Here is a 144,179-nt window from a genome sequence, read left to right as displayed (position 1 = left end):
GGAAACTGCGACCGTGTGTATGCTCCATCGGAATTTAGCTGGTCGAATTCCCGCCAGCAAAAATTTGAGAGCATGTTCTCAATTTTTCCAACGGAAAAAAAGTTTCTATCGGAAATTCCGATTGTGTGTATGCAATTCCGACGAGCAAAAACTCACGTATGCTCAGATTCAACTACGAGATGGAAGCTATTGGCTACTGGGTATTGAACTTCCTTTTTCTAGTGCCATCGTACGTATTGTACGGCACCGGGTTCTTGACGGTCGGAGTTTGGTGTGACCGTGTGTATGCAAGACAGCTTGAGAAAAATCCCATCGGAATTCCGTCTGGAAAACCATCAGAGCTTTTTCCGGCCAAAATTCCAATCGTGTATATGCAGCACTAGCGATTAAGATCAGAGCATGGAAAGGCATTCCCCATATTAGAGAACTCTAGTAATGCACTTGTCCAATGCTGACGGGCAAATGGACTGGTATTAATTATTTAGCACAGGACTACACTCATGCCATCTTTCTGTGGTATATGCCTGGTTTACCAGACTTGTATTTTTCAGGTTTAGGTGAGCTGCATTTGCATTTCTATTTGTGTTAACAAAAGGAAAGAGGAAAGGAAAGGTCTTTTGACAATGATTACCAGTGGTTTGGAAAATGAAAACTTGGCAGACTACTGGCTTATGGGTGTGGATTGGGCAATCTGCCGAGTAAGCGGATTTTTCATGACCTGCTTATCCCTGGTTTCTAGTGTAATACAAAATAAAACTTCTTGCAGTTAAATAAGTAATTGCCTTGTCCAATCAAAAACAACTTCAATAACTATGATTTTTTTTCTGCAGCTCCTGTGTAATTTTTTGATTACTATAGCTACAGAACTTTTTTTTTTTTTTTTTTTTGAGTGAAGCTTGGTGTGTTTTTTTACTGCAATTTTTGGTGCAGCACATTTCTGAAATGCAGGGAAACGCACAGATGTAAATGGGATCTCATTGTTCTTGTGTAAACGCACCAATTTCACTTTCAGGCCCCATTCACATCTAGCATAGTGGTAGCGCACATTTTGTGTCTCAATTTTCCTGTGACGCATAGGGTAGCCTGTTGATTTCAATCGGCTGCACTACATGTGGTTAATGGAACATTTTGGCGTTTTGTGGGTTGTGTATTTTTTGCAGCATTTGCCCCCTTTTGTTTCACATGGCAAAATGTGTGTTTGCTTCTATGTTTGGTGTGCTGTTAACAATTAATGGCACTGAAAGCGCAACTAGTAATTTTAGGTGCGTCAACATGGCCATACACTATGCAATCTGATTGTATACTATGTATTTAGTGAGAATGGTTATCACTGATCGATTGCATTTCATTTAAAAAACATGCACCTGGGAATGGATGGGGGGATGATGCAGGGTGTGTGCTAATGAGATCAGCTGGTCAGCTCCTTCCTGTGTCATGACCTAATGTCTGATCGGGGGGAAAGACATTACTATATTTTTTTTTTTGCAAAAAAAGTACATGAATGCTATATTAGTGCATAGGAGAGCTGCAGTTTGGGAAAAAAAAAGTGTACAAAGGCGAACTTACCCTTTAACCGCTTCTGGACCAGCCGCCGCAGTTTTACTGCGGCAGATTGGCTTCCCTGCGCAAAATCACATTGCTGTACGTGATCTTTGCGGGGTCCGGATAGCAGGTGTGAGCGCTCCCGCTGCACAGCGGGGTGCCGATGCTCGTGGACAACGGTCGTGATGACCGCCAGCCAGGAGTGATCATGACCAGAAGACACAAAACAGGGATGTTTGTAAACACACACTTCCCTGTTCTGGCAGGAGTGACAGATTGTGTGTTCTTATTAGCTAGGAACCACAATCTGTCACTTCCTGTAGGTAGTCCCTCCCCTTTCAGTTAGAATCACCTCCCAGGGAACACAGTTAACCCCTTCACCGCCCCCTAGTGTTAATCAATGCATTTTTAATCTCAGTGATAACTGAATTAATGCCAATGGTTCCAAAAATGTGTCAACATTGTCCAATGTGTCCGCTATAATGTCGCAGTCATGATAAAAATCGCAGATCGCCGCCATTACTAGCAAAAAAGACTAATAATAAAAACGCTATAAATCTATCCCCTATTTTGTAAAAAAGTAAAAACCGCAGAGGCAATCAAATACCACCAAAAGAAAGCTCTATTTTTGGGGAAAAAAAGGACGTCAATTTTGTTTGGGTACAACATTGCATGATTGTCAGTTAAAGCAATGCAGTGCCGAATCGCAAAAAGTGCTCTGATCAGGAAGGGGGCATATTCTTCCGGGGCTGAAGTGATTAAAGACAGATCATCGTCTTGAGTTTACACAGTGTATATTTTGTTCCCAAGACTAAATGTGAGGGGTGACTAGTTGGTGGATTTTTACTGAGATGTACCATAACACGCTGATAATACCACCTCTACAATATAATTTGGTGCTTGGTGGGAATGTACATTTTCTTAAGAATACACATTAAAGTCCGATGTGCAAAAAAGTTTTGAAAAGTATATGCCAAGATCATAAACCTAATAGAAAAAAGTCTGCTATGAGTAAGCCTGTTCCAACTTGCTGCCATTGTGGTTTTACTGATGAACTATGGAAATGGCATGCAGGTAAAAGAGGAAGCATTCCTATGGCACTGGCTGCTATGTATATATAATTTTGTGAACTGCCTGGATGCTTACACAAAAGAAGGCAAATGGAAAAGTTATAAAGTCTTTTATTGCAGTCCAGTATTTTAGTGGGGCACAGAAAGTGATGTGATTGCTTTTAACTTTACGCAGGCTGTTTAGTTGGTAATAATTGAATAACTTAAATTCTTAAAACACTTTTATACTACTAAATTGTGTTGAGTTAACAGAAAAGGGGTACCGGTACTTTGTATTGAAAAATGTGTTGCACTTTGGTAATGTTAATATGTTGTGAACTGATTCATATGAAGTATGATTTATATTTGCAGCACCCTCCATGTACAGAGAAAGTAAATTGTAGTTTGGTTCCTGTGTAGGCAGAGGAGCTGGGTTAATTTGTTGTGGCTAGCTGTGCAGAGCTCTAAAGGCTGGGCCTCTGATACCTTCCCCGACTTCTAGAACTGGTGGGATAGTTTTGGAACTTAGAGGGTGGAGGAACAGAGGCTAAAGCCAGAATATTTCGTTTCCACCAATCCCTTGGGAGGTAAGGCCCAGAAGGTGGGGAAATAGGGCATAAATGTTGAGGAGCCTAGCAGTTAGAGAGTAGAGCCCAGGGTCCAGTCACCTGGAGGGGATTCCTGTGCTGGGGGGGGGGGGGGGGGCAGGGGCAGGGCTCTGCCCCTAGGCAGAAGGAAGGACAGGAGAAGAAGAAAGAAGGTGCAACTGGGAGTCTCACCCCTTCCTACCAGCCTCAGCTAGGCTTAACTGAAGTCATCCTGACAGACAAGGTCCAGCCTGTGTAGCAGAAAGCCTGTACAGCAGCCTCTTGAACTTCAGGACTCACCAGTGAGTAACTTCTCTTTTTGCCACACCCCAAGCCTAAATAGAGGGGACAGCAGGACGCAATATTTTGCTAAGCCATAACTAAGAGACAGCTTAGAGCTAATACAAAGCTGTCAGAAGCCTTTCTACACCTCTAGGTCTGTAGTAACTAGGCACATTTCTCCAAAGAGAAGCACCTACATTCTACAGTTGGAACTTGTTTCCACTGTTCTTGTTGTGCCAATAATCCTACGGCATGGCAGCATTGTTGATGTTACTAACTAGCAGCCAGAGATATTAGCAAGTCCTCAAGATTTCATTCAAGTCCTACAGTTCTGAGCATCTTATGCTTTCCCATTCCCCATCCAAATGTATCCTCTAAATAAACAAAAACAAAACAAAAATCCCCTGGACTGATTATTGAGCCAATGAAAACGTTGCAAAATTTCTGTTGCCGGCATTGTGCCATATAGTGTCCGGGCATCCTATAGTGTCTGCGCCGTACTGCGCATGCGCAGTTCGGAGCAGACGAAGCTTTGGAAAATCTCCGAAGCTGAACGGCGCCTGCGCAGTGAGTGGAGGTGGTAGCCCCACCATCCAAGCGGACATAGGGTTGTGAATATTAGAGGGCCCCTCGCGGGCGAGCTTTGCTCGCCACGCTTCGGGCTCGGCCTCGCTGCGCTCGGCTCTTTTATATTCCTACTCAATGTCCACTTGGATAGTGGGGATAGAATCTGGACTCACGGCGCAGGCGCCGTTCATCCTCGGCAATTTTCGGAATCTGTGTTGGTGTGTACTACGCATGCGCAGTACGCAGCGGACACTATCGGATGGAGGACCTTATATGATAAGACACCGGGCTGTATGTAAAGGGAAGGCTTGAGAATCCAGTAGCTCCTACGGGAGTGAGCAGTACATAATCGGGTAGGTACATTTTGAAGAATATTTAGTTCACAGTTGCAGTCAGAAATTAACAAAATATGTATAGTGAGTAGCAATTTGTGAATTATTTTTTGCCAAACATTGTTATGCTTTTCACTGTGCTGTATCAGCATGTTGTTCTTTCGGCAAGCTCCTAGCTGATTATACTTTCCCGAGACTAGTTTGTGACATGCAGTGTGATGTCAGAGGTGAATCAGTGTGAGACATTCCTGCATGGTGACTCATCTGTAGAAACTACAGCCTCAGTCTCTAGTCCTCCAAAATTGAAATAATCAGACAGTGACAGATCTTGGCAACCCGACAGGTAAATACAAATGTTCCCACTGCACCCACTTATGTTATTTCATGACAGTGAAATAGATTTCCTGAGAACCTATCAGTGAAGATATGAACCCCACAGCTTCCAATCAGAAATCAACCTTTTTGCTCTGTAGTTTTGTTTGCCTTAGATTACTGCACATTTTTGCTCTTTGCATATGAATATTAGTACATATATTTAGTATCTGGAAAATGTCTAGACAGCAAAGTGTGTTTTAATGAGTTTAATGAATCACCTGAATACAGTTACAATACAAAGCCAATTCTCATCTTCTGCTATGTAAAACTGACCCACTGAAGATTATTTCACCTGGATTTCTGCCTTGGTAAATGCATTTAAATTATTAAAAAATATATACATTTTGTACAGAGATGTGCACATCAGACAACAAAGAGGGACATCAGAAGCTGAAGGAGAGACTGAGGAATTTAGTCTAAAAAAAGGTACATTCCCTCCAAATAAGGGACAGTTGGGAGCTTGTAGGCAGGTGCAGTCAGCTGTCTCCACTGCAGGTGGTGCTCAACCGCAGTTACAATGCAAAGGGAGAGGAAGTCATGAGGAAGATGGTTAATCTATAGTTTCCTGGGTCATTGGGGCAGTGATCTGATTGGATGCTGGATGCCCATGTGACTCTAGTTGCCATCTTGTGTGTGGCAGAGTCTATTTAAGACCCTGGCCCCTGAGTTTTCACATTTGGGTGTGGGCAGGGTAGGGACAGGTTACCCGTCTGTTAGGGACAGTATTAGTGGCAGGAAAAGGTTCAAGAAGGGAAAGCTTAGGATTCGCAATTTCTTAGACATCTTTCCGTTTGGGTCTGAGACAACCAGGCCACACTCTGCCCCTGCAGACAGACGCTGTCGGTTCAGGTGATACTTGCTCCACTACATGCTGTTCGAATTTGTGAGTGGTCTTGATTGGGTGCCCTTACACCATGTTTGTTATGAAGTCTTTTGCTTTTACTACAAGTTCCACAGATTGCACCTGGACTCAGAGGCGTACTAAGTAGAGGGCGGGGGGTGCGGGCCTCCCCGGCTACTACATACTGGGGGGGGGATGTCAGGCCAGTGTTGTAAAATTTTCTGCGACTCATGCAGAAAGCAAACCCCGTCACTTCCGGTGCGACTCCGTCACTGAAACAGCTGACGGCGGGGCTTTACCCACCACTTCACTGCTATTAACAGCGCATGCGCAGCAGCTAATTGCGCTACACAAACATGGCAGGCGGAGGCGGAGAGATTGTTAGAACGTCAGCAGCAGCCCCGCCCACCCCACTAACATGCCCCCGAACCGCGCATGGGCAAAATATTTGTTTATTGGTCGAGAGAAAAATTGTGGACTCAAGCGGGCGGCCGGAGGCGGAGACTTGGTGGAAGGGAGAGATAGAGCAGAGCTTGGAGAGGGGGGTGTGCCCCACATGCATACCACTGTGTCCAAGCACATTCTTATTGGTGCTGAAAATTGATAGACTCGGGCGGGCGGTGGAGTTCTTATATCATCGGCAGCACCACGTCCAGCCCCCCCCCCCCCCATAAGTAGAATATGCAGTGTATTTATTAAATCACCAGAATTTGGGCATAGTAGCTGCATTTGGGCACAGTGTCTGCGTTTGGGAACAGTGTCTGCGTTTGGGCACAATGTCTGCGTTTGGGCACAGTAGCTGCATATGGGCACAGTAGCTGCATATGGGCACAGCGTCTGCGTTTGGGCACAGTAGCTGCATTTGGGCACAGTGTCTGCATTTGGGCACAGTAGCTGCATTTGGGCACAGTGAACGGGGGCTATACTGAAGAGGGGGGCTGCACTGAATGGGGGGGCTACACTAAAGGGGCCCAGAGATGCAGTTGTGGAGAGGGGGTACCCAGTAGTGACAAAGAGAAATTGAAGGATGCAGGGGGCACAGTGGGGTATTTTTACATTTTAATGGGGGGTGCCAGATATAGGATCCGCCCCGGGTGCCAAATGCTCTAGGTACGCCAGGCTGGACTGCGTATGAGTTATTATCGCTTCACCATGCTGCACCCACCCACAAGCTATGCCTTACGAACTTTCGCGTTTTTAATTTTAAATTTGAATGATTTTATTACACTTTTAACAGGGTTTTGTCTTATTTTCTGTATGTTTTATTCATTACACAAAAAGATATTTGCAGCTCTCAAGGCGATTGGCTGACCACAGACTCCACTGACAAAGCCACAGTTGCTAGTATGACTCGTTGCACTCCAGGGAAAGGAAAATGAATCATCACACTCCAGGTTTCAGCAACATTTCTTATATAATATACAGAAGCAGGGATCACATATGATGTGTTTTGCGTTAAAATTTTTTTTTTTTTTAAATATTTCTATGCTGAACTGCACTTATAAATACAGTGGAGATCACCAACTATTAGAATCAGGTAGTTCCTTAATAAATATAGCCAAGCTCTGTCCACCCCTCGGCACATGAGATAACATAAATGCAGCAGAGAAATAATCATTTATGGTTCCTGGTAGTGATCATGTTGTATCAAGCGGCCATGTGGAACATATACCTTACTTTTTCTTATTTTACCTGGCTCGGGTGGATGTTCAGTTTGGCCAGACATGACTGGACCTATGCTTACTGTGTGTCTTCACAAATTCTGACTCTTTCACAGGGGAACCCTGACTGACAGCAGATGGTTCCTATTTGTGGACGAAGTCCACACGTCTGTATCTGGACTCCTCCACTGGGATACCTGCCTCGAGCTATCAGACTCCCTTTCTATGCCAGAACTGGCTCTTCAAGTGTGAACTGTAACATGATTGACAGCCCAATTGCAAGAATTAGAAGGGAATTCCCCTCCCTCCTGTATTGCAAGAGATAAATCTAGGGATGCTGAAATTAGGAGATATTCTTACCCTACACCAGGGATATGCAATTAGTGGACCTCCAGCTGTTTCAGAACTACAAGTCCCATGAGGCATAGCAAGACTCTGACAGCCACAAGCATAACACCTAGAGACAGAGGCATGATGGGACTTGTAGTTTTGCAATAGCTGGAGGTCCCCTAATTGCATATCCCTGCCCTATGCCATACTCTTTGCACTGCAAGGGTATAGATTTTTTTTTTCTAATTCCAGAATTTGTGCTTTAACTGCAAATGACAACATTAAAGCGGAACTTTACCCATAACAATTTTATAAAAAATTATGTTCTTTAGCAAGAAACATACATTCTACATTAATAATTTTGCTGCCAAAATTAGTGTGTGCTGTAAACTGCCTCCAGCATTGCTCTTCTTGCTGGTGGCTGCCATTTTGCTAAAGCCCAGAGCCCCTGAACAGCAGTAAATCATAAAGCGGAACTAAATCCATTGATTTAAGGTTTTGAAAAAAAGTTACATTCCTGGAATGCTAGGATTGCTGTCACATTTAATTGTGTCCTCAACCAAACTGTCAAACTATCAAATGGCTGGTGACATAACTGATTACATGTGCAGCACCATGGCAGTTGCAGATCAAATGGAAGCAGCATAATTTACTGTAAGTGCCCATTCACACCACAAAAACAATCTCCAGATCTGTTCCCGATGCGTTTCTGCTTGTGCATTTTTAATGAGTTTTTATGTGTTATGCCGCATTTGTGTTGCATTGTTGATGCATTTCTGGGTGCATTCCAGCACTGCACTGCATGTGGTTCGAATGACTCCTAAAGGATAGGAAGATTTAGTTGCGCTTTAAGGCTGTCATCAGATCGGCCTCTACAAATTCGTTAGTGCCCAAAAAAAAATACCTAAAAGTATAAAGCAACTGAGCATGTGCAGAGCAGGATGAGACAGTGCATCACCGGATTTTAATCAGAATAGGCACTTCTTTTTAAAGTTTTACATAGCTATACCTGCAGAAGGGGCCAACCTGACATGATCTAGCAGGACTACATTTTCTGGATTAAATTTTCTACTGAACAGTAGTGATGGCCGAACGGTTCGCCCGGCGGTCGTTTCGCGGCGAATTTCCGACTTTCGCCGTCCGCGGGTTCGAACGCCTTTTTCCGTCGTTCGCCCCGGCGGACTTACGTGTTTAATGTATACAAGAACTTTAACCTTTCGTGACACGTTTATCATGTGTTACAGGACAACCAATTGAGACATGACAGCTCATGGACACTTGGACATTCCCCCTAACCTATAAATACACCCGATCCGGTGGCCATTTTACATTCTTTCTTCTGTCACTGTAGGGAAAGGATCCTGTGTGGAGTAGGGACAGAGAAAACGCTAGCTATTTGGTACACAAAAGTTCTTTTCAGGACTGGTATAGGTGTTAGGTCAGCAGCCTGAGTTTCTTTTGTCAGTTTAGATAAAGGGACAGAGCGCTGTATGCTGCTATTTTAGGGACAGCTCAGCCAGATTAGTCTTTCTTCATCATCATCATCATCATCATCATTAGCTGTTACTATCAGGTCCACAAAAGAGCTGTTCCAGCTAATCGTTCCAGCCTACTCTTTTTTGCCAATTTGTATAGGGACAGGCAGGAAGCAGTGTGTCAGGCAGTGAGGATAATTTTAAAGACTTGCTGTTACTATTAGTTCCACAAAGGTTCTTTTCAGGACTGGTATCAGTGGTACGGTAATAGGCTTGTACACGTATAATATTCTTTCTTCCAAATATAGAAAGAATATTATACTTGACTGCTGCCCTTCTGCTGCAGTCTGCTAATCATTCACAACTCACTTGTTCCACAAAGCTCTTTATCAGGACTGGTAACTTGGTCTGTCTAGGGTGCTACGGTACATAGGCTTGGGTGCGGTACAGTCTGCTGTTCTGTAAGGACCGCTATCGGTCCACAATACATAGGGTTGCCGTGCACTACTGCTGACCGCTGCCCTATACTGCAGCAGTCCTTCATTGGTATAGGGACTGACGTACAGTCTGCTAATCACTAACACACAACCTGCTTGGTCCACAAAAGTTCTTATAAGGACTGGTAACTTGGTATAGGGTGCTACGGTACATAGGCCTGAGTGCGTTACAGTCTGCTGTTCTGTAAGGACCGCTATCGGTCCACAATACATAGGGTTGCCGTGCACTACTGCTGACCGCTGCCCTATACTGCAGCAGTCCTTCAGCGGTATAGGGACTGACGCACAGTCTGCTAAACACTAACACACAACCTGCTTGGTCCACAAAAGTTTTTATAAGGACTGGTAACTTGGTATAGGGTGCTACGGTACATAGGCCTGAGTGCAGTACAGTCTGCTGTTCTGTAAGGACCGCTATCGGTCCACAATACATAGGGTTGCCGTGCACTACTGCTGACCGCTGCCCTATACTGCAGCAGTCCTTCATTGGTATAGGGACTGACGTACAGTCTGCTAATCACTAACACACAACCTGCTTGGTCCACAAAAGTTCTTATAAGGACTGGTAACTTGGTATAGGGTGCTACGGTACATAGGCCTGAGTGCGTTACAGTCTGCTGTTCTGTAAGGACCGCTATCGGTCCACAATACATAGGGTTGCCGTGCACTACTGCTGACCGCTGCCCTATACTGCAGCAGTCCTTCATTGGTATAGGGACTGACGTACAGTCTGCTAATCACTAACACACAACCTGCTTGTTCCACAAAAGTTCTTATAAGGACTGGTAACTTGGTATAGGGTGCTACGGTACATAGGCTTGAGTGCGGTACAGTCTGCTGTTCTGTAAGGACCGCTATCGGTCCACAATAGATAGGGTTGACGTGCACCACTGCTGACCGCTGCCCTATACTGCAGCAGTCCTTCAGCGGTATAGGGACTGACGTACAGTCTGCTAAACACTAATACACAACCTGCTTGGTCCACAAAAGTTCTTATAAGGACTGGTAACTTGGTATAGGGTGCTACGGTACATAGGCTTGAGTGCGGTACAGTCTGCTGTTCTGTAAGGACCGCTATCGGTCCACAATAGATAGGGTTGACGTGCACCACTGCTGACCGCTGCCCTATACTGCAGCAGTCCTTCAGCGGTATAGGGACTGACGCACAGTCTGCTAAACACTAACACACAACCTGCTTGGTCCACAAAAGTTTTTATAAGGACTGGTAACTTGGTATAGGGTGCTACGGTACATAGGCCTGAGTGCGTTACAGTCTGCTGTTCTGTAAGGACCGCTATCGGTCCACAATACATAGGGTTGCCGTGCACTACTGCTGACCGCTGCCCTATACTGCAGCAGTCCTTCATTGGTATAGGGACTGACGTACAGTCTGCTAATCACTAACACACAACCTGCTTGGTCCACAAAAGTTCTTATAAGGACTGGTAACTTGGTATAGGGTGCTACGGTACATAGGCCTGAGTGCGTTACAGTCTGCTGTTCTGTAAGGACCGCTATCGGTCCACAATACATAGGGTTGCCGTGCACTACTGCTGACCGCTGCCCTATACTGCAGCAGTCCTTCAGCGGTATAGGGACTGACGCACAGTCTGCTAAACACTAACACACAACCTGCTTGGTCCACAAAAGTTCTTATAAGGACTGGTAACTTGGTATAGGGTGCTACGGTACATAGGCCTGAGTGCAGTACAGTCTGCTGTTCTGTAAGGACCGCTATCGGTCCACAATACATAGGGTTGCCGTGCACTACTGCTGACCGCTGCCCTATACTGCAGCAGTCCTTCATTGGTATAGGGACTGACGTACAGTCTGCTAATCACTAACACACAACCTGCTTGTTCCACAAAAGTTCTTATAAGGACTGGTAACTTGGTATAGGGTGCTACGGTACATAGGCTTGAGTGCGGTACAGTCTGCTGTTCTGTAAGGACCGCTATCGGTCCACAATAGATAGGGTTGACGTGCACCACTGCTGACCGCTGCCCTATACTGCAGCAGTCCTTCAGCGGTATAGGGACTGACGTACAGTCTGCTAAACACTAATACACAACCTGCTTGGTCCACAAAAGTTCTTATAAGGACTGGTAACTTGGTATAGGGTGCTACGGTACATAGGCTTGAGTGCGGTACAGTCTGCTGTTCTGTAAGGACCGCTATAGGTCCACAATAGATAGGGTTGACGTGCACCACTGCTGACCGCTCACCTATACTGCAGCAGTCCTTCAGCGGTATAGGGACTGACGCACAGTCTGCTAAACACTAACACACAACCTGCTTGGTCCACAAAAGTTTTTATAAGGACTGGTAACTTGGTATAGGGTGCTACGGTACATAGGCCTGAGTGCGTTACAGTCTGCTGTTCTGTAAGGACCGCTATCGGTCCACAATACATAGGGTTGCCGTGCACTACTGCTGACCGCTGCCCTATACTGCAGCAGTCCTTCATTGGTATAGGGACTGACGTACAGTCTGCTAATCACTAACACACAACCTGCTTGGTCCACAAAAGTTCTTATAAGGACTGGTAACTTGGTATAGGGTGCTACGGTACATAGGCCTGAGTGCGTTACAGTCTGCTGTTCTGTAAGGACCGCTATCGGTCCACAATACATAGGGTTGCCGTGCACTACTGCTGACCGCTGCCCTATACTGCAGCAGTCCTTCAGCGGTATAGGGACTGACGCACAGTCTGCTAAACACTAACACACAACCTGCTTGGTCCACAAAAGTTCTTATAAGGACTGGTAACTTGGTATAGGGTGCTACGGTACATAGGCTTGAGTGCGGTACAGTCTGCTGTTCTGTAAGGACCGCTATCGGTCCACAATAGATAGGGTTGACGTGCACCACTGCTGACCGCTGCCCTATACTGCAGCAGTCCTTCAGCGGTATAGGGACTGACGTACAGTCTGCTAAACACTAATACACAACCTGCTTGGTCCACAAAAGTTCTTATAAGGACTGGTAACTTGGTATAGGGTGCTACGGTACATAGGCTTGAGTGCGGTACAGTCTGCTGTTCTGTAAGGACCGCTATAGGTCCACAATAGATAGGGTTGACGTGCACCACTGCTGACCGCTCACCTATACTGCAGCAGTCCTTCAGCGGTATAGGGACTAAGAGTTTTGTCACAGGGTCATTTAAAAAATGACATGCAGAGGAAGAGGCAGGCCCTTCCGCAGGGGTGGTAGGGGTAGGGCAGGAGCAACAGGCTTGAGCCAAAGTGGGAAGTTGCAGAAGGTGCGTTCAATTACTTTAAAGGATGCACCAGACTTGGTTGAGTGGCTCGCTCAGCCTTACTCTTCTGCACCCTCCTCATCCTCTCGATCTGCACCCTCTTCTTCACTCTCTGCTATGTGCACCCCCAAAGACACTACCACCAACAACACGACCACCACCACCACCACCACATACCTTCCGCTTGAGTCACTGGAATTATTTTCCGATCCATATCAAGAGGACATTTCTGATGCGCAGCCACTCTTGGTATTGGATCAGGAAGAGGAGGTAGCAACAAGCGCTACTCAGCAGTCTGACGCCAGTACCCAGATCAGCCCAAGGAGGAGGTTGGTCCCCGGTGTTGCTGCCTACTCTACTTATAGCGGTGGGGAAGGTGACGTTGATGATGACGTGTCTAGTGATGTCACGTGGGTGCCCACAAGAGAGGAAGAGGAGGGGAGTTCAGAGGGAGATATGGACCAGCAGATAGGGAGGAGAAGCAGCAATGACTTACATTGCACAGCAGGGACAAAGCAGACTGCAAATGTATCAGGAGCGAGTCATCGACCATGTACGGTCACATCTGGCGCTCCCAGGACACCGGCACATGGCTCCGCAGTGTGGGCTTTTTTTAACGTGTCCGCTGCTGACAATAGCGTTGCCATCTGCAATCTTTGCAGTCAACGCGTTAGTCGCGGTAAGCCCAATACTCACCTAGGGACGACCGCCTTAAGAAGGCACATGAGCAGCCATCACCGAGCCCAGTGGGAGCAACGGAACACACAAAGCCACACTGCAGGCTCTCACCGTCCAGCCTCGTCTTCTACTTCTCCTTCTCCTCTCTCCTCACAATTGTCCTCCACTCCACCTTCCATCACGCCAAGCTCACATTTTTCTGCAAAAAGGCAGGCTTCCGTGGGCCTAATGTTTGAGCGTAAAAAAATGATGACGCCGGATAACCCTCTTGCCCAACGGTTGGCGGCTGGCTTGTCAGAACTCATAGCCCGCCAACTACTGCCATATAAACTGGTGGACTCGGAGGCCTTTCGCAAATTTGTGGCCATTGGAACACCACAATGGAAGGTCCCAGGAAGGAAGTATTTCTCAGAGAAGGGCATCCCAGAGCTATATGGCCATGTTCAGCGGCAAGTGAATGTATCTCTGGCACACAGTGTCGGTGCCAAGATACATCTGACCACAGACACGTGGTCTAGCAAACACGGGCAGGGAAGGTATATCAGTTTTACTGCCCACTGGGTGAACCTTCTGACGGCCGTCAAGCATGTAACCCGTGGCACCCGTGTAGATTTGGTTTTACCGCCACGGATTGCATGCAGGCCTGACTCTTCTTCTCCTCCTCCTACTCCATCCTCCTCCCTCTCCTCCTCAGCTGCCTCCTCCTTTTCCGCTGCTAGCGTCTCTTCCACTGCACCGCCCAAGCTCCCCAGAACCTATTCCACATGCCAGGTGAGACGTTGCCATGCCGTGCTGCGTCTGTTGTGCCTGGAAGCAAAGAGCCACACTGGCCCGGCACTCCTTTCAGCTTTGCGTTCACAGGCAGATGAGTGGCTAACACCGCTCAATTTGACAGTTGGTAAAGTGGTGTGTGACAACGGTGCCAATCTGCTTAGCGCATTGAAACAGGGCAAAATCACGCACGTGCCGTGCATGGCACACGTCTTAAACTTGGTCGTGCAGCGATTCCTTGTCAAATACCCTGGGGTCCAGGACATCTTGCGGCAGGCAAGGAAAATCTCGGCCCATTTCAGAAGATCTTACACGGCCATGGCTCGCCTTGCTGACATTCAGCGGCGACACCATCTGCCGGTCAGACGTCTTATTTGCGATTGCCCGACGCGATGGAACTCAACCTTCTATATGCTTGATAGGCTGCTCCAGCAGAAACGTGCAGTTAACGTCTACCTGTATGAACTCTGCGAAAGAAACGGTTCTGGGGAGCTGGGTTTTTTTTCACCGCGCCAGTGGCTGCTCATGCGCGACACATGCAGACTTCTGCGGCCATTTGAGGAGATCACCAAACTGGTCAGTCGCAGCCATGGCGCCATCAGTGACATGGTACCTTATGCCTTCTTTCTGGAGCGTGCATTGCGTCGTGTCATTGATCAGGCTGTGGAGGAGCAGGAGCGGGAAGATGAGGAAGTCGCAATGCTGGATGAATTCCCAGGGGGGGCTACTCTATCTGAGACAAGTCAACAACAGGAGTCTGATGAGGAGTCAGAGGAGGATGGTGCCGGGGCGGATGAGCAGGAGCAAGAAGAGCATGCTTTAAACCTTTCTGGGATCCCTGTTGTGCGAGGATGGGGAGAGGAGAATGAAGAGGACGACATTATCCTGGATGATGAGCAGGAGCCAGGCCACCACACCGCTTCCACTTTAGTGCAAATGGGGGCCTTCATGCTCCAGTGTTTTAATAGGGACCCCCGTATAAAAAGCATGAGGGTCAAGGACCAGTACTGGGTGGCAACGTACTTAGACCCCCGGTACAAACACAAAATGGCGGAAATGTTACCGCCGTCGCAGAGGGCTGTCAGAATGCAGCACTTCCAGGCCTTGCTTCGAGAAATGCTGCATTCTGCTTTTGCGTGCGCTGGCAGAGGAGCAATTCCCACTCCCAGAGAAGGATTTGCGGGTACCAATCCAACAGCGCCTGCAAGAAGAGGCCGGTTTGAAGATGTGTTGGTGACTTCGGATATGAGGTCATTCTTTCAGCCGACCCATCGACAGGTGTCATCCGGATCCAGCATCAGGGAACGCCTAGACCGTCAGGTGTCCGACTACATTGGGTTAACGGCCGATGTGGACGCTCTGAGGAGTGATGAACCCCTAGACTACTGGGTGGGCAGGCTTGACCTCTGGCCAGAGCTTGCCCAATTTGCAATCGAACTGTTGGCTTGCCCCTCATCCAGTGTCCTGTCCGAAAGGACGTTCAGCGCAGCAGGGGGGATTGTGACCGATAAGCGTACTCGCCTAGCTCACCACAGTGTTAACTACCTCACATTTCTAAAAATGAATGAGGCATGGATCTCGGAGGAATTCAACACATGTGATCAGTAGACCATGTATATGTCTATAAACAATTTTTGGAATCAAGCACACAGACCTTCTTAATTCATTTGGCTCACTTCCCTGACCCAAAAAAGCACACCGTACTATATGCCCCTACCCTCCTCTTTGAAGAGGTTGAGCGGTGTCATATTTCTACTGGGGCTGCTTATTATGAGGGGTTCCCACCATCCCTGTGCTGTGCTGACTTCCTCCTGGGTGTTCTTATTATGAGGGGCTCCCACCATCCCTGTGCTGTGCTGACTTCCTCCTGGGGGTTCTTATTATGAGGGGATCACACCATCCCTGTGCTGTGCTGACTTCCTCCTGGGGCTGCTTACGGTGCTGCTGTCAGCGCTGTATGTCACGGAGCTGCTGTCAGCGCTGTATGTCACGGAGCTGCTGTCAGCGCTGTATGTCACGGAGCTGCTGTCAGCGCTGTATGTCACGGAGCTGCTGTCAGCGCTGTATGTCACGGAGCTGCTGTCAGCGCTGTATGTCACGGAGCTGCTGTCAGCGCTGTATGTCACGGAGCTGCTGTCAGCGCTGTATGTCACGGAGCTGCTGTCAGCGCTGTATGTCACGGAGCTGCTGTCAGCGCTGTATGTCACGGAGCTGCTGTCAGCGCTGTATGTCACGGTGCTGCTGTCAGCGCTGTATGTCACGGAGCTGCTGTCAGCGCTGTATGTCACGGAGCTGCTGTCAGTGCTGTATGTCACGGAGCTGCTGTCAGCGCTGTATGTCACGGAGCTGCTGTCAGCGCTGTATGTCACGGAGCTGCTGTCAGCGCTGTATGTCACGGTGCTGCTGTCAGCGCTGTATGTCACGGAGCTGCTGTCAGCGCTGTATGTCACGGAGCTGCTGTCAGCGCTGTATGTCACGGAGCTGCTGTCAGCGCTGTATGTCACGGAGCTGCTGTCAGCGCTGTATGTCACGGAGCTGCTGTCAGCGCTGTATGTCACGGAGCTGCTGTCAGCGCTGTATGTCACGGAGCTGCTGTCAGCGCTGTATGTCACGGAGCTGCTGTCAGCGCTGTATGTCACGGAGCTGCTGTCAGCGCTGTATGTCACGGAGCTGCTGTCAGCGCTGTATGTCACGGAGCTGCTGTCAGCGCTGTATGTCACGGAGCTGCTGTCAGCGCTGTATGTCACGGTGCTGCTGTCAGCGCTGTATGTCACGGAGCTGCTGTCAGCGCTGTATGTCACGGAGCTGCTGTCAGTGCTGTATGTCACGGAGCTGCTGTCAGCGCTGTATGTCACGGAGCTGCTGTCAGCGCTGTATGTCACGGAGCTGCTGTCAGCGCTGTATGTCACGGTGCTGCTGTCAGCGCTGTATGTCACGGAGCTGCTGTCAGCGCTGTATGTCACGGAGCTGCTGTCAGCGCTGTATGTCACGGAGCTGCTGTCAGCGCTGTATGTCACGGAGCTGCTGTCAGCGCTGTATGTCACGGAGCTGCTGTCAGCGCTGTATGTCACGGTGCTGATGTCAGTGCTCTGTATTACGGTGCTGCTGTCAGTGCTCTGTATCTCCTGCACCCTCTTGTTTGCCTACCCTGGTCCCTGACCTTCCCTCTCCTCCATTGCCTTCATTAGCTCCATAGTCCTGAATTGTCAGAACAATTTCCCAAATAAAAAAAAAATGCTTGTAGTTATCGATCCCAAATTCACCTCATACATGTATTATGCTATTGTCCAGGTGGTGGGACTACGTGCTACCCCCTAATAATTACCCCGTGGCCGCAAATTCGACCTAAAGGTTTGCGAAATTCGCCTCCCATTGAAGTCAATGGAGCCCGCGGCGAACGGTCGTTTTCGCGAACGTTTGTGTCCGTTCGCGTTTCGCGTTCGCGAAACGTCCCGTCGGAAGTTCGTCCATCACTACTGAACAGCACTGTCAAAGGTTTTAGTTCTTCAGCCTGTCATAGATAGATCCAAATTCAACCAGTTCAGCAGGAACTGGACGGATTTTGATTCATCTATTTGCAGGCTGGTTGTACTGAAGGCGATCGATCAACTTCAGTACAACCAGTCTGTCTTTTTTTTTTTTTTTTTTGGTATGATCAATGCTACTGGTTATAACTGGCAGCAGTGATCATTGTATTTTGGTGGCAGGGAAACCTAGGATTCTCCCATCAACACTGAGTGGAGTGGATTTACTAAAACTGGAGAGTGCAAAATCGGGTGCAGCTCCTGCATAGAAACCAATCAGCTTCCAGTTTTTTTTATCAAAGCTTAATTGAACACGCTTAAAGTGGGGTTCCACCCTAAAGTGGAACTTCCGCTCATCAGAAATCCTCCCCCTTCCGGTGTCACAGTTGACACCTTTCAGGGGGGAGGGGGGTGCAGATACCTGTCTAAGACATAGGGGAGGGAGTCTATGCCTCTTCCTGTCCCGTCACACTGTCTGCTGGGACACCCACGGGTCCCAGAGACAGCGCGGACCATTCCCATTGCACCGCGTGACTCGAGCATGCGCAGTAGGGAACCGGGAAGTGAAGACACAATGCTTCACTTCCTGATTCCCTCACTGAGAATGGCGGCGGCAGCAGCCGAGAGATCGATCGGTCTCGGCTGCCAACATCGCTGGACCTTGGGACAGGTGAGTGTCCATTTATTAAAAGTCAGCAGCTGTAGTATTTATAGCTGATGGCTTTTAATATTTATTTTGTAGGTGGAATCCCTCTTTAAGTTAGAAGCTGATTGGCTGCCATGCACAGCTACACCAGATTTAGCACTGTCTAGTTTTAGTAAATCAACCCCACCTGTGCCCATGGGGAAATCGAGCGATTTTTCTTTCCTTCAGCCTGTGGTTGAAGGAAAGAAAAATACATAAGGTATGACTAGCCTTACTCTAGATCACATGCACTTGCCAGTGTGTTCATAAAATGCCTTCTAATACATGCCTTTCTTATTTTCTTTCCAGATATATCAATAGCTATCTTTATTGTTTTCAGCTGCAACAAAGCATACAGATAACAAAAAGTAATTAAAAGAACCTTTGTACTGCCGTATAAAGACATGCTCAGGACATTAAACATGCATTGCACTAACCTGCAGATACTGTAATCACAGGTGTGGCTGTGAGTCATGGTGTTCCCATGGAAACCGTCTGTTTTCTGTATACTCTTTACTTTGTAGCTAGGGGGAAAGTGAAAAAAAGAGCCGACTTATGGAATTGGCAAGAACACAATATAAAGTTCTTACTTTACAACTTTTGCAATACTTCAGTGAGAAAATATAATCATTAAAGTGGTTGTAAACCCTTACAACATACTTTTTGCTACATGTAAGTCTATAATAAGGCTTACCTGTAGCTACCCTTGATTGAGGTTTAGTAAATATGTCATTGGCACATGCGCACTGAAGCAACGGCACGTACGTACTGTTGCTTCAGTTAGACTGTGCCGTAACCAGCGGCTCCCGCGCGCAGGAGTGACGTCATCACAGCTCTGGCCATTCACAGGGCCAGAGCCCGTGATACCCGGAAGTAACTCCCGGGAGCGATGTCACTGACTGGAGTGTTGAACGAGGTCTGCTGTGGGGGCTTCGATCTAAGGTTAGTAATACGTAATGAGCTAGTATGCTATGCATACTAGCTCATTTTGCCTTTGTCTTGCAGGGTTTCGTTTTTTTTGCTAGGGTTCACAGCCACTTTAATGTTAAGGTGACTGAAGCAACCAACCAGTCCACAGCACAGCGAAGTCCTTAGAACTAAAATATTCAAATGTCTCATTCTGGGGTCAACTCACTATCAGATAAACGCCACATGAAGTTTTGTCTTAAAATAACTCATGCGGTATTCATCTCAGGAGTAGTCAATTCATTTAAAAAACATATGTTAATTAATAAAAGCATTGATATTTTTTATTTTGCATTATTGAACACGTCATTTTACTATTTTATTGCAGACTGGATCTCCAGCTGCAGTGGGAAGTAGAAAACCCACCGATGTCTTAACAACACCCCCAATCGCCCCATCCCTGGCTCATAGATTCCCACCTGACTTTTAAATTCAAACAAAGGGGCAGGGACAGAGTTAAAAAATGGGGTGGCGGTTCCCCCACAGTTCCTATCAGCGGAATCTCCGGCTGACAGTTGAATGACCCAAGTTGGTAACTGGTTGTTAGGATGTCGACAGGTGCTGGCTCCTTGACAACCATTAGTAGCCCTGGGCTGGAGCAGTTCTAATTTGCATATTCATTAAATACCGAGTGACTAGACCATGAGATAACTAACAAATGTCTTTTTTTATTTGTGAATTGACATTTAGGCCCCTTTCACACTGGGGCACTTTGCAGGCAAAAAATAGTGCATGCAAACCTCCCTGAAACAGCCTCTGCTGTGGAGCGGTGCGCTGGCAGGATGCTAAAAAAAAGTCCTGCCAGCAGTATCTTTGAAATGGTGAAGGAGCGGTGTATACACCGCTACTTCACCGCTCCTGCCCATTGAAATCAATGGGACAGTGCAGCTATACCACCAGTATAGCGCTACTGTAGCAGCGCTTTGTGGCGGTTTTAACCCTTTCGTGGCAAGGGTTTTTAACCCTTTCTCAGCCGCTGGTGGGGGTTAAAACTGCCCCGCTAGTGGCCGAATAGCACTGCTTTACCACTGACGCCGGCAGTGTGACAGGGGCCTAAGGTAATAATGCATTTTTTTGCAAATGCAGTATTTAACTGTAGTTATTCACATTTCAAATAGTACATGCAAACATTTCACACAAAACACAACTTTTGCATGTGATAAACATTAGTGAATTGACCCCTCACATATGCCAACAATACCAGAATTATTCCTCATTTCAGGACATTGAACAGAGCCTTGCAAATCATTGCTTTACGTCCAAAGTAGCCATCTACACACCCATAACCGCTTGTGCATAGTGCAGATACAGCCTAAAAATCCATGTTTTCCAAATGTGATACAGCTACAGTATCTCACAAAAGTGAGTACACACTTCACATTTTTGTAAATATTTTGTTAGATCTTTTCATGTGACAACACTGAAGAAATTACAGTTTGCTACAATGAAAAGTAGTGAGTGTTCAGCTAATATAACAGTGTCAATTTCCTGTCCCTTGAAAATAACTCAACACACAGCCATTAATGTCTAAACCTGCTGGCAACAAAAGTGAGTACACCCCTAAATGAACATGTCCAAATTGAGCCCAAAGTGTCAATATTTTGTGTGGCCACCATTATTTTCCTGCACTACCTTAACCCTCTTGGGCATGGAGCTTCACAGGTTGCCACCGGAGTCCTCTTCCACTCACATCACGGGGCTGGTGAATGTTAGAGACCTTGTACTCCTCCACCTTTCATTTGAGGATGTCCCACAGATGCTCAATAGGGTTTAGGTCTGAAGACCTGCTTGGCCAGTCCATCACCTTTGCCTTGCTAAAGAAGCTGAGGGTAGTGGTTGTCTTGGAGGTGTGTTTGGGGTTGTTATATTGGAACACTGCCCTGCGGCCCAGTCTCCAAAGAGAGTGGGATCATGCTCTGCTTCAGTATGTCACAGTACATGTTGGCATTCATGGTGCCATGATTCAATGAACTGTAGCTCCCCAGTGCTGGCAGCACTCATGCAGCCCCAGACCATGACATTTGCACCACCATGCTTGAATGTAGGCAAGGCACACTTGTCTTTGTACTCCTCACTTGATTGCCGCCACACACACTTGACATCATCCGAACCAAATACGTTTATTTCTGTAACAGTCTGAGTAATATGTTCTTCCAAAAAAGCCAATCCTACATTTGTTTCTGACAGATACCAAAGGTGTCTCTTAGCAATTGTGAGAGCACATTTTTTTGACGTCCTGCATCTGGGTAAGTGCTCAAAAGCTGTAGCATATCCAAATCATTCTTTGGAGCCCATCGACTTACAATTGCCTCATGCCAAAAGCGAACATATATGAGGCTGACAAAAAGTGCAACCCGTTTCATTCCTTCCAATTGTCTTTGAGGAATATTCAACCGTTTAGTGAAGAGGACAATTTTAAGTGCATATATTGCCTTTGCTATCCATCTGAAGTTGTTTTTAGACCAACCTCTTAGGTACAGGAGTGAGATTTGTAATAACTCTTTTTAGTCTTCTCTTGGATGACTTCCGTCTTTTAGGACATTTTGGATGTAGTTAACCATTTTCACTTGTTCTTCTAGAAAAACTTGAATGAGACTTTCTTCATCCAGCATTGTTGTATATGACTTCTTATCAAGTGAAGCCCACAGACTTTGCTTTGATAAAAGTGATCAATGTGTGCAACCCCTAAATATTTTCCAATCTTCTTGAAATTTGGCATATATATCTTTTACATCACTGAGACTCGGGGCGTAAGCAAAGTCATATGAAAATCACATCTTTGGAAAAATGAAAAACCCTAGTGCACACGTTAGCAGATCAGTAAGTGGATCTTGATCACTGGTTTTGTGCACATCTAGGCAGGCATTAATGCAAACTCACTTTGCCAATGTACTAATTTTTCTTCATAGTGATTTATCCCTGTTGAACATGTTCTTTTTATGTTTGCAAGAAAGGTAGATATTATATGAATTAGCAGATTTTACTGCACAATTACTTTATATTCCACAAAATAGGGGCTGTAAAACAACAACATACTGTAAAGTATGTTGCAATGTTTGGGTATCCTTCCAATTGATCATTGTTATATATAATTCCCTGCAGAATATTCATAAATGGGTTCATATGAGGGTAGTAGGAGTGTACTGCCGGAGCCGTGTAATTTCTTCTTTTTCTTTGCTTCACAGATTACCAATCACGTTCAAATTCCAAAGGCAGGAAACTCATTGGTGGCTGTGAAGGCTGTAGCTTTGCTAACGTTTTTTTTTTAAATAAGCTTGTTGTGGATTAGGCAACAGGGAGGGTGTTCCAGCATCATCTGCAGGTGTGTTCCAGGATCACCAGATTACAGACAAAAGGACTGAATTGGACTGGTGCACTACAGGAGTATCTAAATAAAGAACTGAACAAATTAGCAGGGAGTCTGACTGGAAAGCGCATTTTAGAAATTGGTATGTCCCTAAGGAGTGGTGCTTACATGAGATATGTAATATACGCATTTTTAAAAGCTGCATATCATAATGTAAATGTAAATTGGACTGCAGCGGGGGGAACAGTAGTTGCAAGATGCTAGCAGTTATAACAAGATTTGACCTGTTCAGTAGATTTAGAGAGCTTGTTCTAAAATCTAACACTCACCCATAAGGCCCCTTTCACACTGAGGGCGTATTGCAGGCGCTATAGCGTAAAAAATAGAGCCTGCAATCTGTCCTCAAACTGCTGCTCCATTGTCATTGTCACAGGCTTTCACACTGGAGCGGTGCACTGTCAGGGCATCAGGAAACGTCCTGCCAGCAGCTTCTTTGGAGCGGTGAAGGAGTGGTGTGTTTACTGCTCCTTCAGCGCTCCTGCCCATTAAAATCAATGGGGCAGAGTGGCTATACCGCTGGCAAAACATCGCTATTGCGGGTAGTTTTAGCGCTTTCTCGGCCGAAATGCACTGCAAATCTGCCAACACCCCTAACAGCTCGGTGTGAAAGCCGTATAAGAATATTTATATAAAACTAATTTCTTTTGCATGTATATTGAAAAAAAATGCAGTAGCTCTTAAAAAAATATCGTTCATTGCATTTCAGGGAGTAGGATTTATTCATAGTCTTCTGGCAAATGTTGAATAATATGTATAAAATAGTTTTGCATCAATGTGTTTTTTCTTGTCATACTTACAACCAAATGTTAAATATGGGTGTGACAGTCTTTAACCAGACAGGTATTTCGCAAGAGTGTAGGAAATGCTTGGTTTTTGTAATACAAGCCTCAGTAGTTGTCATAACCTTAAATCTGATAATAATATTACATATTGTTTCTGTTGTGGGATGTTTGGGCTTATTTAAATAGTTAGGAAAATGTGTATAATTACTTTATTTCATAGGCAATTGCTCTCTCCTTACAAACAGAAAAGTGGTCACATTTGGTCACCAAAAATTGAACATGTGGACAATGGTAATACTGGGAAAAGGTTCATTGACCACAAAACTGAATTCGTAGATTTGGAGGGACAATGGTCCAGTCACCCTTGTGCTATGACACATATTATGTGTTGCACAGTCTGCATTTATGTACATATATGTGTCTTAGGTGATTTTTCTTTCTGATTTTTTTTTTTTTTTTTTTTTTTTTGTGTGTGCCTGTCCAAATGGGTGGAGGTCGTTTAGTATTTTTTTTTTTCCACCTTTGTTTTATACCTGACTGTATTCCTATTACAAGAGGGTTTACAGCTATAGCATTGTGCAAGTAACTACTCTTTATGGAGACACTGGAGGTCTATTAGACTTCTGGTGTCTCCCCTGTACTGTGCTAGGCAGATCAAGTACAAAGAGCCCTCTATCCGCTGTTTTTTCTGGACATAGCCAGGGAGGATCTGAGAGCTGTGAATCTGGAAGTGCAAAGAGCGGAGTGCATATCAATTTATGATGGAGAAGTCAGGGATCAGATCACGCCACTGCCATCTCTGCTCACCATCCTGTTTTTTTTTGTGTTCCTAGGCTTTCAGGAGTTGCTGTAAAGCCTGGGAAGCATGGGGGCATGGGGAGGTCATGTGTAGTGGAGGTCATGTGTATCTTATTTAAAATATGCAAGTTAAAACCTTTTAAAATCAGTTTGCCCAATTCATTTTTGAATGAACTAGTGGGGTTATTGGGGTTATTGGGCAATTCTCGATAAGTATCCTGATCACGCTTTCAAACTCATGTGAAGAGGTAGAAGCAATATACCATTGGATATTGATTTTCCTCACAAACTTGTGAATATCTATAAAGGTATTTCATAAAATCAATATCCAACAGTATATTGCTTCTACCTCTTCACATGAGTTTGAAAGAGCTGCAACCTCAGTTACGGTACACTCTGGGCTATCTAACCCCTCTTTTTTTAGCCCACCTGTACCAGCTGCTCCAGCTGTCATTATGTTTAGGGATTTGGTTTTGATGGATCTAGCTAAACTACCTCCTAAGAAAACTTACAATCAATTCTTCCCTATGTTTTAAGTCACCCTGTGATAGGAAGGACTTAGTAGTCCGCATGGCAGAGAAGGGCGGAGGTATCATCGTACAAGATATATCCGACTATGTTAAAGAGATGTAATGGTTACTCAGTGATCAGGATACTTATCGAGAATTGCCCAATAACCCTACTAGTTCATTCAAAAAGGATTTGGCCAAATTGATTTTAAAAGGTTTCAACTCGCATATTTTAAATAAGAGATGGCTTATTTGGTACCAATTGCACCTAGGATCCCTATTATGTACCATTTACTTAAACTCCATAAGGATTCTTTACATCCCCCTGGACGTCCAATTATAAGCGGGATCGATTCAGTTACATCTCGAAATTGGTCATTAGATAGACTTCTATCTCCAACCTCTTGTGAAACGCACTCCTTCGTATTTGAAGGATACCACTGATACCCTCAGACTTCTAGAGAGAGTAAAGATACGTGGAGATTTGATAATGGCCACCGCAGATGTAGCCTCCTTATATACTTCTATACCTCACGCTAGAAGTATAGAGGCAGTCACACATTTTCTCCGTGACGATTCTTTGACGTGCCAACAAAGGGAATATTTTTGGTTTGACCAGAAGTTATTTTTGCAACAAAAGGGTGTTGCTATGGGGGGACTTTTTCATTTGTCTAAGGCCGCGTACACACGGGCAGACTGTTCGTCCAACTTTGTCCGCTGAACAGTGTTTCAGCGGACAGTCCGCTCGTGTGTGGGCTTCAGCGGACAGTTTCAGCGGACAGTCTGACGAACAAAGTTTTTCGGAATTTCCGTAAGACTGTCCGCTGAAACTTGGTTTGAGCGGACAGTCCGCTCGTGTGTAGGCTTGTTCGGCAAACTAAGTCTCGCGCATGCTCAGAAAGAATTTACACGGCGAAGGTTGCATTGCAGTGTATCGGACGCCGAATTTCTCGTCCCGTCGTACGTGCCGTTCACGTCATCGCGCAAGTTTTCAGCGGACTGTTCGTTCGTCGTGTGTGGTCAAGTCCGTTCATGCTAATTTTGAACGGACTGTTTGTCAAACTGTTTGACGAACCTAGTTGGGCGGACAGTCCGCCCGTGTGTACGCGGCCTTAATGACAACGATCGTGGCATCTCATTGTCATATGAATTTAGTTCTTCAAAAATACATTTTTAGATCTTGAAATAGAAATAGCTTCAGGAAAATTCAAATTTCAGATTCCCTTTAAGAATACTGAATGCAATAGTTTTATTTCTATAGATAGTTGCCATCATTGATCATGGCTTGAATCCCTTCCGCGCAGCCAATTCCTTAGACTGCGTAGAAATTGTACAGATGTTGACATTTATTTTTGTTCAGGCTTCTATTCTTAAACAAAGGTTTATTGAAAAGGGCGATAATGAAATATCATTAAACTATGAATTACACAAGGTGGCATTGGTGGATAGGAACTCTCTCCTTATACCAAAACCTCCACATGAATCCAATGATGCCTACAAGTGTTCTAGGCTCACGACTTTTTCTGTTCAACACAAAGATATAAAGAATATTTTTAATCGTCATTGGGGTATTCTTAAAAATGACCATATTCTGGATACTATTCTTCCAAAACGTCCTAAGATCATCTTGAAAGGTGCACCTTCACTTCGGGGAAAAACTGCCCCCAATATTATTGATCCCCCCACACGCCCATAATTTTTTCACAATATGGGCTGGGTGTTTGAGTTGAACGCATGTTCGACTCGAACACCAGCTGTTTGCCCGTTCAGCGAATTCCAAACATTATGGGCCGTTCGTTCCATATTTGAGTGCCGCTCATGACCCATAATGCACTGTGGAATCGCAGTGCATTGCTGGCTGATGATTGGCCAAGCATGCACTATGACCCGCATGCTTGGCAAATCACAGCGCAGGAAGTGAGGAGAGCCATAATTGGCCACAGGCAGGATGCCTGTGGCCAATTATGGCTCAGGGGGTTTAGTACACTCCCCACTCCCCACACTATATAAGGCTGCATAGTGTGTTGTGGGCAGCTCAGAGACAGTGTCTAAATTTATTTTGAACCTAGTGCAATTACAGTCGGTGTATTGTGCCCCCTGCACAGTGTACACCTGAAGCTACCCCAATTGCTGGTGTTGTTCTAGTCTTATACCACAGGCAGCTGCAGCAGTTGCAGTTGTTATATTGTGCCACCTGCACAGTGTACACCTGAAGCTATCCCAATTGCTGGTGTTGTTCTAGTCCTATACCACAGGCAGCTGTAGCAGTTACAGTCATTGTATTGTGCCACTTGCACAGTGTACACCTGAAGCTATCCCAATTGCTTGTGTTGTTCTAGTCCTATACCACAGGCAGCTGCAGCAGTTACAGTCGGTGTACTGTGTCATCTGCTCAGTGTGCACCTAAAGCTAGGTATTCTCATCTCCCTGCAGGCCATTAGTATGTCTGGAAGGCCAACAAGGAGAGGCAGACAGTCACGAGCCAATAAAAGAGGCCAAGCAGGCTCTGTGTCTAGAGGCAACAGTGCTGGTCGTGGATGCAGTGCATCGTCATCAGCACGTGGCCATGGCACATGCTTGTCCTTATTTTCGGCAGCTGGACGTGTTGAGCCACAACATGCCGAAGACTTAGTAGAGTGGATGACCAAGCCCTCCTCATCCTCTCTCACCCAGGCTCAGGGTACTGGCAAAGCAGCTGCCATAGCGTCCTCTTCCCTTGTCTCAATGGCATCAGTCACTCCTTCCCTAGACCCACTATGTCCTCCTGAGGAGTCCCCCGAACTGTTTGAGCACAGTGTTTGGTACATGCTCCAGGAGGATGCCCAGCGTTTTGAAGGCTCTGATGATACTCAGCTAGAGGAAGGCATTAGCGTGAGCCCAGAGAGAGGGGATGCCCAAGAAGGACAGAAATCTGGCAGTCATGTTCCAGCTGCAGCATACTGCCAAGTTTGCTCCAGTGATGAGGAGGGAGGGGATGATGAGGTCACTTACTCCACATGGGTGCCTGATAGGAGAGAGGAGGAGGCACATCTCCAATGAGGCAGGATGCCCTCCAGGGGCCAGCTTAAGGGCAGCACACTGACTGAATCACACCGCAGAGCTCCGCCTGTGCAGGCCGCTGCTTCTGTGCGTTATTCCAAAAGTTCTTTGATGTGGGCCTTTTTTGAGATGAGTGCATCAGATCGCACTGCTGCTATTTGCATCATATGTCTCAAGCGTATCTCGCATGGCCAAAACATCAGCTGCTTGGGCACCACATGCTTGACCAGACATATGTTGACCTGCCATGCAGTTCGTTGGCAAGCATGCCTTTAAGGACCCACACCAAAGAACAAAGCGGACCTCTCCTTGCTCCTCATCAGCTGGGATCTCCAACCCCACTATATCTTCAGTCCTCTCTGAAACCTGCACTGAGAGGAATAAAGGTGTAGAATTAGGTGTGTCACAGCCAAGTACTTGTGGACAATCTGCTAGCAGTACACCAACGTCCGATTGTACCAGGCAAATTTCCCTGCCCCAGTTGCTGGACCGTTGAAAGAAGTTCACTCCCAGCCATTCACATGCCCAGCGGTTGAATGCTAGCTTGGCTAAATTGCTAGCACTTCAACTGCTGCCTTTTCAGTTGGTAGACTCGGCCCCCTTCTGTGAGTTTGTGCAATGTGCGGATCCTCAGTGGTAGGTTCCCGAACGCCACTTTTTCTCATGGAAGGTCATTCTGGCTCTCTACCGGCATGTGGAAGGCAATGTCCGTGCCTCGCTGGACAGGGCGGTCAACGGTAAGGTGCATATTACCGCTGACTCATGGTCCAGCAAACATGGACAGCGATGTTACCTATCTTTCACGGCGCACTGGGTGACTCTTCTGACAGCTGGGAAGCATGCAGGACAAGGTGCAGTAGTGTTGGAGGTTGTTCTTCTACAACGCCTCCAAAATGCTACTACTGGTTGTGACACACCTCTCTCCTCCACCCCCTCCTCTTCTTCTTCTTCCTCCATGGCTTCTTCCTGTGCTTTTTTCTCAGAACCAGTGGTGCTCCGATGCCATGCCCTGCTTGTGCTGGTGTGCTTGGGGACAGGAGCCACACTGGGGCAGTTATTCTGTCAGCTCTGTAGGGGCAGGCTGAGGAGGCCACGAGGATGGTGAGCAGTGACAGTGTATGCATCAGTGACACTGTACCTCTTTTCCACCTGTTGGAGCACACGCTGTGTGGAATAATGGACAGGGCACTTGAGGCAGAACAGAGGCAGGAAGAGGAGGACTTCCTTGCCTCTCAAGGCTCCCTTTATCCAGACAGTGTTCCTGCTGTCCTGCTGATCACACAGGTAGAGGAGGAGGAGGAGGATTGTGTCAGCATGGAGGTGAAGCCTGGCACTCGGCATCAGCAGCAGTCTTTTAGGAATGATTTACAGTCCCAAGAAACCCAGAGGACTTGTACGTGGCTAGGAGGAGGTGGCTATGGATCATGTCGTCCTTAGTGACCCAGAGGACACTGGACCGAATGTCTCAGCTAACCTACGCTGCATGGCCTCCCTGATCGTGCAAAGCCTGCGGAAGATTCCTTGTATTAAGCGAATCAGGGAGAGAGATCATTACTGGCTGGCAACTCTCCTTGATCCACGGTACAAGGGTAAGGTTACGGACCTTATCTTGCCATCGCAGAGGGAGCAGAGGATGAGACATCTCTGGGAGGCCTTGCAGAAAGGTCTGTGTAACGCATTCCCAGAGACTGGGAGGTTACAAATTCCTGGTCCTGGACAACGTGTTGCTGAGGCTTCGGTCAGTCACAGAAGGAGTGTTGGAGAAGGTGGCCCCAAGGTATGATCGGTTCCAGCAACCATAGCCAGCGTCTGATTTACATGGTGCAGGAATACCTAGGGGCAAGGTCAGACTTGGACACCTTTCCCACCGAAAATCCTCTGGGTTACTGGGTCTTGAGGATGGATCACTGGCTAGAGCTTGCACAGTATGCAATTGAGCTACTGGCCTGTCCTGCATCCAGCGTTCTTTCGGAACGCGCATTCAGTGCTGCTGGAGGCTTTGCAACCGATCACAGGGTGCGCCTGTTCACCGTCTCAGATGATCGACTGACCTTCATAAAGATGAATCAGTATTGGATCACCACCAGCTACGAAGCACCTGAAGCTGATGTAACCAAATAATTATTTTTGAAATGTCACATCCCGTGAAGACTGACTATGCTGATGCTGAATGACTATCCTGTTATGCTGACTGACTATCCTCTTCCTCCTCAATGATCCTGCTGATAGCTTGGAAGAAGATTTTTGGTTCTGGTCACCGCCACCAGTGGCTAAGGCCCGATTTTTTTCAGCGCCTGTTTAACAGGGGCATGTAATTACAATTTTTGATGCAGTACTTTGCAGCAGGGCTCATTCCTGCACTACAACTAGAGTATCTGTGAGAGGTTGCAGTGTCGTGGCACCAACACCAGTGTCTAAGGCCCAATTATTCAGCCCCTGTTTAACAGGGGCGTGTAATTACATTTTTTGATGCAATACTTTACAGCAGGGCTCATTCCTGCTCTCCAACTAGAGTTGATGCAGTGTTGTGGCACCAGTGCCTAAAGCCCAATTTTTCAGCCCCTGTTTAACAGCTGCATGTAATTACAATTCTTGATATAATAGTTCACAGCAGGGCGTTCCAGCGCCCACCAAGAGTCAATTGAGGGCTTACAGTGTTGTGGCAGCACCAACACCTTAGGCCCAAATTTCTGCAGAGCATATAGGGCAGGCCCCTACTTTCAAATATCCAACTTACAAACATATCCTACTTGCAAATGGAAGTAAACAACAGGAAGTGAGATGAAAAAACATGGACAGCAAAAAAAAATATACAGGGGCGATAACCCTTTACTATGTTTTCCAAAAAGCTTAAAAATAGATTTTTTGACTGGAGCTACACATTAAAAATGTAGCAGTTCAAAATTACAAACAGATTCTACTTAACACAACAAACCAACACAGTCCCTGTCTTGTTTGCACCGCCTGTATACTGCTGTTCTGCGTATATAGGGCCTGGGGGCCACAAGCCTTTCCTTTTTGGAATTTGGGTACAGGGTTCCCCTTAATATCCGTGCAAGACCCAAAGGGGCTTGTAATGGGGGGAGGGAGGGGGGGGGGGCTACCCATGCCATTTTTCTCAATGATTTTCATTCGTATTGCCAGAACCAGACATTACATTAAAACCTCAAGCAGTTTTAAATGACTTTTTTTTCCGTTAGGAATGTCATTTTGTGCAGGGACTGTTTTAAACACGGGAAACACTTGCCACTTCACAGGCATACTAAAGACACTCCCCAGGTACGATATGTAAAGGAATATTTCACTTATTTTTTTTCACTTTAAGCGCCATTAAAATCAGCGCTCCCGAAAAAACTACAGTTTTTAAAACTTTTTTTTGCATTTATACATGTCCCCTGGGACAGGAGCCCGGTCTCCAAACCCTTTTTAGGACAATAACTTGCATATTAGCCTTTAAAATGAGCACTTTTGATTTTGAACGTTTGAGTCCCATAGACTTTAATGGGGTTCTAAAGTTCGCACGAATTTTCAGTCCGTTCGCAGGTTCTGGTGTGAACTGAACCGGGGGGTGCTCAACTCATCTCTAATGATCACCTGCCCTTGCGGAAAACAGTATGTGGGACATACTATTCGTTCCTTTTCCATAAAGGTAGGTGAACATATTGCCAGGATTAAGGCTGGCGATATCAAACACAATTAGCCTAGGCAAAAACATCATAAACGAGACCCCAGTTGTTCCCAATTTGTCATTATTGACAAATACACCCCCCATAGAGAGGGGGTGCTATGACCAGGGGTGTCTCGCTTATAGAAACTTACTGGATATACCAGCTACAGACTCATTCCCCTCTTGGTTTAACTATGGAGTGGGATATTAATGCTTTTATTAATCAAGGCTATCACACTTTTTGTTGGGTTTGGCATATCTAGGTACAATCGATATTTTTCCATTTCTCATTTTTTATTCAGTTAATTTTATCATCCCTATTTTTATTACGTTTTTATAAAATAATTATTAACAATGTTTTAGGTTTTGCTCATATTTACAGTATTTCTTATACGACTTAATAAATATGATTGTCCTGTTTAGAAATTAACACGGGCCACCATTCTGCACATCAACTCTGAGATATATTATTTCCATTTAATTTTTTACATTTTTTAACAGAAGCCATTTCTATAGAATATTGTTTATTAATATTCCTTATTTTCATTTAAATCAATTTCACATATTGAACTATTTGCGTCCCTGTTAAAATGGATGCCATTGTTTTGGTTTTTACTATACTGCTATTTTAAAAAAAAAAAATTATTTCACAATATGTCCACTAATTAAGATTGTTTTTTTATTTCACTATCACTCCACCTGGCTGCTTCTGCGGTTATGTGTTAGTGTCAGCGCTTATATTACTATTTATGTTGTATATTCAGATCAGTTTTTTTTGTGATACTGGGCCACTTCCTGTTCCATCATTTCAGAATGAGGCTTGCAACACACATGTCAGAGCCATTTTCTCACTGGAAGTGACCTGTTAACTATCTGGATACATTTTCTGTGTTTCAGAATGAGTCTTGAAACACACTCGGTGGCGCCATCTTGCCCAAAACAGGAAGTGACCTCAGAAATGTCAGCAATTGGTGTTAGAGCTGCTGTTCATTAGGGGGGGGGCTCATATATCTATATAAAGGTGGTAATTACCATGGAAGAGCACCCCAGATGATGCCTATTTAGGCGAAACGTGACGGTTTGTTACGCTGATCCCCTGGTTACTGTCTAATTTGAATTTACTCTGGAATATGTAAGTGCAATTCTTATGTTTACAATGATAAATATTCCTTACAGAATTACGCTATGTGCCCTGTTCTTCCTCTCTTTTCCCTTTATGGTTGGGCTTATTTGTCCATTTGTTTTACCTGCCTTATCCATCATTGTGGAATGTTTGCCTGAAGACCATATTCACATAGTGTGCCTGAATCTGAATTCCCTGTTCATCCTGTAAAGCCTGTTTGACCCATCAGGTGTACATCTGTATGAGTCTATCCTTTCTGGTAAGCGACTGGTGCTTTTGGTGGTGGATCTTCTATGTTACCTCTGTCACTCAGGATTTTTGTGATTGTTACCCATTTATGTTTTGAACTTCACTGATTTGGAATACATTTGGGACTTGTCTGCATCCCTTTTTTGGTTTGTTTATACCTTGGACATTAATTTCTCATGGAACACATGTCAGTATTTATATTGCATTTTTTCATATGTCAATTTTATTTTTGATATTGATCATTATTTGCTTAGACCCCTTTCACACCACACCGCCCATTGCGTCGGCGGTAAAACAACACTATTTTTAGCGGCGTTTTACTGCCGGATTTGCGGCGCATTTGGGCCGCTAGCGGGGCGCTTTTACCCCCCGCTAGCGGCCGAGAAAGGGTTAAAACCGCCGGCAATAGCGGCGTTTTGCCGGCGGTATTACAGCACTGCCCCATTGATTTCAATGGGGAGCAGCAGTGGAGGAGCGGTAAACACACCGCTCCAAAGAAGCTGCTGGCAGGACTTTTTTCTGACGTCCTGCCAGCACACCGCTGTAGTGTGAAAGCCCTCGGGCTTTCACACTACACACAATGGTGCAGCTTCTTTAGGGCCGATTTTAGGCGCTATTTCTAACGCTATAGCGACTGCAAAACGCCCTGGTGTGAAAGGGGTCTTAGCGCTGCACATTTTCCATATATATCTCTGTTTATTTTACACTTTTGTGCTGGCTGCTATTGTGTAGACAGCGCAGTATATTTTGATATTTGGTACAGCTAAGGATGCAGAGAAAGGAATTGTACTCAGTTCCTTTCTCTGTCTCAAAAGTGAGATGCCAGGGGTCTGTTTAGACCCCTGATATTTTACCCAAGCCCCCTGCCCCCCCCCCCCCCCCAACAGCATTGTAAAAAAAAAAACTGTACGAAAAAAAAGAAAACAATTATATTTTTTTAACCACTTGCCGACCGTCTCACCTACATATACAATGGCAGTTTGCCAGCCCTGGGCAAAATGACATACAGGTACGTTGGCTTCTCTAAGAGCCTTAGCAGGCGCGCGCATGCCCGCTGCACAGTGGAGGACCCAAAGCACGTGGGCGGCAGACACGATGACGGTCAGCCACCCGCGATCATGGACACGAGAGACAGAATGGGGATCTGTGTGTGTAAACACATAAATCCTGGTTCTGTCCTCAGAGGAGAGACAGATAATGTGTTTATATTAGTTAGGAACAGCAATATGCCTCCTCCTCTAGTCTCTCCCTTCCCCCCACAGTTAGAACACACACTGGGGGAACACATTTAACCTCTTGATCGCCCCCTAGTGTTAACCCCTTCTCTGCCAGTGACATTTATACAGTAATCAGTGGCTATTTTTAGCTCTGATCGCTGTATTAATGTCAATGGTCCCAAAAAAGTGTCAAAAGTGTCCGATCTGTCCACCGCAATGTCTAGTAAAAAAAAATGATAATAATAAAAATGCCGTAAATATATCCCCTAGTTTGTAGACACTGTATCTTTTGCGCAAACCAATCAATATAGGCTTATTACAATTTTTATTTACCAAAAATATCTAGAAGAATATATATTGGTCTAAACTGATGAAGAAATTAGTTTAAAAAAAAATTGGGGATATTTATTATAGCAAAAACTATAAAATATAGTTTTTTATTTTTTTTCTAAATTGTCACTCTTTTTTTGTTTATAGCGCAAAAAATGTAAAAACACAGAGGTGATCAAATACCACCAAAAGAAAGCTCTATTTGTGGGAAAAAAAGGACACACATTTAGTTTAGGTACAGCATTGCATGACCGCGCAATTACCAGTTAAAACAGCGCAGTGCCAAATTGTAAAAAGTGCTCTGGTCAGGAAGGGGGTAAAATCTTCCAGGGCTGAAGTGGTTAAAATAAAAAAATAATGATAATAATGAATAGATCTGTTGTGCTCGCTCTTTAAAACCCTGCAATGCTTTTTTATTTATTTATGAAATATTTATACATTTAATATTTAGTTAAAGTAGTATAACTAAAACGTATGTCACACTTTTGTATAAGATAAGAGCAAGATTGATTTGAAAAGCTTGCTCTCCACAGGCCCTTCTTATGAGTTTAGGAGTAAAACTATTCACACCTCAGATGCAGACGTTGAGCTCGCTGTCCAAGCTGCACAACTCCTGGGTTTCTGTATTAATAGGAATGCAGTCCACACCCTCTTCATATTGGTGCATACATTATGTGTTCAAATTAGCTATAGCCACTTCCAATCTTTAATCAGGAAGTGCGAAACCAATTATAGCCTATGCGGGTGGGGAAAAAAAAGAACATCGGACACACACCTTTTACTATGGAATCTTATTATAGCCCCTTCTGCATTTGGGTTCTGCTTATTTTCACTCTAAAACTGAAATTTTGTGCGAATCACATTTTATTTATACACGTATAAATACATTTTTATCCTTTAAAAACGTAAAAATTTTAAAATTATAATAAAATTGACAAAATTGCCTACTTTTCCTTTAAAATTTAAATTCAAAGCCTGAAAAGTGTTCTTGCTTTGTGAGTGAGCATTTTTCTAAATACTTGTGCAAAAAGGTTTACTGTTGTTTAAATTTTGGAAACCGGCAAACAGCCAACATACAAGAAAGCTGATACTGACACACCTTCAATGTCTGACAATTAAAAGACACTCCCTTAAAAGTGACCTAGCCGGTTTAGTTGGTTTCTGAGGCCGTAGTGTGCAAACCATCTGTCATATGTGCTAGGCGAATGGTGCTGATTTTCTCAGGGCCATTATACATTCCTCTTGTTATACATAGGCTGACAAATATAACCACAGTAGCAAACTTAAGAAAGGGATAACTGTTGCGTGTGGAAGAGTGGTAATACTTTGTCATCAAGTAGTAAAAAATAAATAAATATATATACATATATAAAATTACGGCGGGTAAAATAAGTATTCAACAGGTCACCATTTTTCTAGGTAAATGTATTTCTTAAGGTGCTATTGACTTGAAATTTTCACCACATGTCAGTAATAACCCATTCATACAAACAAACCAAAACAAATAAGTTTAGAAATTAAATTATGTGTAATAAAATGGAATGACACAGGGAAAAAGTATTGAACAAATAAGGAAAGAGAGGTGCAAAAAGGTATGGGATGCCAAGACACAAGCTGAAATCTATCAGTAATAGGAAAGCAAACCTTACCCTTGTCAGTGCAAATTAATATCAGCTGGTTCAGTCTCAACTGATGGCCTATAACAAAGTGTCTCATTACCAAGGTTTCACAGAAGAAACATCTCATTATGGGTAAAAGCAAAGAGCTCTCTCAAGCCCTTCACAACCTTATTGTTGCAAAACCTACTGATGGCATTGGTTGCAAAAGGATTTCTACGTTCCAGTGAGTACTGTTGGGGCCATAATCTGTAAATTGAAAGAACATAATTTCACCATAAACCGGCTACAGCCAGGTGCTCCTCGCAAGATTTCTGACAGAGGAGTAGAAAGAATTATCAGAAGAGCTGTCCACAAGCCAAGGACCACTTGTGGAGTGCTTCGTAAAGACTGGGAATTAGTAGGTATGAATAAAATAAGTAGCAACAATAAGTAATTGCTCACCACGCAAGATACTTCAGGAAGAAAAAGCATGTTGAAGCTTGTTTAAAATTTGCTGCACAACATTTAGACAAGCCTGTAAAATACTGGGAGAATACAGTCTGGTTAGATGAGACCAAAATTAAACTTTTTGGATGCCATAATACACACCATGTTTTTAGGTCAAATGACACTGCACATCAGCTCAAAAACACCATACAAACGGTGAAGTTTTGAGGTGAGAGTTTTTTTTAGCATACAGTACTGGCAAATTTCATATCATTGAAGGAAGGATGAATGTACCAAGACATTCTTGAAAAAACTCTGCTGCCATCTATCAGGATGATAAAGAAGAAACGGGTGGACATTTCAACAAGACAGTAATCCCAAACACAAAGCCAAGGAAACTCTCAATTGGTTTCAAAGAAAATAAACCTGCTAAAATGGTCAGCCACGGCTCGAGTCCTATGGGAATGGTGTTCCTGCACTTTTTGCATAGCAGGAACGCCATTCCTGTTATCAGCCACGTCCCGCAATTCACACATGTGTCCTGTCACTGTGCCCCGGGAACCGTCATTCTGGGACACTGTATTGTCCCGGAATGAAATGAGGACACACAGCCACCCTACTTGCTGTTGCCAGAACTGGTTGCTAGGGCTACCCCGTCTGGCGTCTGACAACCATTGACGTCACAATCAGGGTCTCAGAGTGAGACCTCGCCTTCTCAGGCCACGCTACCCAGACAGAGTGACTTGCAGCCAGGGACTCACTGATGTTTTTTACTGTGTCTCCAGTCTCCCCCTCCCCCCCGTCCACCCCCACTTGTCAGCTTCATGTATTACTGTGACATTAATAAATTAAGCTGACAAGTGGGGGACAGTAATACATGAGGCTGACAAGTGGGGGGTCGGCGGGGGGGCAGTAATTCATGAAGCGGACAAGTGGGGGTCAGGGGACAGTACTACGTGAAACATGTCTGCAGCCTCTACCCATCTCTTGTATTATGTCTGTAGCCTCTAACCACCTCCTGTATCACGTCCACAGCCTCTGACCATCTCTTGTATGATGTCCGCAGCTTCTAACCATCTCTTTTATCATGTCTGCAGCCTCTGACCATCTCTTGTATCATTTGACTAACAAATTAAAACCAAATGCCAGTTAACACTTTAAGAAATTTTGCAACAGTTTTTTTTAAAATTCTTTTTGGGATAAAGGTTTTGTATTAATTAATAAAAAAAAGCTGCACATTGTGAGAACCCCTGGCAATGTTAATAGTTTACCTTAGCCCTCTAACTGCCTTTTTACTGGTCCGCTTGGTCTGGTGAAATATGTTGAAGCACAACAGACTTCCTGGTTACATCAATGGGTAAAAATAAATGAAAAAAAAACATAAAATAAGAAAACAAATGCAGCCATCACATCTAAGGCTTTGTAAGCTTCAATATATTACATTTTAGTTTTTGGGTTTAATACCACTTTAAGCTAGCCAGCGGCCTTTTAGAATTAAAGCGGAGCCCCACCCAAAAGTGGAAGTTCCACTTTAAGGCCTCCTCCCCTCTCCTCTTCACTAAATGGCACTCTTTTTTTTTTGTGGGGCGGGCACCTGGTTATGGTTTTGACCACCTGGGCAACCTGAAAGGAAGTTTTCCTCTCCCTCTCCCTTCTGGCAGTCTTCTGGGACTCGTTGCAGGTCCCAGTAGACTGTGGGACCATTCACAATGTGCAGAGTGGCTCGCACGTACCCACATTTAAATGCCATCACCGGGAACATAACAGCAAGGGAAGGAATGGCTTGGGTGAGCACATCTCTGGATCCTGGGACAGGTGGGTGGCTGTTTATTGAAAGTCGGCAGTTATATTTTTTTTGTAGCTGCTGCCTTTTACTAAACACAAAATTGTCTGGAGCTCCTCTTTAAGTAGGTTTACCATAACTATGCTAAGTTGGAAATGGATTTAATTACTTTTGAACAAAAATATAAGTGAGCTAAGAGTGCTTTCCCTTTAAATACAAATAGTGAACATTTTGATCACTGAACATTTTTGCTTCAGAAACATAGTTTTGCTGACAGTGTTCTATAGGATGTTCAGAAACAGGTAATTATCTATACATTTTTTTAAACTTGGCTGGAGCCCAACATTTTGAATAGAAAATATGTGAACTGACATAGAAGAGCTTCAGGTATAGGGTGGGGTCTTAATCTGTGATGCTATGTTGCACGCATTATAGAATCTAAAATTGCTCTAAAATTTAATCCACACCTCTAAAAGTAAAACATATCTGTGTCTTAACATGTTATCCCAGAATGTAATTTCAGGATCTCTATTCATCTTTTCTTCTTTGCAAAGAAGTGACTACCACAAACTTTAAATCAAGGACACACCCAATTCAGGTTGAATCTCTGCTGCCTGATCTTAGTATTTCTGATCTACAGTATATTGGAGCTATATGGAAGTGCATCTATTGTTACTGCAACCTTTAGTTTATATCATGTGACTAAATGTGCACATAGACATGGCAGTTTACTAAAACATGCAATATACTGTAGGTAATACTGTAAGAAAACTGACTTACCAAGGTCAGAAGTTCTTCATCTGCTTGAGAAAAACAAAAATTTTATTAGACTGATGCTATAGCAGTCAAAACACTATGTTGCATTTAAAGTATATCTAAATCCAAAAACGTACTAGATGTGGTGGCCTTTAGTTTTCTGATTTAAATTTTTCTTGTTCTTTAATTTCACTTGGTGATCTTGCCAGTAACACACTTTCTGTCTCAGGGTGGCTCCTCTATTTATGGAGGTGCAACAGGAACATCCTTATACAGCAGAAATTTCTGCAGAGGTTAGCATTAGAATAACAAGTAGATTTAGATGACCTTTACATAAGTGACTATATGGATAAATTAAAGTGGAATTCCACTCAAGTACTAATCTTAGCCTAAATCTCCCCCCCCCCCCCCCCCAATTCTAAGCCTATTTTATCTACCCTGTACATGGAAAGATTCCTATACTCACTTATTCTGAATTCACATTAGCCTGGTCACATGATTGGGTCACAGCGACGACTTTGGTGTAGAAGAGGGACAGCCAACCATTGATGACTCATAGTAAGTCTATGGGTGATGTCATCGCCCAGGCTCTGCAGCCATTTTCAGATCTCTCATTTTCAATGAAGGCAGCCACTGGAGAGATCATGTGTCTGGACCAGAACACCCTCAGCATAAGTATAGACTGCTTTCCTTTACAGGGTAGTTAGAATAGGCTTAAAATGGAGGTAGGAGTAGTCTTAGGCTACATTGATTTAGTATTTGACTCTACTTCCACTTGAATGCCTAAATCCATGTAACACTATTTAGGCAGTTAGAGAAACAGTTTTTATTTCCTTTTGGGATAAAGGTTAAATGGTTTGTCTCTACACTCTACACAGACTTTCCAGCAGACTGGGTCCGACGGTCATCCCGACGGACTTTCAGTGGAGTTCTGACGGACTTTCTGAACGAGCGGACTTGCTCCCCTTCCCCCCTTCCCCAAAGCACCCACCACCCCCATGTTGAGGGCATGCAGCCTGGTACGGTTCGGGGGGGGGGGGGGGGGGGAGCGGCGCTCGCTCGACCCCATCCCCTTTTCTGACCGGCCGGGCTGCGTGCTCGGATAAAGGTCTGTTATGAACTTTGGGGGGACCCCCACGCCATTAAATGGCATAGGGGACTCCCCTTCAAATCCATACCAGACCTAAGGGACATTGTCGCCTATCTCTCCTGTTGCAGCAAGCGTGAGATGTACAGTACCCTGTAGCCAAGAACCAGCGCGATCTTGCGCTGAAAACATTCTCGCGGGCAGGTGCTGTAGCTGTCCTTGCGTCGTATTTGGTCCGTCGGACCAGCATACAGACGAATGGGCTTCCTGATAGGAACTGGGTACGGCGAAGTTACGGCGGGAAGATTTAAAACGTTCTATTTCTAAGTCCATCAGATTTTTTTTTTTTTAAGTCAGATGAAGCCCACACACGATCGGAATGTCTGACGACATTGCTCCGTCGGACCTATTCCGCTGGAAAGTCCGGTCGTGTGTCGGCATAACTTCCACAGCTTGGTCAATTAAAGGAGGACGTTGAAAAACAAAAGACTTCATGACAGGGTGAACAGGTAATGCAACTATGTTACAGGGGACACAGAAAAACAAAGACTACTTTGTTAGTGACACTGACAGTCTGCATCATATATGTCACATTTTTGCCTTTAATACCACTTAAGGATAATGGTACTATTTACATACCTTTATGCGGTGCTTGCTTGTAGTGGAAGAAGCAAGGTACAAGCAGGTTTCTTTGGTAAAAGTAGTATCACTGTTTCATATATGGAGTGGTGGAACACTGAAACACATGACCTAGATAAAATCAAGTACATTTCATACATTGTAAATTATGCTATGGGCTGTTTGGCTGGGCTCAAACTTTGTTCTGATCTTAAAGGCTGATGCTACTGTATTTCGATGCAATTTAAAAAAAAGACTAATTTGAACATGATACATGAGAGAGATAGAACAGAACCTATGTTTTGTTAAACATGAAGCTATGTATAAGGTAATTAGAGGTATTTCAGGGCAGCATTGTAATAACTTCTTCAATGAAAATAACCATTCAGACTGTTTCGTACTACATCATATCTCCTGCTTAAAGTAGATCAAAACCCAATCACTAAAATCTCATATTATCTTTAACATGCTTAAATCCTATTATATCTAAAGCCTTGATTTAAAAATTACCCTTTCATCCTGCCATGAAGGTCCTTGTTCAGGCTTTTATTGGTACTGCGTGACAACTGTATCTCATTTGTGGTTCTGTGTTGTCACCCTGTCGCACATGCTTCTGATGGACACTAGAAGTGTCACCATTGTCACTATCAGAAAGCTGTTTCTGGAGCAATAATGTGTTGCTGAAACTGGAATAAGTGTGTGTAGTCAGGAAGTGTCTGAAAGAGATTGCAGGAAATCAGATGTACAGAGATGCAAGAATAGCTCGAACAATATATTAAGACAATAAATACCAGATAGGATTTAGATCTATTTTAAGAGTTGCTATTACAGAAAACATTTCTTCTAAAACACAAATAAACTGGGCAGTGTATATCTGTATCTGTAAATCTGTGTGCATCCATGTATGTATGTGAATAGAAAATCATGTTATATGTTGAATACTAAAGCTGGCCTTGCATTCTTACATTATTTTCATTCAATCTGTGGGTTGAAAAAAAATAATCTAAGGCTGGCCATGCTCTATACAGTTTGATTGTACAATATTTATACAATCCTCTTTAGATTTACTAAAACTACGTAATATGGGGACAAACCTAAAACAATCCATTCAACAGTATCATGTGAGCCAAGCCCCTATATTACACAGTTGATGGGTGATCTAAAAGAGATTGTACAATTAAATTGTATAGTGTCTGTTCAGTCTTAAAGTGATTGTAAATTCTTGTTTTTTTTTTCTATAAAAATAACACACGTTTTACTTACCTGCTATGTGCAGTGGTTTTGCCCAGAGCATCCCAGATCCTCCTTTTCTCAGGTCCCTCTTCGGCGCTCCTGGCCACTCCCTCATGTCGAGTACACCCACATCAAGCAGATTGCTATGGGGGCACCCGAGCTGCAGCTCCGTGTGTCCATTCAGACATGGAGCCTTGGTTCAGCCCCACCCCCCTCCTCTCCTGATTGGCTAACTGACTTTGACAGCAGTGGTAACCAATGGTACTGCCGCTGTGTCTTAGCCAATCAGGAGTGAGAGTCCCAGACGGCCGAGGCACTCTGGATAGAGATGGGGCTTAGGTAAGTATTGGGGGATGCTGGGGCAGCTCCTGCACACAGAAGGATAGGTGCATAGATGCATTAACCACTTTCAGACCGGACCATTTTGCTGGTAAATGACCAGAGGTCTTTTTACACTTTGGCACTGCGCTGCTTTAACTGGTAATTGCGCGGTCATGCAATGTTGTACCCAAACAAAATTTGCGTCCTTTTCTTCCCACAAATAGAGCTTTCTTTTGATGGTATTTGATTGCCTCTGCGATTTTTATTTTTTGCGATATAAACGTAAAAAGACCGCAAATTTTGAAAAAAAATGATATTTTCTACTTTTTGTTATTAGAAAAATCCAATAAACTCAATTTTAGTCATACATTTAGGACAAAATGTATTCAGCCACATGTCTTTGGTAAAAAAAAAGTCAATAATTGTATATTTATTGGTTTGCGCAAAAGTTGTCACATCTACAAACTAAGGTACGTTTTCTGGAATTTACGCAGCTTTTAGTTTACGACTGCCTATCTCATTTCTTGAGGTGCTAAAATGACAGGGCAGTACAAAACCCCCCCAAATGACCCCATTTTGGAAAGTAGACCCCCTAAGGAAATTGATAAGAGGCATGTTGAGCCCATTGAATATTTTATTTTTTTGCCTCAAGCGATTGAATAATGACAAAAAAAAAATTTTTTTTTTTTTTTTACACAAAGTTGTCACTAAATGATATATTGCTCACACATGCTATGGGCGTATGTGAAATGACACCCCAAAATAAATTCTGCTGCTTCTCCTGAGTACGGGGATACCACATATGTGGGACTTTTTGGGAGCCTAGCCGCGTACAGGGCCCCGAAAACCAAGCACCGCCTTCAGGCTTTCTAAGGGCGTCAATTTTTGATTTCACGCCTCACTACCTATTACAGTTTTGAAGGCCATAAAATGCCAAGATGGCACAAAACCCCCACAAATGACCCCATTTTAGAAAGTAGACACCCCAAGCTATTTGCTGAGAGGCATGTTGAGTCCATGGAATATTTTATATTTTGCCACAAGTTGCGGGAAAATTACAAACTTTTTTTTTTTTTCACAAAGTTGTCACTAAATGATATATTGCTCACGCATGCCATGGGCATATGTGAAATGACACCCCAAAATAAATTCTGCTGCTTCTCCTGAGTACGGGGATACCACATATGTGGGACTTTTTGGGAGCCTAGCCGCGTACGGGGCCCCAAAAACCAAGCACCGCCTTCAGGCTTTCTAAGGGCGTTACAGTTTTGAAGGCCATAAAATGCCAAGATGGCACAAACCCCCCCCCCCCAAATGACCCCATTTTAGAAAGTAGACACCCCTAAATTTAGGGGTACACTAGTGAGACTAGGTAATAAATGGCGGGTGCCCTGAAACTATAAAAAAATAACTAACCAACCAGCGTCACCTGTAACAGTTATATGGTGATCACTGGTGAAAGGGTTAACTAGGGGGCAATCAGGGGGCTTTATGCGGTAGTATATGGGGGTCCCTGGCGCTATAAAAAGCTGCGGCGAACCTAAATACCTACCTGCCTAACTAGCGTCACCTGTGACACTAATACAGCGATCAGAAAAACGATCGCTTATTAGGCTGGGTTCACACTGGAGCGATGCGGGAACGCCACGAATGCGCGGCGGGTTCCCGCATCGCATGCCTCCCGGCGGCAGTTCACACTGCCCTATGCGAACTGCTGGGAGTGTCAGTGAAATGTTAATGACACCCCCAGATCAGTTCGCATATCGCAGTGCGATCTGCAAACTTGGATCGCATGGTGTGAACACCCATGCGATCCGATTCTGCTGCGGACCAAAAAAAGGGTCCCGTGCGAGTTTGCGGCGGGTGCGACACGAATTCAGCCATACTATCTGTATAGCTGAACTCGAATCGCACAGAGATCGGATGTGATTTGCACTGCAGTGCGGTGCGAATCACATCCGTTCTCATAAACCGCTGCAATGTGAACCCAGCCTTAGTGACACTGGCGACGGGGGGTGATCACGGGGTTAAACCTTTATTGGGGGGGTTAGGGGGGTACCTTAGAACTAAAGGGGGCTAACCCTAACTGCCCTAACAGTTATTAGTCACAAATGACACCTGCCGGGTGATCAGGGGGTTAAACCTTTATTAGGTAATAAATGGCGGGTGCCCTGAAACTATAAAAAAATAACTAACCAACCAGCGTCACCTGTAACAGTTATATGGTGATCACTGGTGAAAGGGTTAACTAGGGGGCAATCAGGGGGCTTTATGCGGTAGTATATGGGGGTCCCTAGCGCTATAAAAAGCTGCGGCGAACCTAAATACCTACCTGCCTAACTAGCGTCACCTGTGACACTAATACGGCGATCAGAAAAATGATCGCTTATTAGGCTGGGTTCACACTGGAGCGATGCGGAAACGCCGCGAATCCGCGGCGGGTTCCCGCATCGCATGCCTCCCGGCGGCAGTTCACACTGCCCTATGCGAACTGCTGGGAGTGTCAGTGAAATGTTACTGACACCCCCAGATCAGTTCGCATATCGCAGTGCGATCTGCAAACTCGGATCGCATGGTGTGAACACCCATGCGATCCGATTCTGCTGCGGGCCAAAAAAAGGGTCCCGTGCGAATTTGCGGCGGGTGCGGCGGGTGTGGCGGGTGCGGCGGGTGCGGCGAATGGCTGAACTCGAATCGCACAGAGATCGGATGTGATTTGCACTGCAGTGCGGTGCGAATCACATTCGTTCTCATAAACCGCTGCAATGTGAACCCAGCCTTAGTGACACTGGCGACGGGGGGTGATCACGGGGTTAAACCTTTATTGGGGGGGTTAGGGGGGTACATTAGAACTAAAGGGGGCTAACCCTAACTGCCCTAACAGTTATTACAGTCACAAATGACACCAATGCAAAAAAAAAAAAAAAAAAAATGACATTGGTGTCACTGTGACTGGGGGGCAGGGGTAATTGGGGGGGTGATCGGGGGGTAAAGGGGGGGTGTGAGTGTGCCTGGCATGTTCTACTGTGTGTGGGATGTGTTGGTGCAACTCACTGATCCGCTCTCCTCCGTGTCGGAACGAAAAATACCGACACGGAGGAGAGAATACATCACTTCCTCTCCTGTGTTTACATTACAGGAGAGGAAGTGATGTCACCGGGGATTTCCATTCGTCGGGAGCGATCGCGAGGGGGTGGCCATGAATGAATGGCCGTCCCCTCGTCCGGGATCGCTCCCGAACGAAAACCGACCGCCGCAGGCACCGGGCGGGGGCCCGATCGGGCCCCCGACCCGCGGGAGGCAAAGGACGTACATATATGTGCTTATGCCTGCCCGTGCCATTCTGATGACGTAGATCGGCGTGAGGCGGTCGGCAAGTGGTTAAGATAAAAAATCTTCTGCCCTTACAACCACTTTAAGCCTAGTACACACTGAGTTTTTTTTTTGTTCAACCAAGCAGGCTGAAAAAAAATGAAGAGCCATGAAGAGACCCTGTATTAACAATCCGATGTTACTACAGTGATCTCCAAGTTGAGCTATTGTTTTCTGACAGGGTGACAGCCATTGGCTGACAGTTCTGATCGGATACCGATTGGCAGACCTTTTTTGGCCATGCCCCTCCGACAGAAGCTGGACATTTGACTGGCTTCTGTCAGACTGACTGCCATACACACAAGTTCTATCGAACCGGCCGATATCGCTCGATATTCAGTCTATGTGTACAGGGATTTACAGTCTCCTTAATCTATTCTATTTAGCGCAGATGGCTGAATATCCTGCTATGTCAATTGTATTCTGGCAGTTGCAACTGGCAGTTGTCAGAATACCTGAAGAACAGCTGCATTTGATTGGATGCTAGCGCTGCTTGACCAAAAATTGTCTATCCAGCTCCTTTGATTTTTCAACTAAAGGAAATTGGGTGAGAGGGTGTCGAGAGGGCAACTCGCAGAGCAAATTTTGTCCAGTTTAAATTTGCATAGCGTAAGGCCAGCTTAAGCGTTACAGCAAGAAAAAAAAGACAGGCAATTGTAATAGTGAGGCTGTTGTCAAATGTAATTTATTTACCTGCAATGTCTGCTTTTGGGCAGGTTCACACCAGAACTTAGTGCTGGAAAGGAATGATCCATGCATGTTTCCTGCACCGCATTCAAAACACACTGCCTTTACAATCTGCTGTGGATGTCAGTACCTTGTTAATGGCACTCTAAATGCAAATGCAATGCAGTGCTTTTGCAGTCACCAGATCTTATATTACCGCAGTACCATGTGCTTTTGTTCTTCTCATTTTTCAAAAGTTGTGTATGCACTACTTTTTGTGGGGTCCAGTGTAATTTGCAGCCCGTTCAGATGAACGGGCTGCCAAATCGCACTGCAAGAGAACACACAGGAATTGAACAAGAAAGCAGTTTGCATTCCAGTGTGATTTTGGTGTTAACTAGCCCTTATGCAGCGATAATAACAATTTTTTTTAAGTAAACCGCATATTACAATAATATTACACAACAAAGGTTTATTTAAAAGTGCTTTATTAAAATATTCTCGAAATACAAAAATATTGCATAAAGGTTTGTTCATAAAAATTCAGGGACATATATTGTGTAATGACAATAAATTCTATGGACAGACTGAAAAAACTTGCCAGTTTTTCTTTTTTGGTAAGGAATTAATGATTTGCCATAAAGTGCAAGTGTATTTTTAAATAATAACATAAACTTTTAACTACAGAAAAAAAAACAACAGTAATAGATAGTAGCACATGCACTTTCAAGGCAAGTCACTCATAGCACAGATGAATGGTATTTTGACATGTTTAGATTACATCAGCTCTTCTGTGAATTATGGGAGGTGCAGCTCAGCAACAACTTGAATGCCCAGAATTCACAGGTCCAAATCCCACCTACATATAAAACATTATGGACTTGTTCATGGGAAACAAAGGCGGCACACACAAATTGTTTGCACTGAGTTTCTCAAAGGTTTTTTTTCATATAGTAGTTATTATGCTGGCTTTCCTTTTTAAATGTATTCTTTCAGATACAGTAGTATACTACAGTAAAATATGTTAGTATACAGTATTTGCTGGCATTTGCTAGTTTATCTTACCTCACTGTTCTGTTTAGACAATTACACATTAAAATATAACAATTGCATATTGTTAATACTTCATAAACAGGGACTCTATTACAAAAATCTAATTTTAAATACAGATTATACCTCTAAAGAAGGAAAGTAAATACTTGCTTCTCCTGCTGTCCTTGTTGTAGTACAGCATCTTCAGAGATTCCGAAGTCTCTGCAGTAAGTGACATGTAAAGATGGGTATACACATATCAAAATTTGTCTGGTTCAGCAGGAACTTGACAAATTTTGAACTATGTGTAGTCCTGTCTGTTCAACAGAAGCTGATCGTTGGACCTGCTTCTGTCGAATGGTCCTGGTGGAAAACCTGCATTTGATCAGCCACTAGAGCCATTAATTTGTTTATTCTGACATAGGAGGCATCCCCACTGTCAGAATACAGTAGCACTACTACAGTAGTAGAGGAGGAACCACAGAGCACTGCGGGGAACACAAGAGACACTCCTAAAAGTGTTGGTTTCTGCAGACTTTGGGGGTGACTTCTCTTTTTCGCATCAGTGTTTGGTGGTGAGGCAGCGGGAGAGGTAAGTATTTAGTACCTTTTGGGTACATCCGTGTTTTAGACATTCATCTTTGGGATAGAGTAGTTTTAAAATACATTGGTTGTGGGAGAAAAATAGAGGCTGCCTGCTGCCTTTTGAAAATACTGGCGACCTGGCTGAAAGTTAGAGAAAACTCTTTACCTGTCATGGGAGAGGAGGCTGCTCCCTTAACAAATAATGTGTTAATTTTGCAGAAGTAATTTTAGTAAATAAGGTGTTCACATGGCATACCCAATTATTTACTAACAAAAATCCTCATTCATGATTTGATATCCAAAATGAACATCACCTGATTTACTAATGTTCACTTTGCAAAGTGAACATACACTTAGGCCCCTTTCACATGACAAGCCCACTCGGATCCACCTGTGCATTTTTCAGGCAGATCCGAGTGGGCCATCCATTGACTCCTATGGGCCGGCGGATATCAGCGGTCATCCGATCTGCTAAAATCAGACATATGGCAATACATCTGCCATCTGCTTTGGCAGATCGGATCAGATGAGATTTGATGAAAACGGACATGCTGTCTGTTTTCCATCGATCTCCCCATAGGAATCAGCAGGGCTCTGACAGGTTCCTCCCTGCTCGGTGAGCAGAGACTGACCAGTCATCCGCCGGCTCAGCGGAGATCAAAGGAGCAATCTCCTGCTGAGCTGGTGGACTCCACTAAACAGATCCGCCCCGAGTGGAAAGCCTTAGCTAAGTGAACAGCTCCTATTCCTTTAATTAATCAATGCCACTGACTGAGCTGATTCCTTGGCTGTCGGTTTCACAGCCAGGCATCTAGCATTGCCACCTATCTATTTCTCTCCTGACAGGTTCCCTTTAAAAGCAACAGAAAAGTAAATGATTCCATCAAAATGTACAATATTTTTTTTTTTTTTAAATAACAATAACAAAGTTCTCTTTCAAGTCTGTAATAAACAAAAATATTCCTGGTCTGACAAACTCTTGAGTAATGAATCCTTTCTGTCTAAACTGTAAACACAGATAAATAAAACGTTTATTTAAATTTAAAAAACATACTTCAAAAGCTATAACATCACACATGACAAGCCAATTTGATGTGTCAAGTTCTCTTTTAACAGTAATTATCCAGAGCTTTGAGACAACCAACTAATTAAATTAATGAATTTTTGAATACAGAGGCATACATATTTTGAAGTAAAATATACTTGAATTAAAACAATTGTTAAGGTGAGATTCCATTGTAGTTCTACACACAAACATGTTCAAACAGCATTAAAACAACTTTAAAAGAAGATTTGATGTTCTATTGTGTTTTATATATCAAACATTATATTCCAACAAGCCTCTAGAAAGTTATATGTTGGTGGCATATAAAGTATGAGAAGTCAGCCTATGAAAAGATGCAATTTATGTTGGTTTTGTTTAAATGTTTTTGAAGAATTAGTCTACACTATTGTTCTTTCATGCTTTTTTCAGCCTTTCATTTTCTATATAAGCCAGTTCTAGTAATTGTGGTGTAGAGAACTCTGCCACTCTACTTTTTAGTAAAAATTGTTAAAACTTGACTTTTCTTATATTTACAAAATAATTATTTGTCAGATTGCCATCTACAATGCCTGTATACCCAAGATGATTATGTGTTAATATTACAAGTGTTTATATACCGCCAACAATTTAAGAAGCGCTTTATTTATTGTACATAAACATCAGTTCTTATCCTCAAGGAGCTTACAATCTAAAGTCCCTACCTCACATACATTCATACACATACTAGGGCCAATTTAGACAGAAGCCAATTAACCTACCAGCATGTCTTTGGAGTTCAGTGCAACTTCACTGATACATCACCAAACATTGGTAGTATTAAGTTAAGAGAGTTGCACTCGCTCTCTTTTTATCCTTGGCACCAGCCAGTCATGTTCCTATAGTGCCTGTGCACTCTCTAGCTTCCCGGCCTGACTCACTCCCCACTTTGATTGGCCAATGGCGTTGGCTCCACAGACAGTATCTTGGTTGTTGGGTAGCGGATGTCTTGAAACATCCTGCCTCCTCATACCTTGCCTTGCCCCATCTTTCGGTTTCTGACCATTTGTTGGATACCAATCTTCTCTCTGAATGCTGCCTGCTCTGACCCTTGCTTTGGATATCAATTCTGTCTCTGAATGCTACCAGGCCTGACCCTTGTTTGGATATGGCTAATCTCTCTGAATGCTGCCAGCCCTGATCCTTGTTTTGGAATTGGACTTTTTCTTTAAATGCTGTCCCGCCTATCCCTTGCTTGGATTTGGACTACACTTTTGGAATGCAGCCTGCCCTGAACCTTGCATCGCATTATGGAGTATACACTCGGTATCCTAACGACCCAGACATAGATTGCCTATCTTCTCGGGATCATCTGTCACAGGCACACTTGATGTCTCCCTATGGGATGCTTGGCAGGCACCCCAGTTGTTCAAATATAATGCCCAAGTCCTAGGAACATCTAAGTACTGGTAGGCACACTAGCCTTAAGGGAAAGCAGGCTGCTAAGGGGGAAGCCATAACATCATCACACTATTTTTACAGATCAAGACACAACACATTTCTCTTCCAGTACATTTTAAAACCAATATCTTTAGTACTTTAGATAGTAGGATAACATTTTCATTTTTACTTACATAAACCCCAGTACCTAACCAAAGAAAAAATTCAAAACACCGATCTCTTAGTAGGTTTGGAACTTTAGCTAGCTAATCAGATTTAGATGAAACCTAGTAAAGAGAATACTGCTTATAAAACACCAAGCTGCGACACTACAATATGCGGAAGGTGTCTAAACCATTGAGCACTAGTATGAACCATTGGCCCTGTGCTAGTAGGGGAAGGAGCAGGAACAAAGCAGAGCCTCTGCATAAACTAACTAGGAATCCCTCTAGAATTAGCTGAATAGCAGTTCTCAGAGCGCTTTCAGTTCAAGTATTTATAGTCAGAAGTAGCCTGATGAGCTTGAAGAAACTGTGGTTTACCTAAATAACCAGCAACAGTAAAATGTGTTTTATTTATTCCCAAAACTCTAAAAGTACAATAAGTTTACAACACTACATATAAAACCCCATAGTATTTGTCAACGAAAAAACATTTTTGCCTTCGCACTGTACATTATTTATAAGAGAGAAAATTGTATTTCTTTATACCACTGTTTGCAACCAAGTGTGCTAGTATTCATTAATGTGTATGTCCAACCAAAATGTATTTTGGTTTAGTTTAGCATAGAATTGGGAAAGGATTGGGGAAATACTGTGGATCTCCACAATGTTGGTTTTTGACGTTAATGTGCTTCTTCATGGGAACATTGATGTGCTGGTCATTTATCTACTCTTAAACCTATTGTGGTACCACTGCTGGCTGAGCACTCTGATTGTTTTTGAAATTAAAGGTATGTGTGTTGTCCAAATTAGCTATTTATTGATGTCTTTGTCCATGTTGCAAAATTTCTCTCAATTCATGTTTAGTAAATCAATTGTCACCATGACTGTAAAAGAGGGGAAATTTATTTAACAAAGCACCATATAACAGTAAAATAAACAAAATTAAGGGTTTTTATCCTTCATTACTCTATCCAAAACTAAAGAAAAAAAATTATTTGGGCTAGAATTACACTTAAGTGTTTAAATATGTATTTTCTCATTGACATATTGATAACAAAAAAATTATAGGAACATCTGAAATATTTTTACTCATGAAATTATGTAATTTTCTAGAAAAAATACATATTAAAAGACTGATAGATTAATGTGCTATAGTGATGTCAATGCATATCATATTTACATTTGTATTGACTTTTGCAAATTGATCCACTTCTCAAGACTCTAAGGGCCGGTTCACACAGCGAGGCGCGGCGAGGCGTCTCCGACTTACCTCGCCGCGACCTGCGGGGAGCTCAGCGGCGACTTGCAGAGGACTTCTGTATAGAAGTCAATGCAAGTCGCCCCCGAAGTCGCCCCGAAGTAGTACAGGAACATTTTTTCTGAGTCGGAGCGACTCGAGTCGCTCCTCTCAGAACGGTTCCATAGTACTGAATGGGGGCGACTTGCGGGAGCGAGGCGAGGCGAGCCGTGTCGCCTCGCATCGCCTCGCTGTGTGAACCGGCCCTAAAAAGAATGTAAATGATCAGAATTGTATACCAAATGTTTTGGAGTTGATTGATAAACATTTAGAGCAAAACGAAAGGAATTTTTCTCAGCTCCAATTTTCTTCATTTTAATTTCTATATATATATTAAGGCTACTTAAGAATCTTTGAACCAAAAATTGTTAATAGTTATCTGTTCCTTTGTAAACCATACCACAACTGTAACAAAGATGTTTTTTTGTCTACTAAATGGCAAACATTTATGACATTTTTATATTTACAGCACAGCACAAATGTACATATTTTACATATATAATTTCTTGCCACATACTTGCAGTACAGTATATGCAGTATCAAATATAAAGTAACCTTGCATAAAAATAAATGTCTGGGGGAAAGAAAAAAAATCTGTATCTCTATGCAATACATGCACATGATGCTTGTCCTTTCAAAGGGGTTACAAGTACAGAAAATCGCAAGCAGAAATCCCAACAGTATGGTCAGCCTTATCCTGTTCTTGTCTCCAGGACTACAGAACATTTCACCCTCTTCATCTTAATAAAATGGGGGGGGGGGGGGGGGGAATATTCTGTAGTCCAGGAGACATGCAGCCAAGTCAGGGTACATAAAAAGTTTTGTGCCCATTGATTTCTGGCAGATGAACAGCTATTTTTCTGTACTTGCAAGCTGTAATGTAGTTATCTTTTTATTGTTGTGTAGTACTCATGGAAAAGTTCCTATGACATTATGCTCCTGATGTTTGACACAGTATGCAGGAGGATACCAAGTGATTGTAAAAAATATCCTTATAGGTATGATATCAATGCTGAATCTGATGTCATGGCACTTTCTATTTCTATTTGTAACTCATTTTCCTGCAGATATAGGGACTGAATGAAAGGTGTGTGTTTAAAGAGTAACTCCACTTTCATTGAACTTTTGATATATTTTATTGCTACATGAGCCATTTTGTAATTTATGGTTTTTCTAATACTGGCAAAACAATACTATCTTCCTTGTAACCATGCCAAAAATTAGGACAGCCCAAGCAACTTAATTTCCTCCTTATGCAATTAACTGACTGCTGCCTTTAGCAGGAAAACTGTCCCAGTCAGTGCTTTGAAAGTAGGATGTGACTGGATTCTATGTATTACTTTATACTGACTAGGATAAGATTGTGTCATTTTTCAAAATAGAGAAAAAATGGAGTACACCTTAAGAATACCTTTTAGCCTACACACCATGTTCTTTTTTTTGACCAGTTGTATAATACATTTATGCTGACAAGCCAAGAATATTCCCAGCTTTTGGAAATATCCTCTATGAATACATAAAGCTAACTGACTACTCTGTCTTTTTACATGCATTATTATTATTATTAGCAAAGACCGCAAACAGCAGTAGGCTTTTTCGACCATTCCAATGTATAACAGACATTTAAAACTCAAACGAAACAGAGTACAATAATTTTGAGGGACCACATTATGGCTTTTGAGAGCTACACCTACCAAATTCCAGAAAAACAATTATAGCACTTCAGTACTTTATATTTATATTTACATTTTATATTTAAAACATTTCATGAAGCATCAAACTACAAAAATTACATAGGAAGTGGAGCCTTTCTTAACCGAAGAATGTCTGGGGCTGTGTTAAATTTAAATGAATAAACCACCAGCCTTATGTAGACTGATTAAAGTTTATTTCTAATCTGTGGTTGATGTTTAGGGAAATCGGCTACAATGTATTTGAAGTACACAAATTTTTAATTTTTAGTGTACTGGACTGTGCTGTATGTCCTAACAGAGCTGCGGGTTAAGCTAGGAGATGTGGAACCTACTGATTGCATCAGCAAAGGTTCTGTACTCAACAGATGGGTTGTTGTAGCTGGGCCAGACCGTACAGTTTTCTCTGTCACATATATATTTTGAGAGCTACCCATGTCAGGTCGATAGCTTAAACCTCCTTGTACGTTGGAGATTGGCTGCCTTAACCTCTCAGTGGAGACTGGTTGCATTACTGTCTCAGTGACTACAACATTCTGGGTATCACTTATGTCTGGAAAGTTGAATGTGTTGGAATGTCTTGAGGTACTAGGAGCTACAACACGTTCCCTTAGAACTACATTGGATGCATCAGGTAGACTTTGCAAAGTCGGTAATTCTATAATTTCATGGACACCAGATGTTGGTCGGAGGACCCTCTCTGTTACAATGACATTGGAACTATTAGGTACATTGGTAAATACCCCATGTGGGGTAGAAGTTGAGCCAACCACCCTTTCTGTCACCAGAATGCTACCAGGCATACTTGGCTCCACAGTACGTACAACTGGTCTCATGGGGTTCTCAGTGGTTGTGTAGGTTTCAGTTACAACTACATTACCTGGAATGCCTTGTGTAGGCATAGCTGGTTTGAAGCTAGTAGATGGAAATGAGCTTTCAGTGACAAAGGCAGAACTGTTAGCTGATACAGAGCGGTTACTAGGAATATTCAAGCTAGGCTCATTGACGATAACATTTGTGTCAGTTTCTACAATTGGAACACTGGGAAATGGCCGTGAATGATTAACCCCAGGTATATCAATCTCTGAACCAATACATATTTCTGCTAATGTTTTAAATTTTGGTCCCAATGTATCCAAAAAGTCCTCATCAAAGTCATCTGCAATAAAACTGCAGCACCCCACAGATCCAGCTGGGCTTCCAACTCCTTCATTGTCGTAGATCAGAAGACAATCATTTGATGGGCGGCCCTCATCCTCATTGGCAAACGCTTCTGCTTTCTAAAATAATGATATTTATACAATTTTCTAATGAATATCAGCAATCACATTATTGTTCGCTATGACTTATTCAATTAAATTAAAACATATATTAGAAATTATTTAATTTTTTCCTTCCAGGTTTGGAATGTAGATGGAAGGCCTATCCACTAGGATTCTAATGTGGCTTGATTATTTTTTTAACAATTTAAATTTTATTGATTTCCTTTTACTACTTATAAATGGAATGAACAAAAAAATAGATTTAGATTTGGATTTAGATTTAGAGCAAAATTTTAACTGCAGCCTAATTCTGCTCTGATCCTGGGTGAACAATAACAAGTTAAAATGTAAAATAGACAATTGACTTCCCCTCCCCTAGCTTGACTAGTGACTACATGTACCTACTGAAATCTAAAGTTGCCCATAGACATGGCAGTCATTAACCAACCAGCCAAAAAGGATGAAGTTCAACTAATTCTGACAGCCAGTAAAGATATTACGGGCATGAATATAGGTCAACAATATTAAAAAAAAACTAATTGTTATTGGCCTAACTCCGTTTTTTCCCACTACAAAGCAAAAAAAAAAAAAATTTGTTATATTTTAAAGCGACCTGAATGGGCTAACCAACATGTAATTTTAAAAGAACAACCCCTACTGACTGATCTTCTGCTTTTTTGTGCTCCCCTGCTGTTCTGTTTCCGTGAAGGGCCTGGGAGTCCAACATCTGTGTAAGCTCCATGTTGGATAGTATAAGAAACGTACACAAGGTAAATGTCTTTCTACCCTCATTCACATGGTAGTGTTTGGGCCTGGCAACTAGCCACTCAGAGCTAAGCTCTTCACTTTGGGAAAAATGTTTTCCATACAAGGAAGCAGTGAGGGAGCACAGAGAAGGTATCAGCAGGTGGGTGGTTTATTGTTCTAAGGGAACTATACAGGGCAAAGTGATAGATTTTCTTTAGTTGTTTAGAAAAGTAACACTATTGTCGTTTAAACGCTCCTTTCATGAAAATATATACAGTATGTACACTAGTAGCCAGATTAGGCAGACTAATGCCGCATACACATGAGCGGATTGTATGGCGTACTTAGTCCGTCATACAATCCGACGGACAATCCGTCGTAGTTTCCACTGAACGGACTTGACCACACACGGATACACAAACAGTCCGTTGAAAGCTTGCGCGATGATGTGTACAGCACGTACGACGGGACTAGAAATAGGAAGTCCAAGACACAGCAAAGCACCCTTCCGCCGTGTAAATCCTTTCTGGGCATGCGCCATTCTTAGTCCGTCGAACTAGCATACTGACCACCGTATTGTCCGCTGAAACCAAAGTACGACGGACAGATTTTTGGAAAAACCGAAATTCTTAGTACTCCGGACTGCACGCTGAAAAAGTCCGCTGAAGCCCACACACGAGCGGATGGTCCGCTGAAATGTGTTTCAACGGACTAAGTACGTCAAACAGTTCGACCGTGTGTACGCGGCATAATGCTGTTTGCCATTTTCTTAATTTATATAGTGCAATGACATGCTGAAATACTTTAAAGTGTAGTTGCCACCCAGTGGAGCTTAGAGCCTAGTTTTACTACCACAGTTATACAGACATCCACACTAGATGCAAAATGCGTGTTAGCCAATTATCATCGCAGATCAAACATACAGCAAACCCAGAATACTAACCATTAAGCCACCATACTGTTTTCTTTCTTTAATGTTACATTAAACATGTTTATAACAAAGCAGAACAATATAGATCTATTACTTACATCAGCGAAGTAGTTTTCCACATAAGCCATATTCAAGGTGCCACCCTCTCTGTATGATGGTGGCAGAGTTCCAACAAGTGAGCCATTAAATTCTCTCTCCATGGTATATCTTCCTCCCCCATCTCCTCCAAAGGTTTCAAAGCCAGTAGTGGAAGTACCTCTTCCAGCACCACTTATACCGCCTACACCGATTCCACTGACTCCACCAATTCCACTGATTCCACCCATTCCCCCACTTGCTGATCGGACTGCCATTGCTTCTTCTTTTAGTCGATCTCCATAATTGCCTTGCTGAATCTCTGCAAAACAGCCAACAGATATATATGGTAAAGCTTCCACTAGTAATGCAAATAACACCAAAGGCCAACATTCATTAATCTCTCACAAATTCTCATGTTATAAAAGCATGCCACAATCTAAGGTTGATATTTATCCAAAGATATACATGGTGTCAGTTTCAATTGCTGGAAATTTGTAGCTAAATGATTTATTAGGAATACATTTCTTGGACTCAAGTATAGAACTATCATGTTACATATGCATTATCTGTTTGCATTTAATAATTTGTACCTACTTCACTCCATAGTTAGGGGATGATCTATGTAGTTAGCCCCCATCCTTCTTGTTCATGCTTTAGCCTCCATTCACCACATATACTGTATTCTGTTGGAACTAGACAAGCTATGATTCGTTTGACCTATCTGATATTCATCTGCTATGATTTGCACACGTTTTGGATTAAAGCTTCCTACAATCTGCAAGATGTCATTTGGATCGAGTCACTGTCAGCCATGCTTCTGAGACTGTAAGTTAAGCTATTTCAGCACAGCTGGATCATTTATAGAGATCACACTTTCAGTGTTTAGATTGCGTAAATGGAACAAGAACTATCTGATATTTTTCTGCACCTTCCAAGGCCTTTCAAAGAATAATGTAGTGGACTCACCTGAACCTGCGCAGGGTGAAGTTATAAGCATACTTGTCATATCCTGTATAACAAAAAAAAATATATATTGCTTTGAAGCTGGTATTTTTTTCTTCAGTTCAAGGTCTCAGACACTCAATAATTGTTTCATTTTTTTGTTTTGCTGTGATGCTTTATTCCCCTCTTTTTCTGACCATTTAAAGGCCTCTATCAAGCCGCTTTTGTTCACATCAGAACTTGCTTCTCTCCCCATACATGTCAATATAAATTCACAAAACAAGGTCAAATGCAGGGCCAAAGGAGGTCAACTGTAGGCCCAATTCACCTGTCAATAGACTGTGCATGATCTCAGAAGTGCCTACTTGGAATTAAAAAAGCCTTAAAACGAATTTCTCAGCCACAGCATATGCTGGCAGGCTAAATTACTATATACTTTTTTTTAAATATGATGGGAACACACAAGGACCATAATGAGGAGTTTGACTCCCACCATTAGCTTTCTCTTATTTATTTTTAATGTTACCAATGCAGTAAGAGCAATGTGAAAACCAAGCAGAATGAGGCTTCTTCCTTTTTGCACCACTGGCTAGTTGATCGACCATCAGAAATCAGTTAGGCCTTAATTTATTAAAGTGGACACTAGCTAGATACTCAGTTGAAATTCATGTATGTATATGTACTTTTTTACTTGCCAATAGATTTGTAATTCTGTACAGTCAGTCTTGAGTATAACAAACCTCTGTTACACTACATGGCCAGCCAGGTGACAGTTATTTATTGGGTCAGTAATTCAGCTGTCCTCTCCACATCTACCTACCCGCTGGACAATTACCCATCATTTTGATCTCTCTCCAATGAGCAGGAAGCTGTCCTTTAAAACATTAATGCTAAACCAGAAAGCAGCAATGTTAGAATTGGAAAGTAGCAGCTTAAACTTCTGACTTGCAGAAATGTGTATTGAATGATTAGACAATATTACAAATCATTAGATAAAGTGGTAGGGGGCTTACTATAAATATTTTTTAAAATGTTAACTTTCTCCTTCTCCTACCTATGCTACCTATCTTGTAAAAAAATCAGTGTAAATACCTTCTTTTTTTTTTTTTTACCTGCTTTAGTGTGGACCAGATCTAGCAGCTTCAGTTCCCTCGTGTAAAGGAGGAATTGGCAGTGGCTGTTAATTCCCTTAACTGTTATGTCACTCATAGGCTCCTTTCTGTTGCTAACGTTTGCTCCTCCCCCCTGCTGCAGCCACTTTCTGACACAGGGGAGCCGGAGCTGCTGTGTCAAGTGACTGGACTGGATGTCATTAAAAAGGGTATTTAAACAGATATTTTTTATACAGGCTATGCAGGATAGGTAGGAAGAGGAGGAAGGCAGCATTTTAAAAATAATTCAAGTTAGCTTTATCTTCCACTTTAGATAAAACATTAACACATGTATTTGAACTGTGTATTTTGTTGTTTGACTGATGTTTCACTTTAATCATTACCAATCTGCCAAACAACAGTGTCTCTTCATTATTTTGAGGAAATCTATCAGGTATTAGGAAAAATCATGGTGCTTTAGAGTAGATTGAAAATTAGCTTTTACTGTTAAAATTAAACTACCATTGCCAAGTGATTATTTACCAATAGAAAATTTGCATATTTTATACCTTTTATGTAAATTTCTGATGCGATTTAGAAAGCACAATAGAAATGGCATAGATTTAAAGTTCAAAGTTTAAAGTAAATACTATTTAACCCAATAGAACATCTTTAGGATGAATTTGAGCGGAGACTACAAGCCAGACCTTCTTGTCCACATAAGTGCCTGACCTCACAAATGCACTTCTGGAAGAAAGTAGAAATATTCCCATAGACACACTCTTAAACCTTGTGGACAGACTTCCCAGAAGAGTTGAAGCTGTTATAGCTGCAAAGGGTGGGCCAACTCAATATTAAACTCTGCGGACTAAGACTGAGATGCCATTAAAGTTCATGTGCATGTAAAGATAGGTGTCCCAATAATTTTGGTAATATAGTGTATATAAAATCTACTCTAAGGGTAACAATGTTGAATAATTTACTGCAGAGTCCGACAACAAACCAGTATAAATAACTCTAAATCTATGTCATTTCTATTGTGCTTTCTGAGTTGCATTGGGAATTTACATAAAGGTGCAAAATATGCTAATGTCCTATTAACCTGTTTTAAACTTCAAGGAGTACATTTTTGAAGCTGAAAATTTGCCTATGCAGGAAGGAGGTGAAAGTATCCGGTACTGAAGTATTTAAGCCCCCTTTTGTTTGTGACAGACTTCACAGGGTAGCTGTACTTTTAAACTAAACCTGTTTATAGATGGGTAGAGTTTGGAATTAAATGTCTTAGGAAAATTAAATACTACGTTCAAATACTTTGGATCACCCATCTTTAAAGAAATATGGAAAGTGAAGAACTATAGATCAGGGCCTAGAGGTTTAGATAGATAGAGATTTATCCATGGACCTTGAGCTGGACTCCTGGTGCCCTCGCCTCCAAGCTTCTTTCCAGGGTATTCTGAATGTGTCTTTAATAGAAGCTAACTAGAAGGTTATAACTAGGTCTAATCGTTAGTCCCTTACATCATGCTAAAATATACTCTACTGCTTCACCATACTGTTTTAGAGGCTGCTCTATGAGGGGTACTATGCTACACATTTGGTGGGATTATCCGAGATTGCAGGGTTTCTGGAACAGGTTATTTCCCTGCTCTGCCTATTGATACAGCAGCAGCAGCCTCAAATTGCCTTATTAAATGAACTAATTTGGGGGATCACTCGACATTCTCTCATTCTCCCGACTGATCAAATTCAGTCTTCATTCTTTTCACTGCTAAAATATTAATAGAAGGATCGTGGAAGAAACCATCAGTCTCATTAAGAAGACTTAAAATGTAACTCTGCCAATCCCTATACTGTCTCTCGATCACCCAGCAAATTTAATTCAAAATTACTTAAAACAACATACAAAGCCATTCACAACTCTGTCCCGAGCTATATCACCAATCTTGTCTCCAAATATCACCCAAATCATCCTCGCGGCTCCTTTCAAGACCTCCTATTCTCAAGCTCCCTTGTCTCCTCATTCCATGCTCACCTCTAGGATTTCTCCAGAGCCTCGCCCATCCTCTGGAACTTTCTACCTCAACCTGTCCAGCTATCTCCTACTCTAGCTGCCTTTAGGCAATCCCTGAAAACTCATCTTTTCAGGGAATGCTGTTGCACCTCCAGCTAATATTTTACCACTTCCATCAGCTCATTCCCCACAGTTACGACCTTGTGTACCCCCTGCCCCTCCCTAAGCACTTCTGAGCAGGGTCCTCTTAAGCCTCTTGTATTGTAACTGTATTGTCTCCCTGTTATAAGTGCTGCGTAAACTGTTGGTGCTATATAAAGCCTGTATAATAATAATACCCCCCTAAAAGGGGAAGTTCCACTTTAAGTCATCCTCCCTCCCTCCTCTGCCTAACTTGGCATGTAATTTGAGAGGGGGAGCCTAGGTGATCCGAGCAGATCTCCTCTACCCCACCCTCCCTGGGACACATCAAAGGTCCCAGAAGACTGCAGGACCATTCACAAAGCGCAGTGAGACTCACGCATGTGCAGTGGGCAGCCGGCTGTGAAGCACAGTTGGCTGCCCACAATTAGGATGCCAGCGCCAGGAACCCAAAGGCTGGTGAAGCACTAGCCCAGGTGAGAATGGAGCTGAACCGCACCTTTAAGCATAACATTTCTTGGATCATAGTCAATGAAAAGATTGCCAGTATTAATAATGACAAAGTGTGACAATTTGAAAGGATATAGGACCCTTAGGCCAAATTTATGTACAGTATCTTGCAAAAGTGAGTTCACCATTTATATTTTTGTAAATATTTTATTATATCTTTTCATGTGACAACACTGAAGAAATTACACTTTGCTACAATGTAAAGTAGTGAGTGTACAGCTTGTATAACAGTGTAAATTTGCTGTCCCCTCAAAATAACTCAACAGCCATTATTGTCTAAACCGCTGGCAAAAAAAGTGAGTACACCCCTAAATAAAAATGTTCGAATTTGGTCAAAAGTGTTAATATTTTGTGTGGCCACCATTATGTTCTAGCACTGCCTTAACCCTCTTGGGCATGGAGTTCACCAGAGCTTCACAGATTGTCACTGGAATCCTCTTCCACTCCTCTATGACAACCTCACGGAGCTGGTGGATGTTAGAGACCTTGCGCTCCCCCATCTTACATTTGAGGATGCCCCACAGATGCTCAATAGGGTTTAAGTCTGGAGACATGCTTGGCCAGTCCATCGCCCTTACCCTCAGCTTCTTTAGCAAGGCAGAGGTTATCTTGGAGGTGTGTTTGGGGTCATTATCAAGTTGGAATACTTCCCTGCGCCCCAGTCTCTGAAGGGAGGGGATGGGAGGGGATCATGCTCTGCTTCAGTATGTCACAGTACATGTTGGCATTCATGGTTCCCTCAATGAACTGTAGATCCCCAGTGCAGGCAGCACTCATGCAGCCCCAGACCATGACACTCCCACCACCATGCTTGACTGTATGCAAGACACACTTGTTTTTGTACTCCTCACCTGGTTGCCGCCACACACGCTTGACACCATCTGAACCAAATAAGTTTATCTTGGTCTCATCAGACCACAGAACATGGTTCCAGTAATCCATGTCCTTCGTCTGCTTGTCTACAGCAAATTGCTTGTGCACTTTCTTGTGTATCATCTTTAGAAGAGGCTTCCTTCTGGGATGACAGCCATACAGACCAATTTGATGCAGTGTGCGCCATATGGTCTGAGCACTGACAGGCTGACCCCCCCACCCCTTCAACCTCTGCAGCAATGCTGGCAGCACTCATACATCCATTTCTCAAAGACAACCTCTGGATATAACGCTGAGCACATGCACTCAACTTCTTTGGTTGACCATGGCGAGGCCTGTTGTGAGTGGAACCTGTCCTGTTAAACTGCTGTATGGTCTTGGCCACCGTGCTGAAGCTCAGTTTCAGGGTCTTGGCAATCTTTTTATAGCCTAGACCATCTTTGTAAAGAACAACAATTCTTTTTTTCAGATCCTCAGTTCTTTGCCATGAAGTGCTGTGTTGAACTTCCAGTGACCCCGTATGAGAGAGTGAGAGCAATAACACCAAATTTAACATACCTGCTCCCCATTCACACCCAAGACCTTTTAACACGAACAAGTCACATGACACCAGGAAAGGAAAATGGCTAATTGGGCCCAAATGGACATTTTCACTTGGGCTGTACTCACTTTTGTTACTGCGGTTTAGACATTAAAGCGGGAGTGCGCCGGGACTCCACGTTTTTTTTTTTTTTTTTTAAAAGCCAGCAGCTACAAATACTGCAGCTGCTGACTTTTAAAATAGTGACACTTACCTGTCCAGCGCGCCCGCGATGTCGGCACCCGAAGCCGATCTCTAGATCGTCTCTCGGGTCCTGCCGCCGCCATCTTGGGTATGGGAATCAGGAAATGGAGCCTTTCAGCTTCATTTCCCGGTTCCCTACTGCGCATGCGCGAGTTGCGCTGCGCAATAAGGACGGTCCCCGCTGCCTCTGGGATCTGTATGTTTCCCAGCAGGCAGCGGGGCACTTGCGGAAAGGGGCGGGCACTTGCGGAAAGAGGCGTAATGTACGCCCCTTTCCGCAGAGAGCTATCCCGGAAGTGGGTGCAGATACCTGTACTGTACAGGTATCTGCACCCCCCTCCCCCCTGAAAGGTGCCAATTGTGGCGCCGGAGGGGGGGAGGGTTCCGATGAGCGGAAGGTCCACTTTAGGGTGGACCTCCGCTTTAATGGCTGTGTGTTGAGTTATTTTGAGGGGACAGCAAATTTACACTGTTATACAAGCTGTACATTCACTACTTTTACATTGTAGCAAAGTAGAATTTCTTCAGTGTTGTCACATGAAAAGATATAATAAAACATTTACAAAAATCTGAGTGGTGTACTCACTTTTGTGAGATATGGTATATTCGGCTAACCCCTGGCTAGACGTCTACTTTAAAAAATAACTTTACACAGTTTTTCCTGAGCACTACTGTCAGCTCCTCTAGATTAGAAAATGAAGCCTGTATTGAGAAAATATGAAGGCTACCATTGTTGACATCTTATTTTAAATAATTCTAGTTTACATGACTGTTCTGATTCAGTGGCTTTCTGAGTTACTGATCTGAAGCAAATACGAAGATCAGCAGTAATGTACCAAAGCCAGAGGCAGCTAGCTAGGCAACTAGCATTTCCATAAATTTCAGTTTTCAGAGCTGTAATCTCAAACCTGGTTTCACTACCCAAAGAGTCCTTGACAGCTAAAGAATCTGCACATTTATAAACCAAGTGAGCAATAAATGTGTCCATATTTCTGTCCTCACAGATTAACATTGAGTATAATAACAAAAATAGTTACTTACCACATCTTCGGGTTTTGCACCCTCAGTTCCCCACTGATGACAAGCACCTTCATATCCAGCAGCAACAGGAACAAATTGTGTCCCAGCTGCAGCAGCTCCAGCTCCACATAGACACAGTAGTAGTAAGAGAAGAGCCACTGGTAGAGAATAGGAAAATAGGAAATCTGCTGTAAGTATGGTATTTGTGTGGAACACATCTGTATTTGTGCAACTTAAAGCCCACAACTTTTTTTCTGCTAAATAACCCCCCCCCCCCCCAGCAGTATGTAGAATAAAATAAATCATCTCTCAGTGCAATACTCACCTCCTATCTGCCACTGTCCATTGCAGTATTTATATGGGTCTACAAAGCCCTGCACTAACAGAAAGCTGCAGGGAATCATAGACTCGCCCCTTGAGATGGCATCACCACTGTACCCTGTTACCTTTTTGATCAGCTAATGTCATTCTCTACTATCATTAATGTATTCCAGGAGATTTCTGATCATACATCTGGCCTAATTTGCAATATATGTAAAGTTCGATTTTGACCCTTTTTTCAGATGCTTATTCTAAATCATTATAAATGTAAGAGGGTAATGCAAGGTCTGGTGAGATATCTTGATAGTGCAACTGGTGGCAGTACTTCAGACGGCAAGGATAACCAACACCTGACTTAAGAGCCAAGAAAAAAATAAGGCAGAGAATGGGGTTGTTGCAGCCTGTGAGCATTCCTTTTATATCCTTGCCTGTATAAATTATGGTAGATATTTGCACACGCCAACTATTCAGGCCTGTGTTAGACTTGTGGTTTACTATTTTAACCACTTCAATACTGGGCACTTGTACCCATAAGAAGTTTTTATATATTTTTTTTCACACAAATGGGGCTTTTTGGTGGTAGTTATTCACCACTGGGTTTTTCGTTTTTTGCTACATAAGCGGAAAAATACCAAAAATTTTGAAAAAAATGCGCTTCTCTTTGTTTCTGTTATAAAATGTTGCGAATAAATAATCTTTCTACATAAATTTAGGTCAAAATATATTCTGCTACATTCCTTTGGTAAAAATAATCAGTGTTTATTACGTAGTCTGTAGAAAAGTTAGTGTAAATGTAAAGGCCCATACACACGATCTGACTTTTTTGACAACAAACATGCAAATTAGCTGTTTTAAGGCAACATCAGACCATGTGTACGCTCCATAATAAACTTTTTCCGTTTTCATCGGACAAAAGTTTGCTCTGCAAACAGACAAACTTTTCAACAACAAAAGTCCGAAGGAGCAAAGTCAGATTGTGTGTACAGAAAACCATTGTGCTTAAGTCCAAAGTACAAACATGCATGCTCAGAACCAATGCAAAAGATCAGACAACAATACAGAAGTTGACCTGAGGGTGGCGGTAAAGAGCACAAAAACCATGTGATTTGGTGAAAGTTGGCTGAAAAAGTCCTGCTGTGTGTATGCAATACAAGTTCACGGCCAACACCCTTTGGACAGAAATCCACAGAAAAGTGTGTTTGAAGTCCGATCGTGTGTACGAGGCTTTATACTGTATATACCTGAAAAATGTATTTAGTGAGAGGAATGGCAACTTTTTTGAAGTAGTAATTTGTCACAATTATTTGGAAAATAAAGGAATTAAAAAAAAGAAAATCCCTATATTTTTGTTTACATACTGTCACCAATGCGGTAAAAAATTATCATACAACTGGTGTGGCGGTGATCAGGGACACTGACTGGTGACACTATGTAAAAAAAAAAAAAAAAAAAATATATATAATTTTTTTGTTCTTTTTTTATTACTTTTTTTTCAAACACTGTGACCAGAGCAATACAGTATTACCATAGTAACACTGTACTACTCTGGGGAAGTGATCAGGATTTGTTTATTTACACATTATTATGGCTTATACCAGTGCATTTTATTGGTATAAGCAACCATTGTTTCTGAATGAAACAGGATCATTCAGTGTCTTTTGTTGTGATTAGCTGTGATTGGCCAAAGCTAATCACATGGTACAGATGGGCTACGATTGGCCTTGTCTGTACCATGTTATCACTGTGACCAATCACAGCTAGAAACACAACTGTACACAATGGATGGAATGAAAGGAAGACATCAATTGTTTACAATTGTCATTTGATCTGCTGTGATTGGTCACAGTGATTACATGGTACTGGCAGAGGGCCAGTACAGTGATCAGTCCATCGGACACAGCCGATGACAGATTGTGCCACTGTGTGGGAGGTGTATTCTGGGAGGACATCATATGATGCCTATGTTGTCCTAAAACTGCTGTAACAGGTGTTCCGTGCATCCCTGTGCCGGCAGTCCTATTGATGTCAATGTGATGTCAAACTCGCACGATGTCAAATTGAGAGCAGTGGCTGTGTCTGTGCACCTGCTGCTAACTATTTGTGTCTAAGAGGAAAAATATTTTTATTTTAATTTACCACTTGCCATCCAGGCTATTTCTGACACTTCACTCCTACATGTAAAAATCAACTTTGTTTTGCTAGAAAATTACTTAGAACCCCCAAACATTATAAATTTTTTAGCAGAGACACTATAGAATAAAATGGAGGGTGTTGCAATTTTTTTATGTCACACAGTATTTGCACAGTGATTTTTCAATCGCAATTTTTTTGGCAGGATAAAACACTTTTATGAAAAAAAAACACAAAAGTTAGCCCAGCTTTTCTGAATAATGTGAAAGATGACGTTACACCGAGCAAATAGAAGCCTAACATGTCACATTTTAAATTGCATCTGCCTGTGGAATGGTGGCGAACTATAGTGCTTAAAATTCTCCATAGGTGATGCTTTAAATGCCTTTACAGGGTACCAGTTTACAGGAGTTGCATAGGAGGTCTGGTGCTAGAATTATTGCTCTCACTCTGACGTTATTGACAATACCTTACGTGTGGTTCAATCGCTGTTTACATATGCGCCTGGGAGTAACATATACATTCATACTTGTATGTAAATACGGGGGATTTTACATTTTTTTATTATTATTTTATTATCTGTACAGGGCAGCTATTGTCGCCTGCCGCATCACTCCTGGCCTCTGCGATAGGACCAGAGAGCCCATGAGAGGCAGCGGCGGGAGGGGGGTGGTACCCCCTTTCCGCCACCTGCAGAAGTAATCCAGTGGCTAATTAGCCACTGAGATCACTTCTGCCTTGAAGAGAAACGCCGACAGAAAAGATCAATACTGGGATGATGCCTTTAGGTGCAGGCATCATCCCGGTATAGCCACTGAAACTGGAGGACATCCATGTACGTCTCGCAGCGGCAATTGGTTAATATTTTCATATAGTTTTAGAACTGAAAAACAAAATATATATCCTATGAAGTCTCCAAGAGAAATGAAAATACATTTTTTTAATCCACTGGTGTCTGCTTAAAATGGGTATATATCGTTTTCAGGTGGAACAGGCATTTAATTGACATTTAAATAAAATGAAAAGTAATGTTGTGTTACTTACACAAAAGCAATAAAAATCCCAAAACCATGAGACCAATTGCAGCTGGGCCAAGAGAAACACTTTTGCCTACAAGTTTTGAGGCATCACAGCTTCCACTAGAAGTGCACTCACAGACTGTTATAGTAATGTCGACTGGATTTGGACAGGATAAATTGTTTTTGTCCGAAACAGAGACTCTCACAGTGTAATTCCCGGGACCCACTGTTGATCCTGGAACCACGTAGATAGCTGTATCTAAAATATAAAAGCATGAATAAGTAAAGAGACAAAAAAATACTGTAGATCACTTGTGTCAAACACAAGGCCCGTGGGCCGAATATGGCCCACCAAGCCATTTCATGTGGCCCCCCAACCCAGGGCTTTTTTTCAGCTGCGATGTGGCGGAACTCTATTCCACAACCTCCGCCTCTCACCCTCTGCTCCCCACTCACCCTACTAGTAATTGTAAACACAGAAGCCTTCTGTGTTTCCAAGGAACACTTTCCACTCAACAGCTCTCACAAATCCCTGCTTGTCCTGCACTCACTGCAGGGACAAGGGCGATACAGATGCAGTGTAGGATGGGTGCATTACTGTGATCCCCACCTGTGTCTGGGTGCACAGATAGCAACCGATGATCCCCTGAAAGTGAGAGAGAGAGAGACAGACAGAGCCTCCTACACTGCCAGAAGGTATTAGACCTGGGCCAGGTAGGTGAGATGAGGTCTGTGGAGGGAAATGTGTGCAGGGATGGGGGATGGGGAGCGTGGTGCCGAAGAGGTGTGGAAGTGAGATGTGGACAGCCTGTGAAAGAGAGCTGAAACCCTACAATATGTGCACAGCACACCCCTAAATCCTGCACTCAGTATGTAGCGCACTCCTCAACCCTTAACTCTGCACAAAGTGCACTCTTGAACTCTGCAATTTGCATGCAGCACACCCCTGAACTCTGCACTCTGTGCATAGGGCACCCCTGTACTATGTACGTAGCACACTCCTGATCTCTGCACTCTTTTACAGTTTGGGAGGGTTGTGAAGTGGGGCAGTGGTTGAGTTCCTCCACCTATTCTCTGAGAAAAAAATGTATATAGTCTTACAGATACAATCAGCCCTTTAAGAGCAACCATAATGTTGATGTGGCCTGCAATGAATTTGAGTTTGACACCCCTGCTGTAGGTGGTCTACATTTTTAAATTGCTGTATAAATATGTTATTTGGTTGAATTTTAGCTCGGGCTAATGTAAGTATACATATTTATACATACCTGAGGGATCACTGGGGAAGCTGACAATCACTTTAGTAGTTGGCTATAGTAAACTATCTTTTGGATCATGTGACGGGCAGCTGCTTTTCTGCATAGTGAACACAGGGGGGGTCGCTTGCTCTGCACCACCAACATTCACAGAACACCTTGCATTTTTTTCAATGAATACAAGGCCTTCCTGATTAGATGAGGTGGAGATGTAACATCGTCACTCCACCTTGTTGAGAATCATTGAGAAAATGCAAACATTTTTTAGCCTTTGGTATTGATGAATAAATTAACAAAAAAGTGATATGCTCTTTTTTTTCTTGGATTGCTGGTCTCCATGCTATAGGATGACAACTCTTTGTCCTTGCCTCCCTTTTGTGTATCTGGGTTGTCACCCTGGATCATGAGTTTTCCATGGAGACCACAAGTGGCTATTTCAATGCACATTACGCAGGCATGGTGCACTGCTGTCACTTGTCCCCATCAAGAAACCTGCCCTGAGAAATAATGTAAAACCATCTCTGGAGTGCATGTGTGTAAACAGAAGTGGCTGCGGGAGATCTGCAGCTCTGAGGTACAGAGGATAAAAATAAATTTAAAACAATATTTTTTTAATTAAAAATGTTAGTTTATGATTCACAGTGTTTAGCAATGAAAGTATAATTTAAGTAGAATTCAAGCCTAAGCCTAGGTCATAAAAACATTCCTCCCCCTTCCAACTCCTATGCTGTCTAACCTGTGTAAATAAAGATGTACATACTTACAAGTTTTCAGTCTCCTCTGGTTCGGTCCTGTGATCCCCTCTGTCAGCCAGTGATGGATGCAGGGGAGAGGAGAGAACACTCAAAAATGGCTGGGAACGTCGGGAGCAGTGACATCACCCATAAGTTCTCATGTCCCAGCTGTTGTTAGTGCTCCCTCCTCTCCCCTGCAGTATCGCTAGCTGACACAGGGGAGCCTTATCACATGGCCAGACTGGAGCAGGCTAAAAATAGATAAGGGCCTTTTCACACTAATGTCTTTTTGCTGTGTTTTTAACCTTGCTAAAAATTCAAGAAAAATGCAATAAAATATTTCCCTTTAAATTCTATGGGACGCTTCACACCACTGCTCTGGGGGTGCAGTGTGTTCTGAAAAGTCCTGAATGCTGCATAGTTGGTGCGTTTTTCAAAACCTCAGCTTCCCACCACAGTTCAATTTTTGATGTGTTTTTTTTAGTCACATGTTCTTGTTTCACAGGTGCATGCCAACCAGGAAACACATCAAAAATGCATATGCATCTTTAATGTGTTTTTTCAATTCAACATTGTGAAGCATCCTAAATATAGTTATCTTTTTTACACAGATTAGCCAGCATAGTTGTTGGGGGTGGGAGACATTTTTAGTACTAGCTGGATTTAGGCTGGAATTCTACTTTAGGTTGGAGTTTGTACCTACTTTAAAGATATGACACCATTTTACATGTTTTTCTTTGTGCTTACATTTATGCATTGTCATTTCATACCTTAACCTTACCAGTTGTATAGCAGAGACCACACTAAACATTTGGATCATACAAATGGACAAGACAATCATTTGAATGATGTCCATGTACATTTGAAGATGAAGTCCCCATACAACCCAGATATAAAGTGAGAACATACTGCATTTAGGACTTACCATTTAAAAATTCCGTGGACCAGCCAGGGCTAGGTGACAAAGTTATTGTAAAGGGAGCATTACTTGGGTTTTGAGTTGCCTTAATGATTGCTTTCCCAGACCCACGACATACGACACGGGGCTCTGTAGTAATCGTTGGACACACTCCAGGTGCTATTAAGTTTTCATTAACTGTGCTTACTGTAACATTGGCGGTTCCTGTTCGAGCAGGTTCACCTAAAAAAATTGTGTTTAAAAATCAATTGATAAAACATACTAATAAATAATAACAATATTAGTTGTGATCGTTCTGTACTAGTTTTACTGTCTCTGATCCTAATCAAAAGTAAAACAAGTTAAGTAGGTAATCCAGAATATTCCTCTGCTCAGCCATGATGTTAAACAGCTACATGAAGGTACACAGCTACATACAGTGTTAAAGTGCATATATTTGACTCTAACACCTTGCTGGACAGCACAGTCAGGACAGGGACCTCTTTATCCTAGAATCCTGGGAAGCTCACCTAATTCAAATCAAGTCAGCCCTGCTCACCCAAAGCGGAATGCTGGCCTGTAACCACAAAATATTTTCAAAAACTTTAATAGCCATAGATGTGGTCACAAGATGGTTACATATGGGCCAATATGCAGTATATCAAAATTAATACATTAAAATGATACCAAATGTAATAATTCCCAAATTAATACATCTGTGGTGCCCAACCTTGGCCCAAGGGCCACATGCGGCCTTTGATACTTTCTGTGCGGCCTTTGCAGACCCCAGCAGCATGGCTGTCCGCAGGTAGGGGCAAGGGGGGTCAAGTGCTCCCCCTGGAATTGGGGATCAGATCTTAAATTTAGCACAGTTGCGTCGCTATCGGGGCTTCCTGCCCACTCCGTTACTTTCCTATTGGCCATAACTGAGGGTGTGGCATGGCATGGTGTGGCACTGTGATGAGAACTGTGTGCATGGCGTGGCACTGTGATGGACACTGTGTGCATGGTGTGGCACTGCGTACATGGTGTGATGGGCACTGTGTGCATGGTGTGGCACTGTGATGGGCACTTTGTGCATGGTGTGCCACTATGTGCATGGTGTGGCACTGTGTGCATGGTGTGGCACTGTGATGGACACTGTGTGCATGGTGTGGCACAAGCCAGCTGAGGGAGCTATTTGTGAGTAATGAGTTTAAGGCTCCGTTTCCACTAGTGCGACTTTGGACACATAAAGTCGCATTACAAGTCACAGCTCATTGATTTCAATAGCAAACGTTCCCATCTGTGCACTTTTGAAAATCAGAGACTTTGAAAGGTGCCTGCACTACTTTGATGCAACTTTTGATCTAAATCGCACAGCTTCGGAGTCACACTAGTGGAAATGTAGCCTAGAGTGCGACTTTGCAGTGCAACTTTGATGCAACTTTGAGTGCAGCTTTGATCCAACTTTATACTCTCTGCATCAAAGTCGCATCAAAGCATTGCAGGTACCTCTTCAAAGTCACTGATTTCCAAAGTCGCATAGATGGGAATGGGTACCATTAAAATCAATGGGCTGTGACTTGTTATGCGACTTTGGACACATAGTCGCATGACAAGTCACAATTCCACTATTGTGACCCCAAAGTTGCACAATTTAGAGTGCAGCTTTGAAACAACTTTACACTCTCTGGGTCAAAGTTGCATCAAACGTTACATCAAAGCATTGCAGGTACCTTTTCAGAGTCGCATAGATGGGAATGGGTACCATTAAAATCAATGGGCTGTGACTTGTTATGCGACTTTGGACACATAGTCGCATGACAAGCCACCTTTCCACTATTGCAACCCTAAAGTTGCACGATTTAGAATGCGACTTTGAGTGGATCTTTGATACAACTTTTCACTCTCTGGGTCAAAGTTGCATCAAACGTTACATCAAAGCATTGCAGGTACCTTTTCAAAGTTACTGATTTTCAAAGCCGCATATATGGAACTGGGGCCATTGAAATCAATAGGCTGTGACTATGGACAGCTATACTGTACATGTGCACTGCACCTCCCATCCCCCTTTTGTGTGGATAGGGCTTTTTATTTCTTAATTTTCTCATGAATTAGGATGTACAATGAGAGAACACTGGGCGGGAACCTATGATCAGCTCCACCCATCCTATATACGCCCACTGGCTACACAGGAACAGTACTCCTCCCTGGTAGTGATGTCACCAGCTTTCTGTAACCACACCCACTGGCTCATTTTCTGCTCAGAAGGAAGTAGAATTGAAGTAATGTGACGGCACTAACATTAATGATTGCAGGGGAGAATTTAAGTGTTAGGGTGGACTTCCACCCTAAGCATTAAACCTTGGTCAGGGCCCCATTCTCAAGCTGCTGATTGAACATTAAAGATTGCCACCAAACTGATAAAGTCATCATTCTGCTTTTCTATTCTCTACTATTGTTTCAGCCTCTGCTGAATTGCACCATGCTGTCAGTCTAACACTGAGAGCAGGCAGGAGTCATGATCGAAAAATGACATGACATTTAAAAATGAGCCTAGAGTTCCACTGGCTGAAAATATTCATATGATGTATTTTATATTTGCAGACTATAACAAAGTCACAAAGTGCAGAGCGAGAAATCTAACAATAAACATAATAATTATATTAAAATAAAATCTAAAATTAGAAACTACCAGATGAATTTACAACAATAAAGCATAATACAAGGAAGAGCTTATCTTATTACCGTCTTCTGTAGCAAAGACTATTGCACTATATGTTCCGTTGGGTGCGTTTGGACCATTCCCTCGTGCCATCTCAAGAGTCATTTTGATTTCACCAGTTGTAGAATCAATTATAAACCATCTACTTGAAGTACTGTCTAACGAATACCTATTAGCAGCACACAAAAACAAAAAAACAGTATAATAAGGTCCCAAAAAGATCCCTTTCTGAGTTTTAAATGCACAATTGAGCATAATACATTCAGAAGGTCTACCAAGCTCCTATGGGCCATAAAACACCACTTCTTGTTTCTGCACATTCTGTACAAGGAGAACTCTGGGAAGATGAAGTAACTTTATGGGAGGTAAGTTCTGTGTGAATTACACTTCCCTTACTGATGCCCTTCTTGATGTATGGCTCCTTAAAGAGACTATGTCCCTGGGAGGAATGGGCAAACTGATGCACTTATGAAGTATAGACACCCAGAGGTGCTTGCACATACCTGCAGTAGCCTCCAAAACATTTCCTGTCAAGGACTAATTTCCGGCTATTGTGTGAAGCAACGTTTTTTCCCGATGTTTGCAGCTTGCTTCCTTCTGCCCATTATGGTGATGGGCCAGTAAGAATGTGTGTCAGCAGTGCTTAGCTGCACTTATGGGTAGTGTTGGAATCTTTTTTTGTCAGAACAACCAGCTACTTTGCCATGACAGGAGGGTTTGGAAGGTGGCTGCACCTTTAGGTGACTGCACTTTCTTTTGTGCAGCAGTTCGCCTTTCTTTAGGATCTCTCCCCTTGCACTTCTGCTGCCTATACCACTTTGCATTATTCTGGACTGTCAATAATTCACCATAACTTTCTTATGGCTGATTAATTCAAATCGAACTTTGTTAGATGGTGCAGGGACCAGCAGCATGAAAACAATGCACTACAGAGGCATAACTAGAACCTTAAGGGCCCTGGTGCAAGACACCATGAGGGGCCCTCCTGACGGATTCCTAGGACCCTTTCCATTGGTCCTGGGGCTGTTGCCACTGGTCAGGGGGACCTTGCCACCCTTTCACATGTTCTGCAGAGGGCCCCCATTCCTACATAGGTGTCCATGAATTTTTTTGGGAACGGTTGGCAACTATTTTTGCTATGTGTTTAGCCAGCCATTGTAGGCGGAGAACATATTTTAATTAGGTGCGGGACATTTAAAATGGATGCTGTTTAACAAGAGGCACCTAATGCCATACCCCTTTGCACATCTCTAAACCCCTCGGAATGCCTCTTTATCCCTCAGCATGCCACATGTCTCCATACCCCCCCTCCACACACATATCCCTGTACCTCCCAGATAACCCTGTACCCCTAGAACATCTTCATACCCTCAGCACACTTCTGTATCCCCTTGCACATCGCTGCACCTCATCTTTGCACCTCTTAACATCCTCTGTACCCTCGGCACACCTCCATACCCCACAGCACACCTCTGCACCCCCAGCATGCCTCTGCACCCCAACACACCTCTGCACCTCCTATAATTTTCTTTATCCCCCAGTATGCCTCTATAAGCCCAGAAAGCCTTTGAAGCCCCTGGTATACCTCTGCAAGCACCAGCACACCTAAGCACCTCCCAGCATCTTCTGTATTCCCCAGCACACCTCTGTATCCCCCAAAGTGTCTTCGTAACCCCCAGCATACCTCTAACACACCTCCATACCCCCCAGCACATCTATGTACTCCGCGGCACATCTTTGCACCCCCTCACACACAACTCTGCTCCACCCAACATCCCCTGTAGCCCTCTGACACGCCTTTGTTGTACACTCCAGCAAGCCTTCATAACCACCAGCATGCTTCTGTACCCCACCCCCATCACATCTTCACCGTACATCTTTGCACCACCCACACCCCTAACACATTTTTGTACCCAGTCGCACATCTCTGCACCAACAACCCCCCCCCCCCCCGCACCCCCCCCAACATAAATAATTCTGTACTTTCAGTATTCTGTATCCCCCAAGCATATCTCTGCAACCTATTTCAAGAGGAACTTCGATCACCCCATGGACACTCACCACTGCTGCACATTTGATTGGCATCTCCTTCTGCCCCTCTGGCCAGCAGTTTATGCTACATAGTGGAGGGGCCTCTTATCCAGGCAGGTACCAGCTTCAATACGCAAGTGAGTCGCTCTGGTTATGCACTGAAGCTGGTACATGCAGGTCAGAGGCCCCTCCCTCTCCACTGTAAGCATGAACTGCTGGCTGAAAGGGTAAAAGGAGATCCCGGGCACTACAGAGCTAACGATCAGATGCTTACTCTCCACTCCACTGTATAGTGGGCACCAGAGAGATAGTTGGCTGGCATGTATACTTTCTGCTCTCTTGGGGCCCCCTCGGTGTCCAAACATCAGGGCCAGGTTGCAACCTTTGCGACCCTGGTAGTTCTGCCACTGGTGCACAGGGAGAGCAGAGATTTTGGGGGTATGGATCTCCTTTTGAACAACATTCTGGAAAAAAATTATATATATATACACACAGTACACATAGCACCCACAGAGATACTTAATTAATCTTCCCAGGATTCTTCTTTAAAAAAAAAGTATGTTGTTTTTTTTGTTGCCTAATCATACTTACTTGTGGATGCAGCATCAGACCGATGCTGCGTTTGTCCCCCCGCCGCTTCTTCACTGAGAACTGAGCCACTGAATATCGCCGATGGCTCGCTTCTCTCACCTCCCAGAGCGGAGAGCTGCTACCTGTCAGTCAGCATCTCTCTGCTCTGCTCCTCCATGCTCACTGGAGTGCTAAACTGTGGAGTGGCAGGGAGCGGCTGTCTCAGTGGCTCGCTGAGAGGCTGAAACTGGCATCAGTCCAAGCAGCTGGCGGATCCAGACTTTTTAAGTTTGGTTGATGTGCTGCCTCGACTGATCCTGGTGAGATCAGCGGAGAGAGCGGACTTCAGACCGCTCTCCACTGAAAATGGATCACTGGAGTGCAAAACGAATTGCACTCCTGTGACCCATAGGAGAAGCCCAGCCTAAAAAGCTCAGGCTGGACTTCTCCTTTAAAACTGAACTCCAGGATCAGCTAATATTGTCTAAATTCAAGTGGGACGTGCACTCTTAGGCCTCCTGCACACTGACCCCCATGCCGTTATTTTAACATTTTATTTTTTCTTTATGTATGTCAATTTTCCTGCAGCAGGTTCTATACACGGTACAGATACACCACTTTACAGGCAGACTAAGGGGACCCCCATGCACTTTATTTAAAGGAATTTTTCATTTTTATTGTTTCACTTTAAGGATCATTAAAATCAATGCTCCTGTAAAAACAAAAAACAAAAACAAAAAAAAGTTTGAATCAATACATGTCCCCCAGGGCAGTACCCAGGCCCGCATACAGTTTTTATGGCCAATAACTTGCATATAAGCCTTCAGAATGATGACTTTTGATTTTCCAAGTTTGTAGGCTTTAATAGGGTTGGATCTAGTAATGTGTATGGGCAGAAGTCACCCTGCATGGGGATTTTTATAAAAGCTCCTGGTAGACATTGTATAATGGTATAGAAGGTATAGCTTGATTACAGGCATACCCCACTTTTAAGTACACAATGGGGTTTATTTACTAAAGCTAGAAAGTGGGAAAAAAAGGTTCACTTCTGCATAGAACCCAATGAGCTTCTAACCTCAGCGTGTTCAATTAAGCTTTGGTAATAAAACCTGGAAGCTCATTGGTTTCTATGCAGAAGTAAGCCTAATTTTGCACTTTCCAGCTTTAGTAAATAAACCCCATTTTGTACTTAAAAGTGGGGTATGCCTGTAAGCTACAATAATAGACCTATAATGACATTACACTGCATTCAGGCCTCTACTTGGTATGTACCTTATGATTAGTAAATTAGAAAAATAGGACATTACAAATATGAAATGATAATACTGAACAGATATAATGCTCCAATCTTTACAGCTTACACAACATTTGTGGCAGCCTGGCCTGTTTCCGGATTCATAGCTGTAACCTTTCCAAGCACATATTGCAATAATTCTTCTTGGCTTAAACCCTGAGGGATGGTCAGATAAATATTATTTGGAACAAATACTGGTCCTTCAATCTCATTTTGTACTTGAACATTAATGCTTGTCATTTTTGCTTGATATTCAGACATCACGGAATAATGAAAAGCAGCTCTGTTGGTCACTAGAATAGCGAGGTTGGCCATTTGCATTGATTCATAATCAAGTGCCTATTAAAAAAAAAGAGATAATGTGAAGTGAGAAAGGAAGACAGAACATCAACCACAGTGTTAACTGAAGAAGGCAGCTTTAGTATTATGTAGAAATACATACCTTAACAATTCTCAAAATGCCTTCATTTGTCTGAGCATCTGTATCAATCACAAACCACCCGCCTTCGTTGCCAGACACAATTTCAAACACTGCAATCCAGTTATCAGTGTACATTTCGTCGGCATCAAACACTTTCATCCTCAAGTCAGTTAAACCAATCATGTTCTCCACAAAGCTGACTGAATACTGAAGAGAAAGTCATACACATTGTTAAAGCACAAACCAAAAACGCCATTTCTTTAATACGTATTATTCAAAGCAAATTCATCCATCTATATCTCTATGCTTTATTCTGCTGAGAAATCAATCTGAAAACACCCCCTAGCATTTCTGGCTGTGGCCATCTTAAGTAAGGACAGATGATTCATGTAGCATTTACTTTCTGGAATCCACCTGCCTTTAATTAAGGCATGCAGACAGGATGGTATGCTAAGCCATCATTAGTCCAGGCCTGGAAATTAGGAAGAAAAAAAAAGTTTAAAACAAGTAAATATGATATACTTTCATATCATACTGACACTAGCAGCATAAGGATTAAACACTTCCGGACTGTCTTCGGCACATTTACTGTGTCAAGGCGGCACGGCTGCGCGAAACAACGTACCTGTAAAAGCAGGATCTCTTGTGTTCTCCCAGTCAGAGCAATCGACACACAATAAGCACCCCCTAGGGACACACTTAACCGTTTTATTGCCCCTTGTGTTAACCCCTTCCCTGCCAGTGTCATTAGTACAGTAACGGTGCATATTTTTAGCACTGATCACTGTAATAGTGTCACTGGTCTCCTAAAAAGTGTCAAAAGTGCCAGTTAGGTGTCCGATTTGTCTGCCGCAATGTCACAGTCCCGCTAAAAATCATTGATCGCCACCATTACTATTAAAAAAACAAAAACAAAATTCCATAAAAATATCTCATCATTTGTAGACGCTATAACTTTTGCGCAAAAAAATCAATATACACTTATTGGGATATTTTTTTTACCAGAAATATGTAGCAGAATATATATTGGCATGACTTGATGAAGAAATTAGATTTTTTTCAATTTTTTTATTGGATATATATTATAGCAGAAAGTAAAAAATTATTTTTTTCAAAATTGTCACTTTTTTGTTTATAGCGTTTTATTTGGGTACAGCATCACACAACCACGCAATTGTCAGGTAAAATAACGCAGTGCCTGGTCATGAAAGGAGTAAAACCATGGTTAAAAAAAAAGTGGTTAAAAAAGTCAATGTTGATTGAGAGAGGAAATTCCACTTTAACCACTTAAGCGCCGGACCAATTTGTAGCCAAGCCCCTTTTTGCGATTCGGCACTGCATCGCTTTAACTGACAATTGCGTGGTCATGCGACATGGCTCCCAAACAAAATTTTGTTTTCCCACAAATAGAGCTTTCTTTTGGTGGTATTTGATCATCTCTGCGGTTTTTATTTTTTGCGCTATAAACAACATTTTGAAAAAAATTCTATATTTTTAACTTTTTGCTATAATAAATATCCCCAAAAAAATATAAAACATTTTTTTTCCTCCGCTTAGGCCAATACGTATTCTTCTAAATATTTTTGGTAAAAAAAAACGCAATTAGCGATCATTGATTGGTTTGCGCAAAGGTTATAGCGTTTACAAAATAGGGAATAGTTTTTATAGCATTTTTATTAATATTTTTTTTTACTAGTAATGGCGGTGATCAGCGATTTTTATTGTGACTGCGACATTATGGCGGACACATCGGACATTTTTGACACATTTTTGGGACCATTGTCATTTATACAGCAATCGGTGCTATTTAAATGCACCGATTCCTGTGTAAATGACACTGGCAGTGAAGGAGTTAACCACTAGGGTGCAGTGTAGGTGTTATGTATGGCGTTATTTTTTTTTATTGTAGGGGGCGTGGCCTGGCATGTGATGTCACTGATTGTCCTTCCCTATAAAAGGGAACAGACGATCGGTGACAGCTACAATAGGAAGCACGCAGAGAGGTTTGTTTACAGAGACCTCTCCTCGTTCTTCAGCTCTGTGACCTGATCGCGGGACACCAGCGGCGATTGGGTCCACTGGTCCCGCGCCCATGGTCACGGAGCTCAGGACCAGGTACAGAGCGCGCCGCCTCCGGCGCGCTCCCGACCCATGGCTGGGCACTTAGAAAGCAATGTACAGGTACATGCTTGTGCCCAACCGTGCCATTCTGCCAACGTACATCGGCGTGAGGCTGTCCTTAAGTGGTTAAATGTCTCAGTTCTTTTTTTTTCAGGATAGTATTAAATTAATGTGTTTTCTGGAAAAAGTGGCTTAAAAATTCATTTTGTAAAAAAGCTTAACTATGACACCAGGGCAATCTATACAAGAAAACATATCTTCACACTCTGCTGGTTCAGAAATATGGGAGCTGCCATTGCTGAAATTATTTTGACAGTGCATGCTCTGGGCTACTGTGACTGAACCGTCCAACACCCAGCTTGGGTGCTTCCAACATGATATAGCTTCCTCCAGTCTGGATCCAGGAAACAAGTATTGCTGAGCACCTAAGATCTAGATGACATTAGCTTAGGTGCAAACTGGACCTAGAACTCTTTATTTTAAATTCACACAGAATATATAGCACACAAAATCAGGTGAGCCTGATCATGCTACCCTAACAATGCAAACTGTAAACAGGTATATAATTAACAGCTACGGAACAGCCAACATAAACATTAAGCTAATTAAACAACTAGTCACTTAAACAAGCCTAGGTGCCCAGACCATTCTGCAACAAGCCCACGACCCTGGATACACATAGTACATTACACAGTATCATAAGCACAGTATCATAAACATAAACACACAAACATCCCACAATGGTTCGATAACAAGGTAAAGTGGACACAATATTAATCACATCTCCGAAAGATGAGCAGACATAGAGAAACAATAGGTGACTCAATTAACAATGGGAATGTACACTTAGGAGGCCCACAATGGGGGCAAAGACACAAATAACACCTTAAACAGATTATAGCAGGAGACCCCAGTATCAGGTTGGTTTGAGCTGATTATGTTAACATCTACTCTGAATTTCACAGTCTAAAGCGATCATTGCTGCTTTGGGCATAGAGGAACCAAATATGCATCTGGGTCCTCTACTTCCTAGAGTTTGTGTGTTTTGGGGAAACATGGTCTTAAATCTGAATAAGACCACTCAAGGGTCCCCCAGGCACACACCTCCCAAGAATAGAGCCCCCTCAAAAGCCAGGGCCCATAGTCAGTACGCAAGAGGCTACCCTGCAGTCCCCTCCAAAAGCCTCTGTACTGGGTCTGAACAGCTACCATCTGATTTTACTCTTAAAGTGCTATGGTATCTGGTATGCACATATTTTCCTAGCTCTGTGGCTCACTAGAATGTGAGCTTAGGAGCAGTGCAACAGCCCTTGACCATGCACTTCCAAAAACAATCCAGCCCTGTCAGTTCTTATAATTTTGTTGTGGAGTCACAGGCACTGCACTAAATATAAAGGGGCAGAGCAAATCAAAAGATTCCTCATTAAAGCTAATATTAGCACAATGCTGTATACTAACCTGCCTCAAATAGCTGCTTACTGAAAATTACTTCTTATGAGTTGACAATGATCACTGTATCATTGCTATTTGCACTTTGATAACAAATATGCTTTTTATTTATCACAGTCAGTTTTCTGTAGAGTCTGATATCTATTTATTTCACTGTTTGTCTGCTAAGTAATTAAATACACTGCATGAAATGTTGCAAACTGATTTCTATGATTGCATGGAAAAGACGTTTTTTATAAACCAGTAAGTACATTTATACGTTACGGTTTGCAAGTGGTTTACCGGGATTATGACTGAAGCTATCAGCCATAACCCCCCATATCTTTTTTTTCAGCCAGCAGCTGGTCCTTTCATTAAAGCTATCTGAGCGGCTCAGTAGCCCCTAGATTGCTTTCTGAAGGAGGGGACGCTGCAGTGTTTCTTCAGCTTACTGTTTTATCTGTCGCATCTGTGAAACGATTTGACACTGTGGCCGGCTGGTAACAGAGACAATGAGAGAATAGATCGCCTCTGATTGCCTTCATGGCCTTTGAGGGCCAGAGTGACGCCATGACATCACTTACGTTCTAGGGTGGAAGTAAACATGTATATTTTTTTAAAGCAAAAGATCAAAAATGTTTTTGATCTTTTGTTTTTAAAGGTAAAGGAGAGATTTGGGGTCTTTTTGACCCCAGATCTCTCCATAAAGAGGACCTGACATCCTTATATTTATTACAAGGGATGTTTACATCCTTTGTAATAGGAATGAAAGTGATATAAAAAAAATAAAAAAATTAAAGGTACAGTGTAAAAAAAAAAAATATGAAAAAAAAAATTGTGCTTGAAAAACTGTTGCCCAAATACGATGATCACCATTTTATTTGCTTGGGTCTCTGCTAAAAAATATATATATATAGCGCTTGGGGGTTATAAGTAATTTTCTCTCAAAAAATACTGATTTAAACTTAAACAAAAATTGCCAGAAAAGGCTCGGTCTTCAAATGGTTATACAATGTATAATCTCCTATATAGGCTCCTCTTATGGGAAGTGATATAAGTAGAAACTCGATCAGTTTAATTTATAAAAGTATGATCTAACATTCCTCATGCATTCCTGGGAAATTTATTTTCTAAAACTACTTACCGAATCAAATTCAAGTACAGGGAAGTTGTCATTCACATCTTGAATTGTGATGTCAGCACCACACTGCCCAGAAAGTCCACCAGCAGCCCCATTCAAGTCTGAGGCGCTAACGTAAAGACTGTATGTACTATATGTCTGAAACATAGAAAACAAGTGAAATAACATGAGGTCTTCTAAAATAAACACAATTACAGTCTTTTTTCCAAGTATAAGGAAATGGGGAAGCTTTTGCCTGTATACCAATTGACCACATATTGTCCTTTTTAAATATTAATGCAGACATCTCATAAAAGCTTATTTACATGTGCGCTGTCACAATATTTTAAGCCTGTATAGTATCAGTAAAATAAGAAAATGTTCTATGCAACAGAGATAATGTTAACACTAGGGTAGTAATTTGGGTGACAAAGCTTGTGTTCCTACAGGTTCCAGTGATGGATAAATCTATGTGATTTATATATGGTATGGCAGTGCCTAGATTATTAATATATATTTATTATTTCACATATCTTCTCTTATATTTGTGTTCATATTTACTAACAAACCAAGCTGTCCAATAAAAGTGACAGGGAATAGAATATGACAAACTGTAACCCTGCCAGGGGTAAATGAGAAATTGCAGGAATGACTTCTTTTTAAAATTAATTTGAAAGAATTTATGTCACTGAAAGATAACTATAGTAAGAGCCCCTAACAGTGCTACTGTCATGTTTGTTGGGCAGCTTGGTCTGTGTATAAATGTAGAAAAAATAATATGTATTTTAGAACATTAGAGAACATAATCCCATAATGGCGTGCATTAAAGGGTATCTATAAAAAAAAAAATAAATAAATAAATACACAGCAGTTTACAAGTTCTTAGATGTGGCATTCGTTTTCTTTTTTCAGGCTATTTTTCCCTATATTTTTACCTGGTGATTCCACCAGTAATACACTCTCTGTCCTCATTACCGCCACTGTATTTATGAAGGTGCAGTGTTATCACCCTAGGCTGCTCTCCTGATTTGGACTCTTCTCTTCATCTCCATTACTTGTAGAACAGAGGGATTTATCATTTACAGAACCTAGCTTGGATAGCAGATTACACTGTTTAGGTTTTTAGTACAATTCACTGGAAACTACAACATAAATGTAAGATTAACGGGTATTCTATATGCCTCCCAAAAATGGACTTCAATGAGAAAAGGAAACTAATACAGCCACCACATTTAAGGAGCTGCAAATTTTTGTTCTTGGGTTTAGATATTTTTTTAGCCACGTACAACTATGCAACATTATTTGTGATAGTTGTCCTTTAGGGTAGTAGTTCTAAACCTCAGGCCTCAAGTACCGCCAACCAGCCATGTTTTGGGAACTTCCCCTCCCACCCCAATGCCCCCCCATTTCCCTTTCTAGCACAAATACCCCCCAATCAATCCCCCTCCCAATACAGATCTGCTCTGAATCACCAATTCTACCCCCCCCAAATTTCCACTTCTAGAACAATTTTTACCCCCTGCCATCTCCCAAATTCCCTGTTTCAACCCAAATCTCCCCCCAATCTCTTCACAGCGCCCTCTCACCTCACATGATACTGAGCACCGCCTTTAGAATCATTTTCAATAAACATTACTGCTAAGATGGGACATTGATCAATTGTCTGAATGTGCATTCCGATATCTAAATAGCATCTGCTGCAAGCATTTCATCATATGATACATTAGAAGTTCAGACTTCTCAGCTACACCCAAGTATAAGCCCTTGTACACACGATCGGACATTCCGACAACAAAATCCATCTGATTTTTTCCGTCGGATTTTATCCGAAACCGGTGTTGCATACACACGTTCGGAACGTGATGACGTTCGTTCGTTGCGACGGGACTACGCTGTGGCTAGTAACCAATAGCTTTGGTCTCGTAATTTGATCTGAGCATGCGTGGCACTTTGTCCGATTGGAATTCTCTACAAACGATCGGACTTTGTCCGAAACGGATCATGTTGTCGGAAAATTTTATATCCAGCTCTCAAACTTTGTTGGTCGGACATTCCGTCGGAAAAAAGTCAGGTGGAGCTCACACATTTTCCATCGGAATGTCCGACCATGTGTACAAGGGCTAAGAGATGCTATAGGCAAGTATAAAACTTGCGAGAAAAATACTGTATATAAGGAATATACCTCTCTGTCGAGAAAATTCGATATTGTGAAGACTTCACCAGTGTACTGATTTATAATGAACATTGGGGGATCCGATGGACTCTGAGAGAGAATTTTATAAGCGATTTGAGAATTTACAGTATTTTGTTCATCGGCATCATAAGCACTGAGTTGCATCACCAGCGTGTCTAAATCGGACAGACAAAATAATAACAAGTCAGAAAACATATATATATATATTTTTGGCTGTAAGGTATATAAGACAGCACATTAAATAGAGTTTGCTTTTCAAATGATATTTAAAATTATAATCAGGATTATATTTTTCACACAGGTTAGCTAGAAATTTAGTTGTCTTGACAGGCCAAACACCACTAATACCTATATTTTGGGGTTGATTCACTAAGCGTTAAATAACAGCCAAAACAATGCGGTAAAATACATGAATTTACCGTTAAATACCGAATGCGCTATTTGTTAAATTTAGCGGTAATATATAATGGGGTAATTCACCGTATTGGCTGGGATTTATCAAAAAACTGTTGGCTGTTTTTTGGCAATGCTGGTTGCTAAGGAGTGCTGCCATGTCCTGAACAGTGGGTTCTTCGCTGACAGCTGAATGTAAAAAAAAATATGACAATTGAAAAAACAAACAAAAAAACAGCACCCCTCCCCCCCAGTTCATACCAGGCCCTTAGGGTCTGGTATGGATTTTAAGGGGAACCCCAAACCAAAATCCATACCTGACCCTTATCTGTGCACATAGCCTGGCAGGTCATATAAATCTATCGTCAATTACACTGCCCCTCAACAGAAAAAAAAGGTCCGCTCCTGTTCAACGCTTTCCGGAGTCTGCCTGCTCCACGGTTTGTCAGTTCTTATATAGGGAAGGAGTAGGACCACACCAGTGATGTCACCTGGTGGCCCCACCTTCGTGACATCATGAGGGGGCAGGGCCAACAGGCTACCTCACCACAGGAAATGTTCAACAGGAGCGAACCTTTTTTTTCTTCTTCGGTGGGCGGCATGATTGACAATGGATTTACATTGGGAGACACTGTTTTTTTCTTTTTACACTCAACTGTGTGTGTGTGTGTTGTTATGTTTTTTGTACACCTTTTTGGTGAATAGGTAGGGGGGTGGGATCTGGAGGCCCCCTTGCTAAGGGGTCTTCCAGATTCCGATAAGCCCCCCCAACCACAGACCCTGCCAATCACCAGCCAGGGTTGTTTGGGAAAAAGGACCCCATGCCGATTTTTTTTTTTCAATTTTGGCATGGGGTTCCCCTTAATATCCATATCAGACCAGAAGGGGCTGGTATTGGACTGGGGGGGGGGGGATCCCATGCTGTTTTTTTTTTAATTTTTCAATTGTCTGCTTTTTTTTTTACATTTAGCTGTCAGTGGGGAACCCCTTGACATCTGATGAGTCATCCATTGTTAAGGACATGGTGGCCGGCTTCCTGACCACTGCTTAGTATCCAGATATTTGTCAAAAAGTAGTGTGGGGTCCCCTGACCTCCAGGCTATTTTTTTGACAAATACAGCATGTGATACCGCCAGAAAAACCCCGGTCTTAATTATCGCATGCTGTTTTACTGGCCTGTTTGTGAATTGGACTTAAGACCTTTTTATGCAATATTTACCAGCACATTTTTTTTTTGGTAAATACCACATAATCGTTTTTTTTTTTGTGAATTTAACTTTATTTACAGCATGCAATCATTTATGCTAATGAGTAGCTTGATATCCTTATGACATGCAGTAAACCTTTGTGAATTTACGCTTTTATCTCTTGGATGCAGTGCAATGGTCTGTTGATAGTCATCAATCTCAAGGAGCAAAAAAAGTCACATGGGGCAGGGGGAATATCATAATCCCTGTGTAAGGTCTGACATGGAGCTCACAGGGATTAGACAAAAAAAAAAATGAACAGAGCAACAGGGGAGCACATGGAAGGTAAGTATCAGCTATCAAGCTTTTAAACCAAATCTAAAAATTGAACAGCAACAAGACTAAAAGTAATGTATGGTATGGTCTACCAAACACATTTTAATCAAACGTATCCTAAACCGCTAATTTATAAATAAAACATGTGACTCTTACTTGCTTGGCATCTCTCTTCAACTGAACCGGCAAATATAGTCTGACCGAATATTGGTGGATTGTCATTAATATCTTGAATTTTGACAGTCATCTTTAGGGGTTTTTCTACTTCTTGGCCACTTGCGGTCACAGCATGGACTGTTAACTAGGTAAACATTGGTATATAAATTTAGCTGTAATTCTTATCACTTAATCAGTTAAACTAAACAGAACATTATTATTTGGAAACATACACTTCAAGTATTGCTGTATTATTTGAAGTCAAACAATACCCGTTAACCACATTTGATAGCATGGACACTGATGGAACAGTACTGAGATGTTGATTTTGCATCTTTTAACTAAGTTACAAATGGTAAACAAAGCTGTAGAGAAAGGATATGGAGGTCACCATTGCAGACCTCTACTTCTGAAAATAATAGTTACCTGATTTTTACGGTGATCCTATGGCTTCAGTGCTTTGAGTGACTGAATTAGAATATGTATGCTGACATTTTTAGACAACCAAGGAACAATCTTTCATAGAAGGAGGTACATGTTTCTATTAGTGTTGCTAAAAAACACACAAGGACCATGGGACAAGTTTGGAACCACTTTCCATGTTGCCCCTAGAAGGCAGCCCCTGAGCTAATTCTCACCATTCCCTAAAATAGGAAACTTCCCTGCAGCTTTCAGATGCTTGGCAGGCAGTTCTGACTCCCTACCACCTCATGGTGGATGGTGGTGGCACATTGAAGCACAGTAGTTGGAGCTCTCTCTGCAGCAGCTGCCTATTGTTTCAGTGTAGTGATCCAGCATTGTGCTCTGTTGGATGCTCTTAGTAATTCAGTATGGTACGAATGAGGCCTAATACAGTGGTGTGAAAAAGTGTTTGCCCCCTTCCTCATTTCCTGTTCCTTTGCATGTTTGTCACACTTAAGTGTTTCGGAACATCAAACCAATTTAAACAATAGTCAAGGACAACACAAGTAAACACAAAATGCAATTTGTAAATGAAGGTGTTTATTATTAAAGGTGAAAAAAAATCCAAACCATCATGGCCCTGTGTGAAAAAGTGATTGCCCCTTAAACCTAATAACTGGTTGGGCCACCCTTAGCAGCAACAACTGCAACCAAGCGTTTGCGATAACGTGCAATGAGGCTTTTACAGCATCCTGGAGGAATTTTGGCCCACTCATCTTTGCAGAATTGTCCTAATTCAGTTACATTAGAGGGTTTTCGAGCATGAACGGCCTTTTTAAGGTCATACCACAACATCTCAATAGGATTCAGGTCAAAACTTTGGCTAGGCCACTCCAAAGTCTTCATTTTGTTTTTCTTCAGCCATTCGGTGGTGGACTTGCTGGTGTGTTTAGGATCATTGTCCTGCTGCAGAACCCAAGTTCGTTTCAGCTTGAGTACACGAACAGATGGTCGGACATTCTCCTTCAGGATCTCTTGGTAGACAGCAGAATTCATAGTTCCTTTTATCACGGCAAGTCTTACAGGTCCTGAAGCAGCAAAACAGCCCCAGACCATCACACTACCACCACCATATTTTACTGTTGGTATAATGTTCTTTTTATGAAATGCAGTGTTCCTTCTACGCCAGATATACTTGGACACACACCTTCCAAAGAGTTCCACTTTTGTCTCATCGGTCCACAGAATGTTGTCCCAAAAGTCTTGGGGATCATCAAGATGTGTTGTGGAGAAATTGAGACGAGCTTTGATGTTCTTTTTGCTCAGCAGTGGTTTTCTCCTTGGAACTCTGCCATGCAGGCCATTTTTTCCCAGTCTTTTCCTGATGGTGGAGGCATGAACGCTGACCTTAACTGAGGCAAGTGAGGCCTGCAGTTCCTTGGACGTTGTTGTGGGGTCTTTTGTGACCTCTTGGATGAGTCGTCGCTGCGCTCTTGGGGTAATTTTGGGCGGCCGGCGACTCCTGGGAAGGTTCACCACTGTTCCATGTCTTCGCCATTTGTGGATAATGGCTCTCACTGTGGTTCGCTGGATTCCCAAAGCTTTGGAAATGGCTTTATAACACTTTCCAGACTGATAGATCTCAATTACTTTCTTTCTCAATTGTTCCTGAATTTCTTTGGGTCTCGGCATGATGTGTAGCTTTTAAGGATCTTCTGGTGGACCTTACTGTGTCAAGCAGCTCCTATTTAAGTGATGCCTTGATTGTGAACAGGTGTGGCAATAATCAGGCCTGGGTGTGGCTAGAGAAATTGAACTCAGGTGTGGACAACCACAGTTATAGTATGTTTTAACAAGGGGTGCAATCACTTTTTCACACAGGGCCATGATGGTTTGGATTTTTTTTCACCTTTAATAATAAACACCTTCATTTACAAATTGCATTTTGTGTTTACTTGTGTTGTCCTTGACTATTGTTTAAATTGGTTTGATGTTCCGAAACACTTAAGTGTGACAAACATGCAAAGGAACAGGAAATGAGGAAGGGGGCAAACACTTTTTCACACCACTGTATATGAAATGTCAGTCTTGACATGTAACTTTCAGTGAGTTTTTAGTCAGGACCCAAGCAACATCCTTGTGAGAGCATTAAACCCTTCACCTATAGGGCAGCACAGGATAAGCCTGCTTGATATCTCATACCTTTCTTCTTTTGCTTTATAATCCTAAACTTGCATGGTATAATTGGTGACTTTCCTGATTGGCAATGCTTGAAAATATTTTTTCTCCCTCATCAGTGCTTTGTGTTGGGATAGATCAGTGTTTCTCAACTCCAGTCTTCAAGCATAGATAGGGCAAATATATCTGCTTACGAGATATTAAGACCTCCCAAGGTCTATATGCACATCAGTGAGTATTCACCCCTCAGTATGGGTATAACTGCATCAGCTGTTCAGCCTACTTGGTTGGATTCCACAGGTGTAACCCCCACAGCTATCAACAATCAAGGGAACGCTGGAGACCGGTCACACAGTGTGCATTTAGAAGAGGACGATAAACTCATTGCACAACATTCTTTAAAAGCACACAGGAGTTTATTAAAAGTTCTACTTACAGCAAAATTGATAAAATGGGCTCAAATGGAAACATAAATTTGTCCAGCGCCCTCAACGGGTGTCAAGACATCCCCACTGCTCCTTGCCTAGCCTCAAGACTCTAGGCTAGGCTATATTTGCCCTATATATCCTGCCGGGAGCACTGGTTGTTTTCACCGATTGAATATTGGATCACCACACTTTCAAGTTCACATTATGGATGTTTAGTTGTGATTTTTGGACTAATGCCGCGTACACACGTAGCAGACTATCCAGCGGACTTAGTCTGGCTGACTTTCCGCCGGACTTTCCGAACAAACTACTTGCCCACACACAGCCTTATCCGAGCACGCTACCTGGCCAGCCAGGAAAGGGGGTGGGGACGAGCGAGTGCCCCCCCTCCTGAGCCATACCAGGCCACGCGGCCTTTCCCCCACCCCAAAGCACCTTGTCCCCATGTTGATGAGGACAAGGGCCTCTTCCCAACAACCCTGGCCGTTGGTTGTCAGGGTCTGTGGGCGGGGGGGCTTATCAGAATCTGGGAGCCCCCTTTAATAAGGGGGCCCCCGGATCCCGGCCCCCCACCCTATGTGAATGAGTATTGGGTACAATGTACCCCTACCCATTTACCTGTGAAAAAAAGTAAAAAAAAAAACACAACACACAAGGGTTAAAATAGTTTATTGCACAGCTCCGGGGGTCTTCTTCCGTCTTCGGGGGTCTTCTCGCTGGACTCCTCCGCTATCTTCTGCTCTTTTGCTAGCTCTTTCACTAGCGGAGAAGCCCGGCTTTCTTCTTCGCCGCCTCCCTCTTCTTCTGACTTCGGGGGTCTTGTCCTCCTCTTCGGGGGTCTTGTCCCCCTCTTCGGTTCTTCTTGCCGGGCCACCACGCCTTCTTATAGCTCTTTTACAGGCGGTGGCCCGGTCTTCTGTCGCCGCTGTCTTCTGGCCTTCTGTTCTTCTCTTCTGTTCTTCTCTTCTGGAGATGTTGCCTCTCCGGTCACAATGACAGAGAAGCGGCATGCGGCGATTTATATAGGGACATCGCCGGATGATGTCCCCGCCCATTATGATGTCACAGTCCCAGAGGATGCTTTCTCCGGGCGGGAAAAGTCCGTTCATTTCAAAAGTGCGGCGGACTGGCACACACACGGCCGGATTGTCCATCGAAATGCGAGTCCGGCAGACAGATTGGAGTGCAAAAATAGTTTCTTAGTCCGCCAGACTTTTGGGTAAAAAAAGTCAGCTGGAGCCCACACACGGCGGAATTTTCCGGCGGACTTCAGTCCGCCGGACTTTTCCACCGGATTGTTTGATCGTGTGTACGAGGCATTGTATTTTCCTTCCTCCTTTCCTTCATTCTTTCTAATTTTCATGAAATAGATGGACTGTATGCACTTTCATGCAAACAATTTTGACAGTGCAACACGTCAAATTAGATTTTTTTTTGGTATGATGTGTACATTTTTGTGAGTGGTGCTGCCTCTCACGGGTCATCTGTGTTATTTTATTTAATTTACACTTAGCACATTATCATTTTGCACAAATTACTCGGTCATGCTACGCTACGCAAACAAAATGTATATCTTTTTTTTCACACAAATACAGGCAGTCCCCTAGTTACAAACATCCAACTTACAAATGACTCTTACTTACAAACGGAGGGAGACAACAGGAAGTGAAAGGAAATCTCCCCCTAGGAAGGAAAATTCACTCCTGTTAGCCCTTGTACACACGGTCGGACATTCTGACAACAAAATCCGTCTGATTTTTTCCGACGGATTTTGTCTGAAACTGGTGTTGCATACACATGGTCGGACAAAGTTGTCAGAAAATCTGATCGTTCGGGAACGTGATGACGTTCATTCGTTGCGACGGGACTACGTTGCAGCTAGTAGCCAATAGCTTTGGTCTCGTAATTTGATCTGAGCATGCGTGGCACTTTGTCCAGTCAGAATTCTCTACAAACGATCGGACAAAGTTCCGATCGGATCATGTTGACGGAAAATTTTATATCTAGCTCTCAAACTTTGTTGGTCGGACATTCCAACGGAAAAAGTCCAATGTAGCCCACACAAGGTCAACATGGTCCGATCGGACCTTTTCCGTCGGAATTTCCGACCGTGTGTAGAGGGGCTAAGATTTATTATAGGAAAAAGGTGTCTCCACTGATGCTTTATCACCAAGGCTTGTTTCCACAACAACCCAAAATTTTCAAAATCCATATGTCATTGGAACAGATAGTGAGGTGAAATCTTCTGAACAGGGGAACAGACAGCAAAACAAACATTACAGACCCTATCTTGTTTGTAACCCGGGGACTGCCTGTAGAGCTTTCTTTTGGTGGTATTTGGTCATAAATGATTTTTTTTTCTTTTCGCTATATAAACATAAAAATAGATTCTTTATTTGCAAAATTTTATATTATAAACTTTCTTCATTCATTTAGACCTAAATGTAGACTGCTACATTTCTTTGGTAAAAATAATCCAAGACAGTGTATGTAATTTAGTCTGTATTAAAGTTATAAAGTCTACAATCTATTGGCATATATCTTTGAAAATTGGTCAGTCCTGATGTACTTATCTAATTTCTTGAGGCCCTAAAATGTCAGAACAGTATGAATATCACCCAAATTACCCATTTTTGGAAAATAGAGAATCCAAGGAACTTAGTAAAAGGCATGGTGAGTTTTTTGAAGTTGCAATGTTTTGTCCCAATGTTTATTTATTTTTTTTATTCACAATTTTTTTTCACTAGTGCAGTACAGCATCATCATATGACTGACTACTGACAGTATATAAAAAATGTTTTAATAATTTTTTATTACATTTTTTTAACAGTATTCCTACCCCTTGAAATTTTCCACATTTTGTCATGTTACAACCAAAAACTTGAATGTTTTTTTTGGGGATTTAATGTGATAGACCAACACAAAGTGGCACATAATTTTGAAGTGAAAGGAAAATGATAAATGGTTTTCAAAATTTTCACAAATATCTGAAAAGTGTGGCGTGAATTTGTATTCTGCCCCCTTCATTCTGTAACCCCTAACTAAACTCTAATGGTATCAATTGCCTTCAGAAATCACCTAATTAGTAAATAGAGCCCACCTGAGTGTAATTTAATCTCAGTATAAATGCAGCTGTTCTGTGAAGCCCTCAGAGGTTTGTTAGAGAACCTGGGTGAACAAACAGCATCATGAAGGCCAAGGAACACACCAGACAGGTCAGGCATAAAGTTGTGGAGAAGTTTAAAGCAGGGTTAGGTTATAAAAAAAATATCCCAAGCTTTGAACATCTCATGGAGCACTGTTCAATCCATCATTTGAAAATGGGAAGCGTTTGGCACAATTGCAAACCTACCAAGACATGGCCGTCCACCTAAAATGACAGGCCGGGCATTTATCAGAGAAGCAGCCAAGAGGCCAATAGTAACTCTGGAGGAGCTGCAGAGATCCACAGCTCAGGTGGGAGAATCTGTTCACAGGACAACTATTAGTCATGCACTCCACAAATCTGGCCTTTGGAGTCGTCACCTCCTTCATATGGGCTGGGGCAGTTCCTAGGATAGCAAAGTCCAAGCTGCAGTTCCCTATGTCCTCCAGTGGCCTGGCATTGTCTTGTTTCCGAAAATATTACTGGCCGGCAGTACTAGTTACAGTCTGTTGGTTTGCCCAAGTTAGGTCCAACCCGGCAGTGAAGCTAGAAGCTGCCATTCTAGGGTCCTATGCTACCCTCACAAACATGGTCTATAGAGGGCTACCCCACAAGCAACAATCCCAATGCAGACTACAATACAATATGGGAGCAGGTATCTGGGGCTGCTGGGATGGAGGATGCTATGTCGCCCCCCCACACCGCTATGAGGAAATCATACACGACCAAAGCTCTGCTCAGATGAGACCAAAATGTATCTTTTTGGCCTAAAAGTAAAACGCTATGTGTGGCAGAAAACTAACTCTGAACATCACCCTGAACACACCATCCTCACTGTGAAACATGGTGGTGGCAGCATCATGTTGTGGGGATGCTTTTCTTCAGCAAGGACAGGGAAGCTGGTTAGAGTTTATGGGAAGATGGATGAGCCAAATACAGGGCATTTATAGAAGAAAACCCTGTTAGAGTCTGCAAAAGACTTGAGACTGGGGCAGAGGTTCACCTTCCAGCAGGACAACAACCCTAAACATACATCCAGAGCTAAAATGGAATGGTTTAGATCAAAGCATATTCATGTGTTAGAATGGCCCAGTCAAAATTCAGACCTAATTCCAATTGAGAATCTGTGGCAAGATTTGAAAATTGCTGTTTACAGATGCTCTCCATCCAATCTGACAGAGCTTAAGCTATTTTGCAAAGAAAAATTGGCAAAAATGTCACTCTAGATGTGCAAAGCTGGTAGAGACATCCCCAGAAAGACTTGCAGCTGTAATTGCAGCAAAAGATGGTGCTATAAAGGGGGGCTGAATACAAATGCACAGAACACTTTTCACATATTTATTTGAAAAAAATGACGAAAACCATTTATCGTTTTCTTTTTATTTCACAATTATGTGCCACTTTGTTTTGGTCTGTAACATAAAATCCCAATAAAATACATTTACATTTTTGATTATAACATGACAAAATGTGGAAAATTTCAAGGGGCATGAATACTTTTTCAAGGCAATATATATATATATATATATGTGTGTTTTACATCCTGTCATCAGAGTAGTTCAGTGTCACCATAGTGATACTGTACTATTCTAAGGGGTTATCGGGGAATATTGTTTTTTATGCTATTATTGCTTATACCTGTGATGATCACTGTTATAGGCAATAGTTTTAGCTGTTATGAATGGCTTTCATTCATGACAGCTTGCTTACTATTGTGATCTGTGATTGGCTACAGCTAATCACATGGTACATGGTGCTGTAGTGTAGTCAGCGAAACAGTCATGAACGGCAGCCATTCATAACTGTTTTGTTTACATTGTAATCATGTGATTGCTGCCCAATCATAGCAATCACACAATACCCCAGCTGCTCACAGCAGATGGCGACCACCATAATTCAAAGTGTTAACCAGACACGGTGGTCATGGGTTTGTGCCTCTGCGTACCCCAGGGGGAGCACCAGTGTGCATGCGTGAGCCTGCAGCTGCCACCCGCTAGCAGTAAATCTACTGTTGGTGGGCGGCAAATGGTTAATTGAAAAATGTACTCCATTAACATTTTGTTTACTGGAATAACATCTACCAATCCTATTTTAAAGGGGTTCTCAGCAATACCAGATTTTACCTGAAGGGGGCATTGCAATGACGTACCAGTGTAAGTTTTAATAGACTACATTTAATACATTATATAAATATATATTTATATATATTTTTTTTTTCGACAGTTTCCAGAATGGCCACCACATTTAATACTACATAAACCACCAAAAAGAAACAGAGGGTCTACATGGTAAAGGTAGATATGGTAATCACCAATTGTCATCTAGTAAACTTGATTTTACAATTTTACTTGTATTCTCTCCCTGTCAGAGCAGAAGTGGCAAGATGAATGTCAGGCTGTAAAGCCGTCCTATTCCCTCACTAGCCCTGTGCTGATAGCAGATGTTCAAATCTGTCCTATAACAAAGTATTTTTTATATTGACTATATTTCAGCTGCAGTAAGAATATGACAATTTTGCTCAACCTCATTAGCCCAGACAGAATGATGACAACCAGCCCTGAGCTCAGGCAGCAGAAATGTCAGCATCCTAAGTGGCTTTACAGCTTGACACTGTCTTACAGTATGTTTCTGCTTTGACAGGGAGATAGTACAACTATATAGCAGCATATACAGCTACTCCTGTGAAATAAGCCTGAACTACCATAACGATCTAAGAGTAGAGATGCAGAACACATTCCTGACCAATTAACATTCTCACAGAAATACAGTTGTAAGGTTATCTGTCCTTATTAACACAGTTAAAATGTAAAACATAGTAGTTTAACTTACATATAAAAAGGGTGTTTGTTCGCGATCAATACGGGCATCAGTCACATTCAAGTATCCCGTCCTAGGATCCATAATAAACACATTGTACGGTGGTTGATCCACACCTTGTCCAGTAATTCTATAAAATACAACACCCTTCTTCACCTCCAAGTCAGAATGAACCTTTTAAGACAATAGGTATGAAGACAATGTTATATTTTACAGTAGTATTTACAATGGTGCACTAGTGCTGTTGGGCAAACATAAATTAAATTACTACCTCTCGTCTCCAGTTTAGAGAAGAGGAGGATCTGTAAGCTCTTTATTTATAAAATTGCAAGACATTGTGAGGCACTGCATAATAAATAAACAAAGGGGGTGAAATTATAGGCTCCATATAATAATAATAATTACAAATATGTGACACAGGAGACTTAATTAACCACTTTAATACTGGGCACTTCCCCCCTTCCTGCCCAGGAACTTTGAATGACAATTGCACAGTCATATAACACTGTACCCAAATAAATTTATATAATTTTCTTCCCACAAATAATAAAAAAAAGTTTTTCTATTGTTTCTGTTATAAAATTTAGTTTTCTCCTTCACTGATGGGCACTGATGAGGCTACACTGATGGACACTGATGAGGAGGCACTGTAATGCAGCACTGATGGCAACTGATAGGCAGCACAGATAAGTGGCACTGATGGGTACTGATAGGTGGCACAGATGGGCACTCATAGATTGCACCGATAGACAGCACTTATGAGGAGGTACTGACAGGCATTACTGATGGGCATCTGAAGGGCACTGACAGGCATTACTGATGGGGCACTAATTGGCACTTTGATGGGCACTGACAGGCGTTACTGATGGGGCCCTGAATGGCAGCATATATATGGGCACTGTTTGGCATTGCAGCGGCACCTCTGATGGAGGCTGCGCTAAAAATCAATGTGCTGATTATCAGCGCAGACCCTCATCTGACAGGAGCGCCACCAATCGCTCTCCCTGTCAGGGTGAACTGAGGAAAGCCGTTTATCGGCACTTCCTGGTTCATGCTGTGATCAGCTGTGATTGGTCACAGCTGATCATGTGGTAAGGAGCCTCCGTCAGAGGCGGTGTGTCAGAGTGACGCACCACACCATTAAACGCCGAGCTGCACACCGGGGTGCCTACCTGTGAAAACTTTGATTGCAATATATATGTTACATGTTGTCACAAACACCGGAGTGAGAACAATATTTCTAACACAAGAGTTCCTCCATAACACTAAACTGATACCTATAGGGGGCATTTGAATCATCGCTTATAGAAAATATAGGTTACTGAAGTTTGACGCCATTTCACAGGCTCACAAAAATGTAAGGTTTGGCATGTTGGGTATCTATTTACTCGGTGCAACCATGTCTTTTATATTTTACATAAAACTTGGGTAATTTATTACATTTGTTTGCCCTAACATTCACGTTCGTATGTTTTTACTGAAATTTTAAGTTTCCTAGACCTTTGCGGTAATATCATGCGACATAGAAAATTAGAACTATTGCTATTTTATTCTCTAGGGTGTCTACTTTCAGACAAAATATAATATTTGTTTGTTTTTTTGTAATCTTCAGGCCTAAAATGATTTTTTAAACATGTGTGCAAAAAACACAAAAACTGATCTGGCAGTGAAAGGGTTAAGGGAACAGGATCTCAATTTTTTATTTTTTTTAGGTTAACAAACACTTAAAGAGGTATTAATGAATACAGAGCTGTGCTGAGTTATATCTTTTATATTTGCCTAGATATGGAGTGTATATGTAATAAAGCACTATGGATGAGGTGTGGACAGCGGGGGGGGGGGGGGGTAGCCTGAAAATATTTGAAACCATGGGTATTAACCTCACTGGCGGTATTCCCAAGTGTGGCTCGGGGTTAAATTTCAGCACCATTAGTGGTAACACCAAGCCACACTCGGGATTGCATCTCAGGATCCTGGTGCAGATTACTTACCTTGTCTCTAGGATCCAGCGATGTCCCCCTGCTGTGTCTGTGGCTGTGTCTTACACCTGACGCTCTGTGTCGGCTCCGTTCCCTGCCGGCGTCGCAACGCATGGGGGCAGCGCCCGGCGCAAATTCAAAAAGTACAAACTTCATAACACATACAGTACACTGTTATCTTACAGATTACATTACTGTATGAAATCATTTCACATTCCTGTTGTCCCTAATGCTTTGTCCAGTGTCCTGCATGCACTTTTATATTATATATACTTTCTGCCTGGAAACTTGAGCTTGTCCATGGCATCCAAAAAGTGTCCCATTACGTCAAAAGCGGTTTGGCCAGCTAGAAAACAGCGATAGTAAATTAGAACACTTGCAGAACTGAGTGATAGTGACTCGTGGGGAAATTAATTTTATTATTATTATATTATTAATTTTTATAATTATTTATAGTTATTTATTATAATTATAATATTAATATAATTATATTATAATTTATGATTTAGTGTTTCAAACTTTATAATAGCCGGGAAGTCTACTAGACTCTTGTTTGGACAGATTTAGGTGTGTTATTACTACGAATTACAGGCCTAAAATTATAAAAAGCCAAATTTCTATGCAAAACAATGTACTGCTTTTGAGACACGAAAATCATAATCATACCGCCAGGGAGGCTACATTAGTGTTGTGCTGCAACTCAATGATATATTCACAGACTTTTGCAGCAGAAAAGGTTTATGTTACACCACTTGTAGGATCAATGTGCTGATAATGAGATGACTGCTAACAGGTAGTGCGATCTCCCAACAAAAAAATATTTAATTGCTAGTGTATCCATAGCCAAGTGTAAAAAAAAAAGTTTAATTTGTAATTCATACCTTTGCTACAGGATTCCTGGGTCTGTTATCTTCTTCTTCTCTCATACCCAATGGAGGTACGACCCATGTACGCTTTGGGCGTGTGCTATATTGGACTTCCTGCCATGTGATGTTTCCATATTTATCTTTTCCTTTATTTACCTGCAAAAAAATGGGCAATGGCAGAAGGATAGACATGTTATCCTTTTCTTATCCACCCAAAATCAGCATGAACTGTGCAACACTCATTTTATGTATATAAGAACCTTGATGCTGGGTTCAGATCTATGCGAATTAGATGCTGGTTTCCCCACATCCAATTCCCATAGCAGGAGAATGTTACTGGCTCCCTATGGAGCCGGTTCACATATCTCCAAATTCAGGCATAGAATCGGCCCTGATTCGTCCCTGAAACAGGGAACAGGGACGCACAGCACTCCTGTGCGATCCGCAGCAGGTAACAGTGTGAACCCGGCCTAAGACATTTATTCCAATGATTAGCCTTACATTATAACTCTAATGCCATGTACACACGACCGGACTTTCTGGCAGACTAGGTCCGATGGTCTTCCCAACTGACTTTTCCGGCGGAGTTCTGACGGACTTTCCGAATGAACGGACTTGGCCACACACTATCACATCAAAGTCCGACGGATTCAAATGTGATGATGTACAACCAGTCTAGAATAAGGAAGTTCATAGCCAGTAGCCAATAGCTGCCCTAGCATCGGTTTTCGTCCGTCGGACTAGCATACAGATGAGTCCGTCGGAACGATTTGAAATGTTCTAAATCTAAAATCCGTCTGATTCTTCGACAGCAAAGGTCCGATGAAGCCCGCACATGATCAAATTGTTTGGCGGATTCGTTCCATCAGACCTTTGCTGTTGAAAAGTCCAGTCATATGTACACGGCATAAGTAAACATTAACTACACACTAGGCATAAAGTTATCAACTATGATTTCGATTCTGTCATTTTATTTGATATATTCCTGGTTTTTCGACAATATGTATAAGCTGTAATAGCATTCTTAAAGTGTATTTTTTATGTGCAATACAAAGGTCAAAAATGAAACATGAATAGACTTTCATTACCTGCACATTCCAGTTACAGCTACACTGCAAACATATCTAAAAAGAAAAAATAAACATTTGGTTAGTATTTAGGTGGTGTGCTCATATAAATAATTTTCAGCTGGCTTCATGTTTTTCTGCGTCTCTGACCAGAGAAAGGTCATCAGTCCTAAAACACATACTTGTTTTTAGTCTATGAATTAAAGCCGTGATTAAAAAGTATCAACACGCCTATGTACTTCTCATGATAAGTATGTAAAGTCAGAACCTTTTTGTTTAGTTTTGGATAGAGTAGGGAATGTTTATGCCCCCTGTTTGTTGCTTGTTTATCTATGTCTTGTTGAGAATTTTTTTTCTTAAGTTCCTTTCCCAGAGAAAGAACAGGAAGTAAAAGGAAATCCCCCCCAGAGCACAGTAATATCTCCTCTTAGACAGTCACAGTTGTCACCATAACAGGTATATTCATTGGAAGATTTTCCCTCACCTTCTCTTCCTATGACAGCTCAAAAATATTGGATTTAACATTATTTTCTGTACTGGGACAATGGTCACCACAAAACGAACAACAATACAAAAAACTTTCATGGGTTCTAACCTTTTCACTTTATATCTAAAAAATTGTGTTACTTCCACTTTAAGGGGCATATTTGTAAAGCAGTGAATGTGGCAGCTGAATCAATCACTGTAACATCAGACATTCATTAGGAAGATTCCTTTGCAGCGAATGTTGGGTGAATGTCACATTCACTGCTTTATATACTCTATTTATAAATGCTTATCATATCCATTACATTTAGAAATCACAAATGACTTATTATTGAAGGCAGATCTTTGTGAATGCAAGGCTTCTAGACACAGGTTTTCAAATTCTTACTTAATACAATCATTTTCTAAATTCTGTAAACAATTAAAATAGCAGTGTAAAGCTGGCCATACATGGATCAAGGTTCAGCAGAGATCAATTTCTAGCTATTTGTGGCCACTGTACCAAATTATTTCTGTTTAACTGCCCTGTCGGATACAAGCTACTCGATCTGCGTTGCAGAGGCTCTTAAGCTGATCACGGTGGCCAGGGCTCAGCAGCCCTGGCCAAAGTGATCAGCTTATGATCTTCTTTCATCCACAGCTCTCCCCTGTGCTCTCCTCTCTCCTCCTCACCCCCTTCTCTTTGCCTGTCAGCTCCCATGTTCTGTGTCTGTCTCCACCCCCCACTGCTATAGGTTGTGCATTCTGACAGCAGGAGTCACCCTGCTATTACAATACAGCTTTTTCAATCACATTTCCATCAACAAGATTACAGGAGTTATAATTACATAGTTACATTGGTGATGTCGAAAAAAGACACAAGTCCATCAAATCCAACCTATGTGTGTGATTATATGTCAGTATTACCGTGTATATACCCATATGTTATGGTCGTTCAGGTGCTTATCTAATAGTTTCTTGAAACTATCGATGCCCCCCCGCTGATACCACCACCTGTGGAAGGGAATTCCACATCCTTGCTGCTCTTACAGTAAAGAACCCTCTACGTTGTTTAAGGTTAAACCTTTTTTCTTCTAATTTTACTGAGTGGCCACAAGTCTTGTTAAACTCCAGCCTTCAGAAGAAGGTAGAAAACTGCTTGACATGGCAGTTGATTATTATTACTATTATTATTACTATTATACAGGATTTATATAGTGCCAAAAATGTATCTTGATGGCGATTGGTGTCCCTGCTTGTAAACCCTGTTGGTAATCTGAAAAAACTTCAGAAATGCATCTTCCGACTGGAACCCCATTAAAGACAATGCAATTATCTTGCTTGAAAATGTCTGGGTTTTTTTTCTGCACTGTGAACATCTGAGTGGTTGGAGACGCTTTTTAATAAGCTTTTACCGCTACTGTATCTCAAGAGATTTCTCAACTTTTTTGCACAGAAAAAAATAGGGCAGTTGCTTTTATAAGAATGTAACTTTTCAGCTGAATCCAAGTTAATCATAAAAAGCACCTTTGACAAATTGTAAAACAAACAGTAACAGACATTTGCATGTAACAAAATGTTGCCAACCTTGCTGAAGCAGTAATGTTTGTATAAACTACCATCAGCTCCATCCAACTAAGTTTGGTATGGAACACATACCAATAGCATGCTGGAATGCATGTAAACATCTTATTACCCTTATAGTTGGAACATTATAGGATTTTTGCTAAGGGTGCTATAGATTATTACCACCATTTTTAAATGATTTGATGTTTTTAAGCAAGACCTCTAATCCTTGGTAGGCATTCCCTGACCTTCCCAGTGATTCATACCTGCCAGTAAATTTTGGTCACCGAGCAAGTCTTCTTTTTGGCTTTCAACCCTCTATGACAATATATAGACCATCACTGCAAGCATAGCTGCTCATTGTCCTCCATAAATATGGAAAATTATGATCTCTGGCAAATATTAGATGATGACATTTATGTTTATCTTCATCTTTTATATTTTATGCCATCATTGTGAATATTTAGACCAAAGTAATAGGTTTTATTTAAAGGAAGGATCATGGGTAGAAATGATGTATTGTCCCTGTGCTCCCTTGCTGCTCTGATCTATTAACACTCTCCCTGTTTTCCAGTATTGCAGTGCTGAATTGCCTGAGTTGCCAATGGTTAGCCTTCTAAAATAGATTTAAGGTGCAGCTTGGTGAGCCCCGTGCACGTAGATTTCTGGATGTTGTAAAACATTGGATTGTGGAGAATGTAAGGAAAGTAAGAAGTTTATCCATATTGTTTTCCCTAAAGCAAACTTGCAACTATGTCTATTATAAGCATGTCTTTGTTTTAAGATTTCTTAAGCACTGTACATCACAATAAAAAAAAGCAAAACCCTGTTTCAAAGTTTATAGATAAAAAAAGAAAAGAAAAAAAAAGGAGAGAGCACTGGTGAAAATTTAGAGCAATTGCTAAAAGCCATCAGCCAGGCAAATATTCTGATTGGTTACTCAGGATAACTTGTCATATTTTTGTAAACCATCACTTTTATATATAGGTGATCTTGCTCAGGTGTGAGTGGAGAGAACTCGGGATGTGCACTAGCTGGGCATGAGCAGACCTGACATGAGAAAAGCAATACACACCCTGTACCATGAATCATAGATGAGATGAGCCAGATAGCCGGAGGCACGTATCGCACACCACCCATTATTACCAATGGTGTGTTTCTGAGACAAGAGCATTAAGTGGCAGCCTAGCTGTGTAGGTGAGGGTGTGATGGAGGCAGATCCACAATGAAGTAGCACACATGGTGTAGCGCTGCAATAAATGTTGTCTTGACATATGCCTTTATGTGGAACATATGTGAATTCTCAACAATTTGTCATTCATTTGCCAGTAGTAGAAATAGGCAAAAAACACGGATGACATAATGATTGAATCACACTGAACTCACTGTTTCCATAGTGCTTATTCTGCAAGGACAAAGAAATTGTACAATGGGAGTTAATCAGTCTCATTATCTTTGGGTATACAGAACATATTTCAAAAATCAGAAGCCATCCCACAGGAGATTTTACATGATACCTTCTAATTTATATACAGTACACAATTATAGGTAATTGATTTGAAGCAAATTAATTACTTATTCCTAATTCTAAAGCTAGTCATTCATAGGCAAATCAGATCATCTATTCCTTATTACATAGTTAAATAGATAGTAAGGTTGACTAAAGACACCAGTCTATCCAGTTCAACCTGAGTGAGCGTCTACAATTGTCCCTTTCCCTGTACATTGCACACTCACATTGGTCCCTACCCTCAAGGAGCCCACAATCCAAGGTCCCCATACATATACTAGGGACAATTTTTGGACAGAAGCCACACTCCAGCATGTCTTTGGAGTGTGGGAGGAAACTGGAGTACCCAGAGGAAACCCACGCAGGTTTTTGGTTGACTCTATATGACCTATAAAGGCATTTTATGCATGGACTGTACAGCCCTGGTACAAATACATCCTCTGTATTGGTTGTTACACTAAGGCCGCGTACACACGGGCGGACTGTTCGCCCAACTTTGTCCGCTGAACAGTGTTTGGGCGGACAGTCCGCTCGTGTGTGGGCTTTCAGCGGACAGTTTCAGCGGACAGTTGGACGGACAAGGTTTTTCGGAATTTCCGAAAAACTGTCCGCCGAAACCTTGTTTCAGCGAGCAGTCCGCCCGTGTGTAGGCTTGTTCGTCAAACAAAGTTGCGCGCATGCTCAGAAAGGATTTTCACGCTGAAAGCTATAATGCAGTGTATAGGATGTCGTATTTTTCGTCCCGTCGTACGTGCCGTTCACGTCATCGCGCACGGTTTCAGCAAACTGTTCGTCCGTCGTGTGTGGCCATGTCCGTCCATGCTAAGTTTGAGCGGACTGTTTGCCGAAACTGTTGGACGGACAAAGTTGGGCGAACAGTCCGCGCATGTGTACGCGGCCTGAGGTGTTCAGTGCGGCCTATGCATGTGCCAGTTATCTGCACAATAGGTAAAATGTAAAAAAAAATTGGGCAATAATCAGGCCATGTATGAGTAGCTCTTCAGATGGGATCCTCAATCGATGAAATCATACTTGTAATCGAGAAACAATGTTTTAGAACCTGTGTATACCTTATAACCTGCTGCTGGTCTCTCTCCTTGTGCAAGGTGTCTGATCTTGTTTTCGCACCTTATATCATTTTGTCGAAAAAATTTAGTTGAAGGACTTTCTGGGTCTGCACAGGCTATGTACAGCCAAAAAATGATGATGATGCCATCTCTAAATTTACAAGATAATGGAGTCAATTTACTAAAGGTTGCCGCATGCGATATGAAGGTCACGTAACCCATTTTTCGGAAATATCGCATGAAATAGTAAAAGAGTCAATTCATCAAAGTAAAATATCAAATGTGAGGTAAATACTGCACATTTGTTAGAATAGTGAGATAAATCATTAAAGTCAATTCTCTAAAAACACACATTCATTATTTATCAATGTGAATACAAACAAATTAAGAAAAATTAAAAATAATAACAAGTTCCAGTGAGTGAATCATGTGACATATATAAAGTTTTCCAGTGCACAGTGAAATCTCAGGAATTCCTCCAGGGAGAAAATTAGTGAAAAGACAAACCGCAAAAATGTATAAAAATCCTGTGGCTTTAAAGCGGAGTTCCACCCAAAAAAAAAAATCCCATTAAGACTCCTTTTTAACCTAGAAACAAACATTTGGAGGATTTTTTTTTATACTTACCAGAAAGGCCCTGTTGCTACGTAGTCCTCATAATCTGCCACTTTCTGGTCCACGGAGCTCCTCATGACTTCCCCTGCCTGTGTTCCATCATTTCCCAGGAGTCTGTGGTCAAAAATCGCACCTCTGTTGAATCACGCATGCGCCTCTACAAAGCTATTCCAGCAAGTGATCTTGATTGGGCTTCAAATGCCCAATCTCATGATGTAAACGGCCACAAAGGGAGGCATCAAATCGAACAGTAAGAAATGTATATTTTTTAACAATCGATCAAGATCAGTGTATACTCTTTTTCAAATTTCATTAGCAATAATGCTAGGATACAAAAAATAAATACATTTTTTTTTTTTCGCTGGAACTCCGCTTTAAGGACGGACAGGGTGAATCCACCACTCTGTCAGTCCTTAAAGTCACAGGATTTTCGTAAATTTTTGCTGTTTGTCTTTTCACAAATTTTCTCACTGGAGGAATTCCTAAGATTTCACTGTGCATTGGAGGACTTTATATATGTCACATGATTCACTCATTGGAACTTGTTGTTATTTTTATTTTACATTTTTCTTAATTTGTTTGTATTCACATTGGACAATATGTCAATCTGAGAGTACGGCTCCTTATTTAAACTATCTTTGTGTGTATTTCACTTTGAGTTGCAGCTATAGTTTTAGGTTTATATACAGGGCAGTCTTTTTTTATATATATATATATTTGTTATATATCACCTGGTGTTTGATGGCAATATTTTAGAAAAGTACAAAATAACAATTAAAGGAACTCTGCACTGGCCAGGAAGTGAAAAGTATACAATGTATCAGTGTGAAAATGTTCTCCTCTGAGCTCTGGAATGAAAATAAATTGTAACATTTCATCAGAGGGAGATTGTTTTTTGTGAATGAAAGCACCCTTGGACGTTTTCATAGTTTCACAATATTGCCGTGTGCCTTCCGGTGCAATGTTAGCTTGCAAAATAAAAAAAAAATGAAAAAAAAAAAAACGCACAAAAGTGCTAAATATCACAAAACACAAATATTTAAGGCATTCGGTAAATAACACATGCTTTTTTAGTGAATTGTCTACTTTTGAGATAAATAAAAACTCAAAAATTCATGCGATAATTATCTCTTAGTGAATTGACCCCAATGTCTGCCTTTGCAATTTCATTTGTTGTACACAAAGTGGATTTATATTCTTTGTGGCTATGGAGGATTATATTTATATCCTTTGTCGCCATGGAGGAATATATTGATATAAAAGTTTTTGTTTCAATATTCATCCCAATGAAAACTGAAACCTGTTTATACAATAAATCTAGATAAATGTTTTACTAAACGAAACTAAAGATGTAAAGAGGCTGAACTGCGGGTTCATTTCAGACTTACCTGCATGTTTGTTTCTGTATGTACAGGAATTTTATTTTTTACAGGTTCTATTGTTGTTATGCTGCCAGACTGAACTGGTCATGGAGGCATGGATGGGTTCTTATCTCAATGGTAGCCCTTGTTTTTTTTTGCTTTTCTTTTTCTTTATTTTGTATCTCCTTCATTTTCCTTCCTTGCAACCCTTGTCCATTTTAAGAGTTTTAATTGACTGAAGCCCATATGTGTTCTAAGGTTCTTTATCAGGAATCTGTCAGTTTAGAAAGATATAGGCTCCACTCTTGCCAGCTTACCATCTGTATCCTTGTCTCATTACTTGGTAAGTCACTGACCTGGAGCAAGCATGTGCTTATAAAATGCTGGAGCAATGATATGCACATGCTTGTTAAAAATAGTGCCTGTAAATCGTCTGAAAAATGCCTCATCTGCAGTCCCAATGTGAAAGCCCGAGTGCTTTCACACTGGGGTGGTGCGCTGGCAAGACGTCAAAAAAGTCTTACAAACAGCATCTTTGGGGCGCTTTAGGAGAGTGACAGCACTCATATGTCTAAACTGACAGATTCTCTGTAAAGCAAGGTTTTGATTTCCTTTTATTATTTTTGCCTTACACGGTTCAATAAATATTATTGTTGCAACTTCATTATTGTTAAATGGTTACAATTAACCAATGCAGTATTATTTAATTGAATTAACTAGATAGTTTTAACAGCTGCTCTCAGAGGTTCTGGTGGTGGTAGACAAGATCCCCAGTCTTGCCTGTCTATCATGGCCAATACAAAAGTAAATTATGTGATGTGCCTTAAGCCTCGTACACACGAATCAGAAGGGGATTGTCATTTGACATGCTGTTCTTACCATTATTACACTCCTTTCCAATTGTTTTCCAGTTTTTGACCAGCAAATGTTGGATGACAGGCTAGTAAATTTTTGTCAAACGACAGCTCCACGCCAGATTTTTGGATGGTTAGTACACAAATCCTTCACACAAAAGTTGAAAGTACAAACACGATGCTTGGAATCAATGCCCACCAAACACGAAATTAGCAGAAGGGGCCCAAAGGGTGGCGCCCAAGAGCTGAATTCCTCATAGTATGTCACTACATTCCTGTTTGTGGCACGATAATTTGTGTAATGTTAGTATGCAAGACAAGATCCTGGCACACGCCCTTTTGGCAAAAATCAGACGCTCGGTTGTCCAACAATTGTACCTTGTGTACGAGGCATACGTGTTTGTACTTTCCACTTTTGTACAAAGGATTTGTGTACTGACCATCCAAATATCTGATGTGGAGCAGTCGTTTGACAAAAGTTTACTAGCCTGTCAACATTTGTTGGTTAAAAATTGGAAAACAGTTGTTGAAAATTGTCGAAAGAAGCGTACTAATGGTAAGAACTTTGGACAACAGCCTGTCAAACGACAATCCCCTTCTGATTTTCATACAGTGTGTATGAGACTTTAGATCCCTTTCACACTGGGGCGGTTTTCAGGCACTTTAGCGCCGGAAATAGCCTCTGCTAAACACCTGAAAACCTCCTCCCATTAATTCCAGTGTGACTTTTAACACTGGGGCAGTGCGTTTGTGGGAAGTTCCGAAAATTCCTGCAAGCAGCATCTTCGGGGGCAGGTTGGGAGCATTTTATTCAGCGCTCCCAAAACACCCTGCCCACTGGAAAGACTGGGCAGAGCTTTCAAAGCACCTAAAAAGCGTTTTGAAAGCGCCACAAAATGGGAGTTTTTAACCCTTTTTTGGGGGGTTAAAACCACCCCGCTAGCGGACAAAAATGGCGCTGAAACGAGCGGTGCTTTAGCGCTAACAGTGAGCGCTGTCAGTGTGAAAGGAATCTTACAGACATGCATTTTAAAGCAGGAAGCTGAACCTGCATATGTAATTAGCTATATGTGATATGACTGTGCTCAGTACATATACAATTACACATCATACATGTAAACAAGGCTTTTAAAAAACATTAACAGATACTGATACCATTATTATATTTTACATGTATATCTAAAATAAATCATAAACCAATAATACACAATTGTACTTCTTTGTTGAAAAAAGTACTTTTTTTTTACCTTTTGCTACAACTCAATGCTGCTGATATCCTGCAGCCTCTTTGCAGCCCCCTCTTGTCTACATGCACACCATGGATGGCTGCATAACATTTCTTACCCTATACTGACAACAATGGACTATGCCTGCGTAATTTGTGTTGAAATGGTCACTTGTAGTCTCCATTAAAAACCAATGTGACAGGTTGACAGTACCGAAGTACTAAGAAGTACTAATTGTCACCATAAACGGGAAATACCTGCACAAGGACCATGGCAAGATCACCCAGTATTATTTTGTGATAGATACATGTTTAAAAATATACTGATACATGCTTTTAAAATGAAATTTACATGTTAAGGCTTATATGAGACCATATTTGTGTTGTCACCTTCATCTGTGCACTAAAGCCCAGCTCATCAATATATATGCATATGCAGTCTAAAAAACCTATGAGCCCTACATATAAGTGCAGTCTGGTATAACAAAACCGGAAATTCTTCTTTAATAGGAAAGGCAGAGCACATTTACTCACATTTATAGGACATGCCATATATAATTGATACCTATGTAGGTTTACTGACTCTGTATTGTGCTTATGTTTATTGGCTTTGTGCTTTCATCAGCAATCAATTATAAGGGAGTCTAATGAATAATGAGTAAGCTATGCGTTCCACCCACCACTCCTGACAATGCAATGAACAATGTTTTGTCTGCGTAGAGTGTAAAATAAAATAATGTATACTGTTTTATGAACATTGAAAAGCCATTGTCGGAATGGTATTAAAATCAAATGTGTACAGGAGTAATATCATGATCAGAATGAGTTACATTCCCTTTTGAGATTTCAGCAAATGTTTATGTTTCTTTTGTGTGATAAAATTTAGTAAAAGTTAATTTTTTTTTTTCTCAGTGTTTCACAACTTTTCTTTCTTATAAATTTTAACATTCTTTTGTCAAACGTTTCTGTCTGTGTTGAAACATGAGGCATATAGTATGGTACTCCATAGGTTAATACATGACCTTTATGTGTAGTCTAAGAACTGACACTTCCTGTGAAGAAACTAAATCTCACAATCCCTGGGTCTTTCTGCAGGTGAGAGCTACACCGTAATTAGATCTGACACATGCAGTTAGTGCTCCCACATATATAATTGAAATAGTGAGGAATGGATTGGGCGCTGTGTGACCTGGACCAAGTGTTGCCTGTCCCTTTAGCTAATATGGACAAGCTAGGTAAAAGCATACATCAACATAGGGAAATTGATCAGCTGCGGCATTACAAACTGCAGCCACAGTGTGTGAGCCTGTCATTGCAAGGTAAGGCAAACAGATGCCACAGGGAATATAACACACTAATACCTAGTTAAAGCAACATACATATTTTAAAGCATACTATGCCTTTAAAGATGCATACAAATTCTTTATTAACACTCTAACAGAAACATAGAGACCCATCAACATATGTATTCAAAGTCTCTGAGAATTCTTTAAGGGGCATAGCAGGTACCTTATGATTGGATAACAAATTTGTTTGTTAAAGTCAGTCTGTCATGAAGCTGCTATTGATGACATTTCCTTCTGAAAATATCAGTTCCCTGACCATTATGCTTATCTAGTGGCTTCAATGCTTTCTGAATCACTGACCAAGAACAGATCTGAGGATTAGAAATTCTGATTTGACTCTGCCTTTCTTGCTCCTCATAATTGTGGGTTAGTGGCTCAGAAAATATTGAAACCACTGAATCAGTGGAAAGTCAAGAAACTGTATTTTTTAGAAGATGACTAGCAATAGCAGCCTCGATATTCTGCACATTTCCTTTAAAGCATGTCTGTAGACAAAACTTTTTTTTTTTTGGTGTCTATGTCTCATGTGGGAGATTTCCCATTATGTTCCATCCTGGTGACAATAATGAAAGAACCCTTTAATACAGTTGTCATGGAACAGATGTCCCCACAGGAAGATTTCCCATCACTTTGTGACCTGGTGAAGTGAAGTTTGCCATGTTCTCAGGAACATCTATAAACATTAATTATGCCTAAGCAGTACTCTAAAAAATATCTTTTGTCTGGAATTCTTCCTGGAAAATTATTATAGTGTACTTCCTGATATCTGAGGTTGCTTAGGGATCCCTGTCTATTCAGACTTGTATGTGTTTTATTGCAGTTTGAGAGGCACCCCTGCCCAAAATGTCCAGTGTCATCCTTGAAACTGGTATTCAATAATTCCTAAAGTAATTTAGAGGACTTGCAAATGCTTTTCCTTACATAGCCTCTCTTCCAAAACAGCCACTGAAACCTCCAAATATAAGTTCCCCCTATCAATGTTACAAAGGTATATAGTAAGGCTGAAAAAAAAGACATAAAGTCCATGAAGTTAAACCAAGAAAAAAAAAATACACTTGAAACCTACAGAAACCTATACCCATGGTTGATCCAGAGGATGGAAAAATAATTTAGGAAGCATGGTCCAATTTGCTCCTGCAAGGGCAAATCCTTCCTGATCCTCAATTAGATATTCCCTGGATCAACAATCTCTGTTGTTACTACTTGTACAGTAAATGTTAATAACCAATTAGATTCCGTGCATTCAGGAATACCCCAAGCTTTATAATTCCTGATAAATTCTATTTCACATTTTCACAGCACTTATTTTAAAGAAGCCCTTTTGTATGCAGAGATTAAACTTCCTTTGCTCCAGAAGCAAAGAGCGCCCTTCTCCTTTACAATTACATTAAAATGAAAAACTTTGCACCAAGGTCACTATATGGATATATACGTGGTGATCATATCCCCCTTAAACACTGTTTCCCTTTGCTCCATATACTGTATACTGTGTGTGTGTGTGTGTATGTATATATATATATATATATATATATATATACATACATACATACATACATACATACATACATACATACACACACACACCTACATTTATTTTTATTTGATTTTGAGTGTAATACAAAGTCATACAAAGAAAGCCAAACACTGGCACCAACCATGCTAAAACAAGTAAGTTGCCTTGTTCTACTCCCTAAACCACCACATTTAAGTATGCATAACAGCTACACATATTAACAGTTCAAGATCACAGTTCACAGAGGCGAGCAGAAGTAATACATATGATCCAAAACATTCTAAACCCTTAGTATACCTAAACCTTAGACCGAGAGCAAGTAACCATATTCTATAGCATAAGGGGGGATGTGTTGAATTAGGATCAAATAAATAACCATAGGGAGAGAGAACACATAACCATTTAAAGAAATATACCTACCAATAGGAGGGAATTTCAGGGTAGGACAGCTGAGTCTGGGGTTTCCAGCCATTATGTCCACATTTTTATCAAATTTAGTAGGCTACCCTCTACTGCTACAAGCAGCTTTATATAATGGTCATACAGAATTTATCTTTGTTTTCCATCTGTCTAAGGTAGCTGGAGCTTAAGCTTTTCATTGATGGACAATGGCTTTCCTAGTGTGAAATAACAGAAGGCCAAGCAGAGTCCTGGTTGCTTTTTTTTGACCAGAGGATCCACCAAACCCAAGAGAAATACCCTAACGTCTAAGGGGACCATAATGATGATGAGATCAGTAATATATTGCAGAATCTAAATCTAGTAAAGTGTAATGGTGAAGTCGGACCAAAAAACATGTATGAAATCAGCAGGGGAAGAAAAGCACCTCCAGAAACCAGCAGAATGTTTAACCGAAAGCTTACTTAGCCATGCTGATGCGAGGTAACTGCAAGGAAATTTTTTAAATTGTATGAGTCTATTCCTGGTCAAAATCAATTGTTGAAATGGGTAATCCTAGACATCGTCCCATTCCTCATTGTCCAGAGACACAAGATCTTGGGACCATTTATATTTTTATATTTTTTAAACGCCCTATTCTTTATGGCATTTAACATTGGACACAAGCCACATAGCTTTTACTTTTAAACCTATAAGCCAATGGGAATTTATTCAACTATCTATCTATCTATCTATCTATCTATCTATCTATCTATCTATCTATCTATCTATCTATCTATCTATCTATCTATTTTTGGGTGATTGAAGTAAAAGTAAAACAAAAGAAAAGAGAACCATTGAGGTTGATTTACTAAAGGATTTGACAACCTGACATGAAAAAGGATGACTGGTTATTTTGGGTAATAGCAAGATTATTATTATTTTTTTTTAATCAGCACTATAGCTGTTAATTTTTCCTTTCCCCATTTTCCATCACTTGCTATTGCAATAAAACAGAACAAGTAGTTGCGAACACAGATCTAATATCAGCAACTAATGCTGCGTACACACGAGCGGAATGTCTGACAGAAAAAGTCAGACGAAAACTTTTCATTGTATATTCCGATCGTGTGTATGCCTCATTGGGCTTTTTTAATGAAAATTCTGACGGACCTAGAAATAGAACATGTTTTAAATATTTACGATGAAACCAATTCCTATCGGGAAAACCGCTCGTCTGTATTCTGTTCCGATGGACCTAAAACGACTCATGCTTTGAAGCAAGGACGAGACAGATGGCTATTGGCTACTGGCTATTGAACTTCCTTTTTCTAGTCCCATCGTACGTGTTGTACGTGACTGCGTTCTTAACGGTCGGACTTTGGTGTGATCGTGTGTACGCAAGACAATTTCAGCTGAACTCCGTCGGAAAAACCTTCAGAGTTTATTCCGACTGGAAAACCGGTCGCGTGTACATGGCATAAGAGGATATAGCTCACATGCCAATACCATGTTGTAATATTGCAATGATGCACAAAATTCTCATGTTTGTCACAAAAAGGAAAATGTTTCACAGAATGCTTATTCATATTACAGGAAATAATATGTGTTCTGTTCAAATCTGTCACAACACAAAATACCACAAAGAATATATACTGGTATCAGATGAAAAATGCCAGAGGTAATTCACGTGTTTATAAAACAAAAAGCATCCTTGAATAAACAGAATCCGAATCAAGAAGGCATTGCATACCTATTAGCAATGCAGTAGTAATTATCACATGGTGGTGAGCAAAAAATTGGAACACACATATATATCATGCTAGGTTGTAAAAAAAAAATGTGTTAGTTGTAACAGAGATCAACTAGCATTATGCTATTATATGTAAGTTCCAAGGTACTATTTAGCCTTGGAATTCTGTGTATTCTGTATGTTATGTTGCCTTAAAAACTCTTGTTGGGTTGTCTGCATATGTCTTTCTCCTTTACAATTTATACTACGTGCATACTTGAAAAACCTGAGGCTTACTGTGTTGGACCTAAAGACATACTGTATACATGTCTAACCCCTTACCAGCCAACACTTGTTTATCTGCAGATGATGTCTCTCAGGGTGAAGACATTTGGAAACTCTGAACTTTTCCTAAGCTGATGGCACTCTCTGTCAAGAGGCTTTTCAGTCATTTTTAGAAGCATCTGTCTCCTGTATTTTTGCTGATGCATGCAAGCTGCAGCACCCTCACAACTCTTGGATGCAGGTACTATTGACAGACCCACACAGAATTAGAAATACACATCTCTCTACACCATACAGAGTGTTGGGATGTGGACAGGTCTAGAGCGAAGGAAAACTGATCACTCACCGCGTGACATACCTCCCAACTAGCTGGTCTTTTCATGTTGGTCTACTGCACTATACAGATTGTTCTCCTTTTTTGCAAGGCTCTGATGAAGAGGAAAATTCCCCCGAAACGTGTCAGCCCACTTTGAGTATTTGCCCTTGCATGGGCATGTCTAATTTTTAAACTTGTGTATATTTTGTAACCAAGCTTTTATGAAAACGTAGGAACTTTTTTTATGGTTTTATATATGCATTTGTTTACTTTGCACTTGAATAAATTGTATTGTCTTGATCCTAGTGGTTGATCATACGCCTTCCTCCTCTTTCTTTTTTTCCACTCAGACTTCTTCAGACTGACCCAGGTCAGATTAGGCAGCGGGACATGCACGATCAACTTCCACATTAATTTCTAATTTTTCTTTACCCCCCCCCCTTTTGTTTTCTCTTCCAAAAAAGGCCTACCATGGTATATCAAAAAACGCCTTCAGGAGCGTGGGAGAAATTCTTTCTTTGTTTAACTTGTTTATCTGCAGCCTTCTCTCCTCTACATACTCCTAACACAAGATCAAAGGATATTTCTCAGCAGTAGAAGGCAGGTGGTGGGGATCAGACATCATACACACACTGCAGAGCTAGAGCACAGAGCTCAGTGAAACCTGAGTGAGATAATGGGTACATACCCTGTTAACAGGCTCACAGGGATACATACACAGCTGAGGCTGTTAATTACCTGTTGTGTGCTGAAAGGGGGGGGGGGGCATCACCTGGGAAGCTGTGAAGTCGACATAGAGTATTAACAGTGCCTCATGCAGATAGCAGAGGGAAAATAGATCACAAAACAATGCCATTCACTGGGAAGTTCAGTGTACTGCTGCTTCTCCTCCTCCCCCAGCTCTTATGCAGCTGAGAAGAGAGGGAATGTGATCACTTATATATAAAAAAAAGTATTTATAATTTTTTTTTATATTTATTGTATACAAATATGTTTTGCCTTTTATTTATATTTTAAACTGAATGTGTTATTTTACAAGGTAATCATTTACAATCACTTTAAGACCCTTTTCACACTGAGATGCTTTTCAGGTGCCTTCAAAAATGCACCCGAAAATCTCACAAAAACCTATTTCCATTAAAATTAATGAATGATTTCACACTGGGGCAATGTGCTGGCAGGGCGGTCAAAAAACGCCCCTCTCAATTGAAATGAATGGAAATCTCTTCAAAAGTGCTCAGTGTTTTACTGGCAGGTTAGAAGTGTGAAAGCTAAATAAGACTTTAGTGTGTCTTATGTTTCTATGCATATAATAAAAAGGCATATAAGACCCATATTCCCTTTTGACATGGGCTTTATATTTTGCTGAGGCAGTCCTCATAATTTCATATCACTGACTATGTTTCTATGTTTGTTTGTCAGTGGTTTTAGATTTCAAATGAACAATTTAAATAAATATGGGTATTTGATTCTGTGGGAAACCTGAACACTGGTGCAACATTGGTGAAAAGAGTGTTGAACCAAACAACCAAAACCAAAAGTTATGCCGCGTACACACGAGCGGACTTTTCAACATCCAAAGTCCGACGGACTGATTCCGTCAGACTATTCGATCGTGTGTGGGCTGCAACGGACTTTTGATTCGCCAAAGTCTGACGGACTTTAGAATATGGAACATGCTTCAAATTTTTCCGACGGAACTCCGCCGGACCCGGTCCCTTCGAAAAATTCGCTCGTGTGTATGCTATTCCGACGGACTAAAACCGACGCTAGGGCAGCTATTGGCTACTGGCTATGAACTTCCTTATTCGAGTCCAGTCGTACGTCATCACGTTCAAATCCGTCGGAGTTTAGTGTGATTGTGTGTGGCCAAGTCCGCTCATTCGAAAAGTCCGTCAGAACTCTGTCGGAACTCCGGCAGAACTCCGGCAGAACTCCTTCGGAAGTCTGTCGGACATAAGTCCTCTCGTGTGTACGGGGCTTTAGACTGCTGACATTTAAAGGGAAACATTGCCTTTTTTTCATATCTTGAATGACTTGTACTGACTCAAAACCTCTGTGTTTATGTTTGCATAAGGAGTACACAGGACTATTCAGCCTTTTCTATATATAGAAATATAATGTCCACAAGACCTGGGGTTGATTTATTAATGGGAAATAGATCATTTACTTTGAAAGTGCAGTTTCACTTTGCAAGGTAAGTGTCCTCAGAGCTTAGTGAATGTGGTGAAGCTTCACTTTGCAAAGAATACCCAACCACATACAAGGAAAAAACAACACTTGATTGGATGATGGAAGTCAGCAGAGGTTCACCTATTGTTGTAAGCCCTGGAGCAAATTTCCTTGAAGAGTGCACCTGCACTTGCAAAGTGAAGAGACTCTTCACCTTTAGTAAATCAACCCCAAAATGGGTCTAGTGCTAATTTGACACAGGTGGCAGTCCCTACAGATTCAGGTGTTCAGTAGGTGATTTCATATAAAAGAATATATAATTATGTACTGCATAAAAGAAAAATAAACAAATAATAATGACGCCCATTAAGGGCAAATGAAAAAAAATCTTCAGAACCAGAGTGCAGAACAGCTTTGGCTATTTAAAAAAAAAAGAATTACAATTAAAGGAAGGCATATTCAGGCCCATTCACATCTCAGGATCTGGGATTGCAGACAGAATAGCAGCATTCTCAGTCTCCCAAATTGTGTGACAATCACAGCAAAATATACTATTAGCATTTGGCTGCCATTATCCTTCAATGGCACCCCAAATGCAATGTAATTCTGCTGCAATTGGCACATGGCAAACCACGTCTTCACAAATCATGTGAAGCTTTTTGGCAGGAAAAGGAGCAGAAGCTTCTTTTCGACTGGCAAACGTGAATGGGCTGGCCTATGCAACCTGCAGAATTGTGTAAAAATCACAATATGAAAAATCACGAAGCAGGAATGCTCGCTGTGAACGGGGCCTTACACTAAAAAACAAAGATAAACTGTATGTATACACAGGTGATGGTCATTCAAAGATGCTGCTGGCTTCCTTAAGGGACACAAATTAAGAGATGCTAGCAAAGAACAATTACAAAGATCACAGCATAACAACCAAAGATGCTGGTGTGTGGCCAGATGCAATCTAGCTATAAGGATACAAATGTTTATACTGCTATTAGTATTAGTGCCACTTGTATGTGGACAATTATTACACAAGCGTGCCACTTTTTAGTCACTTGTTTGATCATGGAATTGGCACATGGGGCACCATGCAATCTAATCGCTGGGGCTTACACCAGTGGCTTGTAGATTACCATCTTAGGCTGGGGAAGAGAGCTTGCTTGAGATGCAATAATATGGTCGCTGTGAAGTGGAGGGATAGGAAGAATGTTTTCTTTCTGTCCTCGCTTCACGCAGGCACGACAGTCCAAATTCAAATGACGACTGGTGTTGGAGAAACCCCTCTGTGTCCACAAATACAAACTTAATATGGGAGGGGTGGATTTCAACGACCAGTTGATGGCGCCGTACTTAATTGACCATAAGGCCAGACACTGGTACAAAAAAGTGTCTTTATACTTATTCCAATTGGCTCTGCTGAATGCTTACGTGCTATACAAAGCTTCAGGACAAACTGAATCCTTCCTTAAATTCCAGGAAGAGATCATCACAGCGTTACTGTGATCCAACTTCCCAATGTAAATGCAGTGAGTCGGGTGCATGGGAGACATTTTCCGTATGTTCTCCGTGGTAGGTACCCCTACCAATCGATCACCCAAGATATCGTGTCTGTAGCAAGTGTGGATTTAGATGTGACATCTGCTATTGTTGTCCCTCCTGTCCTGACCAACCTGGTCTTTGCATCGGTGAATGTTTTGAACGCTACCACACACTAGTGGAGTATTAGCATAGGGTACAGCACTGCACAGACTAGGACACACTTACACAGGGTCTCCAAAGATGCTATCATGTTTTTAGAGACGCAAACCTGGAACCGTTACAACCTCTACAGTTACAAATAAAAGTGTAAAAAAAAAAAGTAAAAAACCCCCAAAAAAATCTAAAATAAAAAAGCCAAAAATAGTGCTCTGTTTTACTGTATTTTTTAACTTCAATGTTTTATTGTTACTATGTTTTATCATGTTTGCTTTTCAGGTATGTAATTCTTTTATACTTTACTGTTTACTGTGTTTTATTGTTAACCATTATTTTATTTTTCGGTACGTCATTCAGATGCAGCTCTGATTTATTTATCTTGCCAGCAACAGCGTTTGCTCTCACAGATTGTTGTTGTTATATTGATTTAATGTTTTATTGTTACCATTGTTATTGTTTGCTTTTCAGGTACACAATTTGGCTGCAGCACTGATTTATTTATCTTGACAGTGACAGTGTTTGCTCTCACGATACGTAAATCAGCGACTCCAGCTGTAGGAGGTGATTTCACCACCACAGTTAAAAAAAAAAGGTGTATCATTAGAAGTGGGTGGATGCAGGGCAGTATTCTAATTGTGGGCACACCCACCGATCAAGCCTATGGGCTGCATGAAAAAAAAGAACATTACAATATATGCCCAACAAGGACCAGCAACGTACTTGTATGTTGCTGGAGTTTGAGTGGTTATGCCAGAATTATGCCTGCGGGTTTAGGTATCATCCTTGTATCGTTCTTTTCAGCCAGCGGTCAGCTTTCATGTAAAAGCAATCATAGTGGCTAATTCGCCGCTAGACTTCTTTTACAAGCACCCCCCCCCCCCCCCCGCCGTCTTCCATGGTTTACTCGGGCTCTCCTGTCCCATCTGGGAACCTGAGAATGCAGGTGAGAAAACAAAACCAAAAAGTCCCACACATATGGTATATGGTACACATATGTTTGTAGACGCTATAACTTTTGCGCAAACCAATAAATATACGCTTATTGAATTTTTTTTACCTGAGACATGTGGGTGAATACATTTTGGCCTAAATGTATGACTAAAATTTAGTTTATTGAATTTTTTTAAAAACTAAAATTGGAAACTTTTTTTTCCAAGTCTTTTTTTCATTTACATCGCAAAAAATAAAAATGCAGAGGTGATCAAATACCACCAAAAGAAAGCTCTATTTGTGGGAAAAAAAATGACGCAAATTTTGTTTGGGTACAGCATTGCATGACCACGCAATTACCAGTTAAAGCAGCACAGTGCCAAACTGTAAAACATGCTCTGGTCAGGAAGGGTGTAAAACCTTCTGGGGCTGAAGTGTTTAATGACCTATTGTAATTGCACTTATTTTTCAGATTTTCCACCATATTGAAATCTGGTATTTTTACAGGGATCTTTTTAAAGTAAGCATTTGGGGCAGAACCAGGAGCTTTCAGCACCAAGCTTGGTACAGAAGGGTATACTACTCTGCAGCAGGAGAAGGTAGGTACACATTTGAAAAGGTAATGTACTTTTAGAGTAACAGTGGTTATGATATATTCTCACTAGAATTCTCACTAGTATCTATGTATTTATCTATCATGCCCTTCTTGTATTTTTTTATTTTTACTTGGATAGTGTTGTAGTCTAGCCAAAGAATACTTCTTAAAGAGGTGTTCCGCAATGTCGGCACCCCAGCTGATTTTCGGATCATCTGTTGGGTGCTGCCACTGCCATTCCTAGAGAGGTAAACTAGCAGTGAAGCCTTGCAGCTTCACAGACGGTTTCCTACTGCGCATGCGTGAAGCGCGCAGTTTTTTTTTGATTGGCCCGGTGGTGGAGGAAGGAGGATGGGGGGCAAACTTCCGAGGGACGGCGATGCGGCTTCATCTCCGGAAGTCAGGAAAGGGTACCGGTCAAAAACGAGTACCCATTCCCCCCTGAAATGTTCCAAGTGTGGCACCAGGGGTGGGGGGGGGGGGGAGAGACAAATAAGCGGAAGTTCCACTTTTAGGTGGAACTACGCTTTAAGTTTAATATGTCTCAGGGCAATATTGGAGACTTTATTTGGTATGGGATGCTTACGTGTGCCTTGCCTACTATAGTTAAAACATTACATTTGCGCTACAATCTTTGCTCAAAGTGCACTTGCCATTTGATGTAATTGAGTCAGTGTTAGCACATAAATGCAAATTCTCTATTGTGTATTTTACATTTTGACTAGGTAACCCAGTATATACCTGGCAGTAGGCACAACACATTTACAAAATAACTGGCTCCTATCTCTAGGAAGCTGCAGATACCATTGATGAAATGATGGAGGAAAACACTACTGTAAATATTCTGAGCATCTGATAAGTTTTACAAAGTGTAAATCATTCATACGATTTACATGTAAAAACAAAAACATCTAGTGCTGAATTTTGCTTTTTTATTTTAAAGATTGTTTTTATTTGAAAAGGGATGTTCAAGAGTTGTAAACCTTTTTACAATGGTCAGTCACTTTCTAAGGTTATTTGTACTCCAAATCTGATGTTGACTCAGTAAATAAATGTGAGCTGGACAATCATATTTCAAATTCCACATATAGTCCCTGTATACAGTATATGACATGGTATTGTACAGGTTTAGGAAATTAAGGTTCTCCCCTCCCATATTTACAGGCTAGTAAGATACCTGCCGCCTTAGGCACTGTTCTCAGGAACAAACAGTAGTTTCTTCAAACTATGAATAAGGTGAAGTGTAGAGTTTTTTGTCATGTACTCATTAGAATTTGTTACATTCTATACTTTTGAAAGACTGTCATTTGAGGACATGGTATTCATCATTATTCTCAGCTTGTTGATTGTATAGTTATGACAATTTAAAATGTTTTATTTGCAATTATGGCTTGCACAGTGCAACGTGGCCTCAGAATAATGATGTGAAGCAAGGAAAAAATGCAAAAATATAAGGGTTTAACAAAAGTATTTCTATAGATTTGTAGATTGAGAAATTAAAGTAATCATCTTACTGACTCTTATCAGGAACACCACCACATTCTTTTCCTCCAGATTTTAATAAATGGTAATTTCTTAAAACCAAAAGAGTTGAAGAAGATGCATGTAATATACAAAAAACATACAACTCCTTTCCTTCGATCAGAGATATGGGGATCGGGAACTTGGTCCCCAACCAAGCTACCTTAAAGAACAAGTGCAATTGGACTATCTCGATACAGATTAAACTAGAGTACATTTGAATATGTAAACAAGTATGTAGAAAAATATATAAAGATTTATTAATAGAGAATTAATAAGACATGGCAAATAACCATGTCTTATTAACCATGTATTAATAAATCTGTATATATTTTTCTACATACTTGTTTATATATTCAAATTTACTCTAGTTTAATCTGTACCAAGATAATCCAATTGCCCCTGTTCTTTAAGGTAGTTTGGTTGGGGACCAAGTTCCCGATCCCCATATCTCTAAGTTTCTGTATGATGGTACAAATTTTTACATACCCTTTACTACTATTATTGTCAAAGAGCAGGGGTCTCAAACTGACGGTCCTCCAGCTCTTGCCAAACTACAAGTCCCATCATGCCTCTGCCTTTGGGAGTCATGCTTGTAACTGTCAGCCTTGCAATGCCTCATGGGACTTGTAGTTTTGTAACAGCTGGAGGGCCACCAGATTGAGACCCCTGTCATAGAGGCTATATCTGTCTTTCCTATCTAAGATGGGATTTTCCTTTTTTTTAGTCAGTGGGATAGAGACTGTAAAAAAAGCTGATGTGAGTTTTAAACATTTTCCACACTAACCAAAACTTAAAAACAAGTTTTGAATTTAGCTATACTTTGACACCTCTTTCCTCTTGTACTGGTGAAGCAATCTCATTGAGTAACTTACTAGTTTGGAATAATACAAGCAAAGGGCAAAACACTAACAACACATACACAAGTCTGTGTACATGTAAAAATCTTTATTTTAAGTAACATTTTCTTTCTTTCACCACTTAAATAGTAAAAGCAGAGAAAGGTAATACTTTTTTTTTTCATCTGTCCTCCTCCCCATTTGGGAATTTTCCCTCAATTCCTGTCAGGACAGGAAGTGATATGAAAACTCTTGAATGGGGGCACAGACAAAAAGAACAATACATTTCTAGCAGAGTGGGGAAAGGACAGAAATTATAACAATTATTTTTTGATGCATGTGACCATCCATGTCTTTCATGATGACAACCACACCTTTCCATTTTTGTATGGTTACATCTCCTTAATGAGGTCACAGACAGGCATAAAAACCTAACAGATATTTTAATTGTTCTCAACCCTATCTGGTTTAAGACTATAAATGGTGAAAGAAAGATAACCAAGAGCATTATTTTTTTCCTTTAGGTGACATATTGTGTTTGAACCTAACAAAGAAACTGCTGCTTTAATAAGTACGGTTTTCCTATGTTAAAAAAACAAAACAAATCACTTTAACATTCATATTCTCTCTCCGTTGCACTGGCATTTGAAAATAACTAGGGCTTCCTAGAGGAAAAAATCTACCCCCTTTCCCAGAAGATATTGGGGTTGATTTGCTAATGGAAGAGTGGTTGATTATAGCAAATATATGTTCACTTTGAAAAGTGAATGTGAGTGAATAAGTAAAGCTTTGTTCACATTTAATACCTAATTTAATACCCCCCATGCCGACATTACGGAAATATACGGGCCTTCCTCTTGAAGCGATTGTAGCGGAGTGATGCCTGCAGCTGCATCATCCCGGTAACGGTTTTTAGAGCTGACGGTCAGCTGTCTTGTAATGACAACCGATGAGGCTAAGTAGCCGCTTTGCTGTTATTGCAAGCAGTGGGAGGAGACCCCCCTCCCACCGCATCCCATGGCTTGCCCGGGTTCTCCTGTCCTATCATCGTGTCCACCGGCTAGCCAGAGACCTGAACAAAGTCTGAATCGGCTTTGATCAGGTCTCGGATCTAGTAACCTGGAAGCGATGTCATGACATAACTTCCGGTATACTGAAGACTTAAAGGTGCCAAATTTAAAAAAATGACAGAATTCAAAACTAACAAACTTGACGCCCGCAGAAGAAAAAACATACTTAAGTCGCAACCGCAAATGTAAACAGTGTTCAAACCACACATGTGAGGTATCACCGCAATCATTAGAGTGAGAGCAATAATTATAGCACAAAACCTCCTCTGTACCTCTAAACTGGTAGCCTGTAAAATATCTTAAAGCATTGCCTATCGAGATTTTTAAGTACCATAGCTTGTCACCATTCCACGAGTGTAGGCAATTTTAAAGCATGACATGTTAGGTATCTATTTACTTGGCATAACATAATTTTTCACATTATACAAAAAAAAATTGGGCTAACTTTACTTTTTTGCTTTTTTTTTAATTCATGAAAGTGTATTTCTTCCCAAAAAAATTGCATTTTAAAGACCGCTGTGCAAATACAGTGTGACATAAAATATTGCAACAATGACCATTTTATTCTCTAGGGTCTCTGCTAAAAAAAATTAAAAATCTATATCTACATCTATTATATCTTTTATATATTTAAATGGATTTTAACTTGTAAGCAACAAGTGTCAGAAAAAGGCTTATGCATGAAATGGTTTTAAAGGATAAGTTCACCTTTAGTAACAAATATAATAATAAATGAATACGATTTTGAAGTTTAAAAATGTGCATTTATTTTACATTTTTTTTACACAGGTGCCTGCAAAGCACTGCTCCAGAGATCAGTGGATCGCAGGTGCAAAGTCAGGCACCTGCAGACACTGCCGAAAAATTCTCTGCCCCATACCACCATAAAGGCAGACAGTTACTAAGCTGCAGGAAGTGTCATTAAACTGCAAGGGCAATGATCAGCATGCTCGCAGTGAAAGATGGGACTTATAGTTTATTTATTCACAGATCTCTGTGAATGAATGATGTAGCTGTGTGGGTGGAGCACTGCACACCCGCTTTTATTTTAAAATGTGACAGGAACTGTGGGAGAAGAACCTCCAGCCCGCTGTCACAGTGGAATGTGTTTTGTAGATGAGGGGTGTGGGGTGGGGTGTGATTAGCAATATATTACATGTAACACCTCTAAATATGTGTGTAACATCTAACATGTTGCTAAAGATGAACTTATCCATGTAGTTTGTTAAATTCCCACCTAAATGATCCACTTTGCCATATCTAGTAACAGTGACTTTGCAATATCAACATTCACATTGCTAAGTGAACATTATCTACTACTCTAGTAAAGCAAACCCATTGGTTTCCTCTCTCTTTCTCCCACAGCCATGTAACATCCACCTCACTTTAATGTAGAGCAATCTGCACCCTGTTTCATAAATGTAAAAGTTAAATAGTTAGTAAGGTTGAATAAAGACACCAGTCCATCCAGTTCAACCTGAGTGAGTGTCTACAATTATCCCAATTTATTTATTTAAGGTACCCATGTAGTGCTGTCAATTTACGCAGCGCTCCACACATACATCACACACTCACATCGGTCCCTCCCCTCAAGGAGCCCACAATCCAAGGTCCCCAGCTCACATTCATATACCAGGGCCAATTTTGGACAGAAGACAATTAACCTACCAGCATGTCTTTGGAGTGTGGGAGGAAACTGGAGTACCCGGAGGAAACCCACACATGCACAGGGAGAACATGCAAACTCCAGGCATGGTTGGGATTCGAACCAGCAACCCTTTTTACTGCTAGGCGAGAGTACTACCCACTACACCACTGTGCCCCTCTGCTGTAATGCTTCAGAGGAGTATCAAAGTAAAAAATAAATAAATTAAGATATAATAACAAAACACAATACCACACATCGCAAGATTCTTATGATTGTAGAAGGTAAGTGAAATGTCAAGTATTCAAAATAATGTACAAGAAACCTGAAATCCAACTCTCTGTTATTACTAATCCATGATTGACATATACATTGTATACTACACTGTCATGACTTTAAAACCATATTATCTCACACTTACACAGATCTGAATCATTAGTGTGTAACTGCATTATCATCCATTGAGGGTAAGGCAAAAATTTAAATTGCACTTGGGAACCTGCAAACTGTGGGCATTGTCTCAAAAAAAAAAAATATCATCAACTGCTTGGTGAGTCTTCCCTCATAAAACTAAGCAGTAATTACAAGTTTTGGGTGTAGCTAATTCAATTCTTAACATGCCCAGTTTTTCCTGCTTTGTTTTTGGTATAAAAAAATGTCTTGCAAAGTATGTGGAATGTATTTTACAAGGACCTGTTTTCCTTTCAACGTTTGACAAAATTGTAACGATAGGAATGTGGATGCTGTTGTTACTGACCTCCTGAAAATGCTAAATGCCTGGCCACATCTTCCTTCAATACTTTTAGAGCTAGTGAAAAAGAAAAAGTATGCAGCCAGTGTGGTCAAATGTGGGAACGAAATCCAAGCCATAGAGCTTTTAAGGACAACATCACTCGCTTTTCTTCTTTTTAAGGACTTTTCTTGACCACTTTTATTAAAAGAAAGCTCAAGAAACTTTTGGAAATCAAAATAAAGAGTTTTCTTTGCAGAGTTTTTCAGCTTTTCAGAATTTCTCTCTATTGCAAAGAGATACACACTCAGCCTTCTGGCTTACACATACAATACTGCTGTTTTGGCCTTACTCTTCCGGATCCAGGTTTCTTACAGACCATTTTCTCACCAACTCTTTCTGTACAGCTAGCAGTCCCTTGCTGCTCTGGCTCCCATCTATCTCCTAGTCCTCCTATGTCTGTTGAAGTAGAGCTCAGAACCATGATAAGGCCTCTTCAAAATGCCCAACACACACCTGTCCAATTAGTGTGTTGGTGGTTCCAAAAACCAGGACCCAGGATTGGAGCTTTTATTCCACCAAAGTCTCTAAGAAATCTCAAGGCTCCAGGTCCCAAACCAAATTTTGACAACCAGTGAGGAAACTGATATATATATATATATATATATATATATATATATATATATATATATATATATATATACCATATATCAATTTGTTGACTTGTTTGTGGAAGTGCAAGCTCCAGGGCTGGTTTCCTCTCTTTCCTTCATAACATGGCAAGCCATGGTAAGCCATAGTACATGCATGCAAATATCAATGCAAATATCAACAGTGTGCCAATTCTAGGTTAGTGACTTGCCAAGATGCAAAGGGCCAAGAGACTACACCCTCAAAAACATGTCAGCAATGGTAGGCCTGTATACGGGAATTGCATTGATCGATTACCACAGGTCTTATACCAGTGTCGCTGACTGCAAGCATTGTCCAGCTTTGCGATCTGAGCCCATGGGTAGCATCTGAGCCCATGGGTAGTAGCTGGGCAGTAACTGGATCTTCTGAAAATCTCAGTTAATCCAAGCTTGCTAATGTGCATGCATTAATGTTTTTTACTAAGAAAACCAGTCCCTGCCTCTATTTTATTATATTATCTTATTCATGTCCTGCTATAGTGTATTGTGTGTGGTTTTAATTATATATGTAAACCATAGGTTGTAATATGCTCTATAGGCCAAACAAAGAATATAAAAGCTTTGAAATGCGTAGGATACTTCCCTTACTAGCAAAAGAGGGCACACAAATATGGATTTGAGCTAGCTGCACACTCTTCCCTTACTAAGATTTAAAAAGTGATCATTTCAACTCTTTAGAGCATGCTATGACTGCACACATAAATGTCAATTGCTTCAAAACGTAATGATTAATAATCAATAATTTGTATTTAAAACAGAATGGCAAGAACCTGTGAGCCAGTTGTGTACAATCGGTATGATGTACATTTACTATATAATACTGTAAGCAATGTAATAATTAAACATTCAACATACTGCCAGTTTACCCTTAAGTCCTATCAGTCACTGTGCAGTGAATGCAAATGCTCCACATCATAAAAAAAAATAAAAATCTATTTTAAACACACCATGGGGGTTATTTACTAAAGGTAAAATAACTTTGCACTGCAAGTGCACTTGGAAGTGCAGTCGCTGTAGATCCGAGGGGGACATGCAAGGAAAATAAAAAAGAGCATTTTATCTTGCACATGATTGGATGATAAAATCAGCAGAGCTTCCACTCATTTCAGATCTACCCCTTAGATTTACAGCGACTGCACTTCCAAGTGCACTTTCAGTGCAAAGTGGATTTGCCTTTCGTAAATAACCCCCCCCATGCATGAAGAGAAATATATAAAGGTTGACATTTCTAACCCATCCTTCTGAAGATGCTGATTGCCTGGCTATTGTCTTTCTGGTTTCAATATTTTATAGGTCAATTTCCCAGATTAAATATGCAGGTCAAGATTTCTAACTTCACTTTCTCCATGCTTGTTCCAGGACTGTAAATCTATTGAACTCAGAAACATCCAGGCACCTAAGGTCACACAACCTTTAAAATAGAACAGTTTCTTCTCTGGGAGCCTTAGGATAGTAATGAATTGTTTCTTTGTTTGACAGTAGTAACATGTCATGCTTCTACATCACTTTGAAAACAATGAAGGCGAACATACCATTTTTAATAAACAACAAGCACCCTGTTAGTATAGTGCCGTAAAAACACGGAGTATAGATAATCCACCATCATTTTGTGAACATTCAGCAAAAACTAGAAGTCAGGTGCTCTGGGTCTTGCTCATATAGATGGATTTGAAGAAATAGTTAGCAATGGCTCTGAGATTCAAAGTGAGCTATATGCAATGTAAAGAGGCTTTTACTTGCATAATAGGGACAATGCTCCTGCAAAGCTTAGTATATTACTTGGTTTTGTCTGCATATTCCACCATTTATGCAATGATGTGACCGGCATATTCAATGCGTGGGAAAGGTTTAAAGTACATTAACCCATAGCAGCCAACCAGAATGCACGTACAATTTGACTTTGGTACAATGAAATCTGCTTGTATGCAATGGTTTTCTGTACTGAGCACATCATCTTTATTCTAAAAATTTTTTTAAATAATCTCTTGTATTTCACTTCGCAAAAGAGCAATTGCATTTTCACAACCTTTTAATCGTTTCAAAATTAACCAGTATATACAATTATACTATAGGTTCAGTGCATACACATTGCTATGCACATATATATCATATATTTATGCAGTGAATTACCATATTTTTAATAATAGGAATACTTAAAAAAAAACTGCAGAATTTTCTTAACTACACCAGGAAATAATATGAATATATTAGAAGTTATTGCTTACCAGTAACAGTATGAAGGCATTGATATGAGTAAACAGCTTCCAGTCCATTGTGAGTTGTATGTGTGCTACCCAGCACTCTCCGCAGGGATTCTATTCCTTTCCCAGTAGTTGGAGTGTGGGGTGCTCCCTCCTGGCTTCTTTCACACTTAGATGTTAAAAGGTGCCTTTCCTTTTTGCGAGGGATGAACTAAGGATGCTGTACAGCACAGTCTATTTCTCCACCCATAATATTGGGCTGGTCTCACCTGAAACACATGACAGCATCATTATTCTAGCTGGATAATTGACTATTCAGACACACCTTGTATCTTATTGCTGTGAAACCTTCCTATGAAATGTATTATGACAAATTCACAAATGAATTAGACAAGTCTGATATTTGTGTGCCATGCAGACACACGCATACACACACACGCGCACTCACTCTCTCACTTGCCCACCCACTTAAAGTTGGTCTAAGCAATCACATTGCATTTACACCACACTGAATATACTCTGAATGAACTACATACCGATAATGAACACAGATAAAAACTAGAATTATTATGACTGGGAATTCACTGGTAAACTTTAATTTCAATTATTTTTGGATAATTTGTTTATTTTCCAGACATATGCATATTTACGGTTTATCAGTGTGGTAGGATGTCAGTTCTCTAATGATACTAAAAAAAGGAATGATGGAATTTAGGGAAACTCCGAAACAAACAAGTATATCAGTATTATAAGTGATGCAAAGAGCAAAGATGTGGTAATGGGTAGGAATAAATGAAACATCCTTATGTTCTGGCTACTAAAACATGACCTTTCTGGTTTGGGTATTACACCATTTACATTATTTCCTTACATTTCAGCCAATCCATTATTTAAAAAAAAAAAAAATTATTCTTAAGAAATAGCCAATGGACATTCTGGGCCACTGGTGCCTCAAAACAGAATAAAGTCCTTTGTGAACAGGCATTTGTTCTCTTCAAGGTTTTGTATTCCAATACAAGTCTATATGAATGAAAAACCTGCTTGAAGTAGGTCAAATGTAGGTCAGAAGGAGGTCATCTGTCAACCGAATACACCATTCTATGAACCCTCAATGAGCTCAGAAATATCTCAAACTGTTGACTAATGGACACCACCAACACAAGCCCCAGCCTACATGTCTCCACCAAACCACATACTCTGATGCATTTTGCCCTGCGAGGACACGTAGTCTGAGGTTGCTCCTTATTGTTTCTTCACCTGGGCTGGTTGGGAGTAGTGGCCATTCTTTCCTCTTTACATTTATTAGCCCTTTAGATTGGTGGCAGGACAGGCCTGCGCCTCATGCTTTGGGACACGGGCATATGCTTTCACCTCTAATTTGAGTGGCACCAAAATCAATATAACAGGTTACAAGCCCAAAGCTTGCTGACACAGGCCCCAAGGTGGTACATACATGTATATGGGTGATTTGTGCTGCTTGCTCACCCCCACTTGGTGCTGGTGAACTTCTCACAGTCTGGGCCAGTTTTCTGTCTTCTAAAACTAGGGTTTAGTAGGTCTAAATTAGTAGGAGAAGAACTCTTCAATACATTTTTTTAATATATTCAGATTAATTATTGAGCTGGAGAGTAGTATTTTAGGACATTCTCATATGTCATCCGGGGTCTGTACACAGTGCACACATCTGAGTGCAGGACTTGTATCAAGAGGACAGATGGTGTTAAGATATTTTTGTGTGTAATAAAATATATTAAAAGAGGAAAGTGAAATCAGCTTGGTGATGGCCCATGCTTTAACAAAAAAGAATTCTGGTATGATCAGTGTCCCATCGGGGACCTCTTATGTCAAACAGTTACTGTATACAAATTTCTAGAAATTTATTAATTAATTAAAATCTAAAACAAGTAAGATTATAACGCATAGGCATCAACAGCCCCAGTGAAATTAAGCTTGCCACCAAATGAATGCTGTAGTATCATAGAAACATAAAATGCATAAATGTAAGTGCTAATGTAATATGATAGAAATGTAGTATCTATTGGGATTCTTTTTTATGCCTATGCGTTACTTTGGGTTTAGTTTGCTCATTTAGTATATGCCTATAAACACTGGTGATTCGTGGTGTATGTAAACTGCCCATTATTCGTCTACTGGCCACTTACCCCTTCTTCTGTGTTGGCTGTTAATTGATTGAGTTCACTGTGCAATCCCTTAGGTATGCTTAGAGGTATCTACATGTTTCATATGTGTGTCATAGAGATGCAGCTTAGAGCTGTATACATTTCCAACATGATGGTGTGCATTGGTTAGTAAGCTGATTTCCATGTTTATGTGGAACAGAAATTATATTCATCACTACCATAATAATTTGAATGTTTAATCAGAAAATGTATGGATACGTTGTTTGTAATGATTTTGTTACGTGGATAAATGTTATAATGTGTCTAGTCTAATGAAGATGGTTCATAGCTCAAGCCAAGCTACTATAAGTATGGCTCTTTGACCAACATTACCAACATTATGCTTCTTAATTACACCTATCCTATCCTCCTTGTAAAGTATATACAATATACATCGTTTTGTTGACATTTGTAGACATTGAAAAAAGTCATATGCAGGTGCAATTTTATTTTTTATTTTTTGCTGGTTTATATAGCTTTTACAAGTGACCCTTGGCTTTTTATACAGACTTAGATTTGTTGAAGGATCACAGCCAAAAATGGCATGGTTTCATGGTGGGGAAGGCACCCCCTTGGTTTTTTAATTTAACACATATTTTTGGGAATTATAAAAATATATTTGTAGCACCCTGATGTTTAGGCAGGGTTGCTCCTAAATGTACCTGCCAGGTGTAGTTACCTTGGCTCATTGTTAGGGATCAATTGAGTTCACCCTAAGTCTGGAATTGCTGCACTTCTCTCTTCTGCCACTAAGTGGCCGGGTACTTGGAGACATTAGATAAGAGAAGAGAGGAGTATATGAGGCATCTCAACCAATGGGCAGGGGTTTTCTTAAATCCTTTGGTATGCTGGGAGAACCTATATTTTTGTGTGGAGTCAGGTGATCACTGTTCTGTACCACGGCTGTCTGGGTGGACGTTTGTTGTGTTGCCTGGGCTTCTAGGCAGGAGTGTGGGCCTATCCTGGGCACATCTGGCTGCTAGACTGTCTGAGGACTTATCCAGAAGCAAGAGAGCAGCATAGGGCTGGGATTGCGGCTTGCAGTCCAACCAGAAGTGTCGGTTCTGCCGGCCGGAGAACCTGTAGTGGTCAGAGGTAGAGGGGAAGCTGTCGCCACTAAGGGACCAACCACCTTACTACCAGGGACTACAGTGAGTAGCTGAAGCAGGTATCAGAGCAATATTCTCACCAATCAGGGATGGTGAAGAATTGGGGAACTTCAGCAGCTGTCAAGCCAGGGACCCAGCCAGCAGAGGTGATGCTTGCAGAGCAGCTTTGTGTGTCAAGCCAGGGACTGATCAGACCAGTGGGGTGAAGCTTGAGAATTGTCTGGAGCGCCAAGCTAGGGACCCAGCAAAGAATCGGGCTGACGCTTGAGGAAGTTTACAAAGTGCAGATTGGAAGAGCTCAAGGGATTCGGTGGCAGTGAATCAGCAAGTCTAGTGAGAGAGACTCAGTTGGTTGAGAACCTACAAGAAGTGACTGAACAGAAAGTAAAGGAGTTTGTTACAACTTGTGTTAGGAACTGTTCTAATACTGTTGCCATAGGAGACAGCATTTCTACACATGCACACATGGGGGGTTATTTACAAAAGGAAAATCCATTTTGCACTGAAAGTGCACTTGGAAGTAAAGTCACTGTAGATCCAAGGGGGACATGCAAGCAAAATAAAAAACAGCATTTTAGCTTGCACATGATTGGATGATAAAATCAGCAGAACTTCCACTCATTTCAGATCTACCCCTTAGATTTAAAGCGACTGCACTTGAAAGTGCACTTGCAGTGCAAAGTGGATTTGCCTTTCGTAAATAACCCCCATGGTGTCTTGCTGGATGCCTTTCCCTGCATGGCTGTCTACCTGTAGATGTCTTGGAGTCTGCCAATTAACATTGCAACTACCTTAAGCGTGTCCTGACCCTAAACCCTCTCTCCCAAAGTTCTGTTCAAGAAAAATAAAATGTCTTTGCATTCAAGAAGTGTCTGGCACCCATGGATACACCTTACACTACACCCACTATGCCTTACAACCCACTATATATGGAAGAATCTCAGCAGCTCTTGGCTCTGGAGATTCTCATAGACTAAAGGAGGCCTGGGACCTTGCTACATATTCATGTAGGGGGGGGGGGGGGAATAACTGACATCTGGTCCTGCTAGACTGCAAAAATCTTAGAAGTACTGCTTCTGTCCTACATAGATTGCATAATTAAACAGCATATATGGATGAACTTTTAGGCCTAAATAGTGGTTTAGGAGTGGATGATCACATATTGTTATAAATGCTGTAAATGTTTGAAAACCAAGGGGGTTATTTACGAAAGGCAAATCCACTTTGCACTACAAGTGCAAACTACAAGTGCAAAGTGCACTTGAAATTACACTGAAAGTGTACTTGGTAGTGCAGTCACTGTAGATCTGAAGGAAACATGCAAGGAAAATAAAAAACAGCATTTTAGATTAGATAATAAAATCAGCAGAGCTTCTCCTCATTTCAGATCTACCCCTCAGATCTACAGCGACTGCGAACCCAAGTGCACTTTCAGTGCATTTTCAAGTGCACTTAGCACTTGTAGTTTGCGCTTGTAGTGCAGAGTGGATTTGCCTTTCGTAAATACCCCCCAAGTGTCGCTAGAGACAAATGAGCCAAGTAGCAGTTAACAAAAGAGCGAATAAAACTAAATCTGAAAAACCTCTGCGGCTGTTCAGCAATCGCCACCATAATAAAGGCAACAGAAATTTTATCAGCCAATCTATACCTTCCTAAGATGAGAAAGAGAGGGATATATTTTACACAGACAAAGATTAATACAGAAATAATAATTGCTTTTATGCCTATTTTTCTGTATGTTGTCTTCACAAAATAACAAATTCTATGATTTATAGGTAGGATGAAAAATGTAGGGATATATTTATTAATGTTTTGACGCAACTTTCACCCAAGATTCATGCTTTTGGAATTGAATCTTATGTGAATATTTGGAGAAAACAATAAATAGTAATTAAATACTATTATTTTTTTTATAGATCACTATACACCAGACCGAAAAAGGTATAACTGAAGAGGTAAGAGTGATAAAGAGATTTGGTTCCAAAAAAGGAACATTCCCTCAAAATGAGAGACAGTTGGGTTGCTATGTTAATCTGTGACCTCTTGTCTTTCCTAAACAAAGGTGTTTCTCATTTCTAAGACCATTTTAAAGTGGAACCTCAGTCATTTTTTTCATCTTTCCATCTATTAAATCTTCTGCCTCTGATGTTTAATTTTTTTCTGCCAGTAAATACCTTATACAGCCCAATTCCTGTTTCTTGTCTGGTCATTAGCCCAGGCTTATGACATCATGCACAGCTCTCTCTCACTCTCATGAGAGCTTGCCAGGAAGGGGGGGGGGGGGGTGAGTCATAAGAGGGCCAATGAGAGCAGCATGGCTGCAGAGATGGAGGTGTGCCTCTGTGTGTCTGTGTAAAAATCCAGGAAGTGAATAGGCAGCAGCTTTAGTTGCCCACACTTGAAATGGATGCAGCAAGACTCAGTGGAGGGGGATTTCTGCAGCATTCTTTGCAAGTACAGAATCACAGTATATATAAAATAATATGCAAAGTGGTTGGAGGGAAGCTTCAGAACAGCAAAGATTTTTTTCATTACAAATTATGTGAGCAGACTGCAATTCCTCCTTGAGATCAAAGCAGATCTCTAGTAAAGATAGGAACCTTGATTAGAGGATGTCTTGAGAAATATGAAAATACAATACCTAGGGTGCCAACATATAACTTAAAGTGGAAGTAAACTCTCTGCCTATGAAGCTGTTTTATAAATAAGCCAGTATGACAATGCATTCCAAAACATTCCACATTAAGACCCCTTTCACACTGGGATGTTTTGCAGGCGTTATATATAGTTATATAGTTATATAGTTATAGTTATAGTGCCTGCAAACCACCCTAAAACAGCTGCTCCATTTACTTCAGTGTGAAAGCCTGAGGGCTTTCACACTGAAGCGGTGCACTGGCAGTCCTGCCAGCAGCTTCTTTGGAGCGGTAAAGGAGCGGTGGACTCACCGCTTCTCCCCATTGAAATCAGTGGGGCAGTGCTGCTATACCGCCGGCAAAACGCAGCTGATGCAGCATTTTGCAGGCAGATTTAACCCCTTTTCGGCCACTAGCGTGGGGTTAAAACCACCCGCTAGCGGCCGAATAATGATACTAAAACGACGGTAAAGCGGCGCTAAAAATAGGGCATCAGCGGTAAAGCGGTGCTAGTGTGAAAGGGCTCAAAAGATAAGCCCAAATAATTAATTTCTTACTGTTTGGGAGCAATTTAAAAAATTCTCCTTTCTGGGATAAGCCAGCATCATTTTAACTATTGACTTCTGAGTCCATCTTGCAATTTACTTCTGCCCTTTCTGCTAGTCTTGATGTTTTATCTCGTGCATGTGCATTGGGTTGTTAGGAAGCCTCGTTCTAGTTCTGGGATCACTATGGTAACTGTGTCCCATGGTTCATCCGCACTGTAGTTATCTGCGATGTCCCGATGTTTACACCCCCTCGCTGTGACCTGCCGCACAGAGCTGCTGTGACAGGTGCAGCATACATCTTTATTGACTGACAGCACAAAGAACGTGTCGTGAATTGGGAAAATTGGGCATGCATCGGTGATATCAGCAAATGCAGCAGTACAGTTTACAAGAAAATTAAGCAAGTAGGATGAAATTTGACTACACCGATTTTAACTGTTTGTAGCGATGATCCTTCTAGCTTCAACACCTACCTAATGTGTGATGAGTATAATCATGGGCCAATAGCCCAACAGTAATTTTCAGAGGCAGAAAATATTGGGCCAGCTTCAGAATAAAGAGTATTGGAATTTGCATATTAGAACACCCTGAGTTTTTGGATCTTGGATTGCGTGTAAAGATATTTGGTAGGCGTGTCTGCATAAATCTTCAAATATCTTCACAAGCAATCAAAGATCCCAAAACCCAGGTGTATATAGAAGATGTATACAAACAATTCTAGTCGTATAGCCAGTTATGCATCTTTTCCAGAAAATGATAAAATAATTTAACACTGAATAAATATATTACATTCCAAAAGTGCTTCAATTCTTCTGGTGACAGACCACAAGATTTGAAGGGGGGTCTTGAGATTTAATAGCCCATACATAGGTAGGTTACATCATGTAAAGTGTTGTTAGGATATGCCAGAAGGTAATTTGAGTCAGAAATAATTGGTTTGAAGTGTTAATGTTATTGGCAACTCCGCTCTGCCATCAAGCCTGTACCAGTATTTATCAATTTCCTGGCTTAAAGTGCACCTAAGTGCTTATAAAGCCAGCAAATACTGTAGTGGAGGCAAAATAAGACAGCATATTCTGTCAGCTAACACCAGCTTTATCAGGCTATGTCCCCAATGTTCCATCCAGTTACTACGGTAGACCCACTATGCATTGTGATTTTTCAAAAGTTACTATTTGCAGAAGCATAGATATACTCCTGTTTCTACAAGTGACAACAAGCAGGCTTTCTGATAAAATGGGATGAAGATGGGGGAACATGCCTTTTCTTTAACAGACGGAAGTGAATAAACTTCTACAGAGCTGTAGGTGGTACTAAGGAGAACAGAGGCTGCAAGATGATGGCATATTGTGCCAGCTATTTGCCTGCTATGTTACTTGGTTCAGCTAGCACACTGATTTACTTTAAGTATACCTAGTAGGTCATGTTCTTGGAATCTCCTTTGATAAAAACTGATGAAAGATTTATTATACTAAAAGGTAAGCTGAATTGCATTTTACCATCTTGTATCTTTTGCAGGCTTAGTGTTGAAAATATCCACCACAAAATCCAAAGCTACACCCAACTTTGGTATCTTAGTATGCTAAAATGATGGCATCTTAATCCCCAACTAATTATCCAGAAGGTAGATGAAAGTAAATCTGTTAAACCCTGTACACATGATTGGATATTCCGACAACAAAACCGTGGATTTTTTTTCCGAAGGATGTTGGCTCAAACTTGTCTTGCATACACACAGTCACACAAATGTTGTCGGAAATTCCGATCGCCAAGAACGCTCTGTCATACAGTGCGTACGACAGCACTATAAAAAGGAAGTTCGATACCAAGTGCGCCACCCTTTGGGCTCCTTCTCATGTTAGTAGAAGTTTGGTGAGAGACGATTTGCGCTTTTAAGCTTCAAGCTTTTCAGTTCGTTACTGCTCTTCAGTTTGTGCTTGTGAGTTTGTATCTGTTCTTCAGTGCACGTTGTCAGTTCATGTCTGTTTTTCCGTGCGTTCTTGTCTACTTGTTTCTGATTTTCAGATCGTTCTTCTCAGGTTCTTTCTGATTTTCAGTGCGTTTTGTTAGTTCGTTGTGACCAGCCGACCATTTTCTAGCTATGTTGCAGGTACATACTCGTCATAGAGTTCGTGCTGTGCAAGGACTGTTGGAGTTCTTTCTTTGACCCAATTCCAGTCCATGAACAGGGCGAGGAGGAGTTCATGGAAGAAGAATTGGTTGCTACAGCGTGACCAATTCTCGCACATGCCTTTGTTGCGGGAGATCCAGAAGAATAATCCTGTTTTCAGGAATTATCTCCGGATGACGGACCCCATTTTTCACCATCTGTTGGTTTTGCTGTCCCCTTATATTACGAAGCAGGACACCTGCATGTGGCAAGCCATCACTCCCGAGCAGAGGCTCGTCACCACCTTGCAGTACTTGGCGATGGAGAGAAGTCTGGATGACATCAAGTTCTCGACTGGCATCTCCCCCAGGCTCTGGGAATCAATATTCCAGAGACCATGCAGTTGCCTTCACTCACCTCCCCAGCATGCTATCTTGGGCCCATATACACCTAGCCTAGTCACTTAACAATGTATTTTGTCAGTTCCATTGTAGTGCTTACCCTAAACACCCCCTAAAATGTGTACAAATATTATTTTGTCCTTAAATTCATGCAGAGTGTAAGATGCTATTTTTTTTGGTTGGGGCCCAAACTTATTTGGAACCCTCCTTCCCCCTCAATTGCTGAATAAACCGATACCAATACTCTATCTGCTGACTTTACACATACACACTATACCTACCTCTTTTGTGGTCATATTTATGGATGAATTCATCACAGCATGTAGTGCAAGGGCTTGCCTGAATACTTTCAAATGGTACTGTTTAAAGTTTTGTTCTAAGATGTTAAAAATGTGCTTAAATTTGTACAGTGTGTATTCATATTTTTTGTATTATGACACTTCTTACCTGTCCAGTGGGCTGCCAATAGTGTAATAAGGAGGGGCTGACCAAGGTAACGTACATTATTTATGCATTCAGCCCTCAATGAAGTGGAGACGGTTACCTGTCCAAAACATCTCCCCCCACCATAAAATTTTTACAATGGGCCATCAGAATCTGGAATCTGATAAGTGGACCTTATACTTTTGTCTTAAAATACTCTTTTCAATAAATGTTATACTTATGTTGGCCAAGAATGTTTGTGTCTAATCTGCTTGCAATGTTATGTGCAAAAGTACTTTTTTTTTCTTGTTTGACTCCACAGTTTCCTTCAAACCCACAGGAATGGCAGGCTGTGGCATCCCAGTTTGCTCAGCAGTGGGACTTCCCCAACTGCGGAGAGGCAATAGATAGGAAGCACGTCTGCATCATCCCTCCCCCCAACTCGGGGTCATACTATTATAATTCAAAGGGGTTTAATAGTATTGTGCTGTTGGCAGTGGTGTGGGCGACATACAAGTTTTTGGATGTGGGCGTGGGGAAGAAGGCCGGATGTTGGATGGTGGAGTCATCGCTCAGATGGAGTTCTACAGACGTCTCCAGAATGGCAGCTTGAGCAATGTGGTTGGTCTTCTGTTTGTGTTTGTCTCTGATTTAGTGTTTGGGCTGGGTGATCACCTGATGTGACCGTTCCCCATGAGGACCCTCACCCTGGAGCAGAGGGTTTTAACTACCAGCTGGCCAGAGCCAGAAGAGTCGTGGAGAATGCATTTAGAATAATGGCCAGATGGTTCCGCCTATTTCTGACACCAATCCACATGGTGGAATATAAACTGAACCATATTGTACTTGTCTGCTGCATTCTCCACAATTACCTCAGAAAAAATGCAACGAACTATGTGGCCTCAGTTGGGGCTGAGGCCGGATTTCATAATACAACTCTGATGACTCATGAACCTGGTCGTCCTGGCTCCCCCCCCCCCCCCAAAGCACCCGCAAAGTTAGACAGAAGTATGTCGAGTACTTTGGGGGTAGGGGGGCCATTGATATGCCAGCCAATGTGTGAAACATTTTTGTCAATTTATGTCAACAGCTAGCTCCCATCATGGGGGATCAATGGACCTGTTTCGGGGGTGCAACCCCTTCCTCTCATCTACTTTAGTTGCGAGAAAGGGATTGCACCCACAAAACGCGTACATTGATATCCTGTGATGGCAGATAGCACATGTTGACACACTGTGTGCATCTCCAAAATTTGGCTTTCAAATTACTTTAAAACTTTTTTTAAATTAAAAAATATAATGAAAAAAATGTAAAAAATTTTGGGTGTTTTATATTCTGCCTAAACAATCAATAATGTTGATTCATTCATTGATGTTTTCCTTTATCTCCCCTAATTCCCGATTGCACACCATTATCTCCTTGATATGGATCTGTGCACTTGCACTGGTGAATTTAGTTTCTTCTTCCAGAACATCCTCCACATCACCTAAAAACAAAAAAACACACCATGTATTATAAATATGCAGGCATACATCTATTACCTGAAGCTGTGGTCTCAGACACTGACCTGTTGTGATCACTATTTTGCCCAATTCCGGAACCTCTCCCTCCACATCTTCTTCAGGGTGTGTGGGGATTTCCCCTTCTTTAGGAGGTGTGGTGTTATCGGTGTCCTCGGATGTCTTGAGTCTTTTCTCCCCTATGTGAATAAAAATAAGGTATACTTAGCACACAGATATTTGAGGCAAGAAATACTAATATGAAACAATGCTTGGAAGTGTTGTACAATTGTCTGTTTTGGCAGAGTTCCAAGCTGAAAACATGTTTTTTTCCCTTTCTAAAGCTGGAATACATACCTTTTTTGTTATTAAAGTTTCACAGATGGAGAGACCCCTAGTATCCACTGGAGCACCTGCATGGGACACCATAAAAAGGTGTTCTGGTGTTCTACATTAGTGTTCCTGCATCCAGATCAGTAAACAGCTGCTGAGTCCTCTCCTTACACTGAATCAAGTTTGCATTTCATTCTAGTTCCAAACACATCTAGACGACAATGCACTAAACTTCTTTTCATACAAATAGGCATGAACAAATATAGTTAACCTGCATCTGTCAAAAACATTGTATTAGGAGTTGAATGAATGATGTTTACTACAGATGAATAATGTTCTAAGGCTGCTTTCACACTGGGGCGGTATTCAGGCGTTACAGCGCTAAAAATAGCGCCTGTGTAACGCCTGGAAAAAAAACGGCCCCTTTCACTCCAGTGTGAAAGCCGGAGGGCTTTCACACTGGAGCGATGCGCTGGCAGGACGGTGAAAAAAGTCCTGCTAGCCGCATCTTTGGAGCGGTGAAGGAGCGGTGTATTCACCGCTCCTAAACCGCTCCTACCCATTGAAATCAATGGGACACCGCGGCAATACCGCCGGCAAAGCGCCGCTGCAGCGGCGCTTTGCGGGCGGGTTTAACCCTTTTTCGGCCACCAACGGGGGTTAAAACCACCCCGCTAGCGCCCGCAGACCGGCGATAAAATGACGGTAAAGCGCCGCTACAAATAGCGGCACTTTACCGCCGACGCCGCTCCCGCCCCAGTGTGAAAGCAGCCTTACAAACAATGTTTAATATGACGATCTAACGAATGATGTTTGATACTGACGATTACTGTTCCAACGCAATTTTAAAATGTACAACAGTAAAGAAAAGCACATGGAGCAGCATGCAAGTAATAATAATTGGAACATACGACAAAATACTTACTTTTTTGCAGCACTCTCTTGATCCTTCTGTACTGATCCTGTTCCCTCAATTTGAGGCCTGACCAGCCTTTCCTCAATTGCTCCTTGGATCGTCATACCCCAAAATTCTTCTGCAGACTTCTCACAACTTTAGCCATGATCCTGGCCTTTCTTACATTTGGGTTGCTGTACATACCATCATAGTCGGCCCTCTTCAAGATGTCCACCATCGCCACCATCTTTACAAAGGACATATTTGACTCCTTACATCTCCTCCTGGATCGGGACGTTCGTGGCTCCGGGCTTTCGTCTTTGCTGAGATTATCATGCACCTGTTGTCTCTCCGCCATGTGCTCTCCCACTGCGCAGAAAGAGAAGGGGTGAGGAATATACTAGAGAGAAGGTCAGGGGCAGAGTTTCATGCATGCGCAGTGTAGATAAAGCAAAACACACGTGCGTCATACGTACGATCTGTGAGCGGATAGTAGCGTAAGCACAGGCTGTGCAAAGAAAGGTACCATTTTAACTTGGGGCATCAGTGGTTTAGCCTGAAATTAGGGTTTGTCTTGTGTTGTGTCTTGCAGATAAAATGGATTAAATTTAATGACCATGACTTCCTCCCCAACTTCATTGATAAGTACAGAGAGCTGCCATGTCTGTGGCAAGTAAAACGCCAATTTTATAACAATAAACTAAAGAGGAAGGCAGCACTGGAGCAACTGTTAGAATTGGTGAAGCCGGTGATTCCCACAGCAGACATCACCTATTTGAAGGCCAAAATTGGTGGCCTGAGGAGCACGTATAATAGGGAGTGCAAAAAGGTCCAGGATTTCATGAGATCAGGAGCAGCAGCAGGTGACATTTATGTCCACAGGCTCTGGTACCACGACAAACTGTGTTTTTTTGTCAGACCAGAGTGAATCCAGGCCATCACTCTCAACCCTTCCTTCCACTCTTCCTTCCACCTCAGATGAGGCTTCCGACATACAACCTGTGCCTTCCACCCAGGAAGATGTGGAGGAGTCCAGTTTGAGCCAGGTATAGCATTTTTCAACATATTTCTGGTCAAACTTTTAATGATGTTAACTAGATGTTATTATTGATCACTAATTTCAGATTTAACAAAGTGGTTTACATATCATTAGACAGTAGTAGCCAAAAATGATTTGGACAAGAATGAAAAATGCTGAGGTCAGAATGATAGTCTTTTCTATTTGTTAACATTCAATTTGCAACAATCACGAGCTCTAAATTGTGTGTGATTGATGACCAAAAAACTAAAACTATAAAACTATGTCCCATTTTCATACCCAGGAAATTCTCATCCAGGAGGAGGGCGTGGAAAGTACGGTAGCAGCCAGGAGGTGGCTGTGCCCAGTAGGCTGACCGAATCCCAGGTTCCTCCCCTCCACCTTTAAACAAAAAGGCTCAGGAAGGGGAGAAATGTGGAGGAGTCAGCTTTTGGTTTAATTCGGCAGGCTACTGCGGTCCTCACAAACACCCCTAATATCCAGGAGGCCTTTGCTTGTATGACGGCCAGTAAGATTCAAGAAATGGAGGAGGGCCAATGCCTCATCTTTGAGGAGGTCATATTTCAGGCCCTAAATAAGGGGGTGAGGGGCCAGTTAACAAACAAAAGTCATGTATGTGAGTTGGACCATACTCCTCCTCCACCTCCTGCCACAACTCCAACACCATAGCCACAGCCTGGAAGGAAGCGTGGAAGGAAGTCAAGAGGTTTGATCTGGTCTGGCAAAAAATGAAGGCAGTGGTAAGACCACAGCGCGGGGACATATGTCATCTGCTACTGCTCCCGATCTCTCTGAGTCCTGGACCGTATTGTGATCCCTATTAAATGGACTTCTCAGGCTATCAATTTTTTCTGTCAAATAATTGATGTCTGCCCTGGGGTACAAAGGCTTTGCTAATTTCAACAGTTTATCCAGTGCCACCTTCCTCTTTAGTTTGTTATGACTATTTTTTTTTTTTTTTTTTATGTTTTAGTTCAAAAAAGACAGTTTGTTTGTGAGTAGGCAGGTACATTTCAAAAATACAATGTCAAATTAACAAGGGACACCAACACCAATCAACCTCTTTGAGGTTAAAAAAACAAGATAATAATGGTGGTATGGTAACTTGACACACAAAACAACAAAAAATATTATGGAGATCACTATAAAAAAAAATAATAATTCAGGAGATCAAGATAAAAATAAAAAAAGTAGATCACTCTAAAAAAAAAAAAAAAATATATATTATTATGGAGATCTGGCGAAAAAAATAAAAAAGATTATTCAGGAGATCATGAGAAATAATAAAGAAATCAGTTTGTCAGAACTGTGTGTGAATATCAGCAGCAAAGAAACTTAATTATTCTAGCATGATAAAGAAGAAGAGAATGTGCTGCATTGAAAGATTTAAAAATTTGCAGCCTGACGAATGTGCTATCTCAATTACGAATGCTAGTTTTACCAGACTGAGCTCTTCCGTCTCATACTTGATTTTGAGCATGCGTGGAATTTTGTGCCTCAGAATTTCCGACAACAAACGCTCAGAATTTCCGACAACAACGTTTTTTGTCGGAAAATTTGAGAACCTACTCTCAAACAGTTGTTGTCAGAAATTCAAACAACAAATGTCCGATTGAGCATACACACGGTCAGTATTGCCGACAATAAGGTCACATCAAACATTTCCCATTGGAAAATCCGATCGTGTGGTTCATTTCTTTGAAACACTAAGGCCGCGTACACACGCGGGGACTGTTCGCCCAACTTTGTCCGTCAAACAGTTTCGGCAAACAGTCCGCTCAAAATTAGCATGGACGGACATGGCCACAAACGACGGACGAACAGTTTGCTGAAACCGTGCGCGATGACATGAACGGCACGTACGACGGGACGAAAAATACGACGTCCTATACACTGCATTATAACTTTCGCCGTGTAAATCCTTTCTGAGCATGCGCGGAACTTAGTTTGACGAACAAGCCTACACACGAGGGGACTGTTCGCTGAAACAAGGTTTCAGCGGACAGTTTTTCGGAATTTCCGAAAAACCTTGTTCAGCGGACTGTTCGCTGAAACTGTCCGCTGAAAGCCCACACACGAGCGGACTGTTTGCCGAAACACTGTTCAGCGGACAAAGTTGGGCGAACAGTCCCCGCGTGTGTACGCGGCCTAACCCAGATTGAGTATGCAGATTTTTTAGGTTTTCCTACTATACACACTTGGCCCATGGCCAATGACACAAAGTGATCAAGACAGAGAATGGGTATAACAGGTAGGAAAGTGGTATAAGTGAAGACCAGCTACAACAGCCCCTATGTTTCTTTAAGCACACTTTTCCTGTTCTGTGGCAGCTCCAGACCTAACTTTCATTTTAAGACCTCATTGACATGGGTGTACTGATCTATGTACCCATGCGAAGTGCCATCTTCACCTGCATGGAAAGCATAGGTGTTGCAAGCTCATACAAGCTGCCTAGTCAACATTTATAGGAAAATATGGTTTAGGTTGGTACCACATCTGTATTTTCTTATCAACATTAGACCAAAATATATTCAGACTTTACAGGTACCACACAGGGATACACATATTGATAAAAGCTCTAGATTTTTATTGTTACTTATACAAAATATTTAGAACAATACATTAAATACCCTCCCTCCTGGATTGTAAGCTCTAATGAGTAGGGCCCTCTGATTACCCCTGTATTGAATTGTATTGTAATTGTACTGTCTGCCCTCATTTTGTAAAGCGTTGCGCAAACTGTTGGCGCTATATAAATCCTGTATAATAATAATTAAATAGTTTCAGCTTGATACACAATTTTTCATGCACCAATCCACTTGACATGCCTAATACCATTGCCTTCATAAATACTCATTCAAAGGTGAAATGGCATCCCAGCTTAACCTATTTCCCAGGCTTTTTCAGGACAGAACTATGAGATCACTTTAAGGCCCGGTTCACACCAGTGCGATACCAGACATCGCATGTGATTCACACCGCATTGCTGTGAAGATCACATGCGATGTCTGTGTGATGTGATTTCAGCCATACAAATTGTATGTCTAAAATCGCATCGCATTCACGCCAAAATGGTGCTGGACCTTTTTTTGTTACTTTTAGACCTCTTTGCTGTCTTTGGCACAGTTGACCACCTGCTATTCCTCAGCAAATTACACTCCCTTGGCCTCCGTGGTTCTGCTTTATCCTGGTTCTCCTCCTACCTATCTCAGTGCACTTTCAGTGTCACCTACAACTGCATCTCCTCCACTCCCCTTCCTCTTTCCGTTGGGGTACCCTAAGGCTCCGTCCTTGGGCCTCTCCTATTCTCACTCTATACCTCTTCCCTGGACCAGCTGATAACCTCTCATAGCTTCCAATACCACCTCTATGCCGATGACTTCCAGATCTATCTCTCCACTCCTCAACTCACCCTTTCGATCTCCTCACGGATCTGAAACTTACTGAATGACATATCGATATGCATGTCACACCACTTCTTCAATTCA

At 41.7% G+C, this 144,179-nt stretch overlaps 1 protein-coding gene across 1 annotated transcript; it reads right to left on the bottom strand.

Moving 5' to 3' along the window:
- Positions 1-46,854: 46,854 nt before the first annotated feature.
- Positions 46,855-127,769, bottom strand: LOC143997148 (desmoglein-4-like). Its single transcript, XM_077492608.1, has 16 exons — positions 127,543-127,769; positions 99,223-99,258; positions 98,150-98,290; positions 95,302-95,463; positions 86,320-86,464; positions 84,236-84,402; positions 82,078-82,212; positions 77,406-77,591; positions 77,031-77,302; positions 73,092-73,237; positions 70,389-70,604; positions 67,499-67,732; positions 64,025-64,161; positions 57,598-57,640; positions 56,652-56,950; positions 46,855-54,893 (listed from the first exon to the last, which is right to left on the bottom strand). The coding sequence occupies exons 1-16, from the start codon at positions 127,588-127,590 to the stop codon at positions 53,874-53,876; spliced, it is 3,387 nt and encodes a 1,128-aa protein (XP_077348734.1). The 5' UTR covers positions 127,591-127,769; the 3' UTR covers positions 46,855-53,873.
- Between the last annotated feature and the right edge of the window lie 16,410 nt (positions 127,770-144,179).

Source organism: Lithobates pipiens, unplaced genomic scaffold, assembly GCF_037356315.1.
Source record: "Lithobates pipiens isolate NorthernLeopardFrog02 unplaced genomic scaffold, aLitPip1_a1.2 Scaffold_19, whole genome shotgun sequence".
In the NCBI taxonomy this organism is placed as follows: domain Eukaryota; kingdom Metazoa; phylum Chordata; class Amphibia; order Anura; family Ranidae; genus Lithobates; species Lithobates pipiens.
This window is presented reverse-complemented; position numbering and strand designations above follow the sequence as displayed.

What these genes read in the sequence shown, in the direction of transcription:
- LOC143997148 (XM_077492608.1), bottom strand. Translation starts at nt 127,590, where the DNA reads ATGGACTGGAAGCTGTTTACTCATATCAATGCCTTCATACTGTTACTG. An exon ending in CTGTACTTGAATTTGATTCG is followed by an intron (nt 77,592 to 82,077) that starts GTAAGTAGTTTT and finishes CTTTCTCTTCAG; the next exon opens with TATTCAGTCAGCTTTGTGGA. An exon ending in GTGCAAAACCCGAAGATGTG is followed by an intron (nt 57,641 to 64,024) that starts GTAAGTAACTAT and finishes TTTGTTATACAG; the next exon opens with GATATGACAAGTATGCTTAT.